General features: G+C 44.3%; 1 protein-coding gene and 2 long non-coding RNA genes across 7 annotated transcripts; 2 read left to right on the top strand and 1 right to left on the bottom strand.

Annotated features, from left to right (window-relative positions):
• Window positions 1-19,758: 19,758 nt before the first annotated feature.
• Window positions 19,759-70,437, bottom strand: LOC113269910 (uncharacterized). 3 transcript variants are annotated; one of them, XR_008958671.1, is made up of 5 exons: window positions 70,249-70,437; window positions 69,698-69,809; window positions 63,820-63,941; window positions 63,376-63,415; window positions 19,759-22,477 (listed from the first exon to the last, which is right to left on the bottom strand). It is a non-coding gene; the product is annotated as an uncharacterized LOC113269910 (long non-coding RNA). The 3 variants fall into 3 exon arrangements; XR_003321632.4 differs by lacking the exon at window positions 19,759-22,477 and adding an exon at window positions 60,557-62,677 and having other exon boundaries at window positions 70,249-70,422; XR_008958670.1 differs by lacking the exon at window positions 19,759-22,477 and having other exon boundaries at window positions 60,557-63,415.
• Window positions 70,438-71,415: 978 nt separating this feature from the next.
• HAND2 (heart and neural crest derivatives expressed 2) lies at window positions 71,416-74,218 on the top strand. The gene is made up of 2 exons (XM_026518868.4): window positions 71,416-72,046; window positions 73,445-74,218. The coding sequence occupies exons 1-2, from the start codon at window positions 71,492-71,494 to the stop codon at window positions 73,541-73,543; spliced, it is 654 nt and encodes a 217-aa protein (XP_026374653.1). The 5' UTR covers window positions 71,416-71,491; the 3' UTR covers window positions 73,544-74,218.
• A 7,413-nt stretch (window positions 74,219-81,631) lies between these two features.
• Window positions 81,632-117,608, top strand: LOC123002106 (uncharacterized). Of its 3 annotated transcripts, none has more exons than XR_008958669.1 (4): window positions 81,632-82,006; window positions 113,149-113,308; window positions 115,870-115,932; window positions 117,313-117,608. It is a non-coding gene; the product is annotated as an uncharacterized LOC123002106 (long non-coding RNA). The 3 variants fall into 3 exon arrangements; XR_007187994.2 differs by lacking the exon at window positions 81,632-82,006 and adding an exon at window positions 98,812-99,039; XR_007187992.2 differs by lacking the exon at window positions 81,632-82,006 and adding an exon at window positions 104,193-105,420.
• Window positions 117,609-128,540: the final 10,932 nt, after the last annotated feature.

Below are 128,540 nucleotides of genomic sequence, written 5' to 3'. Positions count from 1 at the left end.
GTACCAAATACACTCCAAACAGTAGTTTCTGCCCTCAAAGACCTTAGAACCTCCCTGAGAGAAAAAAAAAAAAACTGTCGACTTATATGAAACCACTAGAAACAGGGAAGTCTATGTCAGAAGATGAATTATAAAATCCCGGTAGGGATCATAATTACAATGGAAGTTCCCAGAGAGTTCGGAGAGAAGTAACATTTCACTAAAAAGCAGGTACCAAGAAGGCTGAAATAAAGTAGCCCTTAAAATGTTGGTTTTCAGGGACGGATGGTATTTAAAAAGCTATAAAAGGGTGAAGAGTGAAGGTAGTGTAGAGAAACCATTCTTCATGGGTCCCTCACATTTCTGCATTTCTTGCAAGTAGACACACTGTGATTGTTCCAAACTATCTTTTCCAGGATGTTTGTTTAGCTAACCACCTTGGAAGTTAGAGAGAATGTCTTTCTCCAGGGCAAAGGAGCAGGCATTCTTATTCTCCATAAGGAAGATTAAAATGTTCAGATTCCTTAAGGTCAGGGTTCCTGTCTTGTAATGCAGCCTACCAAGCATGGAGATATCACGTGGTCTTTGCGGTCCTGCAGGAAGTAATGCTCAGGGGGCCCACACAAATGCTCACGCTCTGGTTACTGCTATTTGCGGTGAATTGTGAGACTGCGGCCGTTAACTTGCTAGCTTGCAAGCAGAGTAAAATATCATACCTTTTGCAATTTCTACCGGGCATATTTGAGGCAGACAGCACAGACTGAGTAAAGGCCTAGAAACAGGAATATGCAGGGGGAAACAGAAAGATACGAGTATTTCTAGGTAGTTCTACGTAGCAAGTGGAGTAGGTCCTTAAAACTGAACTGGGAATGGGGGCACCTGGGTGGTGCAGTCGTTAAGTGTCTGCTTTTGGCTCAGGGCGTGATCCCAGCGTTCTGGGATCAAGCCCCACATCAGGCTCCTCTGCTGGGAGCCTGCTTCTTCCTCTCCCACTCCCCCTGCTTGTGTTCCCTCTCTCGCTGGCTGTCTCTGTCAAATAAATAAATAAAATCTTTAAAAAAAAAAAACTGAACTAGGAATGAACAAGCCAGATTCGGCCAAGTGAGTTAATTATAGCCCAGGCTTAAATTGACTACATTGTAAAAAATAATAATAAGTAAAAAATAAATTGACAACATTTTGAGAGACTTTTTTTTCTTCTAGGTGACATTGCAGGTAATGGAATAATACATTTAGTTATGATCTGTAGCAGGAAAGAATCAATCCACTTCCCCAACAATGACCAACACAGCAAGATTAGATTTATGAAAGTTCTGTCCCACATGACTTTTATGCTCAAAATAATGGGGGGGGGGGGAAGCACTGCAATACTGGCATAGTTTCTTTTCAGTGAATTAAATTTAGACTTTATCAATCATGTTTCCCTTTCCATGTTAGTCACAGGACATTCAGAGCCAAACTGAACTTGGCTTTACTCACATGGGTGTGAATGGTTCTGTTCTAATTCTCCCCAGCTTTGACCTTCACATTATATTTCTTCTGGTCTTGACTTTCTATTCATGCCTACTTTTAATCTTATTTTATATATACATGTATATCACTCAAATCTTCTCTGGAATGAGGTAGACTATTAGTCAATAATAATTCATTGATTGCTGAAATAATTAAGCAAACTTTGCTGAATCTATTAACTGCTTGCCCAAAACTTCACCTTCTTTCCTCCTTATCCTCCCAAAGGCAGAAGTGGAAATTCTAGTCAGATGTACATTGAGTAGGCAATGTGACTACACTCTTCAACTTCCGGATGCTACACAATAATTGTCCGCTCAGTCAGCAGACAAATCTAGGAGCTGGGAGAGGGAGAAAGGAAGTCAGCCCGAGGGACGCCTGGGTGGGTCTGTTGGCTAAGCGTCTGCCCTTGGCTCAGGTCATGATCCCAGGGTCCTGGGATCGAGCCCTATATCTGGCTCCCTGCTCAGTGGGAGCCTGCTTCTCCCTCTCCCTCTGTGTGTGTAAGCGCTCTCTCTCTCTCAAATGAATAAATTAATTTTTAAAAAAAGTCAGCATGAAACAACATAGGTTCTTCCCCAAAAGTCCTAAAATTTCACATGATCATGAAGAGAGAGGGTGCAATCCAGATGGTGTCTAGATACCATAATGATTGGCTCTACATAAAAGTGGACAAAGAATGTGCTTGCAGATTACTTGACATATCCGGGCTGATGGCCTCATATCAGTAACATGTCCTGCTAAATTGGACTTTTCACCTTCCAGTCTGTTTACAAGCATTATTTATTGACACAAAATACCACATGGTTTAATTAAATTGAAATAATTCAGGGCAGGGAATGGTGCCTAGACAATTGGAAGATGCTTTCCAAATGTTCTTCCAATGGAAGTATGTGGAATCCGTAAAATAACAATAATTATTTCAGCACCATAAATCAAGCTAAAATATTTGTTTCCAGAAATGTCCAGTAGAATGAACACCTTCCAGACCTAAGTCATCTCAACATAATACAGCTGTCTGGAACAACCCTGGAATTTCTCTGTTTTTCTTTTTTTAACGAGAAAGCACCTTTTGAGGCATGGATGATAGGTGAGATTTACAACATCGTATTTAAGAAACTGGGGAAAGGATAAATAAGAGAAAGATAACCGTAATGTTTCAAGGACATGAGTTTTAATTTCACTTATAAGGATCTTCTCTAAAGGCAATTAAGTATGCAAATGTAAGGGTGCAGGAAATGACTGAGGGTAGGAAAGAACAGTGTTTCTTTTTTTTAAGATTTCATTTATTTGAGAGAGAGAGAGAGAGTACGAGCAGGGTGAAGGGGCATAGGGAGAGGGATAAGCAGACTTCCCGCTATACTCCGGGTTCCAGGTGGGGATCGACAGAAGGGGCTCGATCTCAGGACCCTGAGATCATGACCTGAGCTGAAGTTAAGACACTTAACCGACTGAGCCACCCAGGCGCCCTGGAGAGAAGAGTATTTTTAACCGAGTCACAGGACATAAAATGGATGAGAAGAGAGGATCTATTTAAGTCTTTCCCCATAATCTATAATCTAGATCACACCGCCCTAGAGCAGTACTATGCTGCAGAGGTCAAGAGCCAGACTTCAGGATCAGACAGATTACCTAGGTCGTTCAAGCACCATCACATCCTCTCTGTGTTCTTGAGAAGTTCCTTAAACCTCAGTTTCTTCATCAGCAAAACAGACATAGGAAGGCTGCTGGGAGGAACAAGTGACATAATGCCCGGGAGGCACATGGAACAGTGCCTGGCACGCATAAGCCTCCATAAATAGATTGGCTCTTTTTATTGCTTTTGGATCGAATGATAGAATTTACTGCAACTACGCAGTGCCAGATGCAGTTTCTATTTCTGATTTAATGGCTATATATTTAAGACAGAAGTCTACTCTTTGCCACAGTGTCTGAGATAATCTGATTATAATATGTTTGCAGAGACACCTAACTTTTTCAGACCACTCGAGTTGTACTTAGTGCTAAAAACGTCACATGTCCTTCTATTTCCCAACAAATATTGGAAGGCTTGATTGGACACCTGGTCTCTATTATACCAACCTCATTCATTTAAACAGATGATAGATCTTCCAAGTAGAGCCTTCCTGGAGATTCCCAAATGTAAATAACACATTCTGGAAGCTTCTCAAATGTTAAACACAGTTCTTAATTTTGATATTTATCACACATCTCAATGGGCAATTCAATACAATCTATCTTGATGTGTCAGAAATAAAATACAATATTAAATGCAGAAGTGCTGTCTGCGTTTCAAGAAAATCCAAAAACTAAGTCTTTTTTTTAATGAAACCTGACTGGATGACCAAATTAACTACAGTATTAATGCTGCCCAATATTCCATTGTGAAGTAGTTAATGTTTAAAGAGATAATTTCATTAAAACTAATCACTGCAATAGGGTTAACTTACATACAACAGATTTCAATCATATGTTAAAAGACACATATAAAACATATAAATTAGAGCACAATTTGTGGTATAAAAAGCCGTGTTGCTTACAGAATAAATTTGATCCAAAAAAAATGTAAAAGAATTGCAAATTAGGGGCAAAAGTCATTATTACTTTTTTTAAGATTTTATTTATTTGAGAAAGAGGGAGAGAGAGAGGGCACAGGAGCACAGAGGAAGAAGGAGAAGCAGTCTCCCTGCTGCACAAGGAGCCCGATGTGGGGCTCAATCCCAGGACCCTGAGATCCTGACCTGAGCCGAAGGCAGATGCTTAACTGACTGAGCCACCCAGGCGCCCCTAGAGTCCCTATTCCTTGAAAAACAACCTAAAATTTTAAAGAACCGTTCTGAATTTCAAAATATCAATGAGGATATGTGGTTTTACTTAGAAAATTTGTGTTTGTAAATAATGTAACAGGACTGAGCAATTGCACAAATTGAGAAAACGTGTGATTACGTACTAATTAATTAAGAACGGAGTAGCCATTCTGTGGCTTGTCTTACACCTTTGTCTTCTCCTCCTCGATATGGCTCCCTGCCTTTTAGCTGGCCTCCCCAGCTCGAATAGGTTATGCTCTAACGTCAGGGATCCACAGAGGATCTGTGGCTTTTCTGCACAGGGCCAGAGAGCAGAGATGATACCCAGGACAGCACATAAGCAAGTGGGCATGGCTGTGTCCCAGCACGACTTTGTAAAAACAAGTGCAGGACAGATTTGTGGACACCCCTCTCCATCTTCTTTCTGCAAAGAAAACTCCCTTCTTAACCCCTGCCTTAAGTTAAAGAAGAAAAGGGGGATCATTGCCCTCGTTGACCACCTGACCCAAAAGTTCTCTCAAATATCTGAAGTTGAAGAGGAAGAATCAGGATAGACATGTGATCGCCCACCCCAACTGTAAAAGTTGCCTAAGCAAAGAGGTCTTTTCATTGAATGTGTAGATCACACAAAGCTATATTTAAACACTATTTCAAATAAATGAATGAATGAATGAATGCTATTTCTGAGACATTTCCTCAAAGAGAATATTTCTTGGAGCACCTGGGCAGCTCAGTCAGTTAAGCATCTACCTCCGGCTCAGGTCATGATCTGAGGGTCCTGGGATCGAGCCCCATGTGGGGATCCCTGCTCAGTGGAGAGTCTGCTTCTCCCTGTCCCTCTGCCCCTCCCTCCGCTCATGCTGAAGTGCTCTTTCTCTCTCTCAAATAAATCAATGAAATCTTTAAAAAAAAGAAAAAAGAAAAAGGGAGTATTTCTTAAAAGCTTAAAAATTTTTCACTTTCTAACACAAGAGACTCTTTTCCAAAATGTGAGAACAATCAGAAATTACTAAACTGGCCCTCAATATATTACTCTCTTCAGCTGGGAAAAGACAAAATGCAAACAGTGAATGTTGTAGGACATAACAAGAAAACACCATGTGCAAATGTTTTCACTTAAGCAAAAACCAAGTGTGGTTCTAACTAAATTCTAGACTGGAACTAAAGCATTCTAAGAAAAGCAATAGAAGGTAGCCGTAATCCTTTATTTTTGCATACTCATTCGTTTCTTACATGCACACACAGACACACACACAACATGCCGTATGACCAGGAATACAGTAATGTGAAAACAGACAAAAAGTTGGCAGAGCTTATATTCTAGAGGAGAGAGACAAAGAATAGACGAAGGAAACATGTAAAATATATAACAGAGTAGATGACAAGAAGTACCATAAAGAAAAATAAAGAAGGGAAGGAAAGTAGGAAATAAAGGCTCTGGAAGTTACGATTTCATATATAGCAGCCAGCCCAGGAAATCCTCATCAAGAATGTAGTATTTGAGTATGGACCTGGTGGTGGTGAGGGAATGAGCCAGATATGGGGGAAGAGTGGACCTGGCAGAGGGCACAAATGGCAAGTGCGAATGCCCTGAGGTGAGAGGGTGCCTGGAGAAACAGGTGTGTTGGAGAAACAGAAAGGAGGCTGGGATGTCGCATATATAGTAAGCAAGGGGAGCAGCAGGAGATTGAGTGAGGGAGATGGAGGAAGGGACAGTGGAGGGTGGGGAGAGAAAGTGGGCAGACTAGCTTAAAGAGTCTCAACAGACTAGCTTTAAGAGTTTTAATAAATCATTCCACCTGCTGTGTTAAGAATGGACTGAGAGAGAGTCAAGAAGAAGTGGGGAAACCAGTTAGGAAAACATCACAGTAGCTAGGTGAGATGTATGATGGCTTAGACCAAGATAGTAGCAATAGAGACATTCCTATTTATTCCCCTGAATGTATCAGTCCTAGAGGAGACCTGGAAAGAAAAGGAGAAATAGCTGCAATTCATCAGGCTTCCCCCTGTGAGGATCCAAGAGAGGCTCTGGGGTGTTCAAGAAAATAGGGTCTGAGAGCCATAGGCAACATCTCATAGGGCTTTCTCTGAAGTATCAGAAATTCTAGATCGATAACATTAAACCTGGCCATAAGAGGAAAAACTGGAGGGGAAAAGGACACTCTCAGTTGCTGGAGGCTCCAACACCCACAGTTCAATCCACCAGTGATCGTGACTACTTTACTTCTTCACCGCCTGCTCTGGTTAGTTACGGGGCCGATGAGTGTTGTATGGATTTCCTAGGCAGTGGAGTCAGATTATAGAGAGGCTGATTGGGGAAGTTGGCAGTGGGAGAGAGATGGGAATTTCTCCATTCTGTGATTCTTCGGTAGAGCATATGGGAAAAAGGGCCATATAGTGTCTCGCTCACGGTAGGTACTCAAATACTTGGTAAGTGATGAATTGGTGTTCTCCTACCCCCCTATACTTAGACCTTCCTGGACCGATCATCTGCATTCACTGGAGCCTGGGTGTTTCTGGACTTCTATTAGTCAACTGCAGCAATGAAGAGAGATCTTCTCTTTCTTAGATGAAATACTCATTCTCCAGTTAGCAAGTGGGGGTTGCTGTCAGGCTTTCTGTGGAAAGAAGCAGAGCTGAGTTTAGGTAACCTGATGTTAGTCCTCTGTTTTTGTAGATTGAGGAACGAGTGATGCAGAAAAGGAAAAGGTGGGAGAGGAGGACTGAGCCCAGGGGCAAATGATAGCATGTGCTCAACGCTTAGTGCTAAAGAAGCAGAGAGTGATTTCGGATAGGTGGGTGACATGGCCAGATTCGAGAACCATCCTGTTAGTGGTGGAGGATGGACCCTACACTCCAGCCGTATGTACCAGCAGTTTCCTGGAGTCAGCGCTCCTGTATCCCTAGCCTCTGTAAATGCCCTCCCTCGAGTCGGAAAGGCCTCCCCTTCCTTGCCCACCGGCTTGTCTTCCTTCAAGTCTCAGCACAGCCTGGCCTCCTCATTGATGCCCCCAAAGGAGTGAGTCAATTCTTCTTTTGTGCTCTTTGGGACGTGGTACAAAGATTGTTGCTGTTTTAAAGACAGCTCTTTAAATACTCAGCCATCAGAAAGGATGAATACCTACCATTTACATTGATGTGAATGAAACTGAGGTTATTATACTGAGCGAAATAAGTCAAGCAGAGAGAGACAATTATCATATGGTTTCCCTCATATGTGGAATATAAGAAACAGCACAGAGGACCATAGGGAAAGGGAAGGAAAACTGAATGGAAAGTCATCAGAGAGGGAGACAAACCATGAGAGACTCTTAACTCTAGGAAACAAACTGAGGGTTGCTGGAGGGGGGACGGGTGGGGTAAATGGGGTAACCAGGTGATGGGTATTAAGGAGGGCATGTGATGTGATGAGCACTGGGTGTTATATGCAACTGATGAATTATTGAACACAGCGTCTGAAACTAATGATGTACTGTATGTTGGCTAATCAAATTTAAATTTAAAAAATGAAGAAAAAAAAAAGCAGGGACTGGGTCTTAGCTATATTCTGAATTGAGAACGCCTGGTATGGAGCCTTACACACTAGGTACTCAAAAAACGCTTGTCACTACACATGGGCAATGTAATAAAGGAGGTAAAAGTTTGCCCTTCCACCTCCTTTCTCTATAGCTCACGCTCCTGGTACTGCCTCTCACTCTGTCCCCAGTTGCCGGTGGGATGCCAGAGGGCTTCGTTTAAATGTCCCACTGAAGGCCATCCTCCAAACATCTCCAGGTCTAGAACTGTTCCTTTCCTCTGGTCCTCAACACCTGATCATTGCTTCCCAGGTCCTAAAGGCGATTACTGGCTCTGCTCATTCATGTCTGATGGTAAATGACACGATTTTCCTTTTGGGAGATAGTTGCTAAAGTGCCAAGGAAAAAATAGCTAATGGTTGAATCTCAGACACTGTGGCTGTCCGGCAGGGACAGGAAAGGGAGGTATTTCTCCCGTGGGCTGTACAGCCAGGGATCGCTGAAATCCCATCCTGCGGGGGGCTGTGGACACCATCTACACAGAGACGTAGAAGAATGGTAAAAAATAACTTCTGTTCACAGCAGCATGATAACTCAGCGCTCCTTCAGCCATAGATTTTCTAAAAGGTCAATACGAGATTTTTCTTTTCAAAATGACACTAACTGAATTGTTGTGTGTGTGTGTGATGAAATGATATTAGCTACTCTCAAAGAAAAAATCGACAGCACACATCAACATGGATAAGTCTCAAAAACATAATGAGTCAAAAAAAGAAAAGGAAAAAAAAGTTACAGAGGAATCTATCCAGCATGGCTCCATCTATTTAAAATTCAAAGCAATCAAAGTAAACCGTACGTGGCTTTCAGATACAGTTAGGGGTGGCTAGACCATACAGAAAAGCAAAGAAATGATTAGCTCGAAATTCAAAATCCAGGCAAGTAATTGCCTCCATGGAAGAGGCAGGAGCAGAAGGAAGGCCAAGATAAAGTGACATCCTATTTTTTAGCTGGACTGTGGGTGTTCATTATATTATTCTCTTTAAACTGTCCATATGCCCTCTTTTAAATGCACGGCATACTTCAGAAGAGCAAAAGAAAACCATACACTCTTTAAAAACTATGCAAAGAAAATAATAGAAAATAATAATCGCCTAAAACCCACCACCCAGAGTTAAAGATTAACAACCTTCCAGATACTTTCTTTGTATGCACAAGCACACACACACTATTACGTGTATAGAAGGTAATATTACCAATACTGTTTTCAGCCTGCTCTTTGTTTAAGATTCATTTATTTATTTTAGAGAGAGAGGTGGAGAGAGCATGAGCGGGAGGAGTAAAGGAAGAGGGAGAGGGAGACCATCTCAAACAGGCTCCACACCAAGCAAGGAGCCGACCCGGGGCTCGATCTCATGACCCTGTCATCACAACCTGAGCTGAAAACAAGATTCGGATGCTTAACCAGCTGCACCACCCGGGTCCCTGTGCGGCCCGCTCTTTATTCAACAATACGAGGTAGGCATTGTTGTAGAATGAACTCCACGACGTAAAATTGAGTAAGAAAAAACGCTGTGAGCTTACTAAGACCTCACACAAAAAGGAACGTTCTCACCAAATGTGATTAAACCTAATTTCCCTCGGAGCTCCAGAATTCACATGACAAGAGAATTTTATACGTGCCAAAACCAAATTTCCAGAGAATGCCACGCAAAACTGACCTTTCCCGCGAAACTAAACTTAACTCTACAACATCTCTTTAATCCACAGTCGAAGCCGGACTTTTTCACTTGTAAGCTTTACTTTCTTTACTATGGACCAAATGTGCCAAAAATGATATTCATCATTTTCAACACAGAAGAAAATAACCATATTACATCAGAGCCCATAAAATATTGAAAATGGAGGGCTTATTTTCTCACTTCTGACATTCATGTCATGTGTAAGACCTCGCCATACAGCCTTTAAGTTCTGTTCTGTTAAAAACAGAATTGCTTCCATCTAAGACCCCCAAATTACGTTTCAATCATGGCAACATTTATGAATCCTAATTGCCTGTTACTACTATGTTAGTAAACTATTGTTTTAAACTGACATGCCTTCTGGACCGAATTATTCCCGCGAACAAACTACTTGCTAGCCAGAGCCTCAGTAAATATTTCCTATGAACTTGAAGTTTTCAATACGGCAAGCCGCAACTGGTAACCATACACTTCACACTCATGGCTTTCTATAAATGTTTTAGTTTGAAATAACAAATGCTTTTAAAAATACCTCCACTTTGATAGGAAAACCCTATTCACCTCACAGCTCATTCCCACTTTTTAGTAATTTTTCTCTCATCAAGTTGACTCAAATTGAAAACATATCACCAAGAACTGAGCCACATAACAGCCTGACATAGGTTCCAGAATGGAGGGGGAGGGGCCAATGAGTGGGACCTGAGAAATTGTGGAGAAAGGGGATTTTTCTTATCAAAACATGATCATACGTTTGGAAATGTGCTCACAAAAATAATTTCGGCTGAAGCAGTTGCACGCTGTTCTAACCATCCCCCAAACCATGTTTTTATCAGTCTGAGTGATTGTAAGACTCCACACCTACAATTCGAGTTTCTCATTTCCTCCTAAATAAACTAAAGTGAATTGCTGTGGCTACAGCTTTTTAAAAGAACTTTCACTTTTTAAGTGAACGCAATGTGCGTGGATATTCCCAATTCATTAAACCGTGTCTTTGGCAAAACAGGAGACTTCCAGGACGGCAGTAACACGCCAGGCTTTATGAGATTTGAGGCAAAAACTGTGATCAGGGTGAGTAAAAATATCTCAGTGCAACCAAGAGAGAAAACTCTATTGAGGAATTCAAAATGGGAGAAACTCACGTGTGGGCACAGGTGAGGGTTGCAAGGTTTAGCTGACCTTCGCGCGGTGTTGTGTGTATGAGTCTGTTATCTGCCCTCAACAAACCAATGTGTCCAACGACACATCACCTAGGAAAATGCAAGATAGTTCATCCAGTCCAAGTAAAAAATTGTCCTGCTTAGATATGAAAGACACTCGCGAGTGGACCCGAAGAGCAAAATAAAAAGCAGGTAAACTTTGGGTTATCGTGGAATATCGGATAGCCAGCGATTAATGTCAACTTTCATCCTAGTTCCTACGTGTGGTAAAGATCACTCGTGCTGAAGTTTTAGATTCTGTGTGTACCAATTACAGACCAGCAAGCCTACAGGTTTTCTGTGCCTTAAATACTTTTCTTCCCCTTCACGATTTCACGGATCGATACTGCACGGAGCAGAACATTAATAACAGATCTGCAGACGAAGAAAAAGATTGCACGTCAGTTGGACTATATGGACAAAGAGAAGGGACAAACTTGAATTATGAAGAAGGCTTTGGCCTCAGATGGTTAACGTGGTTACATGAAGCATCAGCTTGACAAAGATGACAACAAATCAGGGCAGATTGTCCTGCTTCCCTGGCTAAGAAAACATTTGTGCTATCTTGGGCGTATCAATTTTTTTTCAACCTTGAAGTTGCTTTGCCCGTTTGATTTGTTTTCCTTGAATTTTTATATGTGGTGATACGAACTCCACCATCTTCTAACAAAATATTCATTTTTCTTCAGAATCTTTTTTTTTTAAGTAAGCTCTACACCCAATGTGGTGCTTGAACTAGCAACCCTGAGGTCAAGAGTCACGTGTTCTACTGACTGAGGCAGCCAAGCGCCCCTATTCAGAAACATTTTTAAAGCACATGCTTAAGAATATGTTTCTTTCCCACTTTCCACTTTATCTTAACACTGCCGTTGGACAAATAATACCCAAATTCACCCTTTGTTCCTTTGTGTCTGCACTCAAAATCTTTAGTGCTTTTTCACTGCCTTTAGAACAAGGTCAGTGTTCTTAATCTGTTATTCAAGGCTTCCATAATATGCACTCAAAATCTTTAGTGCTTTTTCACTGCCTTTAGAACAAGGTCAGTGTTCTTAATCTGTTATTCAAGGCTTCCATAATATGCCCCAAACTCTTTTTTTTTAATTTCTCTCCTACGTAAATCCCTTGACTAGACCAAAGTGGATTTTTTTTTTACTGCCCTCATCCATGTTAGCTTTCTGTCTCCATATATTTGCTCAAGTTGTGATCCCTCCCTGTATTGGTCAGCTATGCTGTAGTAACAAACAACCCCCCAGATCTCTGGATTACAACAACAAACATTTATTTCTCATTCATATTACATGTGGGCCATCCCTGGGCCTCAGTTCTGCTCCAGGTTCCAACGCTGCTCTATGTGTCACTTCATTCTGGAGTCCACACCCAAGAAGAAGCCACTCTCCGGGACAGACTGTGGTCCTGGCAGAAAACAGAAGCAAAACAGACAGTCATATTTAAAGTTTTTGCTCCGGTGTGACATATGTCGGGATTTACTCATGTTTCATGGCCAAAGCAAGTCACATTGGCAAGTCCAACATTAATAGACCAAGAACATATACTTCCCCTCTAAGTGAACGTTACAAATCCTGCAATTAGCAGTGCATAATCCTATTCCAGGAAAGAAGAGAAGTTAATAATTGCAAAAAAAACCACAAAAACCTACCCCACTACCTGAATCACCTGCTTCCCTCCTCTGCTAACAGGTGCCCCCTCAGTTCAAGTCTTGGTTCAAGTCCCATGTTTATCTGCCTGCCTAATCTAAAGAGTACTTGGTCTTCCCAGAGCGCTATTCCTCAGTACGGCTCACCTGGCACTTAGCTTACGCTACCACATAGAGCAAGTTACCATATTCCATCTCTCTGTGTTGTCTGCCTGACTAGACCATAACCTTTATGAGGATAAGATGAAATCTTATACCTCTTGATAATTTCACCGATTGTAGAAGGTATGTCCTGTATAATTATTCGTTGTTGAAGAAGTTCTTAGTAATAAACATTTTTCTGTCGTGACAAACAAGTTTCATCTTCAACAAAGAATTGGCCTAGTTCAAAGGAGTATAACTGCCAAATGTTAATATATTCTCTCCATTATTTAGAACACTGCTAAGAAAAATAGCCTGTTTGCACACATGTCTGAGGCCTAAGCATTGAAACAAAACATATGGTATAAAATAGGGTTGTGAGGGGTGCCTGGGTGGCTCAGTCGTTAAGCGTCTGCCTTCGGCCCAGGGCGTGATCCCAGGGTCCTGGGATGGAGCCCCGCATTGGGCTCCCTGCTCTGCTGGGAGCCTGCTTCTTCCTCTCCCACTCTCCCTGCTTATGTTCCCTCTCTCGCTGGCTATCTCTCTCTCTCTCTGTCAAATAAATAAAATCTTTTTAAAAATTAATTAATAAAATAAAATAAAATAAAATAAAATAAAATAAAATAGGGTTGTGGCAGGTGCCACACTGGCTTCACCCTCATTTTACCCCAGTATGAAAATAGTAGCTTGGACAAATAGAACCGTAATGATTTCTTTTAATAAAAGGTAGCAGTGCTAAAAATGAGAATTTTTAAAGATATCTTGGTATTATAAAATAGTTCTCTTTTCTGGGACACCTGGGTGGCTCAGTTGGTTAAGCGGCTGCCTTTGGCTCAGGTCATGATCTCAGGGTCCCAAGATGGAGCCCCTCATAAAGCTCTCTGCTCAGTGAGGAGTCTGCCTCTCTCTCCCTCTGCCCATCTCCCCCTCTCTCAATTGCTCTCACATAAATAAATAAAATCTTTAAAAAAAATAAAAATTAAAAATTAAATAAAATAGTTCTCTTTTCTGGGACACCTGGGTGGCTCAGTTGGTTAAGCGGCTGCCTTTGGCTCAGGTCATGATCTTGGGGTCCCAGGATGGAGCCCCTCATAAAGCTCTCTGCTCAGTGAGGAGTCTGCCTCTCTCTCTCTCCCTCTGCCCATCCCCTCTCTCTCAATTGCTCTCAAATAAATAAAATCTTTAGAAAAATAAAAATTAAAAATTAAATAAAGGAGTTCTCTTTTCTTATAAGATTTACAGTCCCTAGAACCAGATTCACAAGTCATGGAATTCAACAGGATTTTCCCAAAAGAAAATTCCTCACAACAAACCAGCAGGCAGCACAGTCCCACTTCCTCAAGATACTACTACTACGAATTTCATTTTTAATGTCATGTTGCCTCTCACCTGGCTGATCAATACTCAGTAATTTATCCTGAATGTTGCATGATCATTTCTCTATATTGCAAAGCAGTGCTTTTCGTATTTCTTCATTGGCTATCATTTTTTAAATCACCACTCAAACGTGACTCTGACGTTAGGTGGTGACCTCTGTCACGTGACATTCGGTGTCTCCATTCAACGGCTGATCAGAATCTCCCAGCACCTCCTCAGGCACACCTTCCTCGGATTCACATCTACTCTCACACGCCTGCCTGGCTCTTGTCGCTGATTTGAAGTTACGCTCATGACTTTGAGCAATGCCATCATTACCTCTCCCACCCACAAATAGAATCCATTAAGTAAAAATTCATTCCAAACTCATCTTAGGCTAGTGAGGAAGACTGGGTAAACCTCAAAATGTCTAGAGGTTGAATTTCATTTGAAAAATGACCCAAAAGTTCAACAGCTTATCCAGTCCTTATCCTAACCAGGAGAGAGGCCTAGGGATGTGCTGACAGGAAGGAATGAAAGTTCTACCAGGCACCAGTGAAAACCAGTTCTGTAGCCCATTGCTGCCCACTGCTTCTGAGAAGGAGGGAGGTGAGGGAGAGATGATGTTGTGGGAATAGCAGGTCAGAAAACCTCACTCCTGGCCTTTCCAGAGCCTCAGAGAAGAATTATTCATGTCAGGTTTCAAACTGGGAAGACCTGGTGTCCCTACAATGAAAAACTTGCTCCCGACGAATCAAGAGCTCATTTGTAAGTAGTTACATGGAAACTCCCTTCCTAAAAATTGTTTATTTTCAACACGAAGGCCAAAAAGCTTTGGAAGGCAGTGAGGCACCATTATTTCCTTGGATTTTAAAGGTGATGTTTGGAAATGAAGAAAATTTAATTTAGAATAAGAAATATGCAAAGTGCGTTTTATTTAAAGAATCCCAGGGGCACCTGGGTGACTCAGTCGTTAAGCATCTGCCTTCGGCTCGGGGCCTGATCTCAGGGTCCTGGGATGGAGCCCCGCATCAGGCTCCCTGCTCCGCTGGGAGCCTGCTTCTTCCTCTCCCACTCCCCCTGCTTGTGTTCCCTCTCTCGCTGGCTGTGTCTCTGTCAAATAAATAAATAAATAGAATCTTAAAAAAAAAAAAAAAAAAAACCCCAGGGATGGAGGGCACCTGGGTGGCTCAGTCAGTTAGGTGTCTGCCTTCGGCTCAAGTCATGATCCCAGGGTCTTGGTATGGAGTCCCATATCAGGCTCTCTGCTCAGCGGGGAGCCTGTTTCTCCCTCTCCCTCTGCCACTTCCCATGCTTGTGTTCTCTCTCTCTCTCAAATAAATAAATAAAATCTTTAAAAAAAATAAAAATAAAAATCCCAGGGATGCCTATCAGGTACCTTAGGCTGTGAGGGTAGAGAGCCAAAGAATGCATCAACTTAACCACTCAGTGGAAAACAAAGATTTATTTGATTTTTTTTAATCAATCTGAGCTTTAGGAAAAATAAAATCATTCAGATCATTGATTAAAGCAGGGCAATACAGGGAGTTGAGGAATTAAACCTTACACTAGAGCACAGAAAGAGAAAATTCCTGTAAGATATCTGCCAAGCCACCTTTTCCTCCCCAGACCTGCATTTAAATCATTTAAGAGAAAAGATAGCTATTCTATTTTTAGGCACACCCAATGGGGATGGGGGAGACTATATCCTATCTCATTGTTAATAACACTCATCAATGCTGGTAAATTGTTTTTCACATGTGACCCAAAGGAAAAAATTAAAGGACGCTCTAGTTCATCCCTCATGACGACTGACATGCTATCTCTAGGCCCTAATCCCGTTCAGTAGCCTTTCCGTGGAGTCCAGAACGGGTGTATGAGGCACAAAAGATAAGCTAAGGCCTTCCATATGTGCCCTTCCTCCTAGAAGAGGGGAAGGGGAAAAAAGGCTCTCTTTCAACAGGACATATCTTCCCAAATCTTCCAAAAATCTGGATAATAAGATTCTTTTAAGACCAATGTTGGCCATTTTGTTGATTAATAGCAATAAGAAAGAACAAAAAAAGAAAGGAAATTTGATTATAAGAAAAAGAAACTTACATTTTACATGTACGCTTTTCTAGGATTTAAGTACACAAAACACATCAATGAATACCCATATCCCTCAGGAAAAAAGGAAAACTTTCCAAAAGAGGAAAAATATTGAACTTTCTTTGAATGTAAAGTACCAAATAATATAATGCCAACTTCACATTATATAATTGTCCACAAGAAGTTGGCTAGCTAAAAAAAGAAAGGTGTTACGTCTCCAAGGCTTTTATTTTTTATTTTTTATGATGCATTTGGTAGGTGGGGTCTACCTTGCTGAGATAATGCCTTAGAAGCATTAGATCTCATTCTGATGGAACACCAAGTATCTGGGGAGACACAATTTCTCCCAGAGCTTCTAGGAAACAACTTCGGGTAGGTGATGGAAAATTCGTTTTCTCCTGAAACACACATCAAATTCTTGTCCTCCTTTCTCCCCTAGAATTACAGAACCTCAAGGACCCAGGAAGTCATCTGGAAGGGGAAAAGAGAAGAACAAGTCATAACAGAAGAAGATAATGTTCAACGTGGAAGGAAATAAGGTAGCAATACGTATTTCAGATACAGGAGCAGCTTCTGTGCAAGTGGTGCCATGGTAACCACTCCACAGAAGGAACAGGGTCCTCTGCCATCAGCAGCAGCAGGGGCTAAGCAACTGCCCCACAGGTGCATTACTTCGGTCTAATGGTCCAAGAGCATGGGTTACGGACCTGCATGACCCATACTGCATTCACCTACTGGCTCCACCATTTTTTTAAATTTTTTTTTTAATTAAAGTTCTAGTTAGTTGAGACAGTTCAATATTGGTTTCAAGAGTAAAGTTCAGTAGTTCATCATTTATATATAACACCCAGTGTTCATCATAACAAGTGCCCTCCTTAATACCCATCAGCCATCTAGCCCACGCCCACCCACCTTCCTCCATCAACCCTGAGTTTGTTCTCTATCATTAAGAATCTGTCATGATTTGTTTTCCTGTCTCTCTCTTTCCCCCTCCTGTGTGTTCATCCATTTTGTTTCTTAAATTCCACATGAGCAAAACCATATGGTATTTGTCTTTCTCTGATTGACTTATTTCGCTTCGCTCTAGCTCCATCCACTTCGTCGCAAATGGCAAGATTTCATTCTTTCGATGGCCGAGTAGTATTCCATTATATATAAATATATGCATATACCATCTCTTCTTTATTCATCCATCAGTCAATGGGCATTTGGGCTCTTCACATGGTTTGGCTATTGCTGATAATGCTGCTATAAACATTGGGGTGCATGTACTCCTTCAAATGTGTATTTTTGTATCTTTTTGGTAAATACCTAGTCCTGCAACTGCTGGATCATAGGGTAGTTCTATTTTTAGCTTTTTGAGGAACTCCCATACTGTTCTCCAGAGTGGCCACACCAGTTTGCATTCCCACCAACAGTGCAAGAGGGTGGGAATTTCTCTGCAATCTCGCCAACACCTGTTGGCTCCTGTGTTGTTAATACTTGGTTCCACCATTTATTACTTTCATGATCATGAGCAAATTTTTGACTTCTATGCCTCAATTTCCCCATTTATAAAATGAAAACATAACAGCAATCTCATAAAAATTGTCAGAAAAATTAAGTTGTATAAAGCATAGAGATGTTTATCACAGCACATGGAAGATAGTAAGCACCCAATAAATGTCAGCCGGTATTACATTTCTGTTCATCTCTACATCAGCCCTATTAAAGTCGTCATCATCATCATCATGTTCATTTATAGAGGAGGATAGAGAGTTAAGGAGCAGATGTTACCAGTCCAGTTTTATACTGTTAGTTAGCATTCCATATGGTATCTGTGTCCCAGAAATATTTCCAAATTAATACGCTTTGCCCTGGGCAGCACTGTTTGTCCACTCTCCCAGGACACCCAATTTGAAGAACACTGACTTAATTTAATGCAAATAGTCAATCAATGCCATTTGACTGAATAGCTAGCCTCTAAAGGTCTTGAAAAAATGAATAACCTCAGCCTACACAACTTTTAATACTAGAAAGTAACACTCTTTGACAAGCTACAGTCCATCCCAAGCATTCAGACTCCTTAAAAGACATACCTTGACAGTGTGCACCAAATCCCACTAAAGTACGAGCTCCTAGGTTTTATTAAATCTTGGGATTCCTTGGAGAAGCAGATCAGAGAAAAGAACACCTTCTCCAGGAAAAACAAAAAATACACATACCCATCCTCACAAAACATGCATACAATTTCACAGTGGGTTCTCAGACCTGGGGAATTCTGTGAGATCAAGGTTAGAAATCCCTGTTCTGAAGAGCTTGGAGGTCTGGAAGGAGATTCCATTTGCAGAGATGCTTTTTTTTTTTTTTTTCCTATCTAGCTATCATCTTCCTGCTTTGTTTTATTTTGCTTCTGTTTGATTTCTTTCCCTTCTTTTCCTGTTCTCTTTCCTATCTCTCACCTCTCTTATTCTTCCTTTCTCAGTCCTCCACCCCCTTCCTACCTTGGCGATCAGACAAAGACACTATCACAATCCCTTCTCCCTTCCTCTCCCTCCCCTCTGTATCCTTCCTGACCAGCTGATTCCGGAGAGGAATCCGATAACTTATCAATAGGCGTAGGTTGCTCCCCAGGAATATTGGCCAGCCTAGGAAACAGTCTTTCTTTGAAGGATAGCAGATCAGAACTTCTGACTCCATTGGGCAGTGTTTTCTCCTAATTCTTCAGTAAATGTGGCCACTTTCCATTAAATATACACAGATTCACTGTATCCTGTTTTCAAGGAAACAGATACGCTAACAAGTTAACCATGCTGGTATAGATATCTGTGTCCTCATTTGTCCTGTGTCTGTGCCTTTTTTTATTTATGGTGCCCATCAACTTAGTGTTAACCATTCAAAAAAAGAGACATTAGAAACAGAAATAGTTCTCATTTAAGAAACCCTTGTGTTAAAATGTGTCCCTCACGGTCCCCCCACCGCCCCCCCCCACCCCGTAGGTTTCTCGTTTCCCTTTAAGGTGTAAGTGAATTCCATTCATATCAATGTAAAACTGTTTAAAAGTTCATCTTTTAAAAACCCATAATGCAACCCTTTGGAATCCTTGGCCAACTTTTATAATCTTATGTTTAGTTTTTTATATACGTTCTTCCCAAGAGTTGCCTAATATGAAAATCTGCTTAAGGAATTATAAGAACGGAAAGCCTCAAACTGAAATAAAATGCAAAATCCTGGATTAAAACATTTAAATGAAATACTGTTCAAAGGATTTGTCTTATAGTTTGCCTTTTGATGCCTTTTATATAACTATAATATTCCATCATCAAAAAATCTTAAGAAGTCAATATTTCCAATCCTAAGCAAATAAAAATGCTTTGTGTATACCCGAGAATTTTCTTGAAGGATGCTTTTCAAAAGAATAGCCCTTTGAATTTTCCATGTGGAAGTTTCCACAAAAGCTAACTAAGGTATGATGATCACGTTTTTAATAAGTCAGATTTACCACCTTAAGTGTGCCTCAAATGGGACATTTTGTGAACTGCTGGGCATGAAAAATTCAAGGAGAGGGACAGACGCTTTATATGAACATCACACATTTAGTTCAGAGTTTTCTAAATATTTCATGGCAACTCCGCTGGCTTTTCTGCTTTAATGATCATTCAAGGTTCCATTACTGTGAAGTCACTCACCGGACGGGGAAACACTTTTTTTTTTTTATTTGGAAAGAAAAAAAACATATAAAATGAATAGCATTGGCAAATGTTTCTAATCATTTCCTTCAAACACCAAACCACCAAACAATCTTTTTATTTACTACGTTTTGCTTAGGTACATAAATCAAAGGACAATAACAAGCCTAATGTCAAAGAAACTTTTTGACACTTCATACATTTGAGCAAGCTTAGCCGATAAACAGTTTAGATGAAGTTATGGTTTGAAATATGTTTCCCAAGAGGACTGTGGTTCATAAATTGCTATCAGGCTACCTCTGTCATTATTGATTTGAGACGTGCTCAAGGTACCCACAGCTATTACTGAGTCTAGCGTTACTTGACCTGCTTTTTCAGAGAATGATATTGGTTATACGAGGACAACTAACCATCCATCCTATAAGAAACACGCAGTTCGCCTGTCATCATGTATATACAACATTGCATTCTATTTGAAATTTTGACCAACAATTAAAAGAGGAGGAAACGTAATCCTTTCCCACGGTTTAAACAATTTTTATAATGCTGAGATGTACTAAATCAGTCGTTTTATAACAACTGTATTTGCAAGGGCCTAGAAAATGAGAGAAAAAAAAAAACAACAAAAACCCAACATCAAACTAAAGAAATTTGCACCTCGGTGTTTTGTGATTATATTATAATCGATTACATCTGTGCTCTTAAGTCTTCTTTGCAGATAAGTGTGTTTAATAAGCTTATTAAAAATAAATCTACAGTCAAATCAAATATGAGTCGCTTAATGCGTGTGTGTTTATTCCTTTTCCTGCTGCAAAAACCAAGTCTCCTGTGCTCCTCGGTGAGGGTTGAGTATGGAACAGTTTACGCTCCAACCTGCACCATGCCCTCTGCCTTGTGCGTTTGGGAAATGTCAGAAAAAGATCAGAGCGAGGATCCTGCTACTTTTTATTCAGCTCCTCTGGTCTTAACCTTCAAGGAAACACTTAAAGGTTAGTTATGACTCGATCGTTCTGCACTAGATTTGTCATCAGTGACCCGGCTTCACGAATGCACAGAACTGAAGAGGATCAGAAACGGACTGGTGCGGGTCATCGACGGCTCGAGATGTGACAAATTTATGAACTTTATCAGGCTTGCTTTTAAAAGTCCTGGTAAGTTAAACAGTCGGAGGTGGAGGTTTCCTGTGCGCCCTCTTAATCATCCGAGAGGCTGCGGGACTGCACGTTTGACGAGAGCTCTGCAAATAAAAGCTTGACCACGTCACCGGCGCACAAAGACAACTGCCAACCGGAAAGGAATCGGCTCGGCCTTCTTGTTCAACAAACATATACACGCAACTCCCCGGAACTACTGATTGAAAGCACTTCAGATAACTCATTCGAGGAAAGGCCACCGTGCTACTGTCTCCAACACTTTCAATAAACTCTCTTAATGCTCCCATGGTAGCCTTTGCTAATTTTACACAATCGCGGGCTCGGCTATCTGAATAAGAAGGTAGGTCCTGCCAAAGCAAACTCGAATTTACCTCGGTTTTGACTTTTGGCTGGAATCGCCTCGGAATCCGAATGCCTAAGCAGAGCTGCGAGTTTCTCCCTCATTCATAATCTACGGAGCTCCTGGCCCTGAACTTGCAGAAACAGCGCAGGTCCCGCTGAGCAATTAAAAGGCTATCCAGATCCCTCTCGGCGGCTCATGGGCCCCCAAATAAAAACAAAATCCTTTGTTTTGGATAATTTTAAATATGAAACACCAGACCTTTTCCACAATCGGTTATTTCTAATTAAAACAGAGCCTGTGATTGCAGAATATCTTTTTTTAGGTTAGAAACCAACGGAGCACTTCTTTCTTAAGGACCTTGGGAAACTTCCACGGAATTGGTTTACTCCTCTGAAATGAGTATCTAAAAATGCACAGAGCATTTTACTCTGATAAAGCACTTCTGACACATCACTATTAACCTCTGAACAAAGGGTCCGCATCTACTTTTTCTCTTGACCTCCTCTCCCACAATGCTTTGCTGCAGCTCTGGCCTCACTTCAAAGCCCGGCTGGCGGGAGGGGCTGCGCTCCTTGTATTTCCTCCTTCCTCCCCCACTTCTTCCCCTGTGCTTGCTCTCTCGCTCTGACTCTTTTTTTTTTTTCCACTTTCCTCTAACAGCTTTCTTGCCTTTGATAGAGAAATGTCTAATCTCTCTATCTTCCCACAGCTTTACAGTTTTCCTGACCATGCGCCTTGTTCTTTTATTCCCTTCATTCAAGGAGAAGTCCCCAATCCGCCTGATATAGTTTCAAATGGAAAGTTAGCCTCAGTTTCAGAGCTCTCTCTACCTTGCAGCTTGGAGTGATAATATTTTAGGCAAAATAAAGAACCCTTAACCTCAAATTCGTAGATAAAGCGGATCATTACTTCATACCCAAAACACGGCTTTCTTGGAATCGAAGAATAGGAGAGCTGGAAGAAATGTTGACGATCTATCCTAGCTCCTCTTTTGAAGTTAAAACGCGGGCAAAGGCTGCATCATTGGTCCAAAGCCATGGGGTTGTTTGTGACAGAGGCAGAAACCACTTCCTCAGTCCAGCACTTGACACCAGGATTTGCCTGTGGCAGGAAGACTTAATTCTATGTCTTGGCTGATGGTCACTAATAGAACACCTACCCCAACTCTCTTTCTTGGACTGGAAGCATATGAACGAGGGGGTCTCTTCATTGCCAAATCCATTCCGGGGCCAGGCATTTGGGAATTATATGGTCTATTTTGACATCACACCTCTTTCTGCTTCTTTTCTCCTTTATCCAGAGAGAAGAGAAACATACTCCAATGACTAAAAAAAAAAAAAAAAAAAAAAATTAAACATAACTTTAGGATCATGAAATCTCAGAGCTCATAGGCAGCTTGAACTCCTATAGTCCACATTCTTCACTTTACAGTTGAGCCAACTTGGCCTCAAGTTAGTCCCTTGGTTAGTGAAGAAGCTGGGAGCAGAAGGCCCAGTTTATGACTGGACTCCGCCATCTCTCCACTCTCATGGAATTGAGAATAGGCATATTACTGGGCATTACTAGTAATACCTTTAATTTACTGTGTGCATGTGAATCTCACCTAATTACTTTTATATTTCAAAGATCTACCATATGTAATAATCAGGATGTCTCATAAATTCACTTTCAATCATTTAATTACTCTTAAAATCTTCTATAAATACAACTCCTTATGCTATTCCTACAACGGTTTCACATATCAAATATCAAATTTATCCCTCTTTTGGGCAATGGCCTAAATATATAAATTTTCCTTTGTGCTGTATTTTAAGGAAAATGTCAACTTTGGCTTTTTAGCTTTTTATTTGCCTATGATAATCATAAGGTAATATTGATTTAGTTTTATTTTGAGAAATTTTCTGATAAAGGGCTTCAATGAACGTTTTAAGAATTTTTAAGGAAAACAACTTGCCTCCTACTCATGTTTGTTTTCACCTTTAAGAACAAAGTCCCACAAGGCAAAGTTTATAGTCAATCAAAAAAAGGCACATTACTTTCCCATGTTAATAGTGGAACAGGGACCTTTAACTTTCCTGGAGGCTTTGCTTTGGGGTTTATGCCGAGCAGAACTTCCTTAACTCTGGTAATCAGACCCACAGGACACGTGTTAATTGTTCCTGACATGTAAAACTGTCTACAGTATCTCAGCTAATAACACCAGCACAGACATTTCACTTTGGGAAAGCGCGGTATTGAAATCGATCACACATCTGTGGATTTACCTTACCCCATCTCCCCAAGACAGTAGCAGAACTCATTCTAATAATGTCAAAATTCCAGTTCCAAAATAGCAGCTGAGAAAAGATCAGCCGTCACTGGCTGATTAGGGACCACTGCCAAACCGAAATACATTTGGGCAAAATATTACGTGTGCAGTCCTACAGAAGCATATAATTGATACAGTTTCACAATAGCTAATAGATTCCATAAAACATTGTTTAAAGGTAAGTCGCCCTCAGGCCAGTTACCTTGGGTTAGATTGATGATTCAGTGTAAAACGTTGCCATTTATTTCCACCCAGGCTCTGAAGGTTGTTGCATCAATGAAAGTTCTTGTTTGCATGAAATAGAAACCTCTTCTGATTATCATAAGGAACAAAAAACTGTGGAGAAGGAGATTTAATGGAAGTATACGGAGGCTTGCAAAATTGAGAGGAGGCTGGAGGACCAGTCTGAAAAACCCAGGGGTCCAACAGAGCTGGGCAGCCGGAACCCGAGGAGCAGGCAGGCAGAGCAGGGGACTCCGATCCCATTGCCCCCGTCAGAAGGTGCCTCCATCTGCCCTTGCCTGCTTCCTCACCTGCTTAAGATTTAAAGACCCAGAAGACAACGTCTGCCCAAATCTAAATCGCACGGCTATCTCCAGAGAGGAAGAAGAGGGAGGGTCTATTGTGTGGCTCCCAAGGACTCCACACTGGTAGGCTTCACCAAAAGGCGACTGGAAACTAATAAAAGGGAAATTGGACACACACACACACACACACACACACACACACACACACACGACAGAGGTTTACTATAAATGTGCTAGTTTGATTTATTTTTTAAAAGCCTTTGGATTCGGGAAATGATTTTCTATTTCTGACAAGTCCACTTTGAGCTTTAGAAATTAAATCCTTCAGGTGGGAACCAAAATAGCTGTACCTCACATCCATGTCTTTGCTGCAGGGAGTGAGGTTATGAAATGATCTCTGGGTTTTGCGTGACACCAGAGAGAGAGAGATGTGGCTGTAACAGAGAGCAAAATAATCTACCCTAAGATCTTTGACCCTTATGCTAGCATAGCAAACAAAATTCAGCCATTTCTCAACTAAAAAGGGTATTTTCAAATTGGATTCCCATGTTTGGTGAGCCTAAGTCCGATCTCTGATTTTTTTTCTTTAGGTGATTCTGTCAGCTTATGCTCTAATTTTCTTTGTACAAAATGTGAAATGTAAAAGCACTATTTGCACATAAACATTTCACTAAATAATGGCAAAATGCCATTCAACATGGAACTTCACTCTTTGGAATATTTTTACCATTTGAATAAAATAAAGATCAACTTTTTAAAAGGTCAAAATAATATTTTATTGCATATTTGCTTACTAAAATCCAGATGCTGCCCTTTAAATGAAAAAAGAAGTGTTCGTACCAAGAATTTTACCAGATATGAGCACATTTTCATTAGGTTTTAACTCTTCAAAGCCTGACCATCGTTGTGGGGAATAGAGTGGTGAGAATTTGTAATCAGATTTACTTCCTTAAAGAATTATTTCCCCGGGAGGTGGGGGACATGGGGAAAAGTCGGTAAGGGTACAAACTTTCAGTTGTATGGTGGGTAAACCAGTTCTGGTAATGTACAGCATGGTGACTATAGTTAACGATACTGTAGTGTATACTTGAAATCTACTAAAAGAGTAGATCTTAAATTTTCTCACCATACACACAAAAAAATAGTAACTGTGTGAGATAAGGAGGTTGTTAATTAACTCGGCTGTGGTAATCATTTCACAATATATATGCATATTAAATCATCGTGTTGTACACCTTTTTAAAAAATCACATTGTACAACCGAAGTATATACACTTTGTGTTTGTCAATTACACCTCAATAAAGCTGGGAAAAATAATAAAATAAAATAAATCGGTAAAATAAAAGAATCATTTTCCATAAAAGACAATAATATAGAAAGTTGATGTATATTAATAGATGCTAAATAATAAAAGCCCTTAATACATGTTTACTAATTACATGAATAATAACCACATTCATATAACACTGTGCCAGGCCTGTTCTAATTACTTTACATATGTTATTTCATTTTAATCCTTACAACAGCTTGATGAACCAGATGTTATTTTTAGACCCATTTTACAGATAAGAAAGCTGAGGGGGGGCGCCTGGGTGGCACAGCGGTTAAGCGTCTGCCTTCAGCTCAGGGCATGATCCCGGCGTTCTGGGATCGAGCCCCACATCAGGCTCCTCCGCTATGAGCCTGCTTCTTCCTCTCCCACTCCCCCTGCTTGTGTTCCCTCTCTCGCTGGCGGTCTCTATCTCTGTCGAATAAATAAATAAAATCTTTAAAAAAAAAGAAAAAAGAAAGAAAGCTGAGGGGGGGAACAGTTAAGTAACCTGCCCAAGGTCTCACAACTAACCCAGCAGGTCTGGCTCTAGAGTCTACATTCTTAATAGTTAAGTTATAATTTCCCTCTGGATACAGTTATTTGAGAAAGGTGATGGAAGTTCTTCCATTAATGTAGTTTATATTTTTATTTTTATTATTGAAGTGTAGTTGACATACAATGTTATATTAGTTTCAGTTATTTAGTAACTCAACAATTTTATACATTACACAATGCTCACCACAAGTGTATTTACCATCTGTCATGATACAATGTTATTACAACATTATGGACTGTATTCCCTAGGCTGTACTTTTCATCCCTATGACTTGTTTATTTTATAACTAGAAGTTTCTACTTCTTTATCTCCTTGACCTATTTTGCCCAACCCCTAAACCCCTCCCCTCTGGCAACCACCATTTTGCTCTCCGTATTTACAAGTCTATTTCTATTTTTCGGGTTTTTGTTCATTTATTTTTTAGATTCCACATATAAGTGAAATCATGTGGTATTTCTCTTTCTCTGTCTGACTTATTTCACTTAGCATAATACTCTCTAGGTCCATCCATGCTGCTGCAGCAATTGGCAAGATTACATTCTTTTTTATGGCTGAGTAATAAATCATTATATATATAATAGTATTATATATATATATGAATATACAATATAGATGAATATGTATCATATATAATATGATAATATAATAATATTTCATTATATATGTATATATATATATATGTTTATATAGCCACATCTTCTTTATCCATTCATCTACCAATGGACACTTGGGTTGTTTCCATATCTTGGCCATTTTAAGTAATTCTGCAATAAACATAGGGGTGCATACATCTTTTTGAATTAATTTGTTTCTCTTCTTTGGGTAAATACTCAGTAGTGGAAATCCTGATCATACGGTATTTCTGTCTTTTATTTTTTTGAGGCCCCTCCATCTGTTTTCCATAGTGGTTGCACCAATATACATTCCCATCAACAGTGCACAAGGGTTCTCTTTGTTCTACATCCTTGACAACTCTTCTTATTTCTGGTCTTTTTGATAACAGCCATTCTGACAGGCATGAAGTGATATCTCACTGTAGTTTTGATTTGCATTTCCCTGTTAATTAGTGATGTTGAGCGTCTTGTTATGTCTCTGTTGGCCATTTGTATGTCTTTGAAAAAATGTCTATTCAGGTTCTATGTCCATTTTTAATCAGATTATTTGTTTTATTGGTGTTGAGTTCATATAATTTTATATATATATTTTGAACATCAGCCCATTATTGGATATATTATTTGAAAGTATTTCCTTTCATTCAGTAGGCTGCCTTTTTATTTTGTTGATGGTTTACCCCACTGTGCAAAAGCTTTTTATTTTAGTGTAGTCCATTAATCTAATTTAAAGATGAAATATGCAATTGGTTGGGATCGTTGAAATCATCCTTCATCAAATTTTGGATCAAAAGGTGTTACGATTTCATCTTTACATATTAGAGTCTGTAAATCTGGAATAAAAGACTCTCCAAAAAGTAGTGATACTCAGACAACTCTCTCCAAGGTACATTCCTTATGTCATAACCAAGCACGTACGTTTCCTCCAAGAATATGTTCGTCAAACGATGACCTGTGAGGGTTTTGCTTGAGGTGCTCCATACAATACAGAGTTCCGGGGACATAAATAAATAAACAAATTCAAAACACTAATCATTGGATGCTTTGGAGTGCCCGGGATACTTCTAGTGGCTTGACACAATGAGGCAGTCTGACGAGACAGCTGGTTTAGAGGCACAATAGAGCTAAGTGAGAGAAAAAAACAAAGCCCACAACAGTATATTGAACTGCACATTAAAATGCCAATGTGGTAGGTCTCAAACAGCCAATATTTATGATAACCAATGAATGTGTTTTGAGAGGGGAACTGAACATCATCGAAGAATATAGCAATTACTAAAAAGGTTTCTAGACACACTGGAGTTATTGGACCCTGTTACAAATTCTAACTCTCACCATTAGTTAGTGAATTCATTTGTACCATTGAAGCAACTGGAATAAGAATGATGTTTACATTTTACCAGTGTTTTATTTTCAATTAAACATCTCAGCTGCTATTTACATAGTTGAATGGCATGGCATTTATACCACGCAATTGGATGTTATTTCTTTGTAAATGTTTCTCCAAGAAGAGACCTAAGTTCAAATTAGTTGCAAAAATGTCACCAAAAATAAAATAAACTTTAATTTAACCTTGATCACAAATTACTGTTAAGCGAAAGCAGAGAACCTGTAAAAATTTAAAATGGAAGACCAAAGGAATGAACCGAGATGCACACATCTCCGAAAGTGACTTGCTTTTGCACTGCCTGGTCCTTTGAGGACATAGGTTGAGTTAATTCAACTAAGGTCAAGTTAAAGTGGAAAGTGAAGCTCTAGAAGGCTCTAGAAGGAGAGTGACACAGGCAGCTGTTCTCTAGGCTTTCACCTCCCAGGCCTGCAGGTCCATTCTGGAATAAGTCCCAACTGGAATATTTCCTATTTCTCACTAATAGTTGCCGTTACCCGACCGGCCCCTCTGTCCAAGATCATTCATCATGGCTGGAAATCTCTACTATCTGCGTCTGAAGCTTTCAGGGCCAGGCGGGTCAGCATCAAATTCAGAATGGAAATAAAAATGTAAGAGAGTCTGCCTGGCTTCCGTTGCAACTTCTACCCCAGAACATTCTCTTCCTGTTCTCGCTTTACTACAGAGAGAAGCCTAAGTAAATAAGCAACGTTTTAGATTTATTTTTCAACATTTCTTGTTGATTTCTTCCAATGTTTTAAATTCTGACATAGAAATCTGAATATTTAAAAAAAACCCACAGGCTTTTGGGTGGAACTTGCCTTATATACACGCAGCGTAAAAGCCAACAATCACAAGTATATAATGTGACTTGAGAGATTCCAATCATGCCATTATTAAGGGAGGGAAAAAAGTTCCATTGGCTTGGCAGATACCAGAGATGGAGGTGTGGTTACCACCTTCTTTTAAACTCTCAGCAGCTCTAGAGGGGTGAAACATCAAGCTAGTATCAGTTATTTAAATTTAGTGTGGATTCCTTTATTAGATTACTTTCCCCTGAGAATGCTAAATGAAATAAACGAATAAGAATTCGACAGGGAAAAGGAGATCATCTTTGGGCAGGGGTGATGTGATATCCAAGAAATTCAGCAATTTGCCAATTTACTAAATTTTCCTTGGTTTGGGGGAAGTAAGACAATCTTTCCCTTCTCTGTTTAGTCAGTAAATTCAAATGTCTTCACCAGTTAGGCAAGTAATATAAATCACACAGATTCAACTCTGGGTAAAGCAATAGAGGGCAGTGGGGTCTATGATGATTCAGAAAGCATAAACTTCACCACAAAAACTGCAAACTCAGAAATGAAAATTATGAAACAAGTTGGCTGGCCAATTAAGATCTGTATCAGCTGCTGGGTTTGGATCCCGTTTAGTCCAACCTGAATGAAGTTTCATGCAAGAATAATATTATATATTATAGAAGGATTAAATTAAAACACGAGTCCGTATTTTGTGAAAGCTTGTTAAATCAAATGGACCTAGACAGAATCCCCCTGCGGGGCAATCACTAATCGTTCTCCCTGATTTGCATACATTTTCTCATGGTGTTGATGGTGGTTAGATTCCTTGAAGAAATCTCATGTTATGCAGAACGAATTGGCAGCATCTGACGGAGCTGTGCAGGGACAGGCACAAAGGTAAGGAAGGAACCTGCTTAGGCATTTGGGAGCTCAGACCAGAAAGCAAAGTGCTCATCATTAACATCCATATAAATACCACTTTAAATTATTTTCTTTTGTTTCTATATCTCCAGAAAGAACTTGGCCCTTCCAGTGCCTACCTCAGAGCGGTATTACGAATGTTAGTCATGTTAATGTCATACAGGTACTTTGAAGATGAAAAGGACTAATTAGCATCAAACCATGAAGTGGCAGCCAAGACATCCATAACAATTAGAGCAAAACAGGAAGGAGGCACCACTGAGAAACTTGGAAGCAATACAACAATGTATTTGTTTCTGTGCAAACCTTTTAATAATGAAAGCTTCTGAACTCCTCTTCAGATGAAAAGAGGCTTAACTGTGCCTTTAATTAGATCATCCTATTGGAGCACAATAGAGTGATAAAGAAGATTTAATAAAGCATTTTGTCTTTTTATTACTTTGATTTGATGCAACATATCTGCTCATCCAAGCAAGATGTTTAACTTCAAAGAAGTTCTGTCCACCCTCCCCTCTGGCCAATAAATAACTCCAAGGGGGAAAAAAGAAACAATGTATTTGGAGCATCCCAGACTGCTGAGTGATGAAAAGATTCATCATTTTTTTTTCTACTGTGGACATGGGTCTTTAATTAGTCCTTTACTTTTCTCCTATAACCGGTAGAATTTGTAGGGCTTTAGATTTTGCTGTTTATTAAAATACATAGCAAAGTAATTTTGAAAAAAAAATCTAATTACTCAACAATTACAGTAATACTTCCCTGTTTGAACAATCCTGGATATGTCCATTAGACTGGGAATTTTACAAATAAACAAAATTAAGTCAGAAGACTGTTGGCACCAGGGGCGCCTGGGTGGCGCAGTCGTTAAGCGTCTGCCTTGGGCTCAGGGCGTGATCCCAGCGTTCTGGGATCGAGCCCCACATCAGGCTCCTCCACTGGGAGCCTGCTTCTTCCTCTCCCACTCCCCCTGCTTGTGTTCCCTCTCTCGCTGGCTCTCTCTCTCTGTCAAATAAATAAATAAAATCTTTAAAAAAAAAAAAAGAAAGAAAGAAAGAAAAAGAAAACTGTTGGCACCAAATTCTCTGGATCATGATAAACTTATTCTAAACATCTTTTTTATATGCAGATCTATAATTGGGTTTAGTTCTTGAATTTAAAATTATGGCCAGGCTAAGCCTGGAAACATATAAATAGAATGTTTAGGAGACTACGGAATTGATTTTTGGAATTTGTTGGCTTTTTTTTTTTTTTTTTTTGGTTAGTCATCTTTAATAATATTAGAGTAGATGATCAGATTAGCCAGACGACCATCTTGAGTCTATACAGAAGAAAACTTCCGACAAATCCATCCAAATAAACTAGTCGACATTGATTGAGTGGCATGGATAAAAATAAGAAGAAAAAGATGGCAAACTCCAGGGAGGAAACTAAAAGATCAGCAAGAAGAGAAGGGAAAGGGGCGCCTGGGTGGCTCCGTGGGTTAAGCAGCTGCCTTCAGCTAAGGTCATGATCCCAGTGTCCTCCTCTCTAGCCCTGCATGGAGCCCCGCATTGAGCCACATCAAGCTCCCTGCTCCGTGGGGGGTCTGCTTCTCCCTCCTCCTGCTCTTGTGCTCTCACTTGAGTTCTCCCTTTCACTCTCTCATTCTCTCCTTCTCAAATAAATAAATAAAATCTTTAAAAAAAAAAAAAAGAGCAGAAGGGAGAGTGAGCAATTCGGTCACTTAATTGTCTTAACTACACTACATATAAAAGCCATTCTGACTTTTTCGCCCTTAACAAAAATCTGGCTGAGCTAATGAACCAACGGCTTCTTGTGGAAGCTGGCCTAAATCATCAGGTTAAGCAGAGAGAGAGAAATAAGAAGGGCCCCAAATTGTTACGTAACATAACAGAATTCCTCTGTGATTACTTAGAATCTATTTTTTGTATAACACAAGCAGTTTTAAAAAAAGTCATTCTCAACATTTCTCTTCTACAAGAAAACCACTGGTTTCTGTACCTTCTAACTTGGGTTCCTTACTACTAACCTCATACCTGTGGAATCAGAGAGACCTGAATTCAAACTCTACCTTCATCACTAAGAGGGGCTTCAGTTTTCTTATCTGTAAAAATGGAGGTAATAAATCATAGCTACGACATGTAGTTATAATGGGGATGAAGTGAAAAATATACGTAAAGACCCCAGAAAGGAGCAGGTCGACACCCTCACTCACGAGCACACATACTCCAAACACAACTCTACCCCCGTCCTCTGAGCTGGACCCCTGGACTAGCATCTTAATATTTGCTTGTATATTCTCCTACCAGCTCTTCCACAAATGGTATGGATCCAAGACTGCGCCCAACTAACTGCACGTGTCCAGGTGAAAATGTGCTTCCTTATCTATTGTTCATCAACTTTGCAAATGCATTATCCATTTGCTCAGGGAGTTTGACCTGGATTTTTGGAAGCACATAGACACAGCTTTAAGCTGCAAATTTCGAGAGAATAGAGAGCATCACAAGGAAGGACATGGCCTAATGGTCTTGTTTCTTGCAACTAGGAGAGTGACTCCAGAACCAAATCTGTCCACTGATGTTGGACAGCTCCTGGGAGTCAATCCCCACCTGTAAATGATAAGGGACAGGCAAAATTTGTCTTGGAACCGGCAAAATTTGACATCCAGCAGTGGGCTCCATCCTCCACACTGCCAGTCAGTGGACTGGCAAGAACAAAGCCAGATTTGTGCAAGTAAGGCACTGAAATTTGGGGCAAGTTACCAAAAGATGAACTTGAAAGACGGGGTCTTAAGTCGAGGGCCTTATGGTTACACGTAACAGAAACCAACTCTATCCAGTTTAAGCAAACAAGATAATTTCTTGGAAGAAACTGAGGTATCTGACGGAACCCAGACATCTTTCCAAGGCTGCAAAAGCATCAAGAACCCAGGCAGGCCTCTGTTTCTCTCAATCTCTTCCCTTCTCTACCTACTGCCTTCCTCTGTTGTGGGAGATGGCTGTCCAGCAGCAACCTTCGTGTTTACAGCACGGAGTTATAGCCATTTGCAGAAACTGATTCCCTGGAAAGGATCCTGAAGGCCTTTGCTTGGATCAGATGATACTAACACGTCTGCCAGAGGCCCAGGCCTGAGCTGAAGTAAGTTCTCAGGAAAAGAGGTCACTGGGAGGATGGTCACCATAAATATTTCAGCTACAAAAAAGGATCACAAACTCTGGAACAAACCAGCAATCAGAAGACATGGGCTGAGCCTCATGGGGCACGTGGCCCGAGAGCCAACCAGGCAACATCTGCCTTCATAAAGGTGAATTCTTAAAACTGAGCCTGAAGGGTGGAGATCAGGTGACCCCGGCCAAGGAGAGGGAATGATGCCATTATGGAAATCTCACCGGCATGCCCATCCCAACATTTGTGGGGCCCAGAGCAAGAGCGCAAACCTAGGCCCACGTTTACATGTGTAAATATTTAAAGTTGCAGATCAAGCCTACAAACTGTTAAATAAAATATATTTTCTTCTCTGACCTTGATGAATAATGCCTTCACAACGACTTAGAGGGCCTGGGTCCAGTGTAGAATGCTCAGACTCCTCGGGCTTCCTCATGAAACATGGCGGTGTGGACAAGCCTGTGTGGACATCCCATCCATCTCACACAGCCACATTTTGCCCACATCCCTCTCAAATAGCCACCCCTTTTCCCCAGGTGATGACACGCATAGACTCTGGAAGTGGGCTGTTTAGGGAGAGAATGTCAGGGTCCTAGGAATCTAGAGCAAGGTTTCTCAAGCTTGGGACTATCGACACTTGGCGCTGGAAGAGTCTTCATTGTGGAAGGTAAGGAGGAGGTTTTCCTGGGCATTATAGGATATTTAGCAGCATTCTGGCCTCTACCTACTAAATGCAACTAGCAACCCCTGCCCCCAAATCGTAACAACCAAAACAATCCCCTGACATACCCAAATATCTCCTTAGGGACGAAACCGCTCCCAGTTTAGAACCACTGACCTAGAAAGGAAAGACTTGTGCTGTGACAAGTGGCAGAGCTGGAGAAGGGCTGGGATGAGGTGGGGGGCTCTCTAAAGCACGGGGACCAGAACAAGTGTTGCGGGGTGCCACGCTGTAGGTCAACTGTCTTCTCAGAATTATTTTCTTGGATCTTCCCAACAACTCAGCAAGGAAAGTATTATTACCCATTTTATGGATGAGGAACTGAGGCTTATGAAGTTAAGGGTCTTGCTGAATTTCACACCATCTAGAAACTGGCAGAACCAGTCATCGAGCCTGGGTCTGTCGGGTTCCGATCAGGTTGTGACTAAGTTAATACTAAACCAACCTAGAGTCTCAGCCATCGAAATGACCCTAATAGTAGCGTAACCCGACTCACGTCTCCGTCAGATATGGAGCAGATCTGTTGATACTCAGAAAATGGTAGGTGGTGATAAAGAATATAACAGGAAACGTTTTCTCCTGTTTAGGAAAATATCCAAGAGATGAAAAGCTTATTCCTGACTTTAACACCGACACTATCTTTATAAAAATAGCATATCTGAGTGGGAAAGATCCATACCCTCCAGCCTCTAATTCATTTAAACTAAATGAGAAACTGCTCTCTTTTTTTAAAGATTTATTTATTTATTTATTCATTTATTAGAGAGGGCAGGAGGGGGAGGCACAGAGGGAGACATCGAGGGAGAGAATCTCAAGCAGACTCTGCACTGAGCGTGGAGCCTGACACAGGACTCGATCTCACGACCCTGAGATCATGACCTGAGCTGAAATCAAGAGTCCCACACTTCACCGACTGAGCCACCCAGGCACCAGAGAAACTGCTCTTTTGAAACCAGTAAAGATTTCACCTGTGCAATTAAGCAAAGACTAAGGTAAGAAAGATATCCATTAAGATGCAGAACTATGTAAGCAGGTCCATAAACTCACAAGCTAGAGTTCTTTAGCGGCAAGAGGCACATCTTTCTTATTTTGGATCTAACACTCTACGTGACCCATCAATGTACTTAAGACATTTTGTTGAATGAATGAATGACTTTCGGATTTCCCTAGATAATTTCAGTTTAAGAAATCCACTTTCCTCTACCCACAGGAAAATTTCTGAGTGATTGCCTCAACTTTTTATTTAGCCTTAACTGTATAAAAGCAATCGGAGAGAGAGCTTTGGAATATATCGTACTTAAAAGTTTAAAGATAAATTTGGTATTTGGTGCAGTGAGGTTCACCTTATGCGATGTATCCAGCCACACTAAACAATCATGTGTCATCAGAAAGCTGAAATGCATTAATAAATGTATTTGCATGCACTAGACAGAAGGGTAATAGTACACAAGGGCAAAGGTTAAACAGTTGGAGGCCCCGGCTTAATAGCAGACCTGAACTGTTATTTAAATGTCACAAATGTCAGTGTTCGTCTTCAAATGGTATTACAGTAGGATTAGTGTCCTAAGCCTTGTTCCAATTTATGGAGAATCAGGGAGAATGATTCTCATCAACTTGGTCCAAAGCAGGAGAAGATTGATTTTCCTTTACCACTCAGTCTGCTTTTATGAGTTTTCCAGATCCTTCCTCTCCCAGCCTGCATCAGGGAGGGAAACGGCCAGATCTGCTTGGAGGCCATATGTGAACAGTGAATCTGAAAGAGTTATGGCTCATTGAGAAACCAATGAAGAAAATCCTGCCACTCTTCACCATGTCCCCCCCAGCCAGGGCTCCCTGCAATTGTCTGACCCTCTAGTGGTTTCGAGCCCCGAACAAGTATAGAACCCGCCGTACCAAAAGCAGAGACTAGCAGAACCAGGATGGGGAAGCTTATCCTGTGTCTCCATCACATCGTTTGTCCTTGCTCAACCACGACAAGGCACACGATTCTGAAGCTCCCATAATCTTTGTTAGAACTTATCTTTGTTATTATCAGTAGTAGAGTACAGGAATTTGAGCACCTACCATGTGACCAGTGATACAGCCCCTCATCTCCCCGAATGTTCACAGAGCTGTGGGAGGTAGGTATTATCACGATGCCTGCTTAAATAATGAAAATAAGACTAAAGGTCACACAACATGGCAAAGATGCTTGATTCCAAGTACCTCCCTCTTAACAATTACATAAATGGAGTGCCCAGCCCAGATGGAAAAGGCAAGGGATCTCAAGGTGGCAGCTATTCCCTTAAAGAATCCACCGCAAGGTGGCAATTCCCGTAAAGAATTGCCCACCCCAACCATGGGGTTGTACAGCTCCAGCTGCTGTTGTGTGGGAGGCCTCGGCCTCCCCTGGGACTCCGGATGGACACGCCACTGGAGATGTTGAATGACCTCCAAACAAGGACAATATCTGCCCTTGACAAAGCCCTTTCCTCTTTAGAGCTTTCGCTGTACTATAGGAGTGATTTTCAAATAGAAGGTAGAGCCTTTCCTACCACAAAGAGGACCAAGGGGGTGTCAGAGGAGACCATGAGGACCATACTGGGGGCCTCTTGAAGCTCTCAGAGGGGAATGGCAGACACTGGCTGGCCAGGCGAACAAAGGGAAGCAGCCACTTCTCTACTCCAACTCTTTCCATCTCTCAGGCCTTTTAGATTTACTATAATTTTGGAAGAGAAATGAATTTCTGGTTGTGCTGAGGATTATGGATGTGTGGTGGTGTGGGAAGGATGCATGAGGCCCCAGAGGGTCTATAAAAACAATATTCAAAGAGCCACTGCAAGCAAGGAATTAGATACACATCAAGATCTCCAGAAAGAAAGCTCTGAGGGCAGCCAGGCCCCTCTCCACTAAGCTCGAAAAGAGGCGTACCATCTATTCCTTTTTTCATTCAGTACGATCAGATGACAGACATAAACAATAACTTAGACACCTGTTTGGGGGCTACATTGACTACTAAAGAGATAACCTCAAGATACCGCAAGATTGATGCCATGTTGCAAAAAACAGCTCAGTATTTCAGGAGTAACTAATCCTTTATATTCTGTGAACGTGAAATGTGCAGAGTACTTACTATGTGTCAGGCATTCTTAGGCACTTTCACATATTCAATATTTTTAGTCACAATTTTTTTACCTACCTGTGAGGTAGGTGATGTTATTAACTCTTTTTTTTATTTTTTTAAAGATTTTATATATTTGAGAGAGAGAGAGCGAGCGTGAGCAGGGGTTGGGGAGGGAGAGGGATAAGCAGACCCCCCCGCCGAGCATGGAGCCCGTAGGTGGTGCCCCTTCCCCGGACCCTGGGATCACAACCTGAGCAGAAGAGATGCTTAACCGACTAAGCCACCCAGGCACCCCAACTCCTTTTTTTTTTTTTTAATTTTATTTATTTATTTGAGAGAAAGAGAGCACAAGCAGGGAGAGGGGCAGATGGAGAGGGACAAGCAGACTCCCCATTAAATGTGGAGCCCAACGCGGGCCTGGATGCAGGGTTTGATCCCAGGACCCCAAGAACATGACTAGAGCTGAAGTCAGATGTTCAACCAAGCGCCCCTAACTCCTTTTATGTAAGAAACGATCGTGTCTCAGAGAAGCTGCATGACTTTAGCAAAGTCCCAAAGCTATACGACTCTGAACTGTTGTCTTTTGATTCTAAAATTCTTTCCATTTACAGTTCAACACACTGAGACCTCATCAAGACAAACAGTCCACGGGGGCAGGAGCAAAGAAGGGGGTTGTGAAAAGGCCATTATCAAGCAGAGATTTTTATTCTGACAAAACTTTGCGTAGGTCAGCTCAGTTTGCCCACTTTGGTAGTGCCCAGTGTCTAGATGCTTTAAGCGGGATTCACACAGATGAAATAAAGATTTGTCTTCGTAATTTAAAAATTATTATTGGAGGAATTGGAATTTGGTACCAAGATCAGTCAACCATCCTGTCATTCTGTATAGTCCAAATTCACCTAATAATTATTAAATGACCCCCAATTTTGTAGACATGTCTTATTCACTATGTCATTCCTCCCATTAAAGTTTCTTGTTTTTAATAGTTCACGCTTACCCACAGACCCTAAATGCATGCGCACGTGCACACACACTAACAAATTAGATTTGAGTAAGAGGAAGTAAGAACAGCAAAATTCAAAACAATTCCTATTTTGTGTTTTTAAGGTAAGGAATTAGTCCAGACTAGTTATTTTAAGTCCACCTTTCTGGAAAAATTTGTTTTTAAATTTAAAACAAACTTTGAACCTCCTCTGTTAAAAAATTTACACAAAAAGAAGAAAAAAAATAGAGCCCCGGAAATCACTGAGAAAAAAATTAAGCTCTTGTTCCGGAATTGTATTCTAAACTAGAAAAGGATTTACTGTATATTGTCATCTCACAAGACTTTTTTCAGAAAATAATAATACAAAAGTCTTTTTGAGTGAATTCAAATGTATGTGGTGCAGTGACCAGACTTTTATCCTGTTACCTATGCCAGAAAACTTTACTTTAGTAAGAAACTTTAGTTCTCATCACTTTTGAACATCTCCAACCCTCCTAAAATGTTTGGAAACCAATGCATCCTAAAGAGTGAGCACACACTAGTTGACAGAGTACCCGCTTCCCTGAGAGAAGTAGAAATGAAGAAATGGGAGACCCTCCTCTGAGAGCAGAGGAGTGCAGGCCAAGCGGTGGTGGGGAGAATCAGAGTCCAGGATAAAAACGCCCTTGGGCTACAAAAAGGCTTTTCAGTTTGCAACAAAAATCCAATTCAACTTACAAATTAACCTTTTCTTAGTTCACTAATAATCTGAAAATAATGTCTACATTAAGCTAGGAAGTAAAACCATTCAATTAAGGAATTAAAAATATCAATATGAACTAAGAACTTGCTGATGGTAAATGTATAATTGCTCTTTTGTTAGTTTGCAAAATAAGTCCAGGAAATATTTTGATAGATTAATACTCAAATGAACAGCAAGTTACATTTTTCCAGCACAGGAGCGCTGTCTGCTTTACGGAGCACCAAACAGAAAATTGCAAATGTCCCCAGGGGATAACAATCTCTACACTGTTCAATTTTAGCAGGTGGCATTCCAGCTTGCCAAAGACTCAACATGAGGAAACTGCTCTTCCAGCCATCTCCAGACTGCCCACTCTTGATTTGGTGAACGGAAAACTGTAGGAAGATTGTCTGTAAATATGTGATCAGATCTTGAACCAATCTTCTGTTTTCTGTTACATTCCAAAGAGGTCTTTATGCGGGCCAAACAACTCAACAGTCCATTATTAAATGGATAAAGAAGGCCGATGGAACATCAGTACAGGCTGATCATAAGATTTCTGAAGGCTGAATCTTGCTTCGACACACTTATCTAGTTTATCCACAGGCAGTAATGAGAATTACTAGACACATCAAAGAGAGGAGGCCCCTTTATTGGATAAAATAAAGTAAAATAACGAAGCTACAGACGGAGATTTACTTCACTGTGCTATTTTCTCCCTCTAAGAGGTCTTAAAATGTTTTAATTTAAATATTATATGCGATTTTATAAAGAGTTGTTTTATTGCTCCTGGACCTTAAAATAGTCATAAGTGTTACATTAACTCAGGGAGCCATGAAGAGATGAGCTGTAAAACATTTAATATAGGACCATGGTGGTTATCCACCATCGAATAATGAATTGCATGTCACACAATGCATGATAGCTATCTGTGTTGCTGAAGTTAGAGCTGAGGAATTATTGGTCTCTCTTATCTGAAAGACCAAATGTAGTGTGAGATCAAAGGAGGCAATAATTGTGCAGGAAACAGCATCTTAAAAAAATTCCTCTGAGGATGAGAAACTGATTTATAAAGTTCAAGATTAGTAAATACAGAGTATCATTTTAGGTTACCCAAGTTGGATCAAACATTTTTAGCAATATTTCTAATAGGTCATTTGCAGCAAGACAAAAACACAATGAGATTACCAAATTGCCAAGTCAGGGATCCCTTCTGGGGACTGAACAAAACAGCAGGTGACGTTATTTTCAGCCATTTACATGGATATGGGAAATGTCCATATAATAAGTACAACATAATTACATAAATTTGTTTCATTGGAAAGAGATGGCTCTTGAAGTCTACCCCAGAAGCCCCACAGACCAGATCAGCTCTCTATAAGCCAAGGAGACAAGGGGGAATTTCGGGGCCCTGCCAGCTGAAGAGATTCAGTGTTTTCTAAATTATCAGCCTCTGGTGATTCAAGAAACACTTGGTGCAGATTGATGGATGGTTCATATCAACCACTGGTCAATGAGTAAGATACCAAGCCAGATTATTTAACCCACTTACCAAAGCACGCCAACAAAGAAAACTTTTGGAAGTCATTAGCAACTGATTACAATAATTTATTAACATCCTTAAAGACCTGAAGGGCAGAAATGCTGCAGGGTTTCCCATCTTGCGTGGGCTTCCCTAGTAAAAGCTCAAAGAAAGGGGGGTAATCAGAAGGGGGAATGAAGCATGAGAGACTATGGACTCTGGGAAACAAACTGAGGGCTTCAGAGGGGAGGGGGTGGGGGAATGGGATAGGCTGGTGATGGGTAGTAAGGAGGGCACGTATTGCATGGTGCACTGGGTGTTATACACAACTAATGAATCATTGAACTTTGTATCAGAAACCAGGGATGTACTGTATGGTGACTAACATAATATAATAAAAAAAACATTAAAAAAAAAAGAAAGAAAAAGAAGCTCTTCACTCAAAACTCTCTCCATTCAAAACTCAATTAAGGCGAAGTGAAAATTAGGATACGCAGTTTTCTGCAATAGCAACTACCTCAACATTTAAAACTAGATGTTTGCGGAAGTAGGAAAACAGGGATTAACAATGCCCATCTCTGAGTGAGATTACAAGTGACTTTTATTTGCATTTTCATCTTCTCTTTATTTTCCTAGCTAAATACAAGAAGCACACGTAACCTTCATAAAATCAGACAAACAAAAAATGTTAAGAAACATCCATAATGTGGACTTCAACTTCAGATAATAGATGATTTTTCATTCCCCAATTTACTTACGTTTATGCTTGCCTTCCAAACACAATAATGTTTCTAATACTTTCCATTTCTCTTTGTTGACTCTTTGGAATGTTCTATGAGCACTCGGGTCTCATTTGTTTTGCCTACCAATGGGGGAAAAAATCTAGAAATTTTGTTGTGCGGTATTACGTTAAGACTTTAATAAGCCAAGTGAGGATTTGATCTCCCAGCTATGCCTACAAGATAATAATGGCCAAAACTTTTCTCCTGATTCAGATACACAGTCTTTTATGATTATTTGCCTTTCTGTGATCCAACAACACAGCCTTACTGCTAAATACTTATATGTGATTACCATTCTATAGGAAAATGATCTTGAAACAAACCACTTTCCTTTTACATTTTAAACCTCCAGGAACAATTTTAAGCTATTCATTCTAGTTGTGGTTGCATGCATATGAACGTGCATAATTAATACAAAATGCAAGAATACAAAAACAACTATGAATCAGAAATGTGTTTCATGTCAACCACTGCTAAGTTTGAATGACATTAATATTGTCTTTTACCCCCTGTGTTAGAGACTTTAATATAGATCAAGTCTTGCCCCTGAAACTCCACCCACCCAAGGTGGTCTCCCTAAATGTTCATAGCCCTGTCTGGGGTTTTGCTCACTTAACCCATGTAGGCTACCTTGTACAGTGACACACACACACACACACACACACACACACACACACACATTTCCTGTTTTCTCAAACTAATTGTGGGTTCCTTATGCCATTTTTCAACTCCCTACCCCAATAACCTCCTTCCTGACTTCAGTGCCTGGCACCAGGTTCAACACATACTTTTTGGGTGCTTGATTTGAAGGACTACACTTGACTTCACTTTCCCATCTACCAATCAACCATCTTTAGCTATGTGCAGCCGCAGTCCTACTGTCATAAATGGGGAGGCAGAATGGTGGGGGTCAAAAGTCCAATAAACTGGAAGATGAGGAATCAGGTCAGGTTCCAACTGTTCATCATTACCCATGTGCCTTTGGACAAGATGTTTCACTTTCTGGGCTTTTGTTTCTCATTTGTAAAATCAAAGTGCCAGACTAGGTAAATGATAAGGTTTATTCCAGCTCAAATGCTGGGATTCGGGGACACCTGGGTGGCACGGTCGGTTGAGCCTCCAACTCTTGGTTTTGGCCTGGGTCATGATTGCCAGATTGTGGGATCAATCCCCGCATCAGGCTCCATGCTCAGTGGGAAGTCCGATTGGATTTCTTTCTCTCCCTCTCCCTCGGCCCCTCCCCCACCACATGCTCGCTCCCTCTCTCTCTCAAATAAATAAATAAATAAATAAATAAATAAATAAATAAATAAATCTTTTTTTTTTACCACTATGATTCTATGTGTTCAGAATACCCAAGAGCTATTTAGAGCTCCACTGTCCAATACACTTGCCACTAGTTCAAATGTGGCCATTTAAAATTAAATTAACTAAAACCAAACACAATAAATAATTCAGTTGCTCACTTGCATTAGTCCCATTCAAGTGTTCAATAGCCATATGTGACTAGTGACTACTCGATTAGCCCAGATATGGAACATTCCCATCATTGCCAAAAGTTTAATTAAACAAATCTGATCTAGAGCGATAAAAAATATTATCGTCGTCCTTCTAGTGGTTACCAACAAATCCAATTACCTTTAAGTAATTACTCTCATTTCATTGCCAGCTTTAATCCCGAGTGTAATTCATACATTACAAATGCCACATGTACATTTTTTAAATGATACTTATGCTCCTTTCTCTCGAAAAAAGCATAGCAACAAATGTCACAATTGGAGCAGCAGGCTGAAAAACGGGATCCTAGGATCCACCATTCCCATTTAAATTCGCTAGCTGGGCTCCGCTCAACTGTTCCCCACCCTCACACTTGGCAATTTCCTGTGTGCATACCTTTGCCTGTCGGTTTCTTCCACTGAGAATGATTTCTCTTTCTTCCCACGCCCCTGCCTAGGTCCAAATTCATCAAGACCCTTTCCAGAGTTATTTTTGGCAAAGCCCAAAAGAACTGTTTCAGATGCAGCCACGATAGCTTAGCAAGAGGGGCCAGGACGGCTAGTTTAAAGAGGCTGCATCAGGAAAGAGCTTAGGCAGCCTGGTGCTGTGCTCCTTGCCTCAACGCCATCAACTAAGCCAGTTTCATGGTGAATCTGCTGAGATGGGACAGCCTGAGAAGGTGCTAGGTAAGCTCACCAAAACACACGCTAAAAATCAGGGGCTGGAATCAACCCTGACAGAAGAGTCTGGGTCACGAGCTACACCTGAGGCAGTCTGCCCCTTGCGAGCATCTGGAGAAACACGGAAAACAGTCCATCCGGCCCCACCGAACAACGTGGAGCTGAATTATGAAAGTGTGAGAAGGATCAGCCCCAGGACTAAGGAAAGGTGGGCAGCTGGCAGGGGCACAGTGCCTCCATCGGCGACTGACAGTTTATCCAGTCAGTGTAGACGCTGAATAAATCCCTGCATCACCAGTAAAATCTTACATTGCATTTTTGTTACTCCGGTTGTCTTGTTCTCCAGGACAAATGCCACAGTCTCTTGACAATTGAAAGTTATGTCTTCCAGGGTGCAGGGGTGGCTCAGTAAATGTCTGACTCTTGGTTTCAGCCGAGGTCTTGATCTCATGGGTTGTGGGATGGAGCCCTGCCTCAGGTTCCGCACTCAGTGGGAGGTGGGGGGCGAGGGGTTCTGCTTGAAAGATTCTCTCCCTCTGCCCCTTCCCCCACCTCTGCCCCTCCTGCCCCCTCTCTCAAAATAAGCAAATAAATCTTTCAAAGAAAGAAAGTAATGTCTTCCTCTTTGGAGCTGCCATAGCATTTTATACCATTCTTAAGGTACTTAAGTGTTCTTATTCCATCCTGTCCATTTCTTAATTCTCTTACAAGACTGTAACATATTTTCCAGAGTTTAGCATGATGATTATACACAAATAAATATGGAATGGGAAAAGGGATAGATGAATAAGTGAACGGAATAAATGGATTTTGGAATGAATGAAAACCCTATAGCAAGCCTTATTGCTATCACCCAAAAATACACTGTCCTGCTTTAAACCAGGTTTTCATCAACGACTTTCTTAAATTCCCTCTCATTAAAAGTCACACACAACAAGAAATGCCCAACAACAACGTTAACTACAATGATAAGCAGTCTGAGAAGTACTCAGGAAAATGTTCTCTGGCCACATTCCCTGAAGTTTACCTCCTTTTCTCCTTCTTATTTCTTCATTTAAAGTAAATGTTAGAATTCTTCATTTCGGGAGCACCTTGGTGCCTCAGTCAGTTAAGCGTCTGCCTTCGGCTCAGGTTACCATCCCAGAGTTCCAGGATCAATTCTGGCATCAGGCTCCTTGCTCCGCAGGGAGTCTGCTTCTCCTTCTGCACTTCACCCCACTTGTGCTCTCTCTCACTCTCTCTCCCAAATAAATGAATCTTGAAAACAAGACTTCTTCATTTCATACTTAATTGGATATCAAATAGAATTACCTGGGTATAGTACATTCTTGAAAGTGTACATGACAATATTAATCATTATTACCACTAACTTGTTTTCTCACAAGATTTCTGAATTAGTGACAAAAGCATTTTCCCCACCATTCCCAAGGCTAATATTGTCTAAAACTTATCCATAAATGAAAAGTATTTTTCACAACCAAACATTTTGCTCATGCAGTTATCATGGGCTCTCACTTCTTATGTACGCCATTTTCTATAATCTGAAGTAGGCTACATAGACTGTTCTAAATTTACGTTTGTTATATGGCTCTGAAACTGCCTAAAAGACAACCATAACCCCCAATCCACTAAAGTTTCTTCTTTGTTGGATTTCCCCCAATTCTTTAACTCTTGCTATAGCTCTAGAACCCATATCCTTCAAATGTCTATATTACAGTGTCAAGTGTAAAAGCAAAATAATTTATGTTCTACAACCAGGAAAAAAATGACTTAGGCATAGAGGTAACTTGGAAAATGAAAATACTGAACTGTGTAATAAGATAAGTTTTTTATGACTTTGACTTCATTAAAATTTCCATTTTTACTTCAAAATCCTACTTCTATGGATTAATTCTACATAGGTACTTGCACATATATTAGGTAATACACATATAAAGTCATTCATTACAACACTGTCTATAAAATATAAGAGAGTGGAAACTTCATGTCCACCAATAGGGCCTAGATAAATAAATTATGATATATCCATTGATATATCCACTCAATGGATAATACGCAAATGTTAAAAAAAGAGTAAGAATGCTTTCTATGTAATGCATCCTGAAATAATTTATTCCATTGGTGTCGGTAATAGAAAATATCAGAAACTACATCAAAGTCCACCAACAGGTAACTAGATAAATAAGTTATAGTGCATCCATTCAGCAGAATGGTATATAATACTGAAAAAATGAGGCTATTCTTCATATACAGAATGGTCTCCAAGATACATGAAGTGAAAAAAGCAAGATTAAGTACAATGTTTATGGTGCGTTAACCTTCGCATCAAAAGAGGGAAGGGTTTAAGATATAGTTGCATAAAACACCTCCAGAAGAGTACACTAAAAACTGGTAAAAATGGCTATACAGAGAGAGGAAATTGGGTACATGAGGGACAGAGGAAGGAGCAAAACTTCTCACAACATACTATTTTATATATCTATATTTTTAAAGATTTTATTTATTTATTTGACAGAGAGAGAGACAGCCAGCGAGAGAGGGAACACAAGCAGGGGGAGTGGGAGAGGAAGAAGCAGGCTCATAGTAGAGGAGCCTGATGTGGGGCTCGATCCCAGAATGCCGGGATCACACTCTGAGCTGAAGGCCGACACTTAACGACTGAGCCACCCAGGCGCCCCTATATTTTTTATTTTTAACCTTGTGAATTGTATTACCTATTCCAAAAAATTGTAAATATGTGTTTCCATTATCATTCTTCTAGTGTTTGTCTAATACTACATGGATTTTCAGAGAATCTTCAATATATGATTCTCCATCCTTCTCCTGCCAAATTTCCCTCTGTATTCTGCCCTCCCTTCTTCCATATCAAATGGCTTGTCAGTGCTCATAAGGACCGGACTGGGGGAAAGAGCTGAGGCAGAGCACTTTGGAATGGAGTAGATTTTGATCCAAGACATCATGCTAAATAATGAAGTAATTTGGGGAACATGTTTGCCTAGAAATGAAAGATGGGATGTGTGGTCTGGGTAATGGCCAAAATGTTGAATAATACAGAATTGTAGCGGCTTCTTGCTAACATTTTAATGGTCTAATTATCAGAAAGTTGAATATGAATGTTTTCATTCTTAAACAAAGATAATGATTATCAACCACTCGCTGAAAAACTAATTATGTATTTTACTAGCTTAAACAGGTTCTAAGAAAAAAGGAAGGTAACTGAAGAGCCATACTGAATTTTTTTAATACTAAACCAACTATTTAGATATTTGAGTCATTAATCTGTATTTGAAAATCTGTAATCATCTGAGGTCTTGTGCAGCCTTCCATTTATTAAAAATGAATTCACACCAAAAGAGTAATAATGCTTAAATTTGGTGTTCAAAAGGCCCTCTTGGCAAGAGGTATTAAAATGTCAACCTCATTTAAATGAGACATTATTGACCCCCATTAGTAGGACACGTGCTTGGTTTGGCTTTCCCTAATGGTGGTGATGGATTTGCTCTTGTCCATCCACACACTCCTGCCATGTCCTCTTATGACCTGGGGCAGACATATGCTAGACAGCTGGCTGGACCAGATCTGGGGCCACTGAACAAAGCAAACCTTGCTGGCCCACACAAAGATTGAACCTGTGACCTTGTTCTCATTAGCTCAATGCCCTAGCCACCTGAGCTAAACAGCCATGAAAAAAAAAAAAGTGAAGCTTGAACAGCGTGTAGATAGATGTCTGTATGGGGGTGTCAAACCCAGGTATAAAATAACGTACAACAACGGACATAAACCTAGTGCTTGGGTATTAAAGGGGGGGTATTATGTCCTCTTATAAGTTATGTATCTTGTATCCCATGCCCCAGCAGCATTTTCCAAGCTGAGAACCAAAATATAAGCACCTTAAAAGGACATTTATCTCAGTTCTGTACCACAATTCCATATGGTACCAACCCTGAAATAAAGAAATTGGCCATTGAAATAGTAGTTACCCAGAATGTGCTAGGAGATCCCAGAAAGCAAGAGATTCTATATCTCATCTGATTTGTGTTCTACTGAGCCTTGGGCCAAAAGGGGAAGTAGAGATAAGAATAATAGTTGGCAGAGGTAGAGATGAGAATATGAGCCAATAATTTGTGACTAGAAGACACAGAAGCTGTGTCTCCAGGCAAAGCTTCGTGAAGAAAACATCTGAACTTAGCCAATCTACAACTTGTGGTTGAGTGTCCACGTGTTTTGTGTGTCAAGGGGCTCTGGTCACAGAGATCTACTAACAGGGAGGGGATTTACACTCATAGGACATACAATCATGGAGAAAGTCACTAAGGCTAGATTATCCAGTTTCTCCTTAGCCCTGAATAGACAGTTACTCTGGTGCCAAGTTCTAAGGGTCCCATGACTGTAGACTCAATGCAATACTCAGTGAGTGTGGAAAATCCCAGATTAGTGAGAAATTTAACCACAAGTACAATGGGAGCAGTTTCATTGCCAAGGTTTTATGTCAAGGGATGAAAAAGTTCCACTCAGAAGTTCTTCCTCCTCATTCACTTGGGGTTTTTTGTTTGTTTGTTTGTTTGTTTTCTGACAATAAAATCATTGACTTATTTATTTTTTTATGTTATATTAGTCACCAAACAGTATGGAGGAGATTATGCTAAGTGAAATAAGTCAAGCAGAGAAAGACAATTATCATATGGTTTCACTCCTCATTCATTTGAATGGACTCTTCCACCAGGATGCTGGTCAACAAGACCACAGGCACAACATTAACCCCCAACCACTAAGAGATAACAACCAAAGTCATATCTTGGGTCGCAAGAAGTATATGCCAAAAATGCCATTGTAAAACTCCTCCCCTTTTGAAAGATACAATTCCCCGCAGCATAAAGTTCCAATTTCTTACCCTGACATCCAGCAGAAATTCAAGGCTGTCTTGTCTTTGCCTCCCCCTGCCTAGCAGAGGACTTCCCATATAAAATGAGCTCAATAAATTATTGAATGAAGAAACAACTGAATGACTAAATCTGACCTAATTTATCTTTCCACATTATCTCACTCCACTTCTCTTACTTAATCCTTCCCTCCAAGAATCATCATACTAGTGTTCCCATTGTTCCACGAACACTGACCCTCTCCTTCTTCTGTTCTTGTTGAGAATGTTCTCTCTAACTAGGGGCATTAGCATTTATTGAGTACTTACGATGTATCATTTTATATATTTTATCTCACTTAATCCTAGAAAAAATATCAATTTTCTACAAGATGCTTAGAACAGCTGAGTATCTTCCCAAGATTACACAGCTACAGAACAATGGAACTAAGATTTGAACCTTGTCTGGCTCCAAAAAGAAACTCCTCTCCCCTCTAGGGTATTCTTCTGCCTTCGGGTACCCAAATTCTGCCTTTCCAAATTGGTCTCTCTCGGGGTTTAGTGGAGGCTACAAGGAGAGGAATTCGTACCTGGTCACTCCATCCCATAATGACCTTTCCTGGGTTTAATTTCATGTTATTAACAAAGAGTCTCAGATAACAACCACAGACTATTTCAACACCCCATCTACTATTCCTTCTATTTCTCCTTTTCACTTTTCATGAATCCAGTCCTTTTCAGCCCAACTAAACTGTAAGCTCAAAGGGCAGTTTCTACACGTTATAATTTATTATATCCCTCCACAAGCATGGAAGCGACCTCTGTGTGTGGTAAACACCCAACAAATGGGACTGACTAAAAGTGACTAATGTCAAAACCTCCATCCTCCCACCAAGAATTTTTGTGCCAAGTCCTATAGATATGATGAAACACTCCCTGAAGTAGTTATTTCTTCAGGCTATTGTAATAAAGAGGGACAACAAGAAACTTTGGAAAATTAAAATAGGTATGTTTATAAAACATTTTAAGGTTTTTCATTATTAACCTTCCAGAGCATCTCTGCTTCTGAGATGTCTGCCAAACCAGTGTTTCTGAGATCGTCTTGTTAAGATTTCCCTTGTTCTTCTCAAATACTCTCGTTTCCAAAGGTTAATTACGTGGTTGTAAAAGAGCACTCCAGAATGAAATTTAACCTACGAGCTCTCCATCTTAAGGTGAATATTCTTAGCAGGTTTTTTTTTTTCCCCAAAAATAGGAAGCCATCTGTTTAACCAATTTGAATACGTATAAAAGAATTTTAAAAAATAGGAATACAGAGGTTCATGGATTTTAAGCACTTTTGAGTATTTGTAAAATACATTATGACTTTGATGCTTGAAAAATATGAAGTGGTGCTCTTAGCTATAAATCAGCACCAGAAAATAAAGCTGAGCTAGAAGTGGGGGTATCTTTAGGACAAAAACTTTTTGATCATCCAAAATGTTGATCATTTGTGGGCCATGGACAAGGAAGATTTATTATTTTTGAATGTTTCGATTTTTAGTAAGATAAAGACATATAATTTGCGAGAACATCAAACAGAATGTGGTTCTTATTAATATCACATAACCTTTCCTATAAAACTTTTCCTTTCTCCAGCCCAGCTCCCGTTAGAACCAAACTAAACATGTTGACAGCTACAATTTAGGAAGGTGTTAGGCCAATAGTCTCCCCTTTTGAGAAACTGGATCATTAATTCAATATCATGTTACTGGTTTTCTTCATAAACCGAATACATGGGGATAGACCCTATTCCATAGGGTTTAATCACACACAAGTGACAAAAACCACAGAACACAGATCCTAATCAGCTGGGCCTTCCACCATGAACTCACTGTATGCACATATGTCACTCCCATTATCATTAGTCTGAATAAAACTCTAACTTATTTTACACATTTGGAAGAGGCTGGATCTCAGTGTTCATGATTAGATATGTTCTCGTAAAAATTACATTGTTTTATTACCAAATGTGTTTATACGTATCAGTATGTTTTAGAATAGAATATTCTCCTCCTGAGCAAAATAAATCATTGCTTCCTGAACAATCTGTGACTTACTTATTTCCTTTTAATCCTAAATCCTCATATAAATCTAAAGTTAGCATTTTTGTCTTCAGAATTTTTAAGGAAATCAATGAACTCTAGGATCTCAACTTGGGTTTATTTTAGGTCTTGCATGTAGTAGGTATTCAATTAACACTTATGGAAGAATGAATTAATGGATCCCAATCACCTGAACTTGGGAACCCAACCCAGAGTCACACAGGGGAGCACCCTAGAAGAGATCCCAGATGGAATTCAAAATAAAAGTCTCAAAAACGAGGCTCAGATCCACTTCATGTAATTTATTCCACATAATTCTGAGTTTGAATCCCAGAAATAATTTTAAGGTTTCCAAAAGATCCAGTCAAAATTAGTCAGTCAGAGCTCAAAGATAATAGATGTGACAAAATCTTAGAAGAACTAGCTTGGACCTTCCTTTGTATGAAAGAAGAGAACCCTCAGAGTTTTCTCCTAAATCCCCTCTGGAGGCCATCTTGAAATTGGTGAACCCAGGGTCATATTCCAGAGTTTTATGGCTATCCATCAAAACAAATCAAAAATGGGTTAACACCAATGCATTCTAAGATCACCCGGCCCCCAAATCCCACCTCTACTGCCACTATTACTGGAACAGCTATATCCCAGTGGGAAACCCACCCACCTAGCCTGTGACCTGAGACACACACCAGGGTATAGTGAAGGTGCCTGTCGTTGAGGGTTCACATTGAAGTGAGCTGACCTTCCTATCCACTCAGATGAAGAGCAGAAGGAAGAAGATAACCAAGGTTGTGTGGGAAGGAGTTGGGCTACCTATTTTTATTAAGGGTCTTATATAAAAATCAATGTGCCGTGCAAATATTAACTAATACCTTCTCATAACATCAAGTACTTTACACAGTAAGTCACTAGCTCATGCCAAATAGACTGTAAGCTCAAAGAAGACAAACATCCATCTGGATTCGCTAAAGGATTGGCTGCATAAAGCCGAATGCCTCTAGTATACTAGACGCTCAATTAATAAATGACAAATGAATGAGAGTGGATAAGACAACACAATCAAGGGCCAGTCTGCGTGGATTTCATTCCTTCCTGTTACTCAGTAGCTGTATGACCCTGGTAACTTCTGTGTGCCTCAGTTTTTCATCTCTAAAATAAGGATGATTGTATCTTAGTAATTGTGAAAAATAAATGAGATAATATGGAAAATGCACTTTGAAAAGGGACCGACATGTAGTGTGCCATTATTATTATTATTATTATTATTATTATTCCAACCTCCATGTATATTCTTTTTAAGTAATCTCCACTCCCAAAATGGGGCTCAAGAGTCGCATGTTCTACCTACTGAGTCAGCCAGGCACCCACAACTTCTAATTCTTGATGTAGGGTGGAATAAGGCCTTGACCAACTTCCCGGACTTTACACCATCCTAGAGGTGCTCATTGCCCCGTAAGAATGTTCACCCATGTAATAAATCATCCTCCTTTTGCAAATAAGAAGACAAAGTTCACCATTCAATAAAACGAATTCTCCACAAGGCCTAACGTCTTGCAATATTGAATATTCTCCAGAGTGAGAAGTCTATCACCATTCATGTCCTTAATAATTGAAAAAAAAATTATATCCAAGTTATTGCCCAAAGTCTACTGATATTAAACATAAAAAAATCACTTCCCCTCATGTGCATAATTTGCACAAAATGCCATCAGTGCAATTTTGACAGGTATAAGGAGACTCCCAATATTGCTAACTGTTCACTGGGTTTAACCTCAGACAATGATTCAGTTAAATGCTATATTGGATTTCATCATTTTCATTTACACGGCCCCTGCAGTAATTCTCTGAGGGGTTTACGGTTATCTAGAATGGCCCGAGTGCCTGGGTGTGTGCACTCAGGTCACTGTGGAAGGCTGTGTTAGTGGAACAGGAATGGGAACATCTTAAAACAAAACAGCTGCATCAGAAATGGCCAAGCCTTGGGAGCAATATGATAGCTGCTGTTAAACCCCACTTCGAGCTTCCCGCCTTGGCTTTGATGATTTCTTTCTTCCTCTCAAAAGTTTACCATTCTTTTCCTGACCTCGAGTCAACCTCATAAAAGCCCAATTTTTGTTTAGGTTCATATTAAAGTTTTTGTTGTGTTATTGTCGATTTTGGGATTTTCATTGTTTCTGTTGTTTGTATTTTCTTTGTCTATTTGGTCTGACACAGCTATAAACGAGGTGGACCAGCCATGTTGAATTCTCTCATATAAACATGCAATGAGGACTTCCTGTTGTCTGGTGTTCACCTGTTTCACTGCCCCTGTTCCCCATGGCACTTCCTCCCAGCAAGCATCTAGAAATGCCTCTGTGTGCCACAATTTTTTTTCAGGCTGTGTGGTAGCCATCCTCCTTTTTGACATCTTTCATTCAACTTTGAGCTAGTTGAGTTGAAAGACTTCATTTTAACATCCGACTATGGCATCCTTGAATAGAGTTTATTATTCACTATTATAAGAGAATAAGAGCTTACACGCACTGTTAGAATAAAAAAAAAATTCTTCAGTCTGACAGTTAAGAAAGCATTTAATGCACTTTAAATTCCTTGAGAAAGGTGTGTTATTGTAACACAGTGATAGAACTGAATGTATTATAACGAAGCAGTTCGAAGGCCTTCTAACCCTGCGATGAGGGAAATAATTTAAATGAACTATAAATAATGTTCGCTGGATTAACGTATCTTAATTCCACCATTATATTTTAGCATAATCTTTTCTTCAGGTGATAATTGATAAGCCATCTCTTAGAGACTGTTTAATGATGCTGAAATGAAGCCTGGGCGGAAGTGGGCCAACTCATTGGGACTTTTTCCAGCTCCCAAAGACCACCTGGGATTCATCTCAATTCTCTGATGCCGTGTTTCAAACCAGCCACTCAAAGATACTATTTGCTGTCAGCAAGTCCCCTGATTTATTTAATCCTTCCCCAAAATATGTCCTGAAATTCTCACAATTTAACCCCTATTTGTCATGACGGCAGCTCCTCGGCCATGACTAAATCACTTTCTGGCATTGCCAGGTGCTTGCAAGGGGCCCCGTGGCAGTGCTGGTGGCCGGGAGGAGCGAGAGCCACCCTCCGTAATCCTGCTGCTGCTTTATCTTCTCAACAAACCATCACGAGATTTTTTAAATTACATTTATACTCTCCATTAGACCTCTCCAAAAATAAGAACAGCCAAGCATACTGCACGCATACAGTACTGCGTGCATAATCAAGATATCTTTATATTCTGCATTTTAAGAATGACATTCCTAATTCCATCTGCTGTATGTACACCTATTGGTTTTTAGATTAAATAGTACAGTATAGGAAAATATGAGTTCGAATAGGATAATGGAGAAAAGAAGAAAAATAAGTTTAAAAGGACAAAAGAAGGATAATGAAAACTCATTTCTCAGGGCCCCTGGGTGGCTGAGGCTGTTGAGCAACCTACTCTTGGTTTCCACTCGGGTCCTAATCTCATGGGTCCTGAGATCGAGCCCCACGAAGGACTCTGCACTCAGTGGGGAGTCGATGAAGATTCTCTCCCTCTGCCCCTCCCTCGCGATACAGGCGTGTACTTGCACGCTTGCCCTCTCTCTCTCAAATGAATAAATAAATAAATAAATCTAAAACAAACAAACAAACCCTCTTCTCTGACTTTAAGAGAAAACATGACAGGGGCACCTGGCTGGCTCAGTCGGTAGAGCATGCAACCCTTGATCTCAGGGTTGTGAGTTCGAGCCTCATGCTGGATATACAGATCACTTAAAAACAAAATCTTAAAAAAAAAAGATAGATGTGACAATCAGATCCAATGCAATCTAGTTTCATCTTCTTTTTTTTATGTTTTTTTCTTTTTTAGTAATTTCTACACCCGACGTGGGGCTCGAACTCACAACCCCAAGATCAAAAGTCCCTCGCTCCACTCACTGAGCCAGCCAGGCACCAGTCTAGTTTCATCTTCTAATGTGTGAATCAGTCACCTAATGAACTAAAAAATCACTGCAGTTTGCAAAATAGAAGTCCTATGATGAAGAGGTGGCATTTTTTTCTTCCCCCAAATAGCAGTAAGAATGCATTATAATCCATAATAAAAATCAGAAGGAAAAAATTCAGACCCAGTTTGAGTGGTGCACTGAAAATAATTCTTAAAGTTCTTAAAGTTCACAACTCCTGTTCTCAATCCCAACGTTCCTCTATTTTCCAGGTCAGTTCTGGAAGTCACTAAAGGTCAATCGACTTTTTTAATTAAGCTTCTTATTTTGAGGTAATTATAGATTCTCATACAGTTGTAACAAATAATAGAGATCCCTTGCACCCTTTACTCAGTTTCTTCCTGTAGTAACATCCTGCAAAATTATAGTCAAACATCACAACCGGAATGTGGACATTGATACAGTTAAGAACATTTCCATAACCACAAGGATCCTTTTCGCCATCCTTCTATAGCTGCATGGGCTTCCCTTCCACTCCCACTGCTCCTTAACTTCCAGTAACTACTAATCTCTTCTCCATTTCTATAATTTTGTCATTTCAAGAATGTTATATAAATGGAAACATACTGTCTATAACTTGTCCTGGTTAGGTTTTTTTGTTGTTTTTCTTTTTGTTTTTAACCCAGCATTATTCTCTGGAGATTCATTCAGGTTCTTGCGCTAATCGGTAATTTATTCCTTTTTTATTGCTGAATAGTATTCCATGGTATGGATATACTATGATCAGCAATACATACTCACCTGTCAACAGAATGGTTGACAGTTTGTCTATCCATTAAAGGACCTGTGAGTTGTTTTCAGTTTAGGGCTATCATGAACAAGCTGCTATAATGTACAGGTTTCCATGCAGACTTAGGTGGTCATTTATCTGAGATAAATGCTCAGGAGTGCAGTTGCCAAATCACGTGGTAGTTACACGTTTACGTTTTGGGAAACTGCCAAACTGTCTTCCAGACTGGCTGTACCATTTTACGTTCCCACCAGCAGTGTCTTAGCGATCCAGTTTCTCTGCCTCCTTGAGAGCTTGATCTTGTCGTGGTCGACTTTTAGCCAAAGCCAGAGATCCACTTTGAGACAAAAAGTGCTCGCGAGACTTTCAAACTTAACATATTTTCTTTTAAAATTACCTGGATACTGAAAATGTTTATATTTTTAATGTCAGCTCTCTTTGGTTTCAACCCCACAACTTAAAAGCTGTGCACTTGAGACAAATTACTTTAATACTGTGAACTTTTATTTCCTTATATGTAAGAATGTATCCCTTTTAAGAACTATATTAAAGAGGGGCGCCTGGGTAGCGCAGTCGTTAAGCGTCTGCCTTTGGCTCAGGGCATGATCCCGGCGTTTAGAGATCGAGTCCCACATCGGGCTTCTCTGCTGGGAGTCTGCTTCTTCCTCTCCCACTACCCTGCTGTGTTCCCTGTCTCTCTGTCACATAAATAAATAAAATCTTGAAAAAAAAAGGAAAAAAAGTACTATATTAAAGAAATAGTGCGTATAATGAGCACAGAGTAAAATAAGTGCTCAATAAATGTGAATTCCTTTCCTCCACATTACCCCCATTTGATCCTTATATATCCTAATATACGTGTTTCCTCTTAATCCCTTTCCAGCATGACCGAAAACCATTGCTTCTGTTCAGTTGTGTAGCTCCCTCTGCCCTCAGCTCAGACAAATATGAATACAGTTTAAAGTTGGTTAGGATGATGGAACAGGGGGCACCTGGGAGGCTCAGTCGGTTAAGCATCTGACTTCAGTTCAGGTCATGATCTCAGGGTCCTGGGATGGAATCCTGCCTGGAGCTCCCTGCTTAGCGGGGATTCTGCCTCTCCCTCTCCCTCTCTTTGCCCCTCCCCCTGCTTGTGCTCTCTCTCACTCTTTCTCAGATAAATGAATAAAATCTTTTTTCTAAATGATGTATGAAAAACAGCATGATATTACTCTCAGAAAACAGGTTCAAAAAAATTTTTTTAACTTAAAAATTTTTTTAATTTTTTAAAAAAGAAAACAAGTTCAAACCCAGCTCTGCCTCCTACCAACTGTGTGAACTTGAGCAATTATTTCACCTCTCCGGTCAATGCCACTGATGGTTCATCTCTTCCATCGTTACAATGGACAGAACCAGACCTGCTTTACCACCCCTATAGGGATGCTAAGTTCAAATGACAGAAATATGTGAAAGTGATTCATAAATAGTGAAGAGCTACGTAAACAGAGTAAGGCAAATTATAGAAAACAAAGTCCAGTGCACCTAAGGGTCTCATTCATTCTGCTGTAGAATCTTAGGGAAGAGAAATGCCAGGAACCATAATTATGTCTGAGTCTGGGACAGTGGTGCCCCAAAGAATGAAATTCTTTTTTTTTAATATGTATTTATTTGAGAGAGAGAGAGAGAGCACAAGCGGTGAAGAGGGGCAGAGGGAGAGGGAGAAGCAGGCTTTCCACTGAGAAGGGAGCCCGATGTGGGCCTCGATCCCAAGACCCCAAGACCATGACCCCAGCCCCAGGCAGATGCTCAACGACTGAGCCACCCAGGCACCCCAGAAATTCTCTTTATATTTGTTTTTATGTAAACAATCAGAAATGAGTTCACCAACACCCTCGCTTGGTCCTCGTCAAGTTGCCCGAGGCTCACAAGGTATCCTTAGGGAAGGAGGTGATCTCAGCTGCAGAGGGGTTGATAGTAGCCCCCAGTCGAGCTCACACGGACTGAGATGTGTTATGGCTTATCTGACTGAGTTAGGCAGAAGCAGATGATGTAATCCAGTTTTAACTAAACTAACCTTGGCCAAATGGACAGGGGGCTTTAGAAAAAGCCCTACAATTCATGTATTGCATGGTGCACTGGGTGTTATACACAACTAATGAATCATCGAACTTTACATCAAAAACCAGGGATGGTATGGTGACTAACATAATATAATACAAAATTAATTAATTTTTTAATTAATTAATTTTTTTAAAAGCCCTACAATTAACCTTAGATTAAAGATCATTCAAATACTAGCATAAACGGTCAAGAAAATGGCAGAACTGACATTCCCTCCTACTGAAGAGCTTTAGTCAAGGCAGAAACGTTGACAACACAAATTGGACAGTAAGCTGATTGTAAAGCATTTTTAAATGACGAAGACCATTTAAAAGGTGGGTATGCATGCTCTGCTGATGATAACTGAATTTATCTCCCCTGAAAATATTTACACCTATTGTTTAAGCCTTCTTTACCTTGCCTTTTTTAGTTTATTTTTTGCAGGGGTTTCTAATGTATATAATATATCAGTAAAGTAGTTCAGATTTATAATTTGCAAATAAATCTATACCTAAAATGTCTTACTGTTGGAGTGCACCATTAAAACAATGGGAGGGACCGTTGCCTTAGCATATTTCATTTCTTTAATGTGTCATTTTCCTCAGTTTAGACCATTGTGTCAGGCACCGACAGGCCACACCACACATGGGCAAGATGGCAAGAAACTAGATTTCCGCTGCCAATCTGGCAGGTTGCTATCTCTTAGAATGATCTCCTCATTCCTTTCTAGAGCCTCTGAAGGCAGACAGAAGCCATTGCCTTTACCCTGTCAACGCGGAGGTCTGGAAGCCAGTGTAGGCTTCTCATACTAATCTCCGTGAAATCTGGGGGCTGTCAACATCCCCACACCTAGTGGCTCTCAGGAAGGGAACCGTGGCATGCCACTTTTTAATGCTGTGGAGCTACTGTTTAGTAAGCAATTACTCTATGCCAGACCCTCAACCAAGAGCCTTGTGGGAACCATCTCAAAAAATGTTCATCACGACACTGCAAGAGTCTACGACTACTATCCAGAGCAGAGAAGAGCAATTTTCCCAAGATCACATGCTGCTGCGTGTTGTAGTCAGGATTCAAAGCTGTGCCTCTGACTCCAGAGACTTGCTCTCAATCCTTACATTGTGCTACTTTACATGCGTAGTAATAGCTTTATTTCCATGTATTAGGAGGATGACTTCTTAATAATATAACACACTCAAAATTAATTTAAAAAATGTGTCTCATTTCAAATGCGACTTTGCTTCATCTTGGGATCAGATATTTACCAGAACACATCAATGATCTTATAATAAGCATCAAAATAAACTACAATTAGATTTACAGGGATTATTTTTATAGATTTTTAAAATTTTATCTTACCAATTGTTGGGGGAAAAAAACAGCTTTACAGTCTTTCTGACATGACACAGGGCATAAACAATAGCACAATAAAATGTAAATGGCTTATGATTTACTCAAATGTATCTGAGGTTGCAAGCTAAAGCTAGCATTCAAGGCAATGAGGAAAATTCAGTGCATGATTCAGTTGTTGCCCCATACTCAGAATGTTAACAATGAGAACAAACCACAGGAACAGCTCTGTGAACTCTTCAATCATTAATGTAGCTATATTAATACCATGTGATATTAAAGAATTTAAGGAGAAAAAAGCCCATTGGGTTGCAGGAGCTCTTAATTCTGTGACTTTTTTTTTTTAAGATTTTATTTATTTACATGAGAGAGAGAGAGAGAGGGAGCATGAGCAAGAGAGAGAGGGAGAAGGAGAGGGAGAGGGAGAGGCAGACTCCCCTCGGAGCAGGGAGCCCCAGGAGGGGCTGGTTCCCAGGACCCTGGGATCATGACCTGAGCTGAAGGCAGATGCTTAACCGACTGGGCCACCCAGGCCCCCCTCTGTGATTTTTAATAAAATACAGCAAGTAGAAGTATGACAGGGGCGGGGCTGGGGGAGTGGGGTGGGAATGGCAATATCCTTCTGAGGACAAGTTCCTGCACAGGATTGTGTGTTCTTGCTCGTGTATGTTCAGGACCCTTGAGGTTCGCTTCCCAGATATCCTCAGTACAAATACCTAGGTCATGATTCAAAAGCACTATAATTTACAAAGCATAGCCCACACCTCACGGACTCAAATCCTGCTTTGTTACCATGACTGTTTCACCTTGATGCACCATCATATTTATCTTCAGAAACACTTCGTTAAATAGCAGTCTATCCGGAAAAAAGGAAAATTTCAGCATTCAAGCAGCTAAGCACTTCAACAGCCCATATATAATCTATATTTGTAATAAAGCAAAAATAGTCACTTGATTCGATTCTGTAATTTTATTGCTGACATCAACTCTGCTTGAATAGCAAAAGATGCATAGAGCTTAACAATGTTTGGAAAAAACAAAAGAATTACTAAGAATGTAAGGAGGCAGTTTCTTGCTTTATTTATCCCAGAATAATAACAAAGTTCCCTGGTTGATTCTTGAAAAAAGTTGTTTTTTTTAATTTTTTCTCAGCAAGTTGGAGTTTATACAAATTATCTCATGGATATATTTCACCGGTTTGAAAAAATTCATTGCTTTTTGACACATATTCATTTACCACAGGGTTCTTTTTTTTTTTTTTTTTTGACACGTATTCATTTAGGAAGAACTGTGGTACAATGGATTAAAGGTCCTTCTATTTTAAACCAATATTTTAAAATCATGGAAGCTAGCATTTTCCCATATATGAGAATTTACATATATTTCCTTGTTTGGGCTTCTTCATCCAGTGAAAAATCTATTTTAAAAAAACCACTGAATGGAAGAAAACAAAAACAATCTCTTTGATTCTATGGATCCAATTCATCACTCTCCTGTTTATAGACAAAGAGCCAGATCCTGCCCAAGGAAATTGTCTTTTTCAGATTTTATGTTTCTGCATTCCTCCTGTCTTATATTTTTCATTCCCCTTTTCCAGTCACCACTTCATAACTGTAGTTAGAAAAGGCACTCGTTCATTTTCCCTGATTTCACATTTGAACAGAATTCCTTTCAGATGGACCACAAACAATCTCAGAGAAAAATTCCATATTCTGGTAGATTCTGTAAAGGGTAAGTGGTCTGTCCACTGCACTGTCCGTTTGTCACTCCACACAAACAGGGAGTCCCATTACCTACAAAGGTATTAAGAAAGTGCCCCCAGCTGAAAGCATTTATCCAATTCCAATTGTTGTTTGGAAGTCTAAAATACTAAGAGTAGTATTGTTCCAGGAGCTACTGTTTAAAACAATGCAATGCCTGTTCAGAGTGAAAAATCAGTACTTGAAAATCTGATTTGGTTTAAAAAATAATAACTGTGCATCCAAAAAAGAATTCTTAAAGAAACATTTATATGCCAGGCACATGTTTTTAATTTTAATAATATGCGCTTACCTAAATAAATATGTAAAACCTTATAATTGTACTCTAGATTTGATATTTTTGTGTATTATTCTATTTTAGTGAATTGCAAAGAAGCTAATGAATAATAATGTTGAAAAAATCTGTATCTGTCAGTACAAAGTTGTTGTGGTTTATAGATGCTGCAAAACACCATGTTAAAAAAATTCTGTTAAAAAGTAATTGAAAACTGTTCTGATTTTATGAGAAATCAATGTAGCCATATCCTTATAGAATAATGCCAGATAAAAAGTAATCATGTTCCCTCTCCAATTGTGTTTGTTGGCATTTACGTAAGAATAATAATGCTTTAAGGTTATTTTCATAGTTGTTCACTTAACATGGGATTAACATCAAAATCTTCATAATTATCTGAGATCACCCATTTGAAAGCAGTGTGGTAAAGCATGTTAATGATTAAGACACTAGCAGTTTTAATACTAAACAGATTAACACACATGAAAGTAATATTATTTTGTGCATTGAATAATATGCCAGACCAATTTTTTGGTGAAGAGAGAATTCTCATGAAATGGTACCCTTTCTAGCTACTGCTTCCTATTTCTTGAGAGAGATACATGAGTGTGCATGACATCCGAACGTGAAATATTATTCTGTGGCTTTAACACGGCACAATTTTATGAAGCCTTTATTTCTGAGGTTTGCTTTAAATAAAATTGAAAACCAAAATGTTACAATAGGAGTGCGATCCGGAAGAATGAAGCTACAATCCGGGGTGGGATTATAAACCAAAAATCTGTAAAGCTTAAAAGAGATTGCTCATTGACTAGAACAGCTATGACTGTATTTTATGACCACCAGCAAACAAATGTAGGTCCATCCACACCTTACACATTTTTAAATAATAAAGAAGTATATTTTAATATGTACCCCAGAGTCTCATAAAAATATTTCTCTGCCTCAACTTTCCTACCTCCTTCAGAAGTCAACAGGAGAGGAAAATGGGTAGTCATTTATAAGGTAATATGAAATCATAAAATAATGACCCAAGTCATGTCCACCTTTCTTGAATCGGCGTGAAAATAGGGTTCACATCCCAGACCCAATTATTCCAAAATCCTTGCTGCTTTTGCGGATGCGGGTTAGGGTGGGGTACGAAATCTTAGAAACTAAACTGAACGTAACAAACGCACGTACCCCCCCTCCCCCCGCCATGAAGAATGCGTGTGAAAAGACAGTATCTGTAAGCCTCAGCTGTGCCCGCGAGGGGGGTGAGGGCGTGGGGATTTAAATCATGTTGTTTCCACTTATGCAGAGAAAATCCATAAAAAGAGATTTATTATCATATTTTCTTTTTGAAATGTATTTGTTTTTGACTTTAAAAGTGCTCCTCAGTCCAGAGCAGAGTAAATATTACGATTTTGTTAAACAGCAGCCAAGATTTAATTGTCTGTGAAATACAAGGCTTAGGACCTGATTTGAGTTAACTACTGTTCTGCTGATACAAACTAGGCTGGCCCGCGCGGTGCCCGAACGCAGCCAGCGGCGGACTCACCCGAGAGCCATGGCCAAGCACTCAGGGAGGGCGGGGGGGCAGCCCCACGCCTGCAGGCGCCCATCCAAAGGGCTTGGACCTTTATTCTCCCTGCGGCCGATTTAAAATGACTCTGTACAAAAAGTCAAACAAGAAGCAGCAGCTATGGAAAACGTAACAAATCATGCTAGCAGCTTAACAGCGAAAAAGAAGGGGAAACCAGTCCCCGCTAACAAATACTGAAGAAAAATGTAATGGAGATAGAAGTGAGGGGAAAGGGAAGAGAGGAGAAAAGGGGCTGGGTAAGGACACAACATCGATGTCGGCATGTGCACTGCACATTTTATTATTACTGCGTGTAGCTCAGTGGCTCGGCCAGGAACCTGAGAAATCCGTCTCCTTTAACTTTGCTCGCGCCCTTTGCACGCAGGTTTAGGAAGGTCTCCGCCGCCCGCCTCTCCCTCGCGTCTCCTCCTCCAGCGCCACCCCCCTCCCTCCCTCCAGTGGCTCTGCGGGTCGCTTCCTCCACCCGCCGAGGGTGCAGAGGAGAAAGCGGGCGGCTGCAGATTTGCCCCGGTGGCACCGCAGCCGCAAGCCAACCCGTAATTGCAAAGCAAACAAGGCTGAAATATTGGATTGGTCTCAATCGTGACAAGATCTACGCTTTTGCCGCCAATTTGTTTGTGCAGCTCTATTTAAAGGCACTTGATTGAGGAAATGTTGAAAATAGCGGTGAGGGTTTCCCTAATGAGACCTCAGGAGGGAAGCGGCGGCCTTCGCCCGCTGCCGAGGGCTCAGTATTGGGTTGGGGGGGCGGGGAGGCGGAAAAGGGCGCGGTTAACCCCTTCCTGCCCGCCTCGGGCGAAGAGTCCTCGGAGACAGGCGGGGAAGCTGGGGGTCCATCCCGCCCCGGAGCGGTGACCTCCCCCGGCCTGAGCTGCGGGGAACCGGCCTCCTTGGTGGCGGGCACCGTGAGGGGGGATGGGGATCAAAAGGATAACTTAACCAGGAGGGAAGGGGCGGTCCAGCAACCAACGCAGTGGCCGGAGGGCCGGCGGCCAAAATCCGGGGTGGCTGCTTTGGCAGCGCCCCTTGCCCCCCAACCATCCTGGGCTCACTCTCCGGCGCCCAAGGTCCTGCGAGGCCTGAGGCCCTTGCGATCCCCGAGAAGCCGCGGTTGCGCGTGGCTCAGGGCACTGAGGCGAGCGGTGCCCTCCGCCGCCACCCGGCCCATCGCCGTCGGGCTGGGTCTCCAGGAGGCTGTAAGGGAGGGAAGAAACCGAAGAGGCAGGAAGAGAAAATACATAAATATTTATTGAGCGCAGCCTGTGTGTCAGGCGTGTTGCTCTCCGGTGCATCTTGATTTCATTTAATCTCTCCTACACACCCTCGAGGTCGGTGTTATTAACCCATTGTTCAGATGAAGAAACTAAGGTTTAGAGAGATGGACGATCTTGTCCGAGATCAGGCAGCCAGTATTTGGGTGCACGAGAGTCCGGCCTGCCCAGCTCTGACTCTGGAGCTCAGGTTGTCGAGAGGGGCCACCCGGGAAGACCAGGCCCCGGCTGGGTTTTCCATTCTCTGAGCCAAGACCGGCTGACGAAGACTCACTGCCAGTGGGATCCATCCCGAGGAAGCCTTCTCTGGTTGTCCAGAGGGCTTGGAGATGAAGGTCTGTTCCCTAATGAGCCCTCCTCCTCTACTAGCTCTAGTCGCTTTCAAAATAAAGACAGCCAATCCAGTTGCAATTGGGGTATGCCGAATTCACCCGTTTTCTCTAAGTCATCCCTTTTACACAAACTGTTTAATCCCCTACTGGGTATGTTGACTGGGGGCTCAAGGAACCCCCAGTCACCAGAGGTTAAAGGTATGTGCCCAGTGGTCTATCAGAGAGAATACGAGGGGGTGCACCAGAAAGGGGACTTCATTTAGGGGAGCAGAGAGAAGGAAAGTAATACCTGGAAAGGCTTCCTGGAGGAGGCGGCATTTAAACTGGGCCTAGAAGAAACAAAGAAGTGTGGATTTTTTAAAAAAGAGAGAGAGGTGGGTTGTTTGCCAGCTATGGGGGCAAATCAAGGAATGCCAGACAGACTGTTGGGGACAATCTGGGAGTCACACTTTCACCACCTGCTGCCCTCTCCCGGCTGCCCCTCTAACTTGGAGAACTGTGAGTTGATCAAGCCCTGAGCCAAAGTTCCAATCTCTCTTAGGATTGAAAACCCAGGGCTTGGGGATGACACCAGCAGCTAGACCTTGACCCTTTGGAGCTCTGGACTTGAGCCAAAAGGGACTGTCAAAGACAGGGCAGGAAAGTGGCACTGGGGATGCTCTCACCAGAGTTCTGAACAATTAGAGTCACACATTCCTGAGTTTCTCTTAGAGGGATCTGGTCAGAGATGTACCTTGGCCAATCTGAAGTCTGTCTTTCTGGAGTCAGGAGCAGATGTAGGCCGGGAAAACGAAGGCCCCCAGAGGGCAGGGGAGGACTGGTTTCAGTTGTACTTCCCAAGAATGATCTGCACCTCTGTCAGCAAAGCAAAACAGCATCAGTCATACCGATTTAGTGAACCCTCTAAATGTGTTCTGAATGGAATTCTGCTTTTTTTTTTTTTTATGCAACCAATTCCTTCTTTTGAAGTTGGATGCTTCACAAGCAGAACGCAATTCCATTTTTTGTTCCTAGAGGTTGGGCCTGTGTTAACTTAAGTGGGCACTCATACAAGTACTAAAAAGAAAGCCGTTCTTTTCTGGAAAATAGAACAAAGTAGCGCCCCTCCTACCACGGTGCAGATATATAATCTGTAACAACAAATTGGTCTCCTAGTGCTGCGCATTTCCAGCAAGCATCCTGCCTTCTCTGTTTATATTATAACTTCTCTGCCTGCAATTATTTTTATTTTAATTTTCTGTCACTTTAACAGAAACCAGAGCCTTTTCTTCTAATGTTTTGTACACAACATGTTCATTTTGATAAGATGTTCTTTCCTATCCTCTTTTAGCTTGCCTTTCCTTGTTTAGAGTTCTGTATCAGGAGTTTCTAATATTTCTCCCTCTTTTTTTAAAGAACGTGTCCCTGTCTTGCTTTATTTGTTTGTGTGAAATTTAGTTTGAAAGGAGATCAGAGAGAGCAGGAGGGGTTTGTAATAAGAGAATGACCGAATGACCCAAAGGCTGATTATCTATCATTAACTGGAGACTCGGTGTACCCAAATTACCAGGGGGGACCTCAGTCTGCCGGATCCTTACCCAGCCAGAAAGGCAAGTGTGGAATGCACACTCTGAAACAGGCTCGTGGCATTGCAATGAAGACACTCTGCTCACGCATTTTCTTAAGGAGGTTTCCTTCAAAGCTCAGCTCAGGTTCAGCGCTCAAATGTAGTCGATTCTGACATGTGGTACACAGGTAAACACTCTTGCTGAAAGACTAACTTTAACATTTTTGTAACGAACGTTTTTGTGTTGTTTCGTTAGAAGCAAAATTGCAGTTAATTGTCTAAGCTCCAGAGAATATTGAGAAATCAAGCCAAGCTGCTTTTGATCTGCTCATGCTGCTAAACCTAAGCCTTGTAAAAATCGAAGTTTGCCATTAATATTGACAATAAAAGGGTTTCTTTTTGTTAACTTGAAACCTAACCATCCTGGCTCAAGTCCCTTGTCTAGAAGCAAAGGCCCTAGAATAAAGTAGAAAAGGTTTGGAAGAAACTGGCAGGGCTTTAAAAAAAAAAAAAAAGTCTACACGAGTTTGCAAAGGAGGCTTCAGAACAGGACTTCCTAGGAATGTGAGCAACCCCACAGTTAGAACTGAGAATTCACAGGGGCCTCAAGTCACAAACAAAACCTTCAGTCACTGAAATGGCTTGTCCAAATTTCACATTTTAAGTTGCCATTTGCTTTTGTATTTTATTCTGAACCCCAGACTGTATTGCAAGCTAGTCAAAGTTAACGACTACTTATTTTTCCATGTACCGTGGAAGCAAAATTACAATGACTTCCTCATCTGAATGCTGAATGCTTTCTTTCTGGCTTGGAAGAAAATGTTGCCAGTGTGTATGTAATTTGCTTGAAACAGAGTAGTTAACAGAAATCCTGTGGGATGTATTTTCTCATGCCACTTTTGCTCTGAGCTCTATCTGTATTTTACTAGAAAGTAGCAACCATCAGATCTACCTTACTTCTAAGGACCAGCATAACAATCGTAATAACACCCATGTACGTATCCTGCTGCCTCTAGAGTGGTCCTTTCACGTCCATCACCTTCTGTTCCCTTTAGTCTGAGTAAGTATTTTAGCTTTACGGACTGGCTTGGATACTTGGCAAGGTATCTCACTCTCCCTTATCAATGAAAACCCTCCAGAGCAGCAGCACATCTGTCAGTTAAAATGAAGATCCAGTCATTGATTATTTGAAGAAAATGTGAATTCCCACTGCTTGTAGTACTGGATATTGAGATTTCTCTTAAACATCATACATCTTAAACTTGCGCAATGTGATATGTCAATTATATCTCAATTTTAAAAAAACTATTTTTCTTAAGGGACTAAAAGATAAACCAGTATCTTATTCTACATCGATTTCAGGTTCAATGACCTCAGAAACCTCAGAAATCCAGGGATTGCTCAAAGGCAAATTAGAAGGGAGGGAGGAAGGGAGGGAGTGAGGGAAAGAGGGAAGGGCAGGGAGAGAAGGAAGGGGAGAGAAAGGCTAAATGGGGTGGGGAGGGAAGCATCAAGCAAGTCCCAATTTTCTCCACTGACTTAAATATTTCCTAATCAAACCTGGACTGACAGAGCCCTAAGCAATCAGCTGCTCCGTAGTCATTGCGGTTAGATCAGCCCCTCCCCGCCCCCATCTCCACAGATCTGCTCTTAACGGGAAAGAGGAGGGAAGAGGGATCACTCACCACATACCCCACCCCCACCCCAAAATGCAAACGGAAAATGCTCAGAACAAATAAAACCTCATAAGAGCCAAAGACAAGTTTTCCTGTCCTTCATTTTTGAAACAGATATTAGAGTTCAATCAAACTCGAGTCTGCTTTGTAGAAGTACTTTGAGCACCACCACATTTCTGGAACCACGGTCACTTGCCCTGTCTGTGGACAACTATTTCCCAGAAGGCAAACCAGAAAGGGAGGGACTACAGAACCTGAGTTAGAAGGAGATCCTTGCCGCCACTTGGGCAATGTGCCTTGTTCCATATGTCCGACGGGTTCTGGGACCAAGTGGCTAGCATTTAGATGACTCGATCCCACCCCAGGACAGAAAAATGCAAAGCCATCGAGGTGTCGGGAGAAGCACCTTCCTCTGAGCGGGTGGGGCTGCAGTTCCACCTTCAGGAACACATTGCTTTTTCTGCCGCCTTCTGGGTTTGACGTTCCTTCTGGAGTTCTTAGCCAACATTCTGGGGTTCGCCTTATGTAAGAGCATTATAGATATTTAAAGGAATGCTCAGTCACTTCTACTATGTTGGTTAGGAAAATAAGGTAAAACGAGACTTGAAAAACGATGAAGGGAATTGAGCCATAATTCCCGTAAACATAAAATGTGTGTTTATGGCCCTCCGGCCTGGTTCTTTTCAGGTCCAGTTTATTTTGAGTTCTCATGAGCAAAACATGAGATACAAACTGCCCTTGCCTTTGTAATAATAAATACCTCAAAAAGATCTGTATTTTCCCTAAAAACAGACTGAAGTTTTTTTGAAAAAAAAATATTTAGTTTAAACCAGATTGATTTTAAAAGGAATATCTCACAAGACCGAAATGTTTGCAAGGGAGTGCTCAGCCTCTCCCATGCTCTTTGAGTCTTTTCCAGGGGAAGAGGTGGGAGTGAAGGGAAAGAGCCAAGAGACATGGGTGCAAAATAAATTGTTGACCCCGGTTCGGTCTGTTTAGCTGGAGGCAGAGGTCATGCGCCCTACGGTGGGTATACCATCAAGTACAGTGAAGACTGGACCTAGAACCCCAGCATTTCTCCAACGTGGGGCTGCCCACCTGGGGAAGATTGGTTGCCCGTGGCTTCGGAAAAGGAAAGGCAAGTTAGTATGTGCCCTGACTAGGATTCCTCCTGCGGGCACCCAGGGGTACTCAGTGGTGCTTGGGCCCTTGGAGCACTCAGAACACATGCCCTTAGAGGGGGCAGCGTACCAGAGTCCACACTCGTACAGTCCCTGGGCTGACGTCAAAGCTGGGAAATTCATCCTTCCCCCCTTTCTTTGCCCACATTTCCCTTCCATCACTCTCCACCCCACCCTACCCCCCAGAAGGCACAGGCCATTGAAACTGGGGGCAAACCTGAGATGTCATCTGCCTCGCAGCCTTCCAAAACAGAGACTAGCCCAGCATCCCACTAGACCTGCAGCAAAATGTACAAAAGAGGACACTGGGAGAAAAAAGGGGACTCCTTGGGTTGTGCATTCAGAGTGGCACTCAGCCAGTCTGGTCTCTGCAAGTCAAGAACTGCAGCTAAGGACACTAGGGTTCACCCATTTGTCCCCTGCCTCCAAGCTGCCTTTCTAAGGCTGTAGTCTCGGGGCTTGGCTTTCTGAGCCACATGAAGCCCTAGACTCTTGCACAGCAGTAATTAACTGATAATGACACTGTCAGTGAGGACCGATGTTCAGATTAGCATCTTTTATGACTTTTTTCTGTCCCGCGTTCTCCATCTCTTTTTATCACTTGCCATGAGATCTGGGACCATGAAGAGATTTGCCCATTTTTGGTTTCAATTAAAAGAGCAAGGCTGAACATGGTAAATTCTGATGGCTTCGACACCGAGGCCACTCGCCTCTGGTGGACACAGCATCCCAGTCCCCAACTCAGCCTTCTGCCTGGCCTCTTCTTCCTTTCAATTCCCAAAACTTCCTCTGGCTCTGAAAGTGGCATACCAACTACTTCCCCTGAATTGTTATCTGTTCCCAGCCCGAGTGCAACCATCTTAACTTGGTCTACCTGTTTCCAAGGCCTAGATGTGCTTCTTATAAACAGACTTTTTTTTTTTTTAAGTATCAAATGTCAGAGGATTGAACTACCAGTATTTACACATTCAGGGGTTGCCTCCCTGGTGAAAATGTAAACAGAACCCCACCACACTACCTATATTCTTTCCTTGAAAAACGAGAGCTTTAAAACATTCCACTCACACTAAAATCACAGACCCGTCCAAGCTGGGGGTTGAAAGCTCTAGGTCGCTATTTTGTTCCATGCCCAAGTGGCACTTTACCAACAAATCCGATTTCAGCTTCTCCCCACACCCTGTTCTCTGACTTAAGATGCTATGCTGGGGGCATCCAGGGAAAACGACCCCTTACGCAGGGGACAGAATGGGCCCTGAATGGGCTCCCGCACTGGGTTTGCTAGCCTACTCCCCTCTCTCAGTTCTTTCCCCTCTCGGACGCCCAGCCACCGCAAACCTAAAAAGTATTTCTTAGTGCCGCTGCCCAGGGCTATAGTGGCGGGTGGAGCCGGCCCTGAATCCCCCGCTGCAGAGGAGTTGGGCGTCCCCACCACCCCTCCCTCCATTCCCGCCGAACCTTGCCTTCCATCCCCAAGCACGAACCCCGCAGAAAGCGCCCAGCGGGCTGAGAAAGGACTGTCCTCACCCGGTCCTTGGGGTGGGGCACCCTTTGTGGGGTGGGGCTCCCTCTGAGGCCTGGGGCCTGACTCTGCCTGCTTCCAAAGGACCGTACCCAAGGTGGAGGCAAGGGTCTCCTCTGGGTGACCCCCGCCAGGCCCAGCGACGAGTCCCAGGCCGCCAAGGCCCCGCGCCGTCTTCTGTACACTTCCCTGGGCTCCCTTTAATTTCCGTCAGGCGGGGTCCCGGTTGACACCCTTTTCCACACACACCAGACTCCATCAGGCCGAATCCTCATTTACACATCAGTCTCCCTTCGGGACTCCCAACCAAGCCCCGGGGAGATTCCAGCTCCTGCCACTGTCCATCCCCTGCCCCAGCCTCTCGTCCAGCTTTCTCAAAATGCTCATGCCACGTGGGCGCGGCGGCCCCGTGCCCCGCCGCCCGGTGACTTACAAATGGAGATCCATTCTCCGTTACAAAGCGTTCAAGATCACTTCACTAAGGCCAGCAGTCTAAACATCCACGAGCCGTCCTCCCGGTCTACCTCTTAAACTGTTGTTTAATGGTTCCCCTCCGATAACTAAACCTGCTTTCCACAGATGCCCGCTTTTATGGGAGAGGCAGGAATGCAGAGATATATTTATATGTTTGTTCATAAAAGCTGGAAAATAAGCTCTGAACACGCTGTAAAAAATATTCAGTTACTTACCAAACAGGCTAGTTAAACCAGGGGAACACCGATACCGGCCACACCACAAATTCGGGGAATCGAGGTGCCTGCGCTTTGAAATCGCCCAAGGTCGTCGCTGGGGCTGGTGTCCCTGAAGAATATGGAAATAAGAGTATTTACAATCGGCTTGCCCGGTCGTCCGGTGGTCTCAGCCGTGATCTTCAAAAGCAGCCACGGTAACAGGAGCCACCTCGGACGGCCCCGGCCAGGGTAACGTGCTGGGTAAGTAAAGAGACGTGGAGACTGGCATGTCCAGCCTGTGCCCAGGTCAAAGCAGCAGCCTTCCCCCGCCGCGCCCGCCGCTCCCCTCGGCGAGGCGACAGCGCCGGCTCCCAGCCGCCCCTTTGCGGGGGCCCCCGCCGCCCGCTGTCTCTGCTCCCGGCCCCCACTCCACCCGCACAAAAATGGCACGAAGCTGTCTGCTTATTTCTTGCCTCGGTTACCTACAAAACCACTTCGAAAAGAGATATCTGCGTCCCCTCCACCTTTTAATTTTTTTAGCCAGAAAAGAAAGCAGAGTGATACTATACCTGGTTTGAGATTCGTCAAGATTTGAGACTTGGGGGGAAAAATAATTTAATAGTAAAGCATCTGCTAAACACTTGCATTAACCTCTGGCTGATAAAAAAGTTTTTTTTTAACCCTGCCCCCCCCTCGTTTTAATTATCTCATGGTTATGAAGGGGCAGCCAATCCTGGAAGAGGACTTCGACAATTAGCAACGAGAACATCAAAAAGTTTTATTGCGGAGAGCGAGAGGCACCGCCCCTGCCGCCCCGGGATTGGCGTGAGGAGCCTCTGACGACATATATTAACCCGAGCAGCCCTAAAGATGTAGCTGTACATGGAGATCTTGCTGGGAAAATCCGCTTACTCCCCTCACGGCGTCCAGCCCACGAGAACCGCCGCCGCCGCCCGGGAGCTCCCTCGGCCGCCGCGCAGACCCCTCCGAGAACCCGAGCCGCCGCCTTCGCGCTCCGAGGCTCCTGCAGGGCCCCAGATCCTTCCCCTGAAAGAAGGAGAGGATCTGAGAAAATGGATGCACTGAGACCTCTCTGAAAACCCTCCGAGGGAGCCCGAGAGGAGTGAGGACACGTTACTCGCTGCTAAAATCACATTCAAGGACCAAAACAACAACCAAAAATTTCATTAAAACAATAAGCGCCCAAGAACCCAGATCGGGCTGGTGGGGGGAGGGGAAGGGGCGGGAAGGGGAGGGTCGCATGGAGGTAGCTTCACAGTGAGCAGTCGACCCTGCCGCCTCCCTGCAGAGCCGGGCCGGCTCTTCCAACCGCGGCTCGGACTCGTCCTGGGACTCCGAGTTAGCTTCGGTGTCAGCATCGCGGCCGCGGTGGAGCCCGGAGACTCCGCAAAGCAGCCTCGCGGGAGCCCCGGCACCTTTGCATGAGCACGAGAGGATTCTGCCTCCCAGCAGCTGCCCGGGAAGCAGGAGCCGGCGCGCCGGCCGGGGAGCAAGGCGGGAGCCGGCGGCGGCTGCGGCGGCGGCCAGGGGCGCACGGTGCCGGGACCAGCTCGCCGCGCCCTATGGGGAGCCGGCGGCCGCAGTGCTGCTGAGGCGGGCCCGGCGGGCCAGGCGGGGGATCGGGGCCCGGGCTGCAGCAGCCCCCTCTGCGGCTGCCGGGCCGGCCCGGGCGCCCGAGGGCTGGGGGGTGGGGGGTGGGGGAGGCCGCCCAGCGCCGAAGCAGGGGCCCCGGCCGAGGGCGCGGCGGGGCTACGCGCACGCTGGGGCGCGTGGAGGGGCGCGGAGGGCGATATGAGTCTGGTGGGGGGCTTCCCCCACCACCCGGTGGTGCACCATGAGGGCTATCCTTTCGCCGCCGCCGCCGCCGCCGCCGCTGCCGCCGCCGCCAGCCGCTGCAGCCACGAGGAGAACCCCTACTTCCATGGCTGGCTCATCGGCCACCCCGAGATGTCGCCCCCCGACTATAGCATGGCCCTGTCCTACAGCCCCGAGTACGCCAGCGGCGCCGCCGGCCTGGACCACTCCCATTACGGGGGGGTGCCGCCGGGCGCCGGGCCCCCGGGCCTAGGGGGGCCGCGCCCGGTGAAGCGCCGGGGCACCGCTAACCGCAAGGAGCGGCGCAGGACTCAGAGCATCAACAGCGCCTTCGCCGAACTGCGCGAGTGTATCCCCAACGTGCCCGCGGACACCAAACTCTCCAAGATCAAGACGCTGCGCCTGGCCACCAGCTACATCGCCTACCTCATGGACCTGCTGGCCAAGGACGACCAGAATGGCGAGGCGGAGGCCTTCAAGGCGGAGATCAAGAAGACAGATGTGAAAGAAGAGAAGAGGAAGAAGGAGCTGGTCAGTACCAGGGGGCAGGGGGCAGGGGGCAGAGGGGGTGCGCAGTTCGGGGGACCGGTGCTGCCGGACTCTTTCCAATTGGGCTGAGCAATGACATCCCTCGTTCTTTGGCTGCATCCTAAGCCACGGTTGTTTAAACCAGGTTTTGGAGAGGATGGTTTCCCCAAGAAGCTGAGGAGATGGGGGGTGTCAGCAGCCCCAGGAGGAGGAGGAGGAGGTGGAGGAGGGAGGAGGTTAAGGGGGATGCTTCCCGCTGGTGATCTTCCCTCCGGGAGATGGCTGTTCCCACCGGCACTTCGGGCTTGTTTTTGGACTCGGGGTCCCTACTGATCTTCCGATTGCCCAGGCCCAATCATTCTATGTCTCTTAGAGCCTTCATTTGGCCTCCAATCCCATCTTGCTTTCAGGTATTTCTAAAATAAATCGCCCAGAAGCGCTAGATTCCCATTATTTCACTATTGATCCCTAATGCCCCCTCTGGAGAACCAGACCACCACTGATTCTAAGAGAGTTTTGTGGTTATTACAATGCTCAGAAGACGTAAAGGTAAACATAAAATAAGTACTTTTAACTTCAAAATGCACCTCCAGTTTCTCTTGGGCAATGAGGTTAAACCGTAACTTCCCAGATGTGTACTTCATGGGTATTTCTTGTTTTATTTGCATGAGCATTTTAAGACAAACAATAAATACTATTATGATCATTGTTATCGTTGTTTGCAGTAACACAGAACTATAACTGAAAATTAGTTTTCTCAAGTTCCTACCAAATGTCCATAGGCTGGTGGTGTTGGAGCTGGGCTGTTGCCATGAAGGGCCTGGAAAATAATCCCATTTGTCTCGTTTTTCTTCTTTGAGGCCTGTGGCGCTTTTTTGTCTGTGCATAATCGAGTGACCTCCCGAATGACTAGGGATTTCAGAGGCCGCGGTGAAGACGCACTGCCTTGTTGGGGGTGCCGAGAGCCCCCTGCCCACCAGCCCAGTCCAGGGCACAGGGAACTTATCCCCATCTTCCCTAGAGCGCAAACCTGGGATTGCGATTGAAAACCGGGAAACCAGATTTAGCGCCGACCCCCGCTCGCGCCCCTACATCTGGAGTCAGAGAAAAGGCCCCCAGCCCCTCCATAAACGACTTGGAAACGGCTGGTTGTTTATAAGCTTGCCCATCCGGTAGTTGAGCGTTGCAGGCGCGTGGAGGCCTGGGCGGTAGCTAGGGCTGCGCAAATCTTCGTAGCGTTTCTACAGACGCTAGGACTTGAAACCGTCCCACCTCTCATCCCTTACTCGCTCTCTCCCGGTCTCCTTTCCTCCCCGGAGAGGTGCGGGGGTGGCGCGGAACCAGGTCTCCTTTCTGAATTTTTCTTTCCACTTTTCTCCCCTTCGCCTCTCCTCGGCCCAGAACGAAATCTTGAAAAGCACAGTGAGCAGCAACGACAAGAAAACCAAAGGCCGGACGGGCTGGCCGCAGCACGTCTGGGCCCTGGAGCTCAAGCAGTGAGGAGGAGGAGGAGGAGGAGAGCGCGCGTGAGCCAGGGCCCAGGAGCCGGAAGCAGACCCAGGACTCCGGGCAAGCTCTCCACGCTCCGCTCTGAGGACTTCTCGCATTTGGAATCATCCGATTTATTTATGTGCAATTTGCCTCCCCTCTCTTTGCCCCCCTTTGAGGCATCCGCTCCCCACCTCCCCCACCAAAAAAAAAAAAAAAAAGTGGATATTTGAAGAAAAGCATTCCATATTTTAATATGAAGAGGACACTCCCGCGTGGTAAGGGATCCCGTCGTCTCGTAGATTCTCGGTGTGTGAATGTTCCCTCATGGCTGTGTAGACACCAGCGTTGCCCCCTCCCCATTTACCCAACCCCTTCCAGATAAAGACAGCAGATAATAGTGTGTATGTGAAGTGTATCTTTAATACTTGGCCTTTGGATATAAATATTCCTGGGGATTATAAATTTTTATTTCAAAGCAGAAAATGGGGCCGCTAACATTTCCTTTGGATTCGGTATCTAGTGCTGTCTTATCATCTGTGGTCGTTCCCTATTTGAAGATGTTTCCAACAGCTACTTGTTTTGTGCACTTCGGTCCTCTAAAACTAAGTGGAATTTAATTAATATTGAAGGTGTAAACTTTGTAAGTATTCAATAAACCACTGTGTGTTTTTTTTTTACAAAAAAACCCAATCTTTTAATGGTTGATACCTCAAAAGAGTTTTGAAAACAAAACTGTTATACTTGTTTTCATAATATTTAAAATATTCAGAAGTAAACTAAATTATCATGATTGCCTCTAACTTTATTTGAAAGAGTCAGTAGTTCCGATCAATCCTCACCGTGAGCTCCAGCCCTCGCAGGGAAGGTTCCTTGGTGAAAATCCTGCTAAAGGACCTGGGCTCTATCAGAGTCCTGTCTCCTTCGCATTCCCCTCCCTACCCCGAGCCCTGGAGTAGGCCCAGTGGTCAGTATTAGGAGGACCTGGGGCTGAGAAAGGTCTTGGCAGTTCGCTGGAAAGGTGGAAAGGTGTTCTTGTTTTCCCTGAATTCAACCAGATGCCATTCTGTGGGGGGCCTTTGGTTTTTGTTTGGGGAGCATGTTTGAGGTGGAGGAGATTTGAGAAGGATCCCAGGAGTTATTGCAGCCACAGGAAATAGTCTACAGTTTCTAATTCAAAATGTAGGCTTTCATCCTGGAAAAGAAAAAAGAGGGAAAGAGGAGTTTTTGCTTGTAGTCTCCATCAGGGTGATTCTCATCTGAGCCGGCCTTGGGAGCGGGGGAGAGCTTTTGGAAAAAAGTCCATGATTAGGTAACAAGGAATTTTACGTCAAGTAAGAAATCGCGAACATGACCAAGGATTTAAAGGGAGGTGGGGGGGGGGGCTAGATTTACAAGGAGCTACAGGGAACTCAATATTAACTGTGCGGTGTCTGAAGTCTTCCCGGCCCCAGGCCAGCGGAACAAGCGGCTCCCTTCCCCAGCTACCAGCCCGCTGGGGACGTCACCCCGTCTGAGGTTTGGTCTCCTTGAGTCCCAGCACATCCCAAAAGGAAGTCCCTGAGGCCTCCTTTGCCCGTAGTCTTGGCTAGAGCCGGAATCTCTGCTCTAGGAACCAGAGAAACTGTAGTGCCATAAAGGACTCGGCAGGCTGGGGAGGGGAGGGAGGAGGGGAGAGATGGAGTTGGGGGGGTGGGGGAAGAAAGGTGAAACGTATTAAAAAGCGGTTTGTTTCATGGAATGCCACGTATATAAATCTGGTGTTAGGGAGGCTTGCCAGAGGCTTTCCATCTTGGAACCCATCCTCGGGGTGATGTTCGCACCTCGGCTCCAGGCACAGACCTTCCCCCTATATCCCAGGGGTTCCCATGGCTCGCGGGTGCCCACTCTGAGCCTGCCGCCTGCAGCGGGCGAATTCGCAGGCGCTGGGGGAGAGATGAACGAGCGGCTCTGCGGGTTTCTTCTGCGGGCAGCTGACAGCGCGAGGGCGAGGGGTTAGAACAACTCGGCCAAAGCGATCTGAACTTTCTCCCCCCGGGTCAGGCGGCGCTGGGCCGACGCGGTGGGCGCGGGCTGTGTTTACAGACACTTGCCTTTGTTTATAGCACCGGGGGGCGTAAGGAGGCGCTCCCTGATTTTCTATTACTCTCGGGATTCTTGTCGGTTTGACCGAATGGCTCTCTCCCTTTCCTGCCTCCAGCGGCCTTTTGCGTCTTTACTTTAAACCGATGGAAAGAGAGACTTCTTATCCCAGGGGTAGAAAAAAGGTTTACTAAAATAGTGGAGAGAGCAGTGGTGGAGGTGGTGAGGTTTTTAAACCAGGAACTGAAGAGGAGTTATCTTCATCATGCATGCGGGCCTGTGCTTGCCTTGGGTAGCTGGTCCTCTTTACCATCTGGGTCTTAATGCACTTTTGCTGGTCTAACCCTTTTTCTGGTTTATTAAACACCAGCAGAGAAGATCCAGAAGAGCCTGGCAGCAGCATCGCTATGGGGCAGCTTGCTGCTACACATGTTTTAAAACCCGCGCTGCAGAAATTCGTCCTCTTTGTCTGGGCCAGGCGCTGCCCGCCTTCTCTCCTGCCTGCCGAGCCGCTTCCTCTGGCCCAGCAGCACCAGGCCTGACACCTCCACCATCTCGACATTCCAACCTGTGTGAAATCCCAACGGGCCAGACATCTAGCAGACCCGACACCCTAGATGCTGAACCCCTAACTGGCAAGACACCCCAGATTATCTGTCTCTACAGCTTCATGGGACATCCCAACCTTCCCAGCGTTCCCAGCCACCCAACATCCCTGCCCCACGTTGTCAAGTCCCGGGAAGCGAGTGGTGTGCTGGGCCGGCATTTGTTCTGAGCTTCCCTGCTTTTCTCTTCTGCACATTTATTTCTCTTTTAACTCCCTCTCTTTTTTGCTTAAAGAAAAAAAAAGTTTCCAACCTCTTGCCTTGCGGGACCGGCTAAAAGGCCTCTGTTTTAATTGCTCGGATAATGTGGTTGCTGCCATTTTGTTAAAAGCAATCACTCCTGCAGCGAAATCACAAGCTCTCTAGACAGGCCGGAGCCGACAAAAATGCAGGATTTGACGTTAAAAGCTAAATGGGAAGCTGGGGCGGCGGAAGGTAAATTGATGGTAGATCTGGCTGTCAGGGCCCGGCCCCAGACCGCCGCGCAGGCCGAGCGCCTGATAACCCTGGAGCACCGGCGGGGAGAGGGCTCGGCCGCTGTGTGTGTGTGTGTGTGTGTGTGTGTGTGTGTGTGTGTGTTCGTTCCTACAGACCCATTCTCAAATTCTTGGGAAGTAACCTGGAAAGCTCAACAGAGGGGGATCTGAGCACACTCCTTGCTCCCAGTCACAATTTTCCAGGATTTTCGCCCCCAGCTGGGACACTAACGGCACCCTTAAGAGCTTTTTTCAGGTCGAAACTATTAGAAGAAGACAGCAAGATCACTTGGGGTTCTTCCCGCCTTCTAAATCCAACCCCACCCCACCCTCTGGAGGCTTGGTGGGAAGCTCCAGCATCCGAGTATGTTAGCCAATAGGTCCGAGCACCTAGGAAGCGTGGGCCTCCCCGCCTGGGCTGCCCTTCTCAGGACCAGGCGGCCCGGTCGTCCCCGCGATGAGGTGGGGTCAGCGGTGGCGCCAGGAAGGGTAGCAAGTGTGCGTGAGTCGCGGTGGAGCGTGGCTCGATCCGTCCGCCCTCGTCTATGCCTCTACCGGCCGCCGCCTGCTGCTGGTGAGGATCACAGAGCTCGTATCCCACGGGTTGTTAAGGAAGCAGGAGGGTGAGTTGTGTGCGCGCTGATTTCGCTGGAAGGGGTGCCTAGGGTGGGAGTGAGCTCAGAATCAAAGCTGCGGGGAGCGGAAGGAGGCAGGCTTGTGAGCTACATCCGAGACCTTAGCTTTGCAGAGAGAGCCCGAACCAGTTGCGAGCGCTTGAGGTGTGCGTGCAGGAGACAATCAACTGGTCCAAGGATGCCACAATAGCCGGAACCGCATTTGCACTGAAGGTCTACAAAGCGCGGGAAACCTCTCGGCTATTCCTGGAGCTTTGAAGAAACTCGGTGTCTAACGCTGCGTGTGCGGCTTGCAGTTTTCTCTTCCACAGCCGCCTTGAGTTCTCACTGCGCGCGAGTCCCACCCACGCGCCTGGATTTGGAAAAGGAACTGGTGGTAGGTGCCAAGACGAGATGATCTGCGAAGGAGGCTTGTGGCGTACGCCTCGTAAAGGGCCGAACCCAGACCCTGCGCTCCGCTTGTCTTTTCTGGATCCGTTAACCTGAGTGAACCCCTTCCCTCCACCCAGCCCAACTCCTACGGTCCAGACCCCTGCATGAGGAGGAGGCACTAACAGGTCTCCGCGACGCACTGGACTCCTGGCCTGTCGCAGCCCGCGGATCCCTCCAAGAGAAAGACCTTGGAGCCGCCTAAGACCCCTGCTCGAGGCCCCAGTACCCCCCTTCCTGAGGAAGCTCAGCAGTGCTGTAGGGTTCACGTCTACGGGGTGAAGGGGAGGGGGTGGGGCGGCGGGAGAATGAAGTACTTTTTAACTGTTTAGAAAGGGGAGGAGGGGCGAGGAGGTAACTCCAGCGGAGGAAACGAGTCGCCCGTTTCCGGGGGCCGGACAGCTCCGAGCGCGCAGCTTTGCCATCCAGCTTCTGCCGGGCAAGTACTCTCCGCACAGCAACTGTCTGCCGGGTTCTAGCCGGCCTCTAACAGCTCCGCGGCTTCGGCCGGTCAGGCTAGTGAAGTTAAAGTGCACTGCGTATCTTACACGCGCACAGAAGTTCGACTTCTCTCCCTGTTCTCGCTCCACCCTGCCCAAGTCAGTTTCCTTCGAGGATCGCGTCCCCCGCCTCTCCCCTAAACGTGACCCCCCTACACACACATTCCCTTCAAATTCTCCCGGCATTTGGGCCGCTTTGATGATCAGATGGTAGAGCCCTGATTACAAATTTATTCCCGGCCGCTCCGTCCGTCTTTATCTCCGCTATTAGGGACATCTGGGAGTGATTAGCGCCGCGCCCGCGCCCGGCCGCGCTGCCTATCTCGCGGCGGCGGGGCCCCGAGCCTCGCTGACGTCAGGGCAGACGGCTCGGAGCCATCCCAGCCGAGCTGGGTGTAATCGGCGGCCGCGCGGCCAAGTCCTCCCCGGGCCAGGCCGGCAGCTGGAACGCGCCGCCTGCTTGCGCACAGGGACTTTCTAAATATGTATTTTTAGCCCAGAAGACGTTTTTGTTTTTCTTGTTTGAGGTAAGGCGAAGCCAGTTAAAGTTTCTATTGGCCCCCTCCTCACTTTAAATTTTCCAACTCGCTGCGCCTTGGTACATTCAGCCTGGAAAAGCCTCCCACAGCCTGCCTTGACTGACCTCTGGCCGCTCCTCTACGCCAGCGCCAGGGTGCTGCTCTCCTACACCAACAGCTGCGGCCCTCGCCGCGGTGCCCGTGCAGGCGAGAGGCAAAGGAGGCGGCTCTTAGGGCTGCCCTTCCCGCCGCACTGGCTCCTCTTGGTTCCCACAGCCCTCGGGCCTCAACAGTGGGAGTTTCTGCCTAATGAGGTGACCTGGAAGACGCTTATTACAGAACAGGCCTCTCTCCGAGCCTCTGTCTTTGCACCTGCTATTAAAGCCCAATGGATCTAAGGAACAGAGGCTCTAGACCCTCTTCTGCCTACCCTCCCCCTTTCCCCAGTGGAAGTGCTCCTTGGCTGAAAAGAGAATGACTGGCATCCACTTGTCCCCTACTATATCTCAATGCCCAGAACAGAGGCTAGGTATATTTGTATAATTCCTGGACCGGAGAATACCCCAGACCTCCGACTTCAGCATCCTGGGGCACTGTCCTGATCTCTGGGATGAATCCAACTCCAGAACACTTTAGGCTGGAGCTTACCACACTGGTTATCCAAAAATCTCTGAAGAACTTGATAAAATTAGAAATTCAGCCTTCATTTCACCCCACCTTTACGAGAAATCCTGATTCAGCATGTCAGGTAGGAGAAAAGAATTATTCAATTTCCAAAAGCTCCCCATCCCCCCACCCCCGCCCCAGGATTTAGGAACCACTGCCTGAGGCCACACACACCCACTGCAGCTAATCCCACATTCTTGGCACTCGGTCAACCACCACTATGAAACACTGGACGCTAGGGGTGAGGATGGCTTTATCAAGGATGGGGGAGAGGTAGGGCAAGGCCTGCATTATTTAAAGTCTCTACAGGGAGAGAATTGGCCACCCCATGAATCAGTCCTACACCTCGATTTAATTGGGAAATGCAAAGACTCAAACCCGGAAAATGCTATCTACTTCCACACAGGTTGCAAAGCCCAAGCCAGTGTTTACAGTGAATTTAGCTAGAGTGAAAAGAATCCATGGCCCAGGATTTGAATGTAGTGACAAGAAGATCTATTTGGGGGGCCCGGGATATCAAAAATAAACAGGAAATCCAGTAGAGAAAATTTTCCAAATGTTCACCCCTCTTCAATTCTTTGAGGCAACTTGAAACTCCAAATTCCAAAGTGTCTTCATGTAATCTAGAACGGATGAGGGCCATTTCCTCCTAAATCAGTGAAAATGTCACATTTGAGAGAGCTTGACTCCCTCCTTTACCCACCCTTATCCCCAACAGAAGGAGAAGGAAAGACTCAGCTGGGGAGGGGGGGTAGAGAGGGTTTGGGGGCTAGGAATAGAGAATGAGGCTTTAGACAACCGAGTCTGTGATGACTGGAGAAGGAGGGGCCTAACTGTGCTTTTAGGGGGGGAGGGGCAAGTAATAGCTGCACAGTAGTTTCCCACAGTGCTGGTAAGTGGCTTCTCCATGATCTTCCTTAATGATGGAGTCTACTCAGGCAAATAGTCAGTTTTCCGAATGATACGGACTCAAAAACAAAACTAACAACAAAAAACTACATTGCTTAGGCAAAAACAATGCAGGCAAACATTACTTTTTATCAATACTTTCTGCACATAGCATAAATGAATTTTTACTTGAATTGGAAGGATGAATCCACATGGACCAAACGCCCAGAGAATCCCAGTTTGCATTTCCAAGCAAAGAAGGTAGGTTTGCAAGCAGCTTAACCGTTCATATAAAAGATTACCGGGTACTCACCAACCTCCTCCCCAACTAATAAGACAGTTTTCTCAAATAGTGTATTTAATGCACAGCTAATCATCAACAGCCAGGCCCAACCTGATGCTTCCCTGTGACCAGATGGAGTATGTCAAAATATCTTTCCTTATTGTACAACCAAATCATTGTGGGGAACAAGGACTAGAGTCAAGGAGACCTGCAGGTTTTTCTGTAAGAAGTGGGGTCATTTGCTGTTCACTTGTTTGCTCCTTCACCAGCTGAAAGGATTTAAAACAAACAGTTTCTTACTTAGGGGGGCAGAAGGAATTTTCAACCTTTATTAAGTATATTGCCTCAAGAAAAGGCCAAAAAGACATCATTCTAAATCAAAGTGGCCGTTAATACCTCCTTCCTGAAAAAATGGAAGCCAATGGCCACTGAAGCCAGTGCGTGTTTGACTTCTATTTAAAGTGGGCTGTTGTTGCTCTGAGCTGACAGTTTTGCCTTTAGGATAAGGCAGAAGTGCAGGAAAAGAAAAATGTGTGTTTGTTGCTTTTATTTTAAAGAAGAGAATGCATCCAAAGTCTGTAACTAGAATTTGGCGGTGAAGAAAAGCTGGTGCGGTTTTAATGGGAGAAAGTGGCCGCCAGGCCGCCTGACCATCGCCTTCGCTTTGCAAATCTGGTTTTCATATTCTCGCTCAGTAATTACCCAAAGCCATAACTGTCTCTGAAATTATTCATTAAAGTCATTTTCAGGGATTCTCACAGGATGACTCTTTTACGTTTATGATCTTCTGAGAGCAATGACATCAGCCTCTGTCTCTTTTCCGCTTTTAATTAATGTGCTGGTTAGGGGAGAGGGGCCGTGGCTGTGTCCGTGGGGAGGGGGCGCGCAAGGGGGTGGGGGTGGAATTCGCAGGCAGTTCTGCTCCCGGCGCGGTCAGCTGAGCTCCGGCGCGCAGACATCCTTTGATTAAGGAGGGTATTTCGGGGAGTGCAGGCTGTGCAGAAGATCACGTCTGTGCCCTGTGGTGCTGTCAGCAGTGACAGATCCCAGATGGGGCCGCTACTGTATGGCAGATTGAGTTTCTCAGCAGAAAACTCACCCTCCCTCCTAAAAGTCTTCAAAAACCTTCTCCAGATACTACAGGTCGCTTCGTGTGAAACTGAAAAAGTCCATCACCAAAGTTGGTTTTGCGTGCTTGTGTGTATGTCAGGTCCCCACCCCCCTTTCCTTCCTCTTCTTTTTTCTCTGCACTTCCTCCTCCTCTGAGCATCTTCGACACGCTGGGCTACCCAGCTGCTGAGAGCGCAGACCCGGCGGGCCTACTGGTTCCTGTTCGCGCGACCCACAGCGCGGCGGCGTAGACACAGCACCGAGGGGCCCCGAAGGCAATCCGGTGGGTAGAGGCACGGCGTCCGGGATGTGGGGGCAACGTGGAGCACCCTAGGCGCTGGGGTGGACCGCAAGGCCCAATACTCCCTGTGGGGCGGGGTTGGTGGGGGGGGAGAGGATCGAACCTAAGGCGGAAGCAGAGAGCACCGGCGCTCGGCTCCCGCTTCCCTCCCTAGTTTTCCACAGCGGAGCGCCATCCCGCCAGCCTGGGCAATTTCGAGGGGCAGCGCCAAGCCTGAGAAGGGGTGGGGGTGGGCGGGGGCTGTCTGCGGGGATCTGGAAGTGGGCTGAAGGCGAGCCGCAGGAGCCAGCAGGGGCCCAGCCTGGTCCAGGATGGAAGAAGTGGGATGGGGAAAGTCCTGGCTGCGGCCTCAGCCGGGAAGCTAGACCAGGGCATCTCCAAGGTGAGAGGGGGCGCAGCGAGACCCGGCTTTCTATGCACTAAACACCCGTCCATTTGTGAGTCTGAGTCCTGAGTTTCGCATCCCTGGGCACACGCTGGGTTCGAAACTCCGCTGCAAAAACATTTGGGCTTATTTTAAACCTTTATTTTAAAAATAAACAAATGCCGCGTGTCCCTGCTTCCTCGAAGGTAACGGAGATTCCTCCCCTCCTCCCTTCCCTTCCGGAGGGTTCCTAGGCCAGCTCCGGGGGGAGCAGTAGTGGCCGGGAGAGCGGGGATGAAAGGCAGAAACGGAGGCTTACAACACTCTGATTCTGCTCCAATATCTAGATCCTACCCATCCTTACCCCCATGGCCCACTTAATTATGGAACTTGGCTTGTTACCACGGACTTGGGCCAGGGAGGGTGCAAAGAGAGAAAAGGCTGTAAGGACAAAAACCTAGGGAGTTTTGTTTTAATTTAAACTTAAGTAACTTTTTTTTTCTTTTCAAAACCCCGTGCAGTCGCCTCCACCTACTCCCACACCCCCTCCCAGTGAGGGTAGTTTGGAGAGCCTCCATTCGGCTTACAAAAGAGCCTCTGGGGAACAGAGAGAAAAGCTAAAAATACCGCAGACGTGAGGCCCAAGTCCAGGAGGAGGTAGCTGCCTCCCTCCAGCCCTGCCCAGCCCTGGAGGGGGCCGGCTGTCGGGTCCCTTCCTTGGAGCCAAGGGCCAGAGCCCGGGCTTGGCTGGACGCCCTCACTACAGCGGCCCGGCGAATTTCGCCTGGTCTTTGCGCCCCGAGCCGGTTACTCTTAGAGAAGTCTTCCGGTCCAGTCTCCGGTAAAATGAGAGATTACACTATTTGACGCTTTCCATTCCGCCTCCTCTGCACTCAGCTTTAAAGGCTCACTTTTAAAAAGAAGGTGGGACCACTGGATCCCACTTTACGTCAACAATAATCCGGTCACGCAAGTATTGTCCCCAGTTCGTAATGATCTATATGGATGTATGCAGTTGTTTTCAGTTCTGGGACACAAGCTGATTTGGGAGAAACCTGTGAATTCCTATTACGGCCCTCTTCCGAAAAAAAAAAAAAATCTAGCAGTTATTTTCCCCACAGTTCCCCCTAGGTTATCAGGTAAAACCACAAAACTCTTTATATAAAAGCAAAACACACACTAAATTTCAAAACTCCCGCTCGCCCCCTTTATAAGGCAGCTTTTATTTTCACGGCCCACGCTGGATGAAAGTGGTTTGTTTTGATTTTTTTTCCCCCATGTACCCACACGCCTTGTAAAAAGTTTCTGCGCACTGGCCCGGCCCCCCTCTGATGACCGCAGGGCCTTGCTTCCAGACTGCAGCCCCCGCCACTTGGTTTTTAAGTCCTCGCCTGGAGCCGAGGTATAATTGTGACCCCGCCCGAGGGGCGAGCCTCCCGGGGGGACGTTTGGCCCGGCCTGCCTTGGGGCCGGGACCTCCCAAGTGGCGGACCTGGGAGCCCAGAGCCGAGCGGTCCTCTCCCCCCTTGCCTCCTCCCTCACTCCCTCCCCTGCGGATTTTGCTCGTTTTCTTCTGGGTTCCACAGCTCGCCGGCGCAATGGCGCAGCACTTCTCTTTCCCACTACTTTTTTCGGTTTTCTCTCGCCCTGTTCCTCTCTAGCATCTTTTTGCCGCTCTCTCCGTGCCTGCACGCTGAAATCCCAGGCCCAGAGAAGCGAAGCGGGGCTTTGTCGGAATCTGGGGCAACCAACGGGGAGCCTGCGGCCCCTGGGCGCCGCGGCGGAGTCGCAACAGGGCGCGCTTCTGCGTAACGTCAGCGCGCTGGGTAATTGACCTTCCCTGGGCGTCTGTCAGTATGACTGATTTCCATCGGGGTCAAAATGCCTCTCTCCGGCAGTCCATCTTGGAGCGCTCTCTTACGCCGCACACCGGGTTAGTTGTTTTGTTTCCAGCCCCAGGAATAAATACTCTTGGGGGCAGCTCGAGAGGAGCCGAGGAATATACACGACGTCAATTAAAGGCAGTTTTCCTTGAACTACGAATTGTGATTGGGCGACCTGCGTGCCTTTCAGTTCACATTACCTAACTCGTCCTTGATCCCAATGCTTTCTTTAGAAACAGGGAATCAAAAAAGAGAAATGATGAATTGTTCCTGTTTTTCTGTGTCACGTGTAAATCCCTATCGAAACATCTCATTTTCAGGGTGTGATTTAAACGTAGAGTATGCGCGCGTGTCTTGCTAATCTGGCCTAGACAGACGATATATCATCCAGGCGGTGTTTTACAATAATTTCGAAACTGCTACCGACTTCTAGGTGTGAAACCAGTGCTGTGTATTTAAATATTCTCCGGGACTCGATAGAGGCTAATTACGCTGGTTGCATAACTCCGATTCGCTTTCAAGAAATGCTCTGGAAGAAGCCAAAGTGGCTAATCTAGCAGAGGCAGGGCGATTCCCTGCCTGCAGCGTTCTCTCCTGGCGGCACCAGGGAGCCCAGACGTGCTGAGCGTTCGCCTTCGAGAGCACTAAGTCGCATCCCTTGGGTGTTGAGAGAGGTAAACTTCTCCAGTCCAGGAATGGGCTCCAGCGGGAAGCTAAAGTCTTCAGACAACCCCTTTCCCTAACATCTAGGCTCAGGGACTGAGGCCCCAACTAAAAGTCTTCCCGAGTTAAATTTTTAACAAACTTTTGAAAAAACACGTTTCTCTCCCCCATCCCTCTTCTTGTGGCCTTTAGGCAAGTAAGTACTTGGACTTGGGGGCAATTAGGCTCTTCGGTGGAACCCAGAGGAAATGTAAGAACTAAAAAGGTGAAGCAGAAGCCCCAGGAAGCCTTTCTGAGACTGGTCTCAAGTCACCGTCCCTGAACTCTGCCCTTGGGGTGTACACACCTCCGCCCCTGGACCCTAAGTCTCACCTTCGCGGGACCCGCACGCCCGCGCCCCTGTGCCAGACGCGCGCGCGCGCGCGCACACACACACACACACACACGCCCCCTTTTACCCTCTCTCTCTCTCCTCTGTTGGTGCATTTATGACCTAATGAAAGTATATCCTTTAGGGAAAATTCTGTCTATAAAACGTGAAATATGAAGAACCGGTTTGGATATCCCCACTCGGGGCCAGGCCTGATCTTGAAGTTTTTTAGCATGAACACCTTGACTCCTGTTGCTTCCATGATCACTCTGTTATTTTCACTAAATGATGAGAATTGGTTCTAAGTGTCCTCTGCTCATTCCCTCTGGAAGGAAAAAATGTCTCCTGCCTGAAGATGTATCTTTATTTGGGGGAAAGGCATGTCTTAGGGGGAAAAATAATTTTATTTTCTATCCTTTGACATCTTTGGAAAACCCTGGCACCATATGTTCCAACCTCTGCAAACAGCTGGGGAAACCAAGGGCTCTTTCAACTCCCTTTCTTTTCCTTCCGGCCCCCCCTTTCCCCCAAATGCCACGTTTTGGGGTTTCACAAACATTGATCGGTTCTTTCTCCTCATGCGTCTTCTGAAATCCCTCCTAATTTCCAATATACAAGTACCTCCTTGGAAATCACATAGTTAACCACCTGTTTTCGTGGGAAAAGGTGATCTGATTTTGTGTCTGGGGAGGATTTGTTTATTAACACAAGTGGGTAGAACTGAGATTATTCCCCATGTGGTTTTCTATATACCATACCTTTAAATAAGAGTTTTAAAAAGTCCCTGTAATTTTGCAGTTTGACCTTTGCCATGAGATAGGTTTAGGTTGTTTACTAGCAGGGACTATGCAACAGGAAAAACTGCAGGAGATGTAAATACTAGTGTTAGCTTATGAGCCGCATCCCCTTGTAGGGTGGAGTTGTTTGCTTATTTTTAAAGGGCACAGCAGTTTGAACTTCCAAGTCTTTTTGGCATTCAGGGCCATCTGATGACCTGGGGGGGGGGGAATTGTGTTGATTGTGTTAACATCACTAAAGGAATTTATACCCTCCTTTTTTTTATTTAGGCTTAAAACATTGTTTCCCGAGTAGAATTTGCCTAATAAAAACATTTGCACCTGGTTAAAGCTTAGGGTAAGGGGCAGATGTCCTAGGGCAAAGTGTTTAGCCCACCCTCAGAGGAGTGAAAAGATATTCGCGGAGGGGGAGCCACCGAGGGGCAGCCATTTCTAGGGAAGGATCTTGTCCTCCTCGTACAAAGGAGGAAAATTGTCCATTTTCAAGTGCCTTTTAGGAAACATCAGTCCTTTTACAGTTGGGTTCTAGCTTAACCTTTGTACCTATGACTGAGGGCTCAGCCAGTCCTGTAAGTCTGTGTTCCCAGTATAACCTGACTTAACTTGAGTAGCAAACAGCTTTAAACTGACATATATTCACATCTGGGAATAGGAGAGAAATATTTGAAGAGAGGAGTGGTGTGCATTTTGCCTCACCTAAAGTTTTATACTTCTGCATAAATCTGCATGAAATATTATCTTCTAGTCATAGTTCTAGCTTATGACCAATTAAGCAAAACAGAAAGTTTGTTGCATGTTTTTTCTAGATCTGCTTAAGATCCTTCTCCCTGATACGTGATATTATCTCTAAATATAGTTAACATCCAACATCTCTCATATATATCCTGATCAGATTAATTTCTAATGAATAGGCAGTAATTCTCATGGTTCAAAAAGCTACAAAATGTACATATGAATAGTCTTTCTTTCTATCTGTCCAGGTGCTTCTCCCATTGTTCATTTCTTGAACAACCTTCCCGAGCTTCCTGATGCATAGAAAAGCAAATAGCAATATAATCTCTATGGATCTAGAATGATGCAAATTTCTCCATTTGTATCCGCTTGCTGGTCTGGAGGGCTTGGCGATGGGGGGAGATCCCTGGAAGCTTTGAAGAATTTTAAAAGAGGCTCTCACCAAATACAATCTGGCCAGGGTGTAAGATGCCTCCAGATTGTAATTAAAACTATCTGGGAAAGAGAAGACAGGGCACATGCAGAACAAACGATTTCTAAAGCTCCAAACTGGGTTGTTTTTTTTCTCTGTGGCTGAGTCCAAAGAATAAAGAAACAGGGAAGAAGGGAAGGAAGAAAAGCAAGCAGAAAGAGTGAGGTTATAATATTCTAGAGTTGTGGGGATGTGGCTCCTCATTTTTTGAAGCAAACACGCTGGAACACAAATTGGAAAGGACTAAATTGTTATGCATCAAATAAATACCAAATTTCCTCCTACTATAAGGGAGGTTTTGCCATGTTCTAGCCTGCAGATATCTTGAATGGGTCATAAATAATGGGAAAGGGATTGGGACATGCACGTGTATTATAAAACAACAGATAAGCTTGGCAGTGTAATGTAGACTTGAGAGACCTTAGATATTTTGTCCTTTACAATTCAATGAAAGACGATAAAGCCAGAGTTGATTGCTCCCTATACAGAACAGGGGGCACCTTCAGTTATATCAGTGCCCTTCTCAGAGATGCTCAAAGGTCTTACTGGCTGGCAGTTACTGACCTTGACCATCCTCTACGGAGGAGTCAGATGTGGATGGAGAAGAGAATATCCTTGCAGGAAAATTACCATGCACAGGGCCGCCTGCCAGGGATGGAGCCAGTTCTGCTATCTAGGGTATTCTGTGACTTCCTGGTACCTGGCCAGAATTGTGGTTGCTAAATTGGCTCAAGCCCACATGCTCCTCCTCACCACGCCTTCCCTTATCCTTGTAAATGGGGTTGGAAGCGTCTTCAGCTTTTTTTGTTTTTTAATACATTGTACTCATTACTGTGTGTGTGTGTGTGTGTGTGTGCGCGCGCGCGCGCGTGCTTAGGGATAGGGTTGCTAAGTGTATAAATGCTAAAAATTTCTCTTCTTTCACTTTGGGCTTCTCCTTCCTCTCTCTCATAATAAAACTAGATGCAGTAATAACAAGAAAAGCTCACTGCTGATTCCCTTTATCTCCTTTGAACAGATTCTTGTCTTCCCAGCTTAGTGGCTGTGGTTAGCTTTCAGGGGGTTAGCTTTCAGATCACCCACTGTGTTCAACTGATGCCCTTGTGGGACCAAAGGGCACTGGTTGGTGAAAAGGACCTCAAACCCTCTGCCCCCTGAAGCCCTGGAGCTGTTCATCAGACTGGAAGCCAAAGGCCCACAGTAACTCTAATTAGTGTATGCATATGCTGGCCAGCCTTTAGGCTGGTTTTATGGGGTTTCACTGGCGGTGCTTGAATTGGCCAGGTCAGATGAGGATTAAGGTTCCTAATGAATCATGTGACCATAAGTGGACTTGGATGGTGGCTGTGTTCTAGAGACCTATCCCTGGTGTTCTCTTTCTGTGCCCAGAGAGAAAGGCTGGGTTGGGAGGCACCAGCCAAAGAGGGCACTGTTAGAAGTTTAAAATGTCCTCTTTATCTGCATCTTGGACAGAACATTTAGTGGAAACACACACACACACATCTTTCAGAAGTAAGAAGAAAGGCTCTTTTTTTTTCTTAGAAGTATTGAATTTAAGACTGGAACTAGGCCTTTAGAGTTTATCTGTTCTAACCATTTTTTTCCAGATGAGAATAGTCAGGCTCAAAGATGCTCCTGGCTCCTAGCCAGCATGTGCCGCTAATTAGTGACGCCGGGAGTGGTGAGTTCCTCTTCTTTGGTTAGGTAGTTATTTCCAGGGATCTCTTGTTTAAGATAAAGACATAAATAAGAAGAAGGTCGTGGTAAAAACAGTTTTTAAGAAAAGAAAAAAATGATGTAGAGGGCCAGGCAAGAGTAGAGGTAGCCAGGGAAATGACAGTCTGGGGGATGGGTTACTTGAGCAGGCCTATCTCCATCATTTCCTGTAAGTCTTTACTCTGACTCCAAGACAATTATTAAAGGCTGATGTTTTCACAACACAGATACTTTTCGTATGTGCGTGTTTAAACCAGTCCAGGAGAATAGATTCTTCTCTCTTGGGGAAAGGGAATGGTGTTTTCAAAAGGGAAGCAGCTCTCATCAAAAGCCTTCGTGGATCTGGTGACAACACGGACACGCGCTTCGCCTGGAGCCTGGAAACTGTCAGGCGGTGGAGGCGGGGTGGGGACAGCTAGCATCGCGGAGTCCCAAGGTGAGCGCGCGAGGGTGGGGTTGGGGTTTGGGGGGGGTAGTTCTACGCTGTACCGGGGAGACACGGTCCCAGGCCTTCTCCGGGGCCTTTTTGGAGTTCCGGGAGGGCTGTGACCCTGGACCGAGGCTGTGGCTCGGATAGGAAACTAGGGACGATTCACAGGGAATCGCTGAGGGAGGAAGGTTGGTACATCGCCGCGACAGAAAAAGATGAAATGGGGGAAAAGAGATGGGGGGAGTAGAGAGATTGAATAGTCACGAAACGGGGCTTCCGGATCTCTCTAGGGAAACAGAGTCCACGGATAGGGTGACCAGATCCGGTCCGCTGTCTGGGCTGAAGATCGTACTTGGGCTGGATGTGACCCCTCTGTGTGTTGTGGGGAACCACCAGGATGGCTCTGAGTTTTGCACAATTTCACGCTTTTGAAAGGGGCGGGTTTTTTTTTTTTTAATTCTTTTGGCGTGAGTTCTCAGTGGGATCTGAGGTTGAAGGCTCTCCCAGCCTTCGGTTATCTTTTCTTACGCCCCGGAAAGAGAACTGAACAAAATTAAAAATCAGCCAAGGAAACTAAGCAACAGCCCCCACAAGCCATCCCACAACATAGCTGGGGAGCAATGTTCTGGCTTCAGCTCTCAGGTTCGAAATCCGAATAAATGGAGCCAGATCTTGGATTACACCCCGGGGATAGCACTTTAATGTAAATGTAAAATATGCTTGTAATAATCACTTGTGAGCCCTGAAGCAGCTCTAGAATCTCTGTTTAATTATGGGGGCATGAGAGGAGAATTACCAGCTAATTAAATCCAATCCTATTTGTAATTCTCCCTCTGCTGCTGCCGACTTTAAAATACGAAATTGCTTTTTAAATGTGCCTGCATATGAATTTTTTAACACATGTGAAACCTAAAGGAGAAACAAGGGAACAAGGGGCGGGAGAGAAAAAAAATGAAAGCAAGCAGAGAGACGCAGGCTGCTGGGCCCGAGTCAAGGGGGTATCACGAGGGATCTCCGCGGCCGGGCCTCGCTCTCCCTGCGCTCCTGCCCGCGCTCTAAGTTTGGCCACGAATGAAGCCATTTCCTGTCTTCGCAGAGGCTTCGACCTCTCCTTTCCTGCTAGCAGGATCTCTCTCAGCTCACGCACGTCGCCCCCAGAAAAGTCCAGAGGCGCGGAAACCGCGAATGCCGCGCGCCCCGAGGCTGCGGCCGGCCTGGGAGCGGGTTCCGGCCGACGCAAGGGAGCCGCGCGGGGAGGAAGTGAGCTCACTGCGGAGGGCAGGAAAGAAAGGCGGTTCGGCCAGGCGCAGGGCTGCGGCGCGCGGAGCCCGGGGGAGGAGCTGCGAGCTCGGGTCCCGCTGCCCTAGCCCTTGGAGGAGGCCGGGGCCGAGGCCGGCTTTTCGTGGTGCTGGGGCCGCCGGCAAGGACTCCACCTCGAGCCGCGCATTCCGTCCTTCCCGCTCCGGGAGGAGAGACGCGGCCCCGACTCGGGAGGTTCAGGCCTCGAGGGTAGAAGCCTGAGGCTGGAGACTTGCGAGGGCTTTCTGCGAGCGGACGAGGCCCCCACGTCCTGGTGTTTCCCTACCCTCCCGCCGCGTGAGCGTTTGCTCGTCTGTCCCTGTGCGCGCGCGCTCTCTCTCTCTCTCTCTCTCTCACACACACACACACACCACACCTACCTACCCTCCTCTTTCATTAACGTCCCTCTCAAAATCAGGTCCTGGAACTTCGATTTATATTAGGACGTCGACTGATTTGCATGAGAAAACCAGGGTGACCGCGGCCACCAATTCTTGAATACACCTTAGTACTGCTGAATTAGAGTATTCCGGGGGTCTGTTCCAAATCTGGTACCATCTGCAGCCAACTACACCAGCACCGAACGGCTCCGAAACAGTCTGGTCTGGGGAAACGTTCTCAAGAGGGAGGCCGGCTATCTCTGCGGCACCAGGCCCTGAATGCAGAAAATGTGAGACTGCAGCTACACTCGTTTCCAAACTGACAGTGCGCCCAACAAATGCAGTGGCACCTATCCCAAAGGGAGGCATTCACACCTCCACCTCCCGGGCCGCGAGTGCTACTCCAGCCAGCCGGGCCCTGCGTGCAGTCATTGCTTGGTGGTTGCAGAGAGCGTTCGCGCCTGGAGGATACCAGAGCCCGGCTGGAGGTGGAGTTGAGAGGTAGCTCGACGCTGTACTGGGGAGACCCTGGTCCCGGGCCTTCTCTTCTCTAGCGCCTTCCTGGAGGGCGCTGCCCTCGCCCCAGGACAAGTCGCTTGGGCACCAACCTAGCGCGGGGGCGCGGCCTGTGATCAGTCTCCCCTGTTGCCGGTCTGTGGTTCGGGCGTCCTGCAATTAGGGATTGCTGAGGCCTGGGAGGTAGAAAAGTCTGAACCCCTCTGTGTGCCAGGGTGGGGGGATTATTGTCAGACCACGAGGAGGAGTCATTGTCTTCAGGACGTAGTGTGGGGATGCTTGTCGGGTTTGTGTGTTCTCGATCTGGAATCGGTTGGAGAAATTTCCATCAACTAGGACCTTGCCATTTCCCCTCCGCTCCCACCTCCTGCAGAAAGCCCTCACATACCTCTTGTCAGCTTTACTCAGTCGATAGTTTGCTTCATAAAATTAGTAAAAAAAAAATAATAATAATAAGTAAAAAGTCAGTCTTTATCGGTGTATTTAGTAGGGAGGTGGTGACGTTCCAAGAAGCTTCCTAGTGTGAACCTCTGCGGCCAGGAAGGGAGAGCCCTCAAGGCTTTACTTACTGGGGTTTCTCTCCCATGCTGCCAGCTTGGCCCCCAACACTCCCACCCCTTCCCTAGTAGTCTTTGTGCGCCCCGCCCCCCCTCAGTCGGTCCTTAATTCCTCCCCCCCCCACACCCAGTTCCCTCAGTGGGCCCAGGCCAGTAGCGTTGCCTCCTGGCGCCACGCATGAGGCAGCAGGTACTCTGAGCCTTCCAGGCCAGACCACGGAGGGGCCTCGCTGCCTGCTTTGGAACCTCTCCATTTTCCCACACTATTTCACATTCATATTACTTTTCACACCCTGTTAGGCAGTAATAGCACTGAACCTGCTAAATACTTCCATGCACAAGCCAGCCCTCCAGCGACAGCTCCAGATCGTCCACCTTCTGCCAGTGATGGGAACGAATATTACTCTCTCCTCGTGTGGGGTCCTTGGCTTCTTCTCTTCTCTCTAGGCTCTACCTCCAAGCCCTAGTAAGGTGGTGCTGGTGGTGGACACTGGTTGGGGGCCCTCGGGTGTGGCGGGGATGGTTGGGGGGGGGGTTGGAGATCTGGGGACTGTTTTGGCTTTTGTTAATTGTATGAGGCTAGACTGGGGATTTTTTAAAGAACAAGGCCTGCCCTTCGGCCTTAAGCAAGGAGTAAGGCCTGTCCCGCATAATAAGCACCACCTCCTGGCCTCAGTTCTGGAGCGCCAGGCCCAGAAGGTAGCATTTGGTCATTAAGGGATTCTGAGACACCAAATCGCAACGCCTCCCCTCCCCCCATCCCCCAACCCACTCGGTGGCCTTGCAGCAGCTCTGTTAATCCGGGGTTGCTCCATAAATCTGGGCCCGGGGTGGGAGTGGGGTGGGGGAAATTAAATTAGACCTCTGCGCCCAGTCGATGTCATGAATGCTCTGGAGAAGAGGACAAACAGCAAGGTTGGCCTGGGGAAGCCAGCACTCTTTGCACCAAGTGTTGCTTGCCCTTTGGCTGTCAAATGAACTCCAGTCTCTCACGCCAGGACCTTCGACCACCTACCACCGCAAGAGATTTCCAGAGTCCAGTTATAGCAGACTGGGCTCCATTTGGTGCACTAGGCACCACAGTCCTGGCACTCGCCTAGGCTTGGGCCTGGGCTCCTAGAAAGAGGCGGGCGTGGGGCAGGGGGACTGAGAGTCCAGCCACCACAGCAGGACTGAGGCCATGTGGCTCAATCCGAGAAGTCAGGGAAGTTAAGGGTGGTTCTCTGCTGCTCTTCCAGGACCTCTCCTCTGTTCTTCCGTCAAGAAAAGAGGAGTAGGGGTGACTGGTTGGCTCAATCCATACAGTATGTGACTCTTGATCTTGGGGTAGTGAGTTCAAGCCCCACCTTCAGTATAGACATTACTAATTAAATAAAAAATTTTTTTTGCCTGCCTCTACTTCCAGAACATGGGACAAAGAACTACTTTTAATGAGAGCCTATTAAGTGTCAAGCATTTTACAGGCTGTAAAATATTTAATCTTCCCAAACCATAAGAAGAGTATTTCCAAACCTTGTATGCCTGCAAGGATACTGAGGTGCACAGAGAGGGGACCTGGCCAGAGCCTAATCTGCGCATCCAAAGAAAGTCCAGGCTTCCTTACTGCCATGCTCTTGCTTCTAGCAATGTCCTGAGACCTGATGACACGATTAGAGGTTCTGCAGCCTGGCTACGTCTCTTTTTACCTTGAAGAGGGAGATGAGCTGCCTTCCATGGGCCTCTAATATACATTCCCAGAGAGATTTAAGTGATGGAAGATCCGGGTCTAAGAAGTTGAAGCTTTGAACGCCACTTTAAACTGTAGCACCTTTATACCTATTCCTCCAAAATGTTCGAGAAGATCCAAGTTAGCAGGAATCTCTTCCTCAACCAGAGGAGCCCCAAGTCTGCCACACACATGTCCCTCACTGTCACTTTTCTTGCCTCATCACATCAGGGTTGAGAAGATTTAAAGTCAGATTCACTGGGCCTGAGTTTCTGTTCATGCCACTAACACAGGGAGGCTGTCTGGTGACTGCTTGCTCATACTCTTGAGAAAATGCCTTAGATTTGGGATTTGAGGCATTTGCAGAAGGTAGGAGGAGTGAGACAGAACAGGCAAAGCCAGAAAGCAAGGAAGGAGACTGCACAGGCCGGGGGTGGGGGTGGGGGACTTTTTCTGTTTCCTCTCCTACACAGTCCTAGCCTAGATCCTCTCCATTGTCTACTTCCTTCCCCATTTTCTTTCTTCTTTACTCTCCTGATGTTGGGCCTGACCAAGGAGAATTAGGGAACCAGATGCCCACATTTTTCTCTTTTGGTCAGTTGCAGCATGGGACACAGGCTCCAAGTGGGTATTCAGGACAAATTGTTTTAAGGGGTCCCTAAAGCTATACTCATTCCTGTTGAGCCCTCTGTTCCCTTTGGACATGGGAGGTAATTCCTGGGGTATCAGGTGCATTTCCTGAATTTCTAGACCCTAATTGCCCCTGGAGCACTCTTCCAAACCTGGAGGCAGCTAAATGAGTGGTCACTGAATAGGATTAAAAAAAAAAAAAAAACTATCCGGGTATATTAACTTACTTTATAGTCGTTGTGGTGGGAGAGGGAGAGCCCATGGTGATTTCCTAAATGCCAACTAGTTAACTCTCTCTGCCTCCTCCCCCTGGTTTTCTTTTACAACTAATGATTATCTATCTCAGTGGTGACAAACAAGGCACACAACAGACAAGTAAAAATCAAGTTAAGAAAGCTGTACTGCATTCATGTATTTCTCCTCTAGCATATTCTGCCGTAGTTTCTGCTGCTGCTTATGGCTGGACTTTATGAACACCAAATAGAAGAGCCTGACCATGAGACTAGGATTAGGTTGCCAATTTGCATTGAACTTGGTTTTCCCTCCTCTGACCAGAATAGCATGATCAGATACAAAATCGCCTCTCCTCTCAGAGACACTGGCAGTATGGAAACTAAAAAAAAAAAAAAAAAAAAAAAAAAATCAATAAATTCAAGAGAGATATTAGAAGAACAGGAAACTGTAGGAAGAGAGGGAAAGAAAAAGGAAAATACTCATACGCAAAATTGGAAGGGTGTTTGGAATTCTGCCTGAATTTCCAATGACCAAAGCTAAAGCTTATCTCCACTGGGTTTCTCCACTGGCTTCTCAAACCCAATTCCCTTGTTCAGTATCTCTGGGGGTTTTTGCCTGGGAAGGGCACATTCAAGTGGGTTTGGGGTCCAGCAGGGCTACGCACTGGCGGTGGGTAGGGACAGCTGGAGGTTGAGCAGGGAGTGAGGTGAGAAAAGCCCTGGGATGGACGGGTATGTCAGGGGGAGGCTCTCCGCCATCCATACAGAGGGGCACCAGTGACTTGAGCCACAGTGCTCTTATGACAGTTATTAACGGCCAGACTGATTTTTTAAGCCAAGACCAAAAAGAAATGGATCCAAATGAGGAAACCAGGGCAGCTTGGATTCTGCACGATGGCCATGAGCCAGGGGATTGCACCACTGACCAAATCCATAGTTGCTTCTTCAGCATCCAATCCGTGCCAGGAGAAGAGGTGTATGTGGGTGGGCTCTGAGCTCCAGGGTTCGTAGCTGTATGGGGCTGGAAGGCAGTCAGAAGAAACAGCTAGATTAGTAGTGCTTGCGGTTGGCAGAAAATGGGAGGCACTCTTGGTGTACTTAAGAAGACTTACTACCCGGACTTCCTCCCCAGCAGTAGGTTTAAGGTAAGTCTCTCCTTTGCTAAGAATGACCAACCCCGCCCCCCAAATCCATCAGGAGTTAAGACAGATCAGGGACTCCTGGAGAGTCTTAGAGTTCCTGGAGGTCTCTAAGATCCCACTTGACCTCCCTGTCAGAGGCAAGTGCTTTGTGTATTTCGTGGCCAGGTAGACCTGGGTTGGAGCATGGCTTCTGGACTTACTGGTTTTGTGATCTCGAGCTAGCATCTTGGCCTCACGGAGTTTGTTTCTGCCTTTGCAAAACCAGGACATTTGCCCAATAAGAGGTTTGAAAGCTCTGTTCCTAGCCCTGATGACCCTCATTGTTGTGCATTTGTTTATTTGGGGGGGGGGCAGGAAAGACGCATTTTCTTTATAGAAACTCTAGAAATGTGACAAAACTTACAGTTCCCTTTCCCACGGGAGGTATGGCTTGCTAGGCTGATCTACTCTGACTCCCCACCCCCCCACTCCCCCACCCCCACCCCCACCCCCTGTTGCCAGCTACTAACGACTCTGCAAATTTCAAATCCTTCCCTCTGCACAGCACCAGCGCATTCTCGACCTTGCCCCTATTTACTTTCTCCAACTCTGGTGGCAAGGTTTGATTTTTTGCATTCTTGCTATGGGTCTCTTCAGTTAGTTCTAATAAACTCCAGTGACACTTCCGGGAAGCCCATATTCAACAGACCCAAAGGATGGTCCCTCGAGGCAGGCCAGAACCTGTGCAAAAATTCAGACCTGTGATGCCAGTGGAGCACGGCCTCCTACCCACCTGCCTGGGGGGCCAGTCCACATGTGCATGACTGGGTGTTCTGGGAGAGGGAAGGATGTGAGCACTAGTTGGCCACACGGACCGAAGGGCAACACCTGCACTGGCCGTGCTGGAAACATTTGCTAGGATGAACCCAGGAATTTGGGCTGTGGAAAGCCTTTTGGGCCTGGGCTCCACCATCCCTTCTTCAGCCTTTGCCCAGGCAGTGGAAGGTTCAGGGTTGGTGTGTCTCGGCCCCTCTCAATGCCCAATGCTTCCCAGGGAGTCTTGAAGAACTCCTGGGCTCCCTTTACATTTTTTTTTTTCACTAAGGAAAGTAAATGTCTTGCCGTAGGTTTCCGTAGTTGTCAGGCACTAATTATAGAAGATGGCCTTGCAGAAACTTGGCTGTTGTGGCCTGAGGACCCTGGGGCCAAGTAAGGGGCTTGGGAATTTACATAGAAAAAAAAAAGTTTAGTTTGCACCATCTGGGTAGGGTCCAGAACAAACAGATTGATGGCTGGTAAGGAGGAGGGGAGGGTCTGGATTCCCCATTCCAAAACGGGGGCCTCTATGTCACCTTGCAGGTGAGAGCTGGGGAGGCAACAAATCAGTGAGACCTGGACTGCACCTGTCCAACCTGAGCAGTTGCCGTCTGCCAGACCCCTTCCAGGGTGTGCATTCGGCCAGCACCACCATTCAACTGGGACCCAGAAAAATCTCTTAAACTTGCAGACTTGGAGAGAGACGAAGGTAGCCAGGCAACGGAATTGCGGAAAACATCCTCTCGGTCACATGAACTTTATTGTAGATCAGGAAGTTATCTAACAGCTGCCAAAACTCTTCTGACTCCACTGCTCCAAATGTTGACTGTTTCTCACACCTCACCATTGGGTACGGAGTCTGCTGCCTTGGGGGTTATTCAGATTTCCCATTCCCTTTCAGATTCGATCTACCCCCACCTGCCTGGTTGCATTTGGAGATGATTTCCTTTTTTCCATTCTGGAGACCATGTGGCTCCCATACTTACCTGGGCTGGCAGTTTCTCCACCCACCCTCCTTAAGGGGAATTCCAAATCTCTTGAGGAGGGAAAGCTGGGTTGAGAAAGGGTCAGAAAAAGGAAGCTGAGCCTGAAGTCCAGGCATACATTATTACATTCTCCTCCGGGTGCCTTTGAATCACTCCAGAAAAAAAAGTGCAGCACAAGAAGTAATTTTAAAGGGCTACCTCCCTCTCACTAATTCCTAGTCCTCAGCCTGATTCACCAGCAAGAAGTTAGACTTCTGTGGCCTTGCATCTCCCAAAGGGTCTGGTAGAGATATTGAGCACATAGTAGGAGTTCAGACAATAGATCCTGGTTGACAAAACAGATGCTTCGAAGGAAGGGGGCAATTATTTGAGAGCAAGTGTAAGTAAAAGCGGGCGCGTGTGTGTATCCTGTGCCTTTTCAATTAATTTCAGGCTCACATACAAGATTACCCCGAGGATCTGCTCTCACATCTCAACCCAGCACCCCAACACCAAGCCGATTTTTGGCATCGAGGGAGCCCCTCTTCAGCTGACCCATTTGCAGACACGGCATCACTGTGACCTCTGCCTGGCAGTGCTCCTCTCCTCACCGTGGAGGGTCAAGGGGAGCTGAGCCCACCGGAATCAGACTCAATCCAGACGACCAGGAGCAGAGACCTTCCTGGAAGCCAGAGCACAGAAAGGCCACTCCTCGTGCACCCAGTGAATTTACTCTGCGTAAAGAGGCGCTCCGGGCCGTGTCCGAGTCCCTGCGACCACAGGTGGGACCGGGATGCTGAGGCGTGCGCTCTGGTCCCCCTCTTCACGTAACCCTGCAACATTGGGAGCCCTACAGGAATCCCCTTCTCTGCTTGGTGGAGAGCAGATGCGGACGTGCTTGAGCACTGGGGCTTGACGACGACTATTTAGAGGGGCCCTGGTGTCACCCACCCCGGCGTTATCGTTGACCACGGCTGTTGCTGTTCTCTCTTGGCCTTTGGTAATTAGCCGTCAGCGCCAAAAGCAGCCGCGTGGCGCGCACCCCGGAAGCGCTTGCGGAGACCCGGAAGCAGCGGGAGCTCGGACGCTGCTCTTCCCGCGTGTGAGCTCCTCGTCCCGCCCACCTTTGAGGTACCCTGGTTGGCGAAGCCTCGCGTCGCGCGAGAGCGGGTCCCGGGCTCGCGTCACCCTCCTGTCCCGCGGTGGGGAGTTCCCCGCTCCGGAGTCTCTCTTACTTGCGGCGCGCCCGGGCCTCCCTGTTCCCCGGAGGAAGCCCGAGTGGGTGTAGGTCCCTCGTTTAAGGTCGCCGTTGCGTCTGGCCGTGTGTAGAGGGAGGCACAGAGAAGGAGGAATTTACAATCGGCGCGTGAGTGACTAATAAACTCCCGAAAGAGCAGAGTGTAAATTTACTAGGGATCTTCAGTTGTGATTCACAATTCTGCAAGTAATAAAAGGCCCACCCCTCCGATTTCCCGCTTTGATGGCCTCTCCCCAGCGAGCCGCAGTGGGCGCGAAGGCGGGGAGTGCGGGGGGGGGGCGGGGGCCGGGCGCACCCCGCAAGTCGCGGGGGAGCCGGGCTCGCGGGCGCCGGGCGGGCCCCGTGACCCGCCGTCGTAAGAATGCTTCAGATCCAACCCGGGCTCGTTTCCGTGACGCAGGAAACATCTGGGGAGTTTGCGCCGGGCGTTTGGGAAAGTACTTACTTCCGAACTTGGCGCGAAGGTGTCCTAGGATCCAGACACACGCAGGCCTGAACGGGGGGGATGGGGCCGGCACGGGGTGGCAGCCCTGCCAGCTGCCAGGGTGCACGCTGGAGAGCGAACCGGTGGCGAGCACTTGGGTGAAGGACGAATTAAACACTTAGAGCCCGGTCCGTTCGTTCTGGCCTCATTGTTTTAATGTCTGTAGTACTTAGGCACAGTTTGAGAAAGAATAATGTCTTTACTTTCAGAAAAAACATCAAAGACCAGGGGCTGCTCAATATGGAGCACATATGGTAGTCTCCGAAGGCCTTGCCTGCCAAAACATGTTTCTCAGTATTTTTCTCCTTTCCTTTTTCGGTCCCACCACCCCCATCTTTTTTTTTTTTTTTTTCTCCCCAAATGGGAGGGAGCCACGGGCTCCGGTTACCTAGGACGTGTAGCGTTCACTGGAGGCAGTTGGCGGCTGTGCTGACCGATCAATGAGGCCTTTCAGGAACTGAATGCAGCCCAGGACTGGAACCTTGAAGACGGGCCGGCTGGGTGCAGAAGCCAGGCCGGGGAGGCCGTGACTCGCCCAGAACTCAGAGCCGGCTGAGGTATTGAGGCATTATCAGATTCAGAGGTTGTAGGGTCGCTTGCGGCATAGTATCTGAAAAAGCACGTTTTCCTCTTAGTGCTTCCTTAATGTGGTCGTTACACTGGCTGAATCCCCAGGCCTTAGTACAGTGCTCGAATAGGGGGCCCTTAAATATTTATTGAATGAATGGTGAACTAAGTGAAGGCAATAGCCTGCAAAGTACGTTTTTACTCAGTGTAAACAAGAGTTAGTTGCAAAGTTCCTCTTCTTCTTTAACTGCTATTATTATTATTACTACTCTCCCAGTTTTTAAAATTATTTAGCAGAGAGAGGCAGGGAACAGCTGGCTAAAAGTTCAGGAGGTTTGCTTCAGGAATTTCTCAAGAAGAAATCTCAGAATGTCAGGGGTCATTAATGTGATGTAGTTCAACTTCTGAATTTCTCTGAAGATGAACTGAGACCCAGAAAGGTAGTTACTTGTTCAGGGCACATAGCTGGGATGGGGCTGGGGAAGAGCCTTCTTCCCCGAGCCTAGTGCCCACAGGGCTCACTACCTCACATTAACCTCAAGGGAAGGACAAGCTGGATAATTTCCTTTTAGCTTCTCCCATTAAATGGATTCCTATCATCACCTCTGAAAAAGGATGTTCTCCTTCAGCAAATTTACATGGAAGTTTAGTATTAAAAGCAGGGGTAAATTCTTGGGGCTCCCATTTAAAAGAAGAAGCATGCTGTCGCCAGAACTTGCAGCTTTTTCTAATGCAATATTAATGATGGTGGGGGAAGAAAATACATCCCACATGGAGCTGATTAAACATGAATCTTATCACATCTTCCAGTGTTCTGATGCCATATACGACTTATACGCAGGGACCAGTGGGCAAATTACCTGACAAGTAGTTCGAAAATCTGGGCTTTAGACCTGGCTTTGCCATCAGCCTGCTGCATATCTTGACCAGTCAATTTTGCTGGATCTATTTCTCTCTCTCTCTCTCTCATATATGTATACACACACACGTATGTGTGTATTAGGTGTCGATAATATATACATATATATTAATTTTTCATCAGGGTGATCTGTTCATAAATCCAATTTCTGTTCTTATATTCTCTTATGTATCAACATACAGTGAGTCCCTTACCCATACCAGATGGAAAAACAAGAGTCAACACTAGAACCCTTCTTGTATTAGTACTGAGTGAATATTAAACTTGCAAAGGGCTTTAGAAATGCTTCTGCCCCTTCATCCTGGAGCCGGGAGAGCTGATTTCCCCATGCCCACGTTGCATAGTTGGAGAGCCCATGTTAGCTTCCTGCTCAGGAAGAGAGTTCCTACTCCCTGAAGAGAGTTACTGCAAATATGGGGATCTACCAGTCTCAGTGACAGGTTTAGATGAGCATGGATCAGTTAGGTTTTTTAAAAAAAAGTTTAAGATTTTTTTTTAATTTTTAAGCAATCGCTACACCCAATGTGGGGCTCGAGCTCAGAACCCTGAGGTCAAGAGTTGCATGCTCTACTGACTGAGCCAGCCAGCTCCGCTGTCCCCCCTCCCCAGCATGGATCAATTCTTTAGGATGCTTCTTTCTACTACCCATTCATCCACATTCCTCACCCCACTTTGTCTTTCAAATCAGGAATAACTTAGCCAGAATATAATAATCTTAGGTTCAGGAGGGTGAATTTATTTTATTTTATTTTTTTAAAGATTTTATTTATTTATTCAACAGAGATAGAGACAGCCAGTGAGAGAGGGAACACAAGCAGGGGGAGTGGGAGAGGAAGAAGCAGGCTCATAGCGGAGGAGCCTGATGTGGGGCTCGATCCTATAACGCCAGGATCACGCCCTGAGCCTAAGGCAGACCCTTAACCTCTGTGCCACCCAGGCGCCCCCAGGAGGGTGAATTTAAAGCAGAACTGAAGTCCGTACTATTTTACTTGGGCAGTGGTTCTTTAAGCATATCAGCTCTGTTGCATGAGACTTGAAGCCTTCAAGGCCCATTGGGACAAAGATTAGGGTTCCTCTAATGAGAGTATAGCAGCTAGTCTTAACTTGTTTTTAGAGTCTCGAATCCAACATAAACCCTAGTCAAATTTAATATGAGGCAAAGTAATAATTAGAATAATGCCAATGTTCAGAATTATATTCAACTGACCCTTTCCCCTCACACAGCAAACTCCCAAATTATCAATGTTGGGGTGAGTTGGCAGAGGGGCTAACAAATTATTCACCTTTAAGAATAAGACAGTAAAGCTGTTCTTACTTGCTTTGGGGGAGCACCTTCTTGATGTAATAAAATGACTTGGGGAACTGTTTGCCACATTGAAAATTAAGTCTAGGGTGCTTTCTCCCTCCTGCATGGCTGGCCCTGGTTGACCTTGACTAGCCTGATGCTGCCTGGTTGGAATCCAGAGTGTTTTAAGGACCAACAGTTATGATGTGTTTTCCTTGGGTATGGAGTGGGACAGGCAATTTCTCTGCACTGACACTGTCTTTTCCTCTGTCACCTTCCTGCTGGGGACCTTGATGACTTGGGGGCTTAAACAACCCCACCTAGTACCAGGTTTGAGGGAATCTCTGTCATCAGGGACTTAGGTATGTGTAAGTGGGCTGCCCAGCCCAGATGGCCACTCTAGGATGTTGTCCTAGGCATGCAGAGAAAAGATGGAGCTGAAAATTCAGCCAACTGGAGGTTGACATGTTGCCTCTTGTGTTTAAATCTGGCGAATAATGTAAATTGTTCTTTGTGGCTATAGCTGTGCAATATTGTAGAAGGAGGTCCTCTGCCATTCGTCTTAAAACATCATCCTCAGGATCCTGTTTTGGACCTCTTCTTATATGAAAACCTCTCCCTGAGCCATAATCAGAATACTGACTTCCTGAGGTTGTTAAATGAGAAAATCTACTAAAAATTCTCTTTCCACAGTGCCAGACACATAGCAAGTACTCAATGCATGTTTGCAATTATTATTATTATTAACCATATTATGATTTCATTTGGTGTTAACGACATAGTTGTCTACAATTCAGACCTTTTCTCAGAACACTAGACCTGAATATCCCCCCTACTGGAGGTCATTTACATGTAGACAGACTTAGATTTGTAAGACCCACTATGCTTAAAACAGATTGGATTTCTAGTCCCAGTTGCACAGTCTCTGAGCGACACCACCGCCAATCAGGAGCTCAGACCAGCTGCCTGACAACTGTCACCAGGTCCTCATAAATAGCTCAAATCCCCCGCCCACAACCTCCTGCCTTAGTAATGACAAATACTGAGTTTTGCCTGTATCATTCCATCATTTCTCCTACATCACACTCTCCAGTCTGTCCTCACAGCAGCTGGAGTGGTCTTTGTGTAATGCAATTTGATCATGTCAATGCCCTACTTTAAATCTTTTATGCATTCCCCATAGACATCAGGAAAACCCAAATGCTGAGCCTATAATGCTCTTTATAGTCTCCTTTCTCACCACTTTCCCTTCATGCCTGCTAAGCCCTGGCTCTGTTGAACTACACTGAGGTGTTTTTGTTGTTGTTGTGTTGTTTTGTTTTGTTTTTTGCCTTCATGTCTTTGCACATGTTGTCTCTCTACCTGGTACCCAGTTCCCTCCTTCATCAGACTCCTGCTGTTTGTCCTTCAAGATTCAGCCTGTGTGTTCTCTTCTTGGAAGCTTTCACCAAGCCCCAGGCTGATTACAGAGTTTTTCTCTACAGAGTTTTATAGGATTATAATTGCTTTCTCTTCTCCACTAGGTGTGAGTTCCTTGAGGGCAGTGGACTAAAGCTTTAATCTGTGTGGCCACAAGGCTTTCGTGCCTGACCCACAGTAGGTGTTTATCACATGTTTGCTGAATATGAGAGTGACCCAGGATTAGAGTAAATACTGGGTCTGTGGCTTCATATCATCAAAATTTGGGGGAAGTTATTTTTCTGAGTCTCACTCTTCTCATCTGTAAAACGGGGACTAACCATACCCCCTGATACTGTGAAGATTAAATGAAAAGTGAATGCAAGTCTTCTGTAAACTGTGCAGCACTGTACCTTAGTCATTGTTTTAAGTACAGACCCACATTTCCCATGCGTTTTCATACGTGCACTTAATGTGTACCTATTGTATGCATCCATATGTCTGTGTTTGTGTACCTGCATGGTTACATGGAAAGGCAGTTTCCAAACATAGCTTTCTCTAGATTCTACCCTTTATTTATTTATTTTTAAAGATTTTATTCATTTATTTGAGAGAGAGAGAGAGAGCACAAGCAGGCACAGCGACAGGCAGAGAGAGGGAGAAACAGGCTCTCCACTGAGCCGGGAGCCCAACGCAGGGCTCCACCCCAGGACCCCAGGACCAGGACCCGAGCTGAACACAGACGCCTAACCGACTGAGCCACCAGGCACCCCCAGATCCCACCCTTTAAAAGGCTTGCTGAATAGGTGGATAAATACTTTCGATAACTAGTCCAGGTTCTAGATAAAGCTGTTTGTAGCAGTGGCCTCCAATTTGCAGCCATCCTGTAGCATCATTATATCCAAACACACAAACACGAAAGGTGCAAATTTATAGAGCCCATTACTATTTTTACTGTGACTATGACTGTACCTTCCTACTCAAACGGTAACATTGAAGCACTTTCCCGCCAGGTTTTCATTTTATTTTTACATGGGTCACTTGGAGCAGTGATGGATGGCATTGTTTATCTCATTTTGCACGTGAACAAACGGAGACACCGAAGATTCGTTGAACAACATGCCTTCTTTCCAATGTTGCAACCGAATGGAGATCAGAACCCTCGGAAGCCCTTTCTCCTGTCTTTTTTCTTTTTCCAAGGGTCAGCGTAGGAAGTTTGCACGGAATAAGTGATTGCTACAACCGAGCCAGAGCTGACCAAGGTGTAAACTGACGCGTGCTTATGTATAACGCTTTGAGTTGCCACAGTTACTCGTGCACCTTGGACCTGCCTTAAATGTGGAATCCGCTATTCTCACATCAGCTCCCAGTTTTTTTCAATTCCCGGCAGGGTAATTGCCTCTCCTTCCGTAGCGCGCCCTTGCCAGCTGCCCGGCTGCCTCTGGGGGCTTTGAAGTGGAGGGCGCACCGGGGCTTTCTAAACACCGCCCGCGCCCGCGGTGGAGAGGAGCGCGCAGGGTCTTCTTCAACCTCCTGCACTTCCTGATCCCGTTCTTCTTTAAAAAGCCAGGTGGCGCCAACTCTCAACCCCTGCGAGAGCTGGAGGCTCCTCCTTCCCTAGTGGGAAGGAGCGGTGGAGGAAGAGCTCCGTCTCAGGCTGGCGCTTTCGCTCTGCGCCCTGGGCTCTGCGGAGACATGTGCTTGCCTCTTCTTCCGCGCCCCTCGCAGGATGACGGCAAGCCCAAAGGGAAACGAGGTGTCCTGTGTGCCACATGGAGCTTGGGGAACGGAAATAATTAAAGCCATGAGGTTTCCTGGCTCTTCGCGGTGTTTACGGTGGGTTTTGATTTGGGGAAGGAGAGCGAGGAGAGGTTAAGGCCGGTTCCAATTTGCCGGCATCCTGTATCTGTCTGTGCAGCAGATGACGCGTGGGGCCGGGAGGGCGCTCGAGCCTCGGTGCGCGCGTAGCCGTGGGTGCAGGATCGTGTCTCTGTGTGTCGTGTGTAGTGGCCTACTTATTCCTAAGTAACAGAGTAGGTGCATGTTTATTAAAAAAAAAAAAAATAGAATTCCTCCCAGCTGCGAATGGTGGGCTTTGAGGTTCCCTCATATGACAGCTGAGGGTCTGAATCTATTATGGAGGGCACACGTTTCAATTTTCAAACCCCATTTTTTATCCTTGAAATGTTTCCAGTCTTTGAACTACTGTTATTTAACAGGAAGAAGGGAGAAACTCCATTATAAGAGCATATCGATTTCCTTGATCTAAACCAAAATCACTGAATTAAAAAATGTTTGTTGAAACTTACAAAATAACTATTAATCCGGTAACGAAAATTTAGCCATACGCGTGTGCTGCTGTTGCAAATCGTCACCAAATTTGAAGTTAAGATGAATTCAATAAAAGTAAGGGTTGTTGTGTGTGTTTTTTAATTCACTGGAACATTAAGAGTAGAGTTGGTATTATGGCCTATAGCAATTTTAAGATTTTAATTGAAAAGACAGTAACATACATACAAACACACAGAGCACTCAGCAACCTCAGTAATGATGACAGTGTGCTATTAATGCTGCTTTTTATATGGTGCTGGTGGTGTGTTTATTACAGCGTGTGCTCCAGAGCAGTGTTGTTCATACTGCAGGTTGCCAACCATTAGTAACTCATGAAATCGACACTGCGGGATTTGAGCAGGATTTTTTTTTAAAAATGAAATAGAAAAAAAATAAAAAATATCAGAAGGATGTAAGAATACATATTCTTTCACAAATCGTTTTTTCCCATTTTTGTGTATATATGTCCTGAATCGCAGGGTAAAATGTCTTTCTTATTATGGCTTACATTTAAAAAGGAGTTTGAAAGCTGTGATTTTTAATTAAAAATTTATTTTATTTTATTTTTTAAATAATAATTAGCCCAGTGAGGGGCTGGAACACACAACCCCGAGATCAAGAGTCCCATGCTCTACTTGAGTGAGCCAGCACCCCCGCACCCCAGGGTATTCAATTTTAAAATCTCAACCTGGTGGGTTCTTTCCTGATTATGAGGGTTACACGGATAAGAGATGGAGTCAGGCTTAGGGCCCCGGGGAGAAGACTGGCAAGAAAGAATGACTGGAGCACAGGTGGTGAGGAAGATTACCATAGGAACCCTGGAGCAAAGCCCAAAGCATTAGCCTGCTTATTCAGACTGGGTGTGGGAGGGTGGTCCATTTCTCCCAAAGGGTGGAGGAGGGGTGGCTGGAGTTAAGTACTTTGGTAAGGGGACCCACTATCTTAACAGGAGCAGAAAGAATAGCCTTGAACCAGGAGAAGTCAGTTAGGAGCTCAATGATTGATGTTGGGTTGTAGGAACGCTTTTGTCCCTGCACTTCTTCCCAGTCTCAGTATCGAAGAGGAGCAGATCCTACCGTCCCTTTATTAGGGTCGATTGAACCATATTTACTAGAAGCCAGGTCATGTTATGTTTAAAGGCAATGGCTCCCTTTGGCTCTTTCTCCTAGTTCCTGGTAAGTGGACCTGCTAGGTACCGTCTGCCCTAAGGGATGACATGTAAGGGTTGACATCCCTTTCCCACTCCAAATACCAGGGCTAGTTCGCTGAGCCAAGACCCAGCTTGGGTGTGGCCTTCCTTTTCTCTCTTCACCTGGAAACATGCTGCTCACAGCTTTGGGTTCCTGCATCCCATGGCCAGCCAGAGGGAAAGGAGATGTTGATTTAGACTTCAGAGGAGAGGACCTACCATAGGCTCCATTTAGCTTGACTAGAGCTCTGTGCTGAGACAGATGCTGGTTTTGCCTCTAGTAATCAAGAGGGCATCGTTTTCCATTTTCTGTTGTTCCAGAAATGTCTAATTTCCTATAGCAGTTCTCAAGCTTTAGCATGCATCAGAGTCAGCTGGGAGGCTTGTTACACCCCTGATTGCTGGGCGCCACACCTAGTTTTGATTCACCAGGTCTGGGGTGGGGCTTGAGAATTTGCTGTTCTAACAAGTTCCCAAGTAAGGCTGCTGCTGCCCCAGGACCAGACCTTGAGAACCATTGCTCCATAAAATTCTGAGAAGGGTGTGGAATAGGAAGGTGACTTGCAGGGCCAAACAAAAACACTCCTGAGTTTTGGGCCCTAATGCCATCTTAATTCCATGAACCCCGCACCCCCACCCCAAGCCAATCATCCAACAATCAAGGCTGCCAGGAGATCTGAACCAGAGGAGGGTGACTCCAGCAACAACGCCAGCTCCCAGTGGTTGGTTTGGGGGCTGTCCATCTTGAAGGGCTCTCAGGAGAGTATGGGTTTGGGGCACCTTATTCCTGGACAGACCACGAAGAAAAGTGATTCATTGTAGAGTCCCCGTAGGACTGCTAGTTACTACCTATCCACTCACCACCCCTAAGTTTCTCCGTGATCTTGTATTACAGGGCCCGGGAGTGTAAAAACCAATTCCTCGTCACCTTTGCAGCTAGAATCCAAGGTGCACTGTACGTTCTGATAATTAAATGCAGTCACACAGGATTGAAAGGCAAAAAAGAGGAGCACACTCTCTTCCTTTAGCTTGTGGTGCACAAGAAGACTCTGGAAGGCATGAGTATGGGCAGTGGCTGCATTCCATGGTCCACTGTCTGTCTGGTCACCAGCCTTGTGGTTATGGGGGCTCTGATGGCTTCCCCTGACTCGATGGCTTCCCCTGACTCGATGGCTTTCTCCAACTTGATAACTTGTATTTAATCTCTCTGAGCTCAAAAGATCTAGATTGTCTTCTGTTTCCTGTATTGAATCCTGACCGATCCAGCGAACGAGGCTGTTTGGGTGCTTTGCACCGAGGTCTGGATGAGTGTGGGCGGAGGGTAGTAGAGACCCTGCAGGTGGTGAGATGACCGTCCTCAGCGGGGGGCAATTCGGGAGCACTGAGCCTGATCCCAGCAAGCCTGCCTGGAATCCAGACCTCTGGTGGGTGAAGAGATGAGCGTGCTGAATCGCTGTCATCTTGTTCTGCCTCTCTCGCAACAAAGCCTCACTTCGGCTGGCACCCCCTCCTGAGCCCTAGTAAAAATGTCTGCCTGAACGCTCCAAAAACTGCTGTTTTTGGAGCGTTCAGGCAGACATTTTTACTAGGGCTCAATGACTGACCGCCCGTTTCGAAACTTGATTGTTACCCCCCTCCTGATTTTCATAGCAAAGTCACCCTAGGGCTCAATGACTGCCCGCCCATTTCGAAACTTGATTGTTACCGCCCCGTGCTGTGCTCTAGTATGGGGCACTCACTCCGGGACGAGGTTATAACCAATTTAAGGGAAGATAATGAGTTTTCAGTTTCCAGCCTGAGAATGAATGATGAGTTACTTGGGCAAGTCTGCTTGCCTCAGTGTGATCTGGGAGTTGAGTGGACCTTGCAAATTTCTGCTGCAGCACGGAGAGTAGGGCTGTCCCCTCTGCCCACCTTGTTACGTAAACCCCACCTTAGAGCCCTGCACCTGCAGATATTATTCAGGAGCTGATTCTTTGACTTCTCAATTCTTCCTGAGCAGAGACGAGACCGAATATACGTCACTTAACTAATTTTTGTCCAGAAGGAACTGATGGCTCCGGCAACTGTCACTGTTCCCAAAGGCATGGTCCCGCCCCCTGCAGGAGGCGCACACAGCCCCACTCTGTGGCTTGCAGCTGTGGTCATGTGAGACTGGCGCTGGCCAATGACGTCAGAGTGGAAATGACTGTCTTTGGTCCTTAGTCCCTCTAAACGCATGTCAGCAGTGATGCAGATACTTACAGGTGGCTCCAGATAGAGGCCGGGGGCCCCGAGTGAAGAAGGTGGAGCAGGGCTGTCGGAATCCAGAGTGCACATGTTGCTAAAACTTACGTTTTTATATTAATTCTGTACTAGTTAATTTACTTCCGTGAAGGAATTGGCATTCTAGAAGCCTAATACATCACACCTCTTGTCCAGCCCAGAGTTTGGTCCCAGGGGGCTGGAATGGGCACACTCAGGTCTTTCTTCCCAAGGCATCAATCAAATCGCCCCTCCTCCTTCACCGGGGCTGGAGGGTTGCTCCAAAGGAGGTCCAACCCCGGAAAACTTTAGGCAAGGGAACTAGAGGTTTCTGAAGAGATTTTGTTACTGTAGAATTTTATCACTCCACGTATCTAAAAGAATTTGCCAGAAATAGAAATATCAGGAGAAGCCATAAAAACATTAATTTTTGTCTCATTTTTATTCTTGCATATTTGAAAGCGGTGGGAGGGCATTGAAATAAGTTTAGATAATGGTAATCCTAATGGTTACATTAAATAGAGGTAATTTATTAGCACATAGGTGCGATAGGAAAGCAACTCCATGGGAAACGAGAACCAAGGCTTGAAGGTTAATACGACTGACTTTCTGCCAAGACATCCCTTGCTCCAAGGGCCTGGCTCATTGTTAATTGACGGCCTGTGGCTCCCAGCACAGTGCTCTACTCTGGCTGCTAGGCCAGAGGGAAAAGGGCTTGTTTTGAAATCCAGTGTTCTTAATGAAGCTGATCCCGACCCTGAAATGTGCAAGAAAATCATCTGAAAGTGTGATGAAAAACTGGCCTATTGAAAAGTCAAGTGACCTTTCCAGTGTTGATTTTAAAATAATAGATTTGTTTTATTTGACACTTTGGTAAATGCTGTAATAAAACCTAGCAAGGTCAAAGAAATTATCCAGTGTGTTTTGTGCCCTGCAGCCTGGGCTATCTAAACTGTATGCTTGCAAATAAGCATCATTATTAGTGAAACTTTGTTGCAAATTTTGGCATGGACTGTTTTGGAGTGTCAGACTTTAAGGCGCTATCACAGAATTGGCAAGATTCGAGGGATTTTTTTTTACTGATTTAATAACATTTTTCTTTATTGTCCCCATAATCACCTGCTTTATGCACTGTGGCTAGAGCTGATGTTGCAACTGGTAATTTTCTTAGAAGCCAAATCCATTTATATTTTTCCATCTTTTGATTTCCATCATTTCTGGGAATTGTTAGTAGATGGAATAAAAAGAGAATACATTATAAACAATTCAAAACACCAAAAACAAAATTCCTTGGACCTTTTACAGATACCACACATGCAAATAAATGTGGCTTTGCATTCCAATGGCATTCGAGTAGGGATTACATTTTCCTCATTAACCTCTTTCTTAACCAAACAGTATTGTTTTTCAAGCCTGTTTTATAGAAATCAAGTTTGACATTTTAAATTAATTCACACTGACTCAGATCAAATGAAGAGGTAGACTGTCTTCTTTTGATCCGGGTCCTCTGTGCAGTCCTGGTTGAACTGTACCAAAGCAGCCAGTTGGTTTAGGGTGAAATCGGGAGATTGTGTTGCTTGCAAAACCAAAACATTTAAAGTACTAGGTGTGGTTTTTACTGCATTTCTAAGGAAAGAGTGGAAGGAGCGATCACCATGTACACCTGTGGTCTGAACGTGCCTGCTTTCCTGGGGCAGACCATTTATAAAATGAATGTACTTATTTCTAATTGAAAGAATACTCAATCTGTTTTCCATCAGTCACAACCAATAATTCCTCTGCTAATATGTGGACCTTAATTTGAAGCAGTGGGAATCTTCTCTTTCCTCCAGGAAAGTCACAGAGTTGTTTAGAAAGATTGCACAATGTTGGAAGAAGCAGAAATGTAACTGGATTATATTTTAAACTTCTGCAAACACTGGTGCATGAATCTGCAATTTGTGCAGTATACATTGTTTTCAGCGTCGATATTGGAGCACGGGTGATGAAATGTGTGTGTGTGTGTGTGTGTGTGTGTGTGTGTGTGTATAGGTGTTGTCTATCTCAGTAAAATGAAAGAGACATGAAAGTAACTCTCAGTCCGAGTTAAACCCACCAATTTTAGGAGATCCTGTTATCAGTGGTGTTCACTCTGCCATTAGCTCTTTCTCGTTGGCAGTCATTCTGTTTCATTCCACCATCTTCTCATGTATTGTTTTTAGACTTCCATAATCCTGGCTCAAGATGGCATGAGTTAGCGTTGGAGAGAGAACCAACGCTAGTTTTCTTAGCGTCCACGGTTTCAAAACACACTCTTTAACGTTACTTGACACCCTTGTCTACATGTGCTTTCTTTAGAAAGTGGGAAAATACGTTATTGAGAGTTTGTCAGATGAAACCATATTGCCAAACATTTGCAAAACTGAATTATTGACAAAATGCATGTGATTCTTAAACGGCCTGCTTAATTGAAAGCAGTTGCAGTGTTTCAACATGAGAATGTGGCTTATCCTTTCTGTTGTCTATCTCTTTTTAGATTGCTATAGAACATACCTCTGGACTTCCACTGTCCCCAGACAGCCGTTTCTACACAGCTAACTCAGACCAGATTAGAGCTAGAGTTTTAGGACGCTCTATGCCTTTTATTTCTTGAGCAAGCATTCCGGAAAATCGCATCCTCATGTTCTCCCACGGTCACCTCTAATTCATGGGAGGCTGAATTCCCGCGCATGCCCAGAGTGCCCGGCACAGCCTTCCAGGTTGCGCAGTCACGCTTGTCCGCTCCCCGCCTGCGCGGTGCTTGCCAAGACGCAGCGGTGCCCTCGGTAGGGCGTCTGAGGAGACGCTCCTCCAAGCCATGCAGCTCTAGGGCTGATGTGTTGCTCACTCTTAAATGTCCCCGTTTGGCTGACATTTAGCTCACCTCTGAGAATGACACTATGATCAGCTCTGCCACTAACCAGAAACAAGGCTCTTTCTATGGTGGAAGAACAGTCCGCCTCAGGGAAAATTGCACGTGCACACTCGGTGATCGTTATTAACAATTAGGACTGAAGATGTAAAAAAAAGCCCAAAAGGCGTGCTGTGTGTGATGTGTGGTAAGGGGGAATTTTTCAAAAATCTGATGTATGTGACATCTCAATTGCCTTTTGACTAACAGAGAAGGGGCATCCTGAGGACTGACCGAGGAAGGAGAAAAAAAATTGTGCTTCATTTTGTCATTTTTAATATACTTCCTTTATCAAATGACTCCCTTAATTAACAAGAAAAACCATCAAGGGCAATGTAGTTAGTTCATCTTCATTTGGAATTTCAGAAAAACGAATGCCCCAAACTGTCTTCTGAACTTTTCAAAGGACCTTTAGCTTTGGGGCTTCATCTTGTTTAAAGATGTTAGAGCTGTGTTGAGATTAATATCAACAATCAGAAAGCAATATCGTGGTTCTGGTTGTCATTATCCTGTTTAGACACGCTAGAACTAGATTGCCTGTGTTAAAACTTAATGGACTAGAGAAGAGAAGCATCCAGAATCTTAATGATGGGGGCTCCCACTATCCAGGCATTGCCAGATGTCTCAATTTCTAAACTCAGAACATCTGATAAATCCACGATTTGCCTCGCTTAGTGTTCTCGGTCCTGAATGCACATTAAAATAATCCCAGAATTAAATATATAGATATTGACAGGCAGGCTCCACCCTTCTAATTAAAGCGGAATCTCTCAGGGTAGGGCCCCGGACTTCTTTTTTAAGTGCCCCCGAGGGATTTGAATGTGCAGCCAGGTTGAAAATCACTAACCCACATGATAATTTCATCTTTCAGAAGGGAGAGGAAGTGATGAAGAGGATTAACACCCTGCTTCTAATTCTGGCCAACTCGGAGGCCCTGCATGGAAAATCAGAAGTGACAGGAATCCTGGAAGAGGGCCACCTGGCCATCAGAAAATTCCAGAGGGATGTGGTCACTGCCAGACACACACTTGGTTAGTTGGAGTTTTAAAATATCTCAGGAAATTATAAAAGCCTGACTTTGACCCCCCCCCCCCCCGGCTGAGATTCCAAAAAGAAGCAGGGGAGAGCCCTCAAAATAAAATTTGGATGCTACTATTGTAAATGGTCCTAGACAGGGGGGAAAACGAAGAAAAGAAAAAGGAAGGAGGTAGCCAAAAAGATTTAGTGTCTTCATGCAGGAAGGTGTCTGCTGAGAGCAGATATATTTTTAAATGGTATATATAAAATGTGAAAGATAATCTATAAAAACAAGCTGGATACAAAAACTCTGTCAGGAATATGTGAGAAAAAGAGTCAGAAAGATTAAATCCAGAAGGAGGCTAACATTCTAGATGATGAAGGGGGCTGTTTGAAACAAAAGCAAGAAAAGTGTAGAATCCATGCAGGGCTGTGATGGTGTTGGGTCGAGGTTATGTCAACGGTGAAAATACAAGGTGGCCACACCCTCAGACCCCGTTTTACTCTTTAGATGAGAAAGGGCAGGACAAAGTTTGGGAAGAGGAATTGAGAAATAAGATCACTTAGGAGCAAATGCTAGCTGTCCTAAATAAATTCAAACACTGAAAGTAACAGACCAGAATATTATTAGAATTTTTGAATGAAGTGGCTTTCATCTTTAAAAAATATGGAGAATGAAAAGAAAAAAGGAAAAAAGTACAGAAAATGAAGAAGTATCTGAACACGGTTCCACATTTTTTTAAAAAGATTTTATTTATGTATTTGACACAGAGAAAGAGAGAGCGCGCACAAGAACAGGGAGTGATAGAGGGAGAAGCAGGCTCCCCACTGAGCCGGGAGCCCGATGCAGGACTCGATCCCAGGACTCGATCCCAGCACTCGATCCCAGGACTCAATCCCAGGACTCTGGGATCATGATCTGAGCCGAAGGTAGACGCTTAACTGACTGAGCCACCCAGGCACCCCACATTTTTTCAAAAGGAAAGTAGAAAAAGTATTTGAATTATAGACTCAAAAACCTGTTGATTCTTCAGTTCAAAAACCCTAGAATTTACTTTTAAGTGCAGTTTGAATGTAAGACTTGCCAAGTTAAATCCTACCCATGGTAAAGTTCATGAAGAGACCAGAGACAAGGAATCGTAAAATTTTAAATACTTTAACTTGAATTCAATTTACAACCCTTGAGAGTTAGATAAAAGTTAAATACGCTTTGAAATAGGTGGATATTCCACTATACCAAACTATCCAAAAACTTAGTGGCTCAAAGCAGCTACTATTAACTTGTTCACAATTCAGTTCTTCTCCTGCGTCCATCTGGGTGGTTCTCCTGCTGGTTTTGTCTGGGATCACTCAGGCGGCTTTGGTCATGTATAGCTTAACTTGGGCTAGATGGTCCAAGATGGTCTTTGTCACGTGTTTGCTGGTTGTTGCTGGCTGTCAGCTGAGCCACGTGTCTCCCTCAGAAGAGCCAGCACTGATTTACATGGTGGGGACAGCATTCCAAGAGAACCCCCGAGCAGAAGCTGCAAGATCAAGGCTTGGACGTCATATAACATCACTTTTGTCTCGTTCTAATGGGTCAGAGCAAGTCATAAGGCCACCTCTGATCAATGGTCAGGGAAATAGAAAATATCTTTAGGTGAGAAGTACTACAACTCATATACCCCATCTACCAAAAGTCTCCTCACAAAAATGCTTCTACATGCTTCTAAATATTTTAATTTCAGAGGATCCATGGATCCTTCCAACCCAAGTTAAGAGTCTTTAATCTATTCTAACCATTGCATGTTTAAATAAGGAAATTAAAGCCCAAAGAGACTTGCCCAATGTCAAGCAGGTATTTATATAATATACACGCCTGTAAGCGTGCCTATCATGTATGTGTTATAACTACCAGCCCTGTCCCATTGTCATTATGTCCAATCGCTAATCACCTTATTATTATAGGAAATGGATTTCAGCAATTTTAGAAATCACCATTTGACTACCCAATCATGATATCTTAAGACAAATGTATGCAGGGAAATATGAATGTTTTATTTAATTAGCATATTCTATACATACATTCAGATAGGAAAGTAGACTGGTTAAAATATATGTGAGGACTAAATTATTTAATTAATGTGCAAACAGGCACAGTTATCAGTTATTTATAAATGATGGACATTTCCTGAAGTCTGGTTCTCTTTTTACTGACAGGTACTCTCTATGCTTCAACAAACTCTTACCAAAAAGTTGTTACAACATATACTTTGTGATGAGCAAGATTGTTTTCACTTTTAAACCATCTACTTAAAAGTCATTCATTAATAAGAACAGCCAATAATCAATTCCACTGATTTTAACTTACAGAAATACCAGGCACTGTTGCCATTTCAAGTTTTTGGTTTTTTCCCTTATAAGATAAAGTTAACTAAAGGGAAAGTGGTGTGGTTTAATTTAAATTATTGCCTTTTTGTTTGTTGTTGCCAGTAGATGACTTTTCATGTGAGGACTGCAGGTATTACTTAAGTTTTTAAAAAATGATTAGTATTTATATATTCATTTACTTAAATTTCTTTGGTGAAATTGACAGGTTTATCTGGTCCACGTAGATGGAAGAAACTAGTTTAGACATCCAATTTTCAGACTAATAAAAGTAAGTTTTTTCTTTTTATCATAAAAATGCTCAAATATGCAGAGAAATAGAAAAAAATAGTACAATGAATACCCATGACCCAATACGTTTAATCAATAGTTATAATCATTTTGCCATCTTTGCTTCATCTGTTTTGTTGTTGTTGGACTATTTTAATCACTCTAAGCACTTACATGTACATCTGCAAAAAATGAACACATCCTTTTACATAACAAAATTCTTTTTTTAAAGAATTTTCTTTATTATTTTTTTTAAGATTTATTTATTTATTTATTTGACAGAAAGAGCGAGAGCGCGCGCACCAAAGGAGGCAGAGCAGGCGAGCAGAGGGAGAGGGAGAAGCAGGCTACCCACTCAGCAGGGAGCCCGATGCGGGGCTCAATCCCAGGACCCTGGGATCCTGACTCGAGCTGAGGGCAGGTGCTTAATGACTGAGCCACCCAGGTGCCCCAACATAACCAAATTCTAATCTATCCCACTTAAGAAATTAATATTAATTCCCTATTATCATGTAACACCCAGTCCATATTTAAATTGTAACATTGGTTTTATAGATTTTTTTTTTCCAATTTAGAATCCAGTTGAGTAGCACATACAATAATTATGTCTTCGGTCTTTTTAAATCTAGAATAGCACATCCATACCCTTTTCACATTTTATGTTGACTTTTCGGAGAGGTGAGGCCAATTGTCTTATAGAATGCCTCAATTCTGGACTTTCGATTCTTTTGCTTTTCCATCTTCTGCCTATGCCTTAGATCTAAAGTCTTGATGAAATTCAGGTTATACATTTTGAAGAATATTCCATAAGTGAGAGTATCTACTTCATAGTGCATGATATCAGCAGCACATTAAGTCTAGTTACCCCACTGTTGGGGACATCAGCTTTGATCATTGAGTTAATGTGATGGCAAACACAGCTCTTTTCACTAGTAAGATGCATTTTCTCCTTGTCAATTAGCAAGTCAATCAGTGGGGTGGTAGTTTGGCTCTATGAAAAATTCAGTTCCCTAAAGTTAGGTTGTTTTTTTGTTTTGTTTTGTTTTGTTTTTAAATAAGTTTTTATTGTGTTATGTTAGGCACCATACAGGATATCCTTAGTTTTTGATGTAGTGTTGTTTTTTATTTGTTTTTTTAGACATAACTCATTGTGCTTTTGGTTTTATAAAGAATTATACTCAGCTTTTCAGAGCTTTCATCTAGCTAGGTATTTTCAACCTAAAATTACAAAATTCTCTGTTCATATCTTTGTCATTTTGGGTACCATTTTGGTTTACAAAAGTCATGCATATCGGGGCTAGTAAATTGGGCACTAGTGGGTTACCAGAGCCATGTGTTGTAGTTCTCTTACTCATTTTACTTTATGATTACTACATGCCAGGTTATGGAGCTCTGTGGTGTTATGGAAGTGAATGGCATATTGCCATGGGTAATGAAGTGAGATCCCAGCAGTACCCACTGTACCAAGAAGCTGAGCGTTGACTGAAGGTCTGATGGCTTCTAGACTCTCACCATGAACTAACTGTGCCACACGTTGAAATTGAAATGTGGATCCCTTGGAATAACTTCTTTGTTTCCTGTTTTATGAAGGTCAGAGGGTGGGAGTGAAAACTTACCAGTAACCAAACATGGTGGTATCAAGCCTAATCAGAAATAAAAAAACTTCTAAAATCTGTGTCTGTTCATTTTCTTTATTCCATTGGTTTCGTTTCACCCTCATCTGTGATTCATTTGCCTTTTGTCATCTTCCACAATGGCTTCTGCGAGAATATCAGTCTTGAAACGTACAACATGGCTCCCACCCACTTCAAACATTGTTTAAAATCTCATTTATTATTTTGTGCTGTGGTCTCACTTAAAGCCAACATTACTGAGACTGCAGAGCACATACCTTCAATTCCCAGGGTGAGAGGGGAAAGAGAGAGCAAGATTGAGCCAGAGGGAGAGTTAAAACTGTGAGAAGCTCCACAGACGGAGGAGGAAAACAAGAAAATTCAGAAGTCTTACAGGCAGCTGAAGTCTGGACACAAGAAAACTGGAAGTTGCCCAAACCTGGACTCAGTAGAGTACAGAAATGTGATGAAGACCAGGAGCAGTATTTTTTCCAGCGAGAGGTTAGTTACTTAAGGACCACATGCCCAGGATTACAAGGATTTGCCTGAGTAGCCCAGGGAACACTTCTCTGCAGTAGGATTAGTGAAAGGGGGAGATGAGAGGCTAGTGAACCACCTATTATGAGAGACTATGTTTAGAACTTGAAATTAACACTGGGAATAATCATAGTAAATGGATATCAGCAAATGAAAGGTATAGTGACCAGGTATTCTATTTTTCTACTGATCTTAAATTTTAAGATAGTAAAATCCAGGCGTTTGGGGGAGCCAAATTCAGTCACTAGGGTGTAGCAGCATTCCTTTACAGAAAAACAAAAACAAGACCACGTGCTGGATCTCTCAGGCCAGAAGCCCCATCAGATTCATTCAGCTCCGCCTCCCTTCCGCCCCCGCAGAGGAAGAGAAGACTATAGGCCCCTCCCACGGAAGGCTGCTCCAGACCTTGCTGGCCTGGAAGCGGAGAGGGTCCCAGCTGTCCGTAGGTGCGCGCTCCATGGAGGCAGCTGCCCCCCAACACCCGGGGAAACAGATTCTGAATGACAGGATAAGAACATTTACCAGGGAAGAGCAGATGGGAAGGAAACTTCCGTGTCTCTGGAGCAGTGACTATTCGTTACCCTTTTTCTGAGAAAGCTCTAGGTCACACCTGTATCACGAGCGCGACTTCCACACCACACCTGTGTTTGGGGCAGCTATTTGCTCAGCGGCTCACCGCAGCAGGGTCTGCTCACCCCGGAAGCTGCAAGAAGTATGGGCATCAGGTAAGACAGTACCAGAGATGGGACTGCAGTTCTCATTGCTCTTGCTGAAGAGACCTCGCCTGGAAGAGCCAAAGGAGGCGGGGCCCCGAGCTGGCACCTTGGACCTCCGTGCAGTGCGGCCACCTTCAACTCCAAATTCTGACAGGTTGGACAGCGGATTTCCTCCCTCTGGTCCAGGTAAAATAAAGAATCAACAGACAAGCCATCACGCAAAGATGGGAACTGAAGTCACTGATGATGGAAATTCTCACACGAGTGAACACTTAGTGTGGAAGTGGAATGTTATTCGGAAGGCCCCAAGTGACCCCAAGTGGACAGCCTTTCGAGAGCTGGAAGGAACGTGAGGAAGCTTTTCCTATCAGGCTGGAGATTCAGTGTGCAAGAAATGTAACTTCATGATGTGACTACCGTTCTATTGCAAGCCATTGTTTGCAATGTCTGACTTGCAAAGTCAGGAACTGTCTTTGTCCCTAGTGTCACCCTTGAATTCTGGGGTGGTTTACACAGAGCCGAGGAATTCTGGTTCTCCATGTTATCCATCCACTCAGGGACACTGAGTTGCCCATCAGCCTGGGTGTCCCTGGTCACAAATTCAATCCCTTCAGCTCTGTCTGCCTCATGATGGTGGCTGGTTGCCAGGGAAACTTTCAGTGCCAGCCCTCAGCTTCCGCGGAAGGGAGAGGGGCTGGAAGTTGAATCCATCACCAGTGGCCGGTCACTGATTGAATCATTTATGCCTACGTAGCGGAGCCTCCATAAAAACCAAAGGGCAGGGGTTTGGAGAGCTTTTGAGTTGGATACATGGAGGTGTGGGGAGAGCGCTTTGCTCTGAGAGGTCAAGGAAGCTCCACAAACCTTCCCCCACCTTGCCTTGGGCATCTCTCCCACCTGGCAGTCCCTGAGTTATCAGTGAGCTGGTAGTCCAGTAAATAAACTTTCTCTGAGTTCTGTGAGCCACTCTAGCAAGTTAAACCCCAGGAGGGGGTGGTCAGGGGCACCACCACCTTACAGCCTGTTGGTCAGAAACACAGGCGACACCCTGGACTTCCGATGGCATCTGACTGCTGGTGGGGCGGTGTTGTGGGACCGAGCCCTCACCCTGTGGGATCTGATGCCGTCTCTGGGTGGAGAGTGTGGCACTGGAGCGCGCTTGCCAGACGCCCTGGTAGCGCAGCGCTGCCTGATGCGTGGAAAGCCACCTGCCGCGGTGAGCGGTGGGGCGGCCGCGTAGAGTGTGTCAGACACGCAGCCGTGTTTTTCCTTTAGGGACAGGCGTGATATTCGTCACCGCGGTCATTTTGTTAGTACAGTTCATATGCTTTTTTGAAGGACGTGTTGTATGCAAGTCTAGGCCTTTTAAGAAAATCTAAATTTGTCTGACAAGAAAATAAAGATGACAGAGTAACTCAGAGTTAAGAGAAGAAAGTGAACAAGATGAGAAATCCTTCTGTGGTGAGTTCGTATTTTGAAATATTAATCTTTCGCTCTCTCTCATCCTCCCCCCCCTTCCTGTCCCCTCCATTTAATTAAACTAGGCCTTTCTTTGCTTATTGAATCAAGGAAGTGATGTGACAGCAAGACAAAGGGAAAAAAGGCCCCTTGCAGGATGTAGAGATTCCAAAGACAAGGCCTTAAGGCGTCAGGAAACATTCAAGGCACGTGATGTGATGAGCACCGGGTGTTACACACAACTGATAATTTATTGAACGCTACATCTGAAACTAATGATGTACTATAAGTTGGCTAATTGGATTTAAATTAAAAAAAAAAAAAGGAAAAACATGCAAGGCATAGACCACGGGTTTCAAGGCGACAGCTTCCTCCCACCCCTTAGATCCCTTAGGGGGCATTTGAAAGTGTAATGAGGGGCGGGGTAGGTGTTTGTCACAACAACTGGGAAACATTATCCCATCAAGTGCAAACAGTGGGTGGGGCCATGAATGCTAACCATTCCGCCAAGAGTGGGACAATCCTGCTTAAGGAGGAAGGACCAACCCCAAGTGCCACGAGCACCCCGGTTATAAAACTCACCAGTGGGCAAGAATACTGAGAAATGGGAGCCCTTGTGTATTGCCGGTGGGAAGGACGCAGCCACTGTGGAAACAGCATAGCAGTTCCTCAAAAATTAAACAGAATTACCGTATGACCCAGTAACTCCGTGAGCTTCTCGAATGCCTCGGCTCTGTGTAAACCACCCCAGAATTCACAGGTGACACTAGGGACAAAGACAGTTCCCGAGTTGACGAAACAATGGCTTGCAATAGAACGGTAGTCACATCATGAAGTTACATTTCTTGCACACTGAATCTCCAGCCTGATAGAAAAAGCTTCCTCACGTTCCTTCCAGCTCTCGAAAGGCTGTCCACTTGGGGTCACTTGGGGCCTTCCGAATAACATTCCACTTCCACACTAAGTGTCCACTCGTGTGAGAATTTCCATCATCAGTGACTTCAGTTCCCATCTTTGCGTGATGGCTTGTCTGTTGATTCTTTATTTTACCTGGACCAGAGGGAGGAAATCCGCTGTCCAACCTGTCAGAATTTGGAGTTGAAGGTGGCCGCACTGCACGGAGGTCCAAGGTGCCAGCTCGGGGCCCCGCCTCCTTTGGCTCTTCCAGGGGAGGTCTCTTCAGCAAGAGCAATGAGAACTGCAGTCCGATCTCTGGTACTGTCTTACCTGGTGTCCATACCTCTTGCAGCCTCCGGGGTGGGCAGACCCTGCTGCTGTGAGCCGCTGAGCAAATAGCTGCCCCAAACACAGGTGTGGTGTGGAAGTCGTGCTCATGATACAGGTGTGACCTAGAACTTTCTCAGAAAAAGGGTAACGAATAGTTACTGCACCAGAGACACGAAAGTTTCCTTCCCATCTTCTCTTTCCTCTGGGATCTTGAATTATTAAATGACATTTCCTACTCACGGTTTCATCTAGAATTTAAAAATAAATAGTCCCCAGGGGCTCCTGGGTGGCTCAGGCGTTAAGCGTCTGCCTTTGGCTCAGGGCGTGATCCCAGGGTCCTGGGATCGAACCCCACATCAGGCTCCTCTGCTGGGAGCCTGCTTCTTCCTCTCCCACTCCCCCTGCTGTGTTCCCTCTCTCGCTGGCTGTCTCTCTCTGTCAAATAAATAAATAAGATCTTTTAAATAAATAAATAAATAAATAGTCCTCAAAGAAGCGTGTGAATTCATGGGGCACACTCAGAATATCATAACCTTGCTGACAACAGATGGGGCAGCTGCCTGAGAAGGCCCGACATGAAGCTAAGAGAAGTCTCTCTCGTTCCCCCGGATCCTGCTAGTGCTTCTGAATTATCAGTGAGAAAGTGAGAGCGTTTCTGGAAACATTATCAAAGGCGCTAACCTGAAATGACTGCTAGTATATTCTGAAAGGGTGAGCATTTCTTCAGGATCCTCCCTCGGGAGGGTTCGCAGGTATGGGGAATGGGAGCTAACATTTACCTCAAAAGGTGAGGATGGGAGGACTAATGGAGGCCGCGTGTGTAACCTGTTTAGCCTAATGCCTAGAACTTGGTTACCATCTGATAAAAAGCCCTAAAATTGTGGTGGTGAAGATAATGATGCCATCAATTCTAAGACCTCAGTTTTCAAAAGTTGGGTCAACTTGGTGAATACTCAGTCAACTGGTTTTTTTTTTTCCCCCAGAAAGTCAACTCTTAACAGCCATGTTTATTTTTCAAAATCACGAAAATAACCTAACCCATTATCTGCCCTGACGCTGCCAGCGTGTCCCCTCAGCAAGAGCATGTGTTCAAACCCCTCGGCACAACCCGGAGGGGCCTTCAGGGTCGAGCAGCTGGGAACTGCTGCCGCCTCACTACCTGCTCCCAACCCGAGCGCCTGCTGCCCCACATCTGCCTAAATGTCCACAGCGGTCCTGCCCCCGCCGTTGAGCCGCGCCTCTTGCCCCTTTTGCATGGAGCTCTCGCGCTGCCTCCCTCTGTCCCGTGAACACCCGTCCTCATTTGTCAGCATCAATCTCAGGGTCTGTGGAGCGCTCTCCTTCCGCTCCCTCCATCAGGCAGCTCAGCCTCTCCCTCATGGGCATCCCCCATCTCATAGAAACTTCTTTCACATCTCCTATAGCTGGGTGGCCGCATAATTCATTGCCCACATTAGGACATTTTTGCAAATAACAAGGAGCTCTTAATTAGTATTTCACAACAACAGATGTAAAGGGGGAACTGCTCTGGGCTAGGAGGACGCGTGGTCACCCTGCCATTAATACATCTCATTAAGGCCATTTCGTACATACGTATATCGAATCATTATGTTGTATACCTGAAACCTAATGCTGTAGGCCAGTTATAGCTCGAGCTAGAAAATAAATAAATAACTTCGTTTCCTAATTCATGTGGTTCCTGGCTGACAGGAAGCAGGTTTCTCTCCTTTGGCATCTGAATGACTTGCCCGGCACATGTGGGGCACATAGTACATACTCAAAAGAAGTTTGTCGAACACACGCATGATTGACAGATGAATAAATAACCAATTAAATAGTGCCTAATAGTTTTAAAAGAGTTTTTGTTCAAACAATAGCTTTGCAGATAATCCTGCAAGGGCTCGTTTCTGCTTAAAATGGCTACTCAGGTCTTCAGGGGTGCCTGGGTGGCATAGCGGTTAAGCGTCTGCCTTCGGCTCAGGGCGTGATCCTGTCGTTCTGGGATCGAGCCCCACATCAGGCTCCTCCGCTATGAGCCTGCTTCTCCCTCTCCCACTCCCCCTACTTGTGTTCTCTCTTTCGCTGGCTGTCTCTATCTCTGTCAAATAAATAAATAAAATCTTAAAAAAAAAATGACTACTCAGGTCTTCAAATGTCCTTTTTTTTTTTAAAGATTTTGTTTTTCTTATTTATTTGAGAGAGAGAGAGAACACGAATGGGTGGGAGGAGCAGAGGGAGAAGCAGGGAGCCTGACCCAGGACTCGATCCCAGGACCCTGGGATCAAGGCCCAAGCCGAAGGCAGACACTTCACCGACTGAGTCACGCAGGCGCCCTCAAGTCTCCAAATGTTCTACAGTCAAATACTTGAACTTATGGTAAAAGCATAATTCTCTACATGTAAATCTATCAGCCGTCAATTTAATCAGATAACTGAATCTCACCTGGTGTGGGGGTGAATTGTCTGTGTCAAACTGAATGGGCCACAAGGAGCCCAGACATTTGGTCAAACGTTATTCTGACTGTGCCTGTGAGGGTGTTTGTGGGTGAGTCACATTTTGATTCAGTAGACCGAGTAAAGCAAATTGCCCCACCGTGTGTGGGGCCTCATGTAATCAACTGATGAACAGTAGAGCAAAAAGGCTGATGCCACGAGTGAGGGAACTCTTTCTTGCCTGACGCCTTCGAGCGGGGACACCAATTTTCTCCTGCCTCTGGACTCAAATGGAAACACTGGCTCTTCTTGGGTCTCAGGCCTGTGGGTTTCAGTCTAGAAACATGCTATGGGCTTTCCTGGTTCTCAGCCCTTCTGATTCCAACCCCAGCTACGTCATCAGTACTCCCGGTTCTCAGCTTGCCGACTGCAGAGCTTGTGACTTCTCAGACTCCGTAATCATGCGAGCCAGTTCTTTATAATAAATCTCTTTATATGTATATAAGAATCTAGTTCTATAAAATCAAAAAGCAAAAGGAAATCTAATTTTGTCAAGTTCAGCCATGAAGTATCACAAAGGTTCCCATAAAAATAGTTCTCAAGTCAATGTGAAGTTTCCGGGGAAGGAAATCCTATACAATAAAGGTAAAATAAATGTGAACCCATCTTGCATATTATTAGTAACTCCATAGCCATGTGTTTTCTTTGTTTTCCTTTTTAAAAGAAAGATTCTCCCATGAGAAATAAGAGGTTCCATGGTAAATAACCAAACGACAGCTGAAATCTTTGCGCTACGATCAAGGGAGCAACAGGATAAGAAAAGGAAGAAGCAGAAGTGGTAAGAGGTCAGTGTGATTCTTAATTTCAGAACTCATTGCCCACCTCCCCTCCCTTCTTCAAGAGTGAGCGCTCTCTCTTGTTTACCAAAGTGACCATTTCATGATTTTGACGAGACCAATCACTCCAAAAACTCGTTTGCCTGGTTTGTTGATTTGTTTTACTCTGAAATGGTTATTTTAAAATTTTAATTTTTTAAAATTGAATTAGATATGCATTTGAGTATAAAAGTGTGTGTGTGTGTGTGTGTGTGTGTGTGTGTGTGTGTGTGTGTATGTTGGGCGAAGTGTTGGAGTGTTGGTAGAAGCTTAAGAAGGGGACTACTCCAATTTCTATACTGAGCTGCCCCAGACATAGGGGGATTCTTACCCAGAGTGCAGTTCAGGTGTGAAGCCTTTGGAGGTTTAACCACAATGAAGAAGCCAGGAAGAGTCTAGAAGACTTTGCTAATCCTCCGAGCCAAAAACGCATTGTTTCTCCCAAATGCACTCGGTATTTATTAAGAACCTACTTTGTGTTTGCCATTATACAGGGTGACTTCAATTCTTTGCCTTCAAATAGACTTGACATTTATTCTCATAAATCTATCAAGTGATTTCTTTTTTCTAACTCAGTCTACACTGCATTTCTAAGCTCAGTATCCAGGAATAATGGACTTTAAAAACTCTTTGTGCATAGACAATATTATTTCATCGCATAGCCCAGTTGCTATGCTTCTTTTAATGTTCAAAAAATACATAACATCTTCAGCTTTTATCTCTTCATACATAGCCTTCAAAGGTTAAAAATGATAAGACTTTCCTTATTTCTTCTTAATTCTTACCCTTTGATCTTTGGGGGAAAATGTATTTAAAGACTATTGCTCACAGAGGGTTTTTTTAAAAAAAAATATCTTATTTCCTAGAGCCCACTGATATTTCATAAAATTTGTTCATTTTATTCGCCTTTGGGTACTAAACTATGAACATATCTAACTTTTAAAAACTATTAAATAAAAGTTATATTTCACTGCTTTTAGTTAAGATGACGGTGTTTCTGAAAGTTCTCACGATGCTAAAAAATAACAAAGCAAGGCACTGAACACAGATAACTTCATTGAACTGTATTAAAAAGAAATAAAAAAGAAAAAATAAAAAGAAATGAAAAAAGTCATATTGCTTCTTTACTATTGTATAAAACAAAAGCCCATCTAAGTAGGCAAATGTTCATATGAAGTGCATTTCAACCAGAAAATGGTAAGGATTACAATTTGGGTCTTCATTATTTAATTTGCTTTGGTGGAAGGGTGCTTTTTCCCCCCTATTGTCCTTGTGACGACTTCTCGGCAACCGGAGAATATCGGACAAATCAATATGACGGAAACACCAAGTCACCTGTGAGCTGATCTCAGTCATTTAGACTGTAAACTCCAAGAGGGAGCAATTATGCCTTGTTCATCTTGCCTGTCCTTTATGACCTGCATGGTGGAATGCTTATAAGAGATGCCCAGTATAGGTTTCCGTACCAATGAAAAGTCTTATTGCCTTCTGTTTCTATAATAGCTTATACTACCCGGTAGACATGTATTATGGTGCTTACCAATGATAAATGAAAAAAAGAAAGAGAGAGAGAAGAGGGGGGATAAAGAGATAGGGAGGGGACAGATCACTAATATGAACCACCTTCCTTGTTCCTGACTCTGAGCTCCCCACCTGGGCTGGGTCAGATGCTTGGCCTCCCAACAGAGGGTAAGACCCCAGAAAGGCTATCATTCCTTGACAGGAGAGCTGTGTGCGCGTGTACAGAGCCTGGAGAGCAACAGAACAGCAGTATGTGATGCCACATGCCTCTGATAGAATCAGTAGCTTCGTGTAGATGCTAAAGACAACAGTACCAGGGCTCCCCGGATGCAGCCATCAACTTGGAAGGAGCTGGAGAAGTTCTTCGCCTTGGCGTATCTAAATCCTCTGAAAGGATCCACGACGCTCGGATGGTTTCTTCTTCCTTCCTGCAGGTGGTTTCATTGCTATCTCATGCTGGGAGAAGAATTCAGCAGATGAAAAGGGACTATTCCCTCTTATTTATACAGCATTTTCCCCTCCAGTGAGAAGAAAACAGCCACTCATCCAAAAATATCTCATTCCAATAGGGAGTTTATAGCATTTGCTTCCCACCAAAACAAAACCCTCAATCCATGAAATCTGAGACCTTGCCAATTTAATGGATCCCGAATAATTTTTAAATAGCATACATTATTTTAATGCTTTAAACAGTTGGAAGGTTACTGAGGGATACGTTGGCAGAGTCTCTATTTTCTTTTAAAAAACAAATTCATAAAAATGAAGTGTTCTACATTATTTCATATCATTATTTTGGCAATTTTATGACGACAAAGTTCTGAGTCTATTATATTGTCTGAATTCTAAAAAGATTCAATTGATTACAGAAAAATTTATTTAAAAATTTGCTTTTCCATTTTTCCCCCCTCTGGCTAATTCCTGAGTTTTGTTATACTTACTATTTAAAGGATCTAATTTATTTTTCATGGCCCATCACCAGCATCCAAGATAATATCCAATTTCTTAATTCTGAACTCTGCCTTGAGTGACTTCCAAAATAAATGAAATGAAAATACCTCGGGGCAGTCTTTGTTTATGCACGGTGGCAAAATTAAGTTACACGGATCACTGCACTGGGGACACTTGCGAGCCTCTACTCTGTGTGCTGTCAGGCAGAAGGCTTCTTCTACCTTCACTTTAGATCAAACAGGATTGTTTGAGCCCCTCCTCTGAGCAAAACGCAGTGCTGAAAATACAAAGGTGGGTCACGCTCAGTCTCTGAGCGGATGATCTTTGTTGGAATAGGTTCTTAAACTGTGATGTCACTGTGCCCTGTATCTGTAGAAGCGAAATGTTTCTTTTTCTCCCTGGGTTTCAGAATGTGGATGAGTTCACTTACAAGCCGTTCTTTGTGTCATTAGTGTGCTTGCCTCTCCATCGTCGAGGTTTCATCCTGACGCCTGTCAATTGCCAAAGGGGAGATTAATGAAACGCTTCAAAAGACCGTCTGAGCCACAATCTCCTCCTTCTGGATTGGGAGAAAATGTCTGTGGCAGAGAGACTAGACGGCATAAGGCGGTCGTCCCTGTCTGATTGGAGCCATCTCTGAGAATGGTGCTCCCCGCACAGCCAGGGGGCGCTTTTTGTTCATTTCCATACCATCACGTGTTGTCTAATACTCAGCCATGGCCTTGGCACACAGTAAACCTCCAGTAAAAGTTTTCATCAGTGGATGGATCATGGGTGGATTTTGAGGACACACGTGGATGAAAATGTGTAGGAAGTCGATGTTTGACTTAACACCTAGACATCATTGTAACTGATATTTTTCAGTAATTCCATTCTTGCAAAGCCTTGTTTCCATTTGGGTTCAATTACTTAGGGAAAAATCTCCTCACTTCCCACCCTCTTATAATTAAAAAGCATGTTCTGTTAAGACTCTTTCAAAATGTTTTCCCCCGCCAACTCCCGAAGCTTGCTGGTTTGGCTGACCCAGTGTGACTCAACATCCATGGAATATAAGAACACATGCAGCTCTTAGAATTCAGGTGAAATGGAATCGGGGAGCAGATTAAGTTAGCCTCGAGATACTAAACCTCAGAGAACCATTTTAACATGAGTGTTTTAATGTTGATAGCCCCAGCCGGGAGGCTATACGAGTCACAGACAAATGGCCAACTTATCATCTTTCCTGAATTGTTGGCAAAGTTCTCCCGAAACAATCCAAGGCAAAAAATCTGGCCTTGGGTAA

This window comes from Ursus arctos, unplaced genomic scaffold (assembly GCF_023065955.2).
Source record: "Ursus arctos isolate Adak ecotype North America unplaced genomic scaffold, UrsArc2.0 scaffold_11, whole genome shotgun sequence".
Lineage (NCBI taxonomy): Eukaryota > Metazoa > Chordata > Mammalia > Carnivora > Ursidae > Ursus > Ursus arctos.
This window is presented reverse-complemented; position numbering and strand designations above follow the sequence as displayed.

Excerpts from the sequence above, each read along its gene's own strand:
- HAND2 (XM_026518868.4), top strand. The coding sequence starts at position 71,492 with ATGAGTCTGGTGGGGGGCTTCCCCCACCACCCGGTGGTGCACCATGAG. Across the intron at positions 72,047-73,444 it reads AGAAGAGGAAGAAGGAGCTG|AACGAAATCTTGAAAAGCAC; the intron begins GTCAGTACCAGG and ends TCCTCGGCCCAG.